This window comes from Ciconia boyciana, chromosome 17 (genome assembly GCF_034638445.1).
Source record: "Ciconia boyciana chromosome 17, ASM3463844v1, whole genome shotgun sequence".
Taxonomy (NCBI): domain Eukaryota; kingdom Metazoa; phylum Chordata; class Aves; order Ciconiiformes; family Ciconiidae; genus Ciconia; species Ciconia boyciana.
Genome location: NC_132950.1, coordinates 301,570 through 440,207, shown reverse-complemented (window position 1 = coordinate 440,207; position 138,638 = coordinate 301,570). Strand labels below are relative to the sequence as shown.

Sequence of the window (138,638 nt, the reverse complement as noted above, 5' to 3'; positions counted from 1 at the left end):
CAGCACCCAGGCGGCGTTCGGGACCACCACATCAGTCTTCTCTTTCGGGACAGCCACCTCCACCACCACCAGCTTCGGTTCCACCACCCAGACCACAAGCAGCAGCACCGGCACCGCTGTCTTTGGCACCACCCCTTCTCCTTTCACCTTTGGGGCGACCGCCCAGCCGGGCCCCTCCGCCAGCGCCTTTGGGATCGGCACACCTGCCCTGAGCAGTGGCTCTCCTGCCGTGGCATTCAGCTTCGGGGCTGGGCAGAGCGGGGCAGCCCCGGCAGCAACACCATTTGGCTCTTCCCTGACACAGGGCACGCTGGGTGCACAGAATCAGAGCACGCCCTTCGCCTTCACTGTCCCCAGCACGCCCAACAACAAGCCCGTGTTTGGAGGTGAGTTGGGGCAGACGGGCTTTCTCGGGGGGTGAAGGGCAGGGCTAGATTTAGGCAGCAGCTTTCCTGCCGGATCTTGCTGAGCTCCCCAGGCTCAGCAGCCCTAGAGGGGCTGGTGCTCGTGCTGTGCAGAGCCTTGCCATGCGAAGGAAAGGTGCTTCTGTCACTCGCTGTCCAGGTCCCCAGCCCTCGGTGGTGGAGGGGAATCCTTAAATTCTGCTCCTTGGCCCCTCTGAATGCACCAGCTCCCTGGCTCCATGTGAGTGCTGAGCCCAGCCAGGTGCCCTGCAGAAGCCAAGGTCTTGCCAGTGCTTAAAAGCAATCTGAAACTTCTTGGCGAGTAGAAACACTGCCAGCCAGCGATTGCAGTAGCTTCTTGCTTGCTCTCTGAGGTTTTCCCTACCGCTTTGCACTCTCGCTGGGCCATCTCGCCTCCCACAGAACTGAAACCCACATGCTGAGCACCTACTTGATGTAGAAAGACAGAGGGCTTTGTTTCTCCCTGGCCTGCAAATCCTCCTGTGCTGCCCTGCTGGCAGGAGAACCCAGGGATTACCATGACAGAGCAACTTCTTGCATTAAAAGGGCTTCTCGGGTGAAGAGGCTGGTCCCAGGGGGCTGTGGTGCTTCAGGCCCCGGAGGGAGATCTGTGTCTCCTGCGGGTGTCGCCGGCTCCCGAAGGCCGGGCTCTTCTTCCTTTGCCGACCCTGGCTCATAGTGGCGTGTTGCTTTCCAGGAACTCCTGCGCCCACCTTTGGGCAAAGCACGCCCGTCCCGGGAGCAGTGGGGAGCGGAAGCAGCAGCCTTTCCTTTGGGACACCCAGCACTCCTGCCTCGGGCTTCGGAGGAGTCGGTGCTTCCTTCGGTAAGGAAGGAGTTGGTGCTTCGCCCTTGGGGAGCTGATGGGTCGTGTTGTCCCCTGAGGCTGTGGATGGTGGAAGGGCCAGGCTGTGCTCTGGGAGCCAGCTCGGGTGGTATCTGCTGGGCTCTGGGGGATGCAGAACCTTCCATTTCCCCAGACGGGGATTACGCTACCCCCTGTGCCAGCTCTGACTGAGGCTGCAGAGACCTGAGCAACCTTTCTGCTTCCAGGTTCGTCCACCCCCGCCTTTTCCATCGGGGCAGGATCCAAGACTGGCGCTCGCCAGCGGCTGCAGGCACGGAGACAGCACACCCGCAAAAAGTAACCTCCGGTGCTGCTGGGCCCCCACCGCTGGCCTGTGCAAGGAGCCCCTGCATGTGCATGGGGGGCTCCGGTCTAGAGCGGTCCCTGTGGCAGGACCCGTGGCGATGAGGCCAGGCCCCTGTCTCTGATGCCAGCTGGAGACCGTGCTGGGTGGCAGCGACCAGGGTGGGTCGGGATAAACCAAACTCTTCTTACTTGAACAGTTCCACAGCCAAGGCTGGATGAACCTCTGTACATATCTGCAGCGTTTCCTCCCTCACTTTATTTCGCCATGTTCCATAGCGTGTAAATTTTTCCCCATTTGCTTCTTCTAGCTGTGCCCGTGCCCTACTCCCCAGCCCCCTGACAGTCAGCCCCCTGCCCCACGGCAGCCGGCAGAGCCGCACATCCCTGCTCAGAGCCCAGCTGGAGACGTGCTGCATTCCTGCCGGCTGCAGTTCCAGGCTGCTGAGGGATGCCGTCTTTGCCAGGTCCCGAAACCTTTCCCCGTTGTTTCATCCCGTGGCCTGGTGAACACGCTCCCTCCAGAGGGCTCTGCTTCATTACCGTCCCTGCAGAACACGAGCCGGGGTTAGTGCCAGCCTGGTGTGGGCGTCTCGGTGCCATAGGTGACCAGCCCGGCTTCTGCAGCTGGGTGACGACCCCCTTGCTGTGACTTAATCTCCCATCAGACCTCCAGCTGAGGATGCGCCGTAGCCTGGGACCTCGGCTGGAGGTGTGGGGTGGGGATGGGGGTCCTTCCACCCCTCTCCTGGCCACCGAGCAGCCCCCCTGGCCCTCGCTGCTCCCTGCTGGGCTGTGGGCTCCCACCCTGCTCGTGAAAGGCCCCTCTGTTTTGCTTTATTTGTGCTCCCGTTTCAGTGCACTCATTGAATCGAGTTTGGAGGAAGAACTGAACCGTGTGCGTGGCGGCATGTTGGTTATGCCGGATTTGCTGTTTGGAGTTTTTTTTGGGGGGCGCCCGACCCTTTGTGGGGGACGTGCCCTGGCTAATTGGGTGTTGACAGTAGCATCACTGCGTGGCTACTCGCGCTGGGGGAGTTGTCCCTTTGTCGTCGTGACTGAAAGGCAGGCAGCGGGGGTGGGGGGGATGGGGCTTGGACCCCCAGGTGTGGGGGCTCCAGCCCTGGCAGTCTCTCCCCTCCCTTCCCCTCTCTCCTGGTGCCCCTTCCACCTCCGGGTGCTCTGGAGCCACTAAGGGAGGAGTCCAGAGTGGATGGGTTCCCCCTCCCTCCCCAAATCCAAATTGTTTTTTATTTTTAGCTCATCCCCATCCTTCTGGGTTTTACCAGCTCCTAGGAGCTACGGTGCTGCCTCCCCTGTTCCCAGCCAGCCAGGAGTGGGGCTCTTCCCCTGCCTGGGAGCTCCTAGGGGAAGAGACTGCTGGAGCTGGGGGGTCACCTGAGAGCTGCCCCCCACCCTGCCCCGGGTGAGGGACGGGCACCCCTGCCCACAGGCTCCCCACCACTTCCAGGAGTGCTTTGCTGCCGGGTTTTTTACTCTCCAAGCCGTGTGAGTGTGTGTGTCTGCCGAAGTCTAAATTAAAAAAAAAAAAAGAAAAAAAATCACAAACAAATATTTAAACGTTTTTTAACAAAATAAAAATTTATTTTTATATTTAAGCTAAATTGCCTTTGAATTCCTTCAAGCTTGGTTCAGTGAGGTTGCCAGACCCCGCAGCGCTGTTCGTAGTGTTTAGCTGTGCCGTTGCAGCCCGGGGAGGAGCTGGCCCGTGCCCCAGCTCTGCCCGCAGGAACTAGCTGTGCCGGGGAAAGGCAGCTACGTCCCGTGGGCTCTGCTGCTGCGCGCTCCTCCTGGCCTGTAACAACATCTCCTTAATTTTAAAATGTGATATATGTGGATGTGACTAAACCTTTTTTTTTTTTTTTTTTTTAAATCCTCTCTGAGGATGAGGAGCAGGAGGTCTTGCACGTTACGGTGACGAGTGGTTTTCTTGTCTGCCAGGAACAAGGCGTCTCTCCCAGCAGGCAGAAGGAGGGCAGGTGACCGGGCTCTGTGCGGCGCAGAGGGGACGCAGCCCCTTAGCGAGGGAGGGCGGAGGATGTGCAGGCAGGCACCTGCTGCCGGTGCTGGCAGGGGGGTTTCTAGCCTTCCCCTACCAGCATGGCCGAGGTGGTGAGCAGGGCAGACCAGTGCAGGAGGAGCCAGCCTGGGCAAATGTGGCCTTGGGGTTTGAGAAAGCAGCTAAAAAGGGGTCAGTGCATGCGAGGGCTGACCCTGGTGATTCCCCTTGGTGATTCCTCCACCCTGGGCAGGGTGCTGAGCCAGGAGAGCGCCAGCTCCCCAGCCCTCACGGGTGGTGGTGGCACAAGGCAGGACAGTGGCTCTGGGCGTGAGGGAGCTGGGGGCTGGGGTTTGGCCACGTCGGCTCCATCAAGACCTGTGTGGCAGAGGGAGATGGGGGTGAGCAGGGTACAAGGTGAAGGCACCGTGGGGAGCACTGGCTGTTGGTGCTGCCCCCCCCAGGAACCTGCCCAATTTAGGTCCATCCCAAGTGCCCAGCCCTGTGAGGAGCCAGGCTGCATCCCTTCCCTGCTGCACAGACCCTGCTGGGAGAGACCCTTGTGCCTGGGCTGCCGTACGTGGCCAGGGGGAGGCTGGGTTTTAATTCAAACTGAAGACTTGGATCATTCCTGGTGTGGCTGATAAGGATTTTAGTGTGAATGTGCAATCTTTCTCCTTGCTTCTATGTCCCTGGTTTAAAATAAAAAGACTGTGTTCACATCTGCCTTGCCTGTGTTTGATTCCTGGGCCTGAGCAGGGCCAGGCCTTGCTGGTGTGGTACAGGGTGCTGCCTTCCAGCACCCTCTGGCTTGCATGCCCTTGCTCCCCCTGTTCAAAGGCAGGCCCATGGACAGGATTATTATTATTATTTCACTCTTTTTCCCCCCACTTTCCCTCCACTATGAGCAGTGGCAATTTCAGGGCAAGGCTGCACAAACATGCTGGAAAAGACAGTGAAGAGAGAGACACTAATCTGTTTCATTGCTACAGTCAAAGGCTTTTCTGAAACCCCGTATCAGGCTGGGGTAAGGATTGGGGGGGGGGAACGACATGACATGGTAAAATAACACCCTTAATCCAGCTGGAGCACTCCAGCCCTGCAGGGTACAGAAATGGGGGTTGTGCTGAACACTGGTGCTGTTGGCAGACTTCCCAAGGCTGCCCCAGCCCAGGTCTGGCTTTGGGGGCAAACCTTCTGCTGGGGGCTGGCTGCGAGGACCAGCCCTGGGTGAGCAGTTCCCCCTCCCTGGCAATAGGGTGGCCCTGGGGGTTGGCACTTGGTCCCAGGGGAGCAGGGTGTTACAGAATTCCACCACGGCTGCAGCTGATACAAAGCTTTACTTGTGTTCAGGGGCTCTGCTGTTGTTCAGGCCGCAGTGGCAGCAGAGGAGCGTTCCCTGCCAGCCCCAGCTGGGCACTGTGCAGTCCTAAAAATGTTATTTCACTCCTTCACCCTCTGCTTTTTCCTCTTCCTCTTCTTGGGAGCTGCTCCTAGCTCCCTTCCCTCTCCATGCTGCGGGTTCTCCTCAGCTGCTGCAGGCAGGGAGCTGTGGACAAGAGCGAACAGCCTGAGCCACGCACGCGAGGCCCCACTCACCACAGTACCACGGCTCCTGCCCTCTCCTCCCACACCTGCTACAGCCAGACCCCTCCATCCTCCCTCCTCCTCATGCCAGGAAGGCAACACCTGGGTGCCCCAGCAGCCCTGAGCCCGGCCATGGTCCCCCTCAAAAGCTGCTGGAGGCAGGCAGCCCCCCCGGGCCCTCCTCTCACCTGAGGGCAGCAGCCCCTTCCCCGCACCGCTCCAGGACAGCCACAAAGAAGCCGTGGGTGAGCGTGTCTGCAGGAGAGGCGCGAAGGCAGCTCTCTGCGCCAGGGAAGGCAGCAAGTCCTCGGCAGGGCCAGGAAGGGAAGGCGTTCACCAGCCTGTGGCATGGGACAAGGGTCAGTGCCAAGCCCCACAGCACCCTGTGCTGCGTCTCCCTGCGCCCCCCGAGGCCGGCGCACCTGAAGGCCGAGCCCCGCTCCTGCAGCACGGCGTGCACCACATCCTCGTTCTCCTCCCGGTGCAGCGAGCAAGTGGAGTAGACCAGGCGCCGGAGAGCTGGGAAGCTCAGGGCATGGCTCAAGACCTTGCGCTGGAAGCCAGCCAGTGCCTGCAGCCGCTCGGCGCTCGGGGCAGCCTCCTCCCTCGGCATCCGGTTCACCATCCCTGCGGGGAGAGCAGCCATCGCCCGGGGGTCCACGTGCCCAGAGCCCAGCTCCAGGTGGGGCGGCCGGAGCCCCGCAGGTTACCTGAGCCGCTGCAGGACGGGTCGAGGAGGATATAGGTCACCTTGCCGTACTTGGGGTCTCCAGGATCCACGGTGAGGAAGTCCTGCTGGGCCAGCTGGAAGCCAGTGACCCCAGCCCGCATCAGCATGGTGTTCATGGTAGCCAGGCGCTTGGTGTCCACGTCAAAGGCAAAGATCTGGCTGAAGGCAGAGCCCAGCACCCAAGAGAGGCATGAATATCCCACCCGGCCCCAGGAAGCCTGCTGACGGCAGCAGGCTGCCCCAGCAGCCCCAAACACCGTCCGTCGGCTGGGCGGGCAGAGCTCAGGAGCTGCTCCCCCAGGCAGGAGTACTGAGCAGGGCCGGTGTTGGGCAGAGAGCAATGTCAGGGGCTGGGAAGTGAACCCCTACGTGACTTCACATCCCCTCAGGCCCTTCCAATGGCCCAGCACTATCAGAGCTACCAGCCCACCTAGGGAGAAGCAGGCATCAGCCCGAGTTAGTGGGGCAGGGTGACAGGCTGCAGCTCTTCCTGCCACCTTCTTCTTGTGCTCTCTGTGGGCTCAGAGGGACCAGGGCCACCTGCACCCCTTTCCTCGCCCCCAGCACACAAACCTGCACTCACCCCTTGTTCTTCAGGATGGCAGCCAGGTGGCTGGTCTTGTTCCCAGGGGCAGCGCAGGCATCGATGACGTGGGAGCCGGCAGCAGGGCCAAGGAGGAAGGCAGGGAGGCAGCTGGCCTGCAAGAGGGTAAACCCCCGTGAGAGGTGCGGGCAGCAAGCACCCCTGGCCCCTCCTCAGGGCACGGCTGACGCTGCAGGGTCACAGGCAGGCACAGCAACACATGGGCAAGTCCACCACTGCCATCCAGCACTGGAAGCCTCTGCCCGGCCCACAGCCCCGTGCTCCTCACAGCTGCTGGCCCCCAGCTCCTACGGGGCATTTTTAAAGCTCAGTTCAGAGCAATTCATCCCCTACCTACAGGCTACGGAACCAAAGCCACGGGGGAACCCCACAGATGGAGGCTGCATTCACAATTTCTACTTAGACTTCAAGTGCTGCAGCAAAGCCGGCCCAAGCCCAGCCCTTGGCATGGAGAAAGGGGCCCACCCTCCACCCATGTCAGTGGTTTTCCCACCCCTGCATCCTCCTGCTCCCCAGCTCCCCCACCTTGTCCTGCAGAATTATGTGTCCTGAAGTGTACAGCAGGTTGTCATGGAAGTCTGTCTGCGGAGGGAAAACCAGCAGCTCTGGGAGATGAAGATCCAACAAGAATTTCTTCCCGGAGAGGGCCCTCAGTTCCTCCACCCTGGTCACGAGGCACAGGGAGGATGAACTGACAGTCCTGCTTCCCCATGCCCACACTAGAGCCCAGGCTGAGAACCCCGGCTGAGAACCCCTTCGCCCCACACCTCCTCTCCACTTCGTCACCAGGCAGCACCCAGAGAGGCAGAAAGTAAGAGCGGGGAGTGACGGAGACCCCAACGTGGACACTGTAAGCACCAAGACCAACAACCCTCCAGCCCCCAGGACCTCGTCCCAAGCCCTCTGTGCTCGCTGACGTCCCAGATAAAGTGGGATGGCAGAAAGAAGCGCTTACCTGGCTGCCTTGCCCAGGTAGGAGTAGCCCTGGCGCTTGAAGAAGTCAATCACATCGTCCACACAAGTCTTCAGGGTGTTGACTCGGACGTAGCGCGGTACCTGGGAGGCTGGGGGAGCCGGTCGGGTCAGACACGACCCACCGCTGCCGCCAGCACAGGGAGACCACCCGGCCCCAAGGCCCACTCACCTCCGGGGCTCGCTGCCTGCGCCGGGGCCAGCAGGTCCTCGTTGCGGCTCACCTTCCGCTGCACCTTCAGGCGGGCCAGCTCGGCCTCCAGCCGGGCCCGGTGCCGCCGGGCCAGCGCCTTCCAGCGGCCGCCGCACTTCAGCCCCTTGCCGAAGAGCAGGTCGTACACCAGCACCTGCGGGGACGTGGGTGAGCCCGGCCCCGCCGCCCCGGGCCCCGCCGCCGAGGGGCCGCCCGCGGCCCCCCTTACCTTCGCCAGCTGCGGCGGCAGCTTCTTCTCGGCCTGCAGCAGCGCGGCGCCGGCCAGCAGCTTCTCCAGCACCGGGGAGTAGCGGAGCGTCTCGGACACCAGGGCGTACAGCTGCCGGACGTGCTGCGGGGCGGTCAGGGGCGGTCAGGGGCGGCCGGGGCCGGGGCCGGGGCCGGGGCCGGGGCCCGCGCCCGCCGCCGTCGCCGCCCCCCCCAGGCCTCCCCGCCTCGGCCCCAACCCCCCGCGGCCGCCCCCCGCCCCGCCCCTCCCCTCCCCTGCCCGGCCCCGCGCCCCCGCACCGGGAAGCGGCTGTTGTACACCAGCGTCTTCACCCCGCCATCGCCGCGCTCCAGCCCCTCCAGGACGGCAGCGGCCGCGCTGTAGAGCGCCATGTCCCCCCCCTCGGCCCCGGCCGCGTGCGCCGCCGCCACTTCCGGCGGCGAGACCTCCCGACCGGCAGGGGGCGAGCGGCGGAGCCGGGGAACGGGGCGGCCCCGAGGGCCGCGGGCCGGGCAGGGCGCCGGCGGCGGGGCGGGCGGAGCTCCCGGGCTGGGGAGAAGGGGCGGCCGGCGGGGGTCGGGCCTGGCCCCGGTGATTCCCCCCCCCACCCCCCCCCCGGGGCGTGAGGGCTCGGCCGGGCCCGCCCGGCAGCGGGGAGGAGAGCAGCGGGCGGCGCGAGGGCAGCGCCCGCAGCCTGCCGGGGCAGCCGCTGCCGGCCCGGGCAGCCTCTGGGGCGTTGTTGGTGCGTGAGTCCCCGTGCCGGGCTGCGGCGCGGCGGGCAGTGGCGGGCAGTGGCCTTGTCCCGGAGGCTTTGGTGTTGGTCGTGCTGAAGTAAGCCAAAGCAAAGGACAGCCCGGCCCTGGAAAGCAGGACTTCGCTCCCGGGAGCTGAGAGCTGTCCCTGAGGGACAAAGGCTCCCCGGTCAGCCCGCGTCCCCGCCCCTCTGACACGGCTTTGAAACCTCCCAGCGTCCTCCGGCGCCACAGATCAGTAACTCGAGCAAGAGGGACTCCAGGCACGCCTGCATCAATAGACAACAGCAAGAACGCTGCAAAACTGGAGTTGCTTTGCACGGTTTTACTGTGATTAGTAACGGGCGGTGTGGGTGCTAGTGGTTAGTCCGGTTGTGTTGTACCTGAGCGTTTGAAGGGTGTAAGAACGCCGTGTAAAGCCACATTGGGGAGCGCCAATTTGGCAGAGACACCTCATGCGCAGGAATAAATATTTACCCTTGTAATGGTATATTTTGTGTCCTAGAATCACAGAATCGTAGAGGTTGGAAAAGACCTTTAAGATCATCGAGTCCAACCGTAAACCTAACGCTACCAAGCCCACCACTACACCATGTCCCTAAGCACCTCATCCAAACGAAACGGCTTTCAAATACCTCCAGGGATGGCGACTCAGCCACTTCCCTGGGCAAGGGCCCTCTCCACAGCTGGCATGGGCTGGTTGTGAATTTTGGTGACGAGCCCTAGGAATGGGTCCCAGGTGACTGACTGTGGTCAGCGGGAACAACGGCTCACCGTGGGCCCAGGGAGGGGCCGTCGGAGAGCTGCCGCCGGGCTGCCTGCAGGGTGGCCGAGCTGGTCAGGCTGTGCTCCCCGCTGTGGCCGGGTTCTCGGCCTCGCTCCCCTCACGCTGCGTCAGCCCGCGGCCCCAGGCGCAGTGTCCCACCCAGGCAGGCTGTGAACATGGCTCCCCACGCCAGCTCGCGTCCCTGAGCAGCTGGAAGAGGCGCTGCCCTGGGCAGGCTGGCATCCTCCCGCCGGGGGCTGACCTCTGCTGCCTGGCAAACGGCTCTCTGCAGCTGCTTTTTCGGCCCCTATTTTCCGCTCCTGGCAGTCCCTCGCACTTCCGCAGAGCACTGCGGCTGCCCGCTCAGCTCTGGCTGCGGGTTGGTTCCTCAGAGACGGTACCGGTGTTAGCCAGCAACCAGCTTGCCTGACGCAAACTATTTATTCAGAGGAAAGACATGCCAACAAAGACCCCGGACGCTCACGGCTCGCGCTTTTTCAGGCAGGCACTCCTTTCCATAGGGAGATCTTCACAGGCCAGCTTTTGGGTCAGCCTCCTAGATTAGGGATGGGGATTCACAGGTCAAGGCTGACATTTTATGCTCTTAGAGGAGAGGGGAAGGAGCCTCCTGTGCTGCTGAAGCTTTGCAGTTCCATGGGAGGACACAGATTCCATGGGAGGCCAACCCTGCACGCAGCCTGACTGTCCTCTGCTGCGGGCCCTCGGGACTCAGCCACAGCCCTCCCCGGCCACGGCCTCATCCCGCTGGCCAGGCTACAGCTTCGTGGGTTCCTCTGGGGCAGGATGGTTGTATGGCGCCCGGGGGTGCCGGCTCACAGCGGGCACAGGCAGGATGATGGGGGGGGAGTAGGGCCCTCGCTCCGGCCAGCACAGGTCCACGATGGGGTAGAGCTGGCCCTGGAACTCCGCCTGGAAGGTATAGATGGGGCTGAGCTCGTCGGGGTTGTCGGCATTGTAGAAGGTCAGCTCGCCCTTCTCGTAGTGCAGGTAGATGCCAATGCGCTGGGGCCGGGTGGTCAGCGGCAGGGTGGCCCGCGGGGTGCTGAAGGCCTCGTAGACCTTCCCTTCCTTCAGGCCGATGAGCCACACGCCATTCTCGGGAGACTTGCTGAGCTTCCCTTTGCGGCTGACTGTGCCCTTGATGATGCCCACGCGCCAGTGGTTCCTGGTGCCCACAATCACCTCCCAGTAGTGTTGGCCACAGGAGAAGCCCTTGCAGGTGAGGATGCAGTTGCTGGAGTCGAAACGCTTGGGGTTGCTGTCCCGGCGCTGGTAGAGCCCACACTGCACCACCGTGTCACCTTTGAAGAGCTCCAGGAGGGGATGCGCTGTCACTGGGTCCAGCTTCAGTGTCTCTGGAGCTAGAAGGAAAGCACGCAGGCTCTAGGCACACTAGCAGGCAGGGGTCCTGCTCCGGGCAACCCCAGGGGCGGCACAGCCAGACAAGCTGGCACTGCTGAACTTCAAGCAGCCGGAGGGTTATGCCAAAGCAAGCTGCTACCAGCATGAGACACAGCCACACTGCTCCAGGAGCTCTCCTGGGGGTGAGACGCACACAAGCAGAGAGCAAGACAGAGGCCGGGGCAGTGTGACGCTGGCTGGGCAGCCTATCCCACATGCCAGTGAGCCAGGGCACCCGGCGCGCTGCCAGGGGGGCGGGTCGGTACCTGGCAGGACGCGGCGGTGCAGGCGCTTCCACACAGTCATCTTGATGTCGTCTTGGTGGAAACACGGCTTGAAGGACACGGGGCTAAAGATGCCATCACCAGGGTGCAGGCTGGGGAGCTGTGACCTGAAAAGACACGGGCAGCTGTGACACAGGTGATGGGGACGGTGTGTGGCCTCTTCTCACCTGGCTGCCCTGTATGTTGGAGCCACTGATGTCTCACCAGCTGCTCTTGCCCTCCTCTGGGGCTGAGTACATGGCTCTGGCTGTGGCTATCCATCATAACAGCGGTGTCCATGCGAGGCTGCCCCAGCAATGCTGAGATGCCCACTGGCCTGGGACCTCTAGCCCTGGTGCAGAGGCACTGCCATCCCCATTGATGCTGTTTGCTGCTGGGTCCCACCACTCACCTGAACTGGGAGGAGCCATATTTCTGGAAAACACAAGAGAAAGAGAGAGTCGGTGGTGGGAGCCTGACAGAATGGCAGCTCCTCTCATACCCGGGGCTGGGGAGGCCCAGGGCTCTCCTCTCCTGGGAGAGCTAAGGGCATCACCTCTCATAGAGGGCAGGTCTCCCACTGGGGGAAGCCCTGGCTGGACAGAGGGTACCTACATCTCGCTTCTTGTGGTGTCCCAGCTATGCTTGGTGAGGGTTCCCACTGCCCAGGGCAGGGCTCAGGGCTGTGAGCAGCAAGCTGAGGGCTGACTGTCACTGCCTTCACTAGCGAGTGCACTCACCCGAATAAAATCAAGCTGGCTTTCGTTGCTGAGTGCCTCCAGAGAGCTCTGCATCTCCTTAAGCCTCTGCAGGGCATCTGATGTCTGCTTGACCTGGGACTCAATGGAGGTGATGAGCTGGGCTGCCTTCCCCTCGATGCTCTCCAGGAAGGTGGCCTTCTCCTCATCGATGTACCTGTGAAGCTCCTGGAACTCCTTCCGGATCACCCACTTGAAGACATCCGCCTCGTTCTGCCAGGAGACAGCAAGCGGCTGTGCAGGGCTGCCTTGCTCCATCCCCTTCACCCGCTTTTTGGTTTCAGAGATGCCACCAGCAATGTCAACGTGTCCCACCCAACTGCCCTCCACTGGCTTTCCAAATAAAGAGCAGCTCTGTACAGCAGACTAGGTGTTGTTTCATCCTGCTGTCCTCAGCAGCTCACCACGACAGCACCCCTGTCTTACACCTCTTCTCCCCAGATTTTGATCTCCTGATGTCCCAACCAGCTTCGTCAGAGCCTTGAAAGAGCTGCTGGATCCCTCTGCTCCCAGGGAACAACCTGTGTCCTGGGCTAAGGGGCAGAAAGTGCAGCTCCAGTTGCATTTGGGTTGAGCCCTTCTGAGGAGCCCCACTGGGAAGCTTTAGCCTCAGAAGGGATGCTAGGAGGTCCCTTGGAGATGTCTACTGCATGGGAAATGGACACACAGCTAAACCAGGCATAAACTCAATGTGAAACCAATGGCATTGCTCTGACTGCGAAGCCTGCTCCGAGTGGGGTCCTTTCCACCTGTTATCTCCCCACCTCCAAGGACATTCGGTCAAACCAGCTCTGACTGCTGCTCCTGCCAGGACACTCAGTGAGGATTACTTCACTCCTTCTGAAAACAGGGCTGTGCCACCAGAGACGGCTACGTCACCCTTCCCGAAAACAGGTCTATGTTTCGTGGAGAACACGAACCTCAGGGAACAGCGTGGAAGATAAGCCCTGTCTTCTATCCCAGGGAAGGGGGAAGAGAAGTAGAGGAGTAGAGGAGGCAAGCTGGGGAGACCAGGAGCAGAGGTTGCTCCAGGGGCTGTGTGGGACACAGAGGACTGGGACACAGGCTCCCTTGGCACATGACACTCACTGCGATGCGGCTTTTGTTGTTGATGAGCTTGCTGAAGTGTTCATCCAGGTTCCTCTTGTACTGGTGGACATCAGTCAGCAGCATAGACAGCTCCTCCTGAAAAGACAGCACCTCTGTAGGAGGGACCTCTGTGGCAGCCTCCTTGATCTCAGGCAGTGCTTGTCAGCCACTCAAGGAGCACGTGGCCCTGAGAAGCCACGTTCTCCTAAGCTTTCTCTAAGCTTTCTGGGGTCCTGCATGTCCTGCTGATCTTTACTCTCTTGATCTAGAGGATTCAGGGTTGACAGAGGCAGGAGAGCACTCAGAGCACAGCCATGATCTGGATGCTGCTGATCAAGTACTCTTGCCAGGAGCACCATGTCTCTGCTCCCATTCCCAGCCTTCCATATCTCACACCCTGTGGTGGCTCTGCACCGGGCGAGCAGGTGGCGAGCCACAAGCCAGCACCAGGCCGGTGGCACCCTCCCAGTGCCCGTGCCGGGAGCCTGGCTGGGGCAGGAGCATTTCTGGTGCCTCCTGTTCTTATCTCTCCAGTGCCAGGAGCAGAGGGGACGGGTGGCCCTGTGCTTTTCCATTCCTGGGACTTTCATGTGATGCTGGGCAAGGGACGCCAACTGTTTACTCTGCCTGGCTGGGGCCCCTGTTTCCCTGCCACCCTGCTCTCCTGTGGCACCTCGCCTCGGCCCTTATCTCCAGAATCTTTTTGATGGTATTTGGAAACAGTCTTGAAAGGCCCCGCCAACACTCCCTGACCCCCGGCTCTCTCCACCACGGTTCAGCCACCGAAACCCTGAGCCCTCTCAGCCGGGGACATGGAGACGTGCTCAGCCTGGGAAACAGCTGCCCCCCCACCCAGGAACCCTGCCCCACATCTGGCTGTGCTGTGGGACCACGCTCCCCACACTGGCATTGTTCCCAGCCTGTCCCTTGAAGGAGAGGGGACATTTGGCCAGCAAGTACTGCAGGTGCCCTAACCCCCACCCCAGGAGCCCCAGCTGGCTCTGCCTGCCAACCTTCATCCGGCAGTACGCGGTAGAGATGGGGGTGATCTTGTGCTGGCGGTGGTCACCAATGGTGCCACACAGCCCGCAGATCACCTCTTGATCGGCCTCGCAGAAGAGGCTGAGGGGGTTGTGGTGCATTGGGCAGGACTCTGGGGTGGGCTCTGCCTCGCCCCGGCTCTGCAGCGCCTCGATGACGCGGGCCAGCGTGACATTGGGTGGCGAGGCGCTGCAGTCCACGGTTTGGCGGCACACGGGGCACAGGAACTGCCCATCCAGCTCTCCAGAGAGTGACACCACGCAGGACTTGCAGTATGAATGCCCACACTGCAGCATCAGGGGCTCCTTGAAGACCTCCAAGCAGATGGGACAGAGGAGCTGGTCCTCCAGCTCGTCGATGCTCATCCTTCGAGCCATCTTGCCACCTTCCTGTGCAGACCTGGCCAGGGAAACATGGGTGGGAGATCAGTCCTGTTCCAAGAGCAAGATAAGCAGAGGTGCGTGAAGACGGAGCTCAGCACTTGGGGAAAGTGAAACAGAGAGACACCTCCACCCGCCCCCGGCAGCAGCGCAGACAGTTGTAAACTCATCATTAGGCTCCACACAAAGTCTGAGATGCCTGTTTTAACCCACGATGGGTTTGGGCTCTGGAGACGTGAGACCACACCTGGATACACCTGCTAGATCTGCCTAGGGTGTCAGAAGTCACCACCAAGCTGTTCCCATCTGGGGCCTTTGCCTGGCAGCTGTGTCAGACTGCAGCCCACCTCAGGGCAGACCTGCCTGTGTGTCAGGGCTGGAGACAGAACCGAGAGGGATTTTCTGCTAAAAAATTCCAGTATTGACCCTGGCCTGTATGAATTCCTACAGATCTCTTTGGGATCTGTCTCAGTCATGGACATCCTCATGACCGGCGTTGGCATTAGCTCAAGTGATGCATCTAAGCAAAAGCAGAAGGAAATCATAAAGAGCACGTTTATCTAGGAGACAAGACAACCACCATGCAGTACACACCCATGAGGCTAGATTCGACTGATTCGAGCGTTGGGAAGCTGAGGCATAGCGTGCAGGGCTGTGACTGCAGCTCACCCCCTTGAAACGCACTGCAGTCTCTGGTCCCCGCAGTGCTCCACACTCCGGGCCACCACCCCCAAGAGACACGAACCCACATCCCTGCCTCTCCCACCGGCCCTGGGGCTGCACATGGCCAGCCTATTGAACTATTTGTGCAGCATTGCCTCCCCTGCTGTTCCCGGCACTGTGGGATATAACTGCCAAGATCCTGGGCAAGTCAAAGACATCACCTGAAGTTGAAGAAAATAAATCAGGGACTCAGTAATTTCTCCGGGGACAGGGGAGGCTGCGACCTGAGCTCAACTTTTATCATGCATTGATACAGGAGCTTGGTGAATCAAGGAAAGGTTGAACGTCAGCCTGTGACCCATCAGACACCGTAGGACTCCATATGAGGGAACCAGCTTCAGCTGCTCCCTCTGCTCACACAGAAACACCTTCTGGAGACCCAGATAACAGCCTCCCGCTCGCCACACCACTCACGTGCCCTGCACTGCTTCCTCCTGGCCCCGGCTTGGGCTCTGCTCGTCCCGGTGCACCAAGTCTGATGGACGTCACTCAGCTTCTCCCGATCGAGCTGAAGATTTCCACCCTGTTGGAGGGGTGGACAAGGCAGGTGGCGGGACCGGTGGCCCCTTGGCAGGACGGGGAGCTGAGCTGTTCCCCTCCTGCAGCCTCAGCCCTGCCGGGGATGTCCCTGCTCACCGGGGAGAGGCCAGGCAGCCTCTTGTCCTCCTCTCCTGCTCTGAGGACAGTGACACAGCCCTGCGAAGGGCTGCCCACCGCCCTGCCGCGCAGGTACGGGCACACACGTCATGTGACCGTGTGGGCAGGAGTCTTGATAAGAGCTGGCGGTGTTTGCCTCCCTGAGCGGCCAGTCTCCACGAGTCCCGCTGGGCTTTTACTCATCCGCACTGCTTGGGTCAGTTGAAATGTTCTCACCAAAACACTTTCTTATCAACTAAAGCTCTTTTTTGGTTGAAATAGTATTTTTTTCTTGTTTGGTGAAAACCTTTTGTTCTTTTGGAAAAGACCAGAAGGAAACCCAAAGCGTCGCTCCTCCAGCACGGGGCAAGGCACATGTGTGTTTTTGTCTGACTGTGCAAAAAATGGTTTCTCGTGGAATTATTGTTGGTTCTTGACTTGCGGCCAGTCCGTGCCTTCGCTCTCAGTGTTGCCCAGGGGAAGCTAGGGATGAGGAAGACTTCTTAGCCAGGAGGGTCCAGCCTTGGGGCACCCCTCCAGAGGCTGTGGGGTGGGGGAAGCGGAGACAGAGGTTAAAGGATTAGCCCGGCGCTCCCACCTCAGCCTCACGCTGAAGGCGTTGGGTCTTTGGGCCGCAGTAAACCAGGAGGGTGCGGCGCCTGTTCCCCGAGGGGGTCTGGCGGGTGAGGACAGGCCGCATGGATGTCCCTCCCTCGAAGGGGCCTTTCCTGCAGCCACGGGAGCACCCAAGCCGAGGTCCCCCAGCCCACAGGCCCAGCCCGGGGGAGGGAGGGAGAGGGAGGGAGGGAGGAGGGGGAGGAGGAGGAGGGGGGGGAGGAAGCACAGGCCTCGTGCCCCACCGCGCGGCGCAGGCGAGGGCGGCGCGGACTACATCCCCCAGGGTGCACTGCGTAGCCCGTGACGTCTCCATCGCCCATTGGCCGATAACGGCGCAGAGGCGTGTCCTCGCCGAGAGGCGCCGGCGCGTGGTTCTTAAGCAGCGTGCTGGGACGCGGTCACTCCTCGGAGCGTGATTGGCTGAAGACGCAGCGTGTGGTGGGCGGTGATTGGTGACGAGGGCGAGGGGCGGGACGAGGCGAGGCGCTCCGGGCGATGGTGGGCGGTGGCGGGGCCGCTGGCGAGGCCCGGGGCCGAGCCCGGCCCGAGCCCGAGGGGAGGCCGCACTCGGCGGGGCAGGCCCCGGCCCCGGCCGTGTCCCCTTTCCAGTGCCTGGTGCGGGCCCGGGGCCTGCGGGACCTGAGCGGCGATGGAGGGGTGCGCAAGGAGGAGCTGCGCGCCGGCACTGGGCCGGCCGTGCCCCCGGCCGCCTCTGTGGCAGGTACTGCTGGGGCTCCAGGGCCTGTGGTGCTGGGCGGGCCGAGGTGCCCGTGCTCCTCCCGTGGGCTGAGGGAGGCCGCGTAGCAGCGGCGGGGCACCCCCGTGTCACAGGGCCTGGCCTGGCTTTCACACCTTCCCCAGGGCCTTGTGTCCTCTGGTCCATGCCAGCAGCCAGGCATCCTGCAATGAGCGCTGTGCGAGCTCACGGCCTGGCTCCCTGGGGATTTTGGTGCACTCTGCAGGAATGTTGTGCCCTGCTTCGTGGGTACAAGCCTGCAGGCTCCACTGACCATCTCCTGAGCAGATTTCTTTAAAAATGGCAATTGTTAAATTTAATCTGTGGTTATCAGGACTAAGAAAACCTAAAATCCTTGGAAGGGTGGACTGAAGTTGGGGTCTCATGCTCCTCTATGTCATTTACGTCTCAGTGCAAGGTCCTTGCTTTGATCTGCATGGCTGGGCCTGAAGTACGCACTAAGGGAAATGGAGAGGGCAACCTGTTGTAAAAAATCCCCTGAGCCTCTAATGTTGCGATGCTCGTGGGGTGGTAAATCTGAATGCTATGTACTTCAGCATGAGATCAGAACAAGAACTTAAAAGTGCTTCTGTTATACAGTAGTATGTTTCTCTGTTTCAGAGACTGCTCTCCCTTATCAGTATTTTAGCACTCGGGATACTCTGTTTAACTTCTTGTGGCTGACAGATTAAATGAAAGGGCATCGTGACCTTGAGAAGAGCAGGATTTCCAGGTCCCAGCTGTGCTCATAGTACAGAGAAGAAGTTTGAAGCTGAAAGTGGTTCCTGAAGTGCAAGGGCCTGGTGCCATGTCAAGGGAAGCCCGTTACAGTGGGTTTTCTAACAGAGTGAGAATTTGAGTTACCTGTACAGCTACCTGGGGGGTGGCTGAGCTTGGAGGGATGCATTTCCCCCTTCGTTTCTCTTTCTAGGGCTCCAGCTTTGATTGGGAAAGGCTTTATTGTGTATTTCTGCAGGTAGTTGGGGGCATTTCAGTTTCTACAGCTGAAGGTTCCATTCCAATTCTTAGGAACACAAAATCACATCTCTTGATTAGAAAGGCATCAGGACTGTGAAGCAGCTGTTTTATTTGGTGCTGATGTTAAAAACACAGTCAACACCACTTGGCTACTTGGATGTGACCAGGTTTTTGGTATAAAGACAAGGTAGTTTGTGCTGAATCTGCTGTTCTACAGCAGAAGGAAGGAAGAAAAGGCAGATAAAAGGGTGATGTTGCAAAACCAACTCCCAGCGGTGTGCTTCCGATGGTACTGTTACTGGATATGAAATCAAACTCTTGCTTTTCTCCTCACTCCTCGCTTTGGGCTGCACAGTGAAGTACTCTGGTTACCTGGAACACTGGGATGAGCCCTTCTGCACAAACTGCTACAGCAAGTCTCCTGGGCTGATGAAACTTGGAAAAGGTAGGTTTGAGCCAAAAAGTTTGTCCTAGGACTCGGGGTTATAAAGACCAGCCCATTAAGACGTGTCAGTTTAAACGCTGTTTAGTATCTTTAGGTTATTTGAAACCTTTAAAACTTGTTAATGGAGTCCAGGAGCCTCCTGCTTCACACAGGTGATGGTCAATCTGGAACCGATCACCCTCTGCCCCTCTTGACTGTGGGAGTGAGCAGCCGGGTGCTCACCGCCTGCCCTGAAGCAGCTGCTTGTCTTGGTGTTTTTAAATCACCTGAGAGGAGATGTCGCTGTTTACTGTGTGCTTGGTCCCACAGCAGACCACCTCGATAAGCCGTAACAGGGGGCAGTTGACCATTGTAGTTGCTGAGATATGAGCTACCAAGGATTTTTTCCTCCAGGCTTTAGGAGAAATCATTGTTTGGAGTCTGAAGGGGTTTCCAGGTTTGTGATTCTTGTGACCTTCCATTTCTTGTTGTGACAGACATTACACTGGGGGGCCTGGAAATTGGCCTGCTGACGATGAAGAAGGGAGAGGTAGCAAGATTTGTCTTCATGCCAGATTATGCCTATGGGCGGCAGGGCTGTCCTCCTCTCATTCCCCCAAATGCCACGGTCATGTTTGAAGTAGAGGTGCTGGACTTCCTAGACTCGGATGAATCTGACACATTCTTTGACTTGACTGCTGTAAGTTGCCTTAACAAGGTTTGAGACTTAAATCTGGAGGCTAAACCTTTGTTGTCTTTCCTTCCAGTTGCTGTTGCTCATGTATTACATATGTTTAGCTTAATTGCAGGTGCAGTTATCCAGACCCTGGGCTGCTAGCTCCACTCTGATACTAACACATGCCCTCTAATGCTGCCCCTGCATGCCTTGCTCTGTTTGTGCTGTGTGCAGAGGGAGAAGCTGGGTGCTGCCTTTGTTTGCTCCCATGTGCTGGAGTCAGTGGAATGACTTCCATTTATTTTTAGCTTTACAAGAAACCTCATGGTTTCACTAGAGGGCACCAGCTTCCAGGAATTTCTCTGAAGGAACAGTAATGAGCTGTCTGTAAAAATCCTGTTCAGTCTGCAGTGTTCAAGTGCCCCTTCCTCAGCCCCCACCCTTTGTCTCTGCTTCTTGGCTGCTGTCCCAAGTGCTCCTTCACTGTTCGATTTCCTTCCTGGTGAGTTATGGTGTTACTGTTAATTCCCCCTTTTCATGTAAAGGGTTTTGGGCTGTGGTTGTGGGTCAGTGAGTGGGGCACAGGCAGCAGTGCTGGTGGGGGAGGCCCTCCTCATTCCCTCCTGCTGCTGCACGGGCCACTTTGCACATAGTCCTGCGAGCAAACCACGCTTGTTGCAAGAGAGCTTACTCCCCTTCTTGCCAGTGCCCACCCTTTCTGGCTAACTGACCTCTCTGTGTGAGCTGGTTCAAACTTGGAAACCCAGGAGAAAACCTGTCCCTTGATTTTTATCTTTTTTATTATTGTTGGTTTTTTTTAGTTTGCTGGGTTCATGTCTTGCATGGGTGTCAGGCTGGTCCCAGAGCTGGCCTGAGGCAGCCACCATGGGTGATGCCGAGCCGTTAGAGCAACGGAGCCTTTCAATCAGCTTCACCTTTTGTGCCAGCAATAGCATTTGTGTTAACTGTCTGCTCTGTGCTAAGCAGGTGAGAGAGTTGGGCAGGATTTAAGAACAAATTCCTGCTTTTTTTTCCCTTCCCTGGAGTCACTTTGGTCCTGGTGAGCTTCCTGACCTGGTTGGTAGCACTCTTCACCTACATTCACCAGGCATGTTTCAGCATGGTGAACGGAGATGCCACGTGGTAGTAGCCTGGCTGGACACTGCAGGAGCCTTTGCAATGGCCTGGCTCCTGCTCTATGAATAGAAGGGGACTGTGCAGGTCTGTCCTGTCTGAGCTCTCTGCTTGTTTTCTTTTGTTTCAGCTGAAATTCAGGTATTTCTTTATACAGGAGCAGCAGGATACATTTCCGCTACAAAAGGTGTTGAAAGTGGCAGACACGGAGAGAGAGTTTGGCAACTACCTCTACCGTAAGCAGCAGTTTGAGGGTGCCAAAGACAGATACAAAAGGGTATGACTTCAGAAAAAAATGTGTTTTCCATTTTCCATTGTGAAAAGCTGTGAAAGCAGTGATTATTAAGAGCTAGCTCACCATAACAAGTACAATTTTGAGATCAAATAATTATATTTTCCAGGCATAGTTTGTTATTTAAGAACAGCTCTTAAACACCTGCTTTTGTGTGAGCGGCAATGGTAAATGAAGGAGGAGAAGGGTTGGCAGAAATAGGCAGAACTCTTTTCCTTCAGGCTTGCTCCCTGTGGGCTCTAGCCAAAGCAGAAGAGTACATCTCAGCGGCTGTGTGAGCCCTGAGCAGTTTGCGTGGCTGACTGCTGCACTGGAGCCTTTCAGGCCAGCTTCTGCTGGGAGATGTTATAACAGAGCATGGCCTTGTATTGCAGCAGTGTGCTGGCTAATGCTTTGAGAAGTAGTCTAGAATCCCTGCGGTCTGGAAACAGAGGTATTGCTGGCATCCTGGGCACTCTACTTTCAGCCTTGCAGTTGGGAATCGCACAGTACTGGAGGCTGGTAGGAACCTGTGGAGGTTGTCTAGTCCAGCCCCCTGCTGAAGGAAGGTCAGCCACAGTAGGAGGCTTCCTGGGACTGTCCCTGTTGTTAAAGGGGTAGCAGCTTCTCCTGTAACACCATTCAGGTGTTGAACACCTCCAAAGATGGAGACTCCACAACCTTTCTGGGCAGGAAAATACTCAGTTGTTCCCAAACTGGAATGCATCTGCCTTTTTTTTTCTTTTTTTCAGAAGTAGTGAGGTTTTGTGAGATTTTTTTCTTCCCTCCATTTAGCGTTCTTGGTATCTCTTTGTAAGAAAAATAATTTAAATTGCCTTTCTCCCTGTAGGATTTCTCTTCTGTCTCTGGCCTTAAAATCTGGGTGTAATATTTTTATTCTGCTGCTTTCAAGTTCCTTGATAGGTTCGTAAGCCCATAGTCTTATGGCTGAGCTGGCTAGTCACGCTGATGATGCCATGCAGTATATTTAGAGTTTTGGTTATTGTTAACTGACCTAGGTAAACGGAAACATGGGTGTAGCTGGCTGATGAGATGAATTTCTCACGTTCCATAACAGATTTGTTGTGCACTAGTTCTCTTTTTTTTTTTTTTCGTGTCTGCTCAGGCGTTCTCCATCCTCGGTCGCAGTCCTTCCAGTGAGGTAGAGCAGTGTCAGATCGATGCTTCCAAGCTGCTGGTGCTTCTGAATCTCTCGCTTACTTACCTGAAACTGGAACGTCCTGCCCAAGCTTTGGCATATGGGGAGAAGGCCTTGGAGATTGACCAAAGAAATGCCAAAGCGCTGTTCAGGTGTGGCCAGGTAGGCAAAAATAAATTCCTCTGCTAGCCACATCAAGGAATATCCTGGTCTGACTGGCCGTGGAGAGAGCCTCAAATAAACTGAGGAGAACCACTAAATTCTGGGCCAGGCCTACTAAGCTGCTGCAGCAGTAGAGGTGGTTTCTCTGCAACTGACCTTTTGGAAAATCTGGCGCTCTGTAAATCTGTCATACAGATCTTTTCATGGGGGATTCCTGAGCTACCTGGATCTGTCTCAGAAATGTTTGTGGTTGCACATGTTTGAGTCCTGAAGAATGGCAGTGAGTCTATATTTATTTTGCAACGCATCTGTCTTCTTTCAATGGCAGGCTTGTCTCTGCATGACAGAATATGAAAAAGCCCGGGATTTCCTGGTCAGAGCTCAGCATATACAGCCTTTTAACCACGATATTAACAATGAGCTGAAAAAGTTGGCAAGGTGAGAGAACTTTTTTCCATCCCTGTGGAAGAGTGCTTAAACAGGCTGGAACACCCGCTCGAAAATATTTAAAATGTTTTAAAAAAAACAAAACACAAAAATTGGGTTAGTAAGTGACTTTGGAAAATGCAGAAGGTTTCTCTTAGTGTGGGGACAGCTGATTCAAACATTTTGCAGACACAGCAGTTACATGTGATAGGTGAGAAGCTAAGAGCACCCACTCTTTCTGTACAGTTTCTCTGGGGGAATGTGTGTGTTGTGCTCCATGTGAGTAGGTGACCAGGCAGGGAGACGGGCTGCTGAAATGCCTCAAAACCAGTGAAAATGCAGTAGGCTAGTGCTCAAGCTGATAATGTTCTGGATTAATAAGTATGACTTTCATTCCCTTTAAGATGTGTTGGTTAACTACAGCAGCTCTTCTGCACTGCAAGTGCTTCAGTGTACAATGCTACAAATACTAATGTTTGTTAAAAGTGAATTTCTTTCTGTCTTGGAGGTAATAAGTGAGCAGTCCTGAAGGCAAACTTTCCCTTTGCCTGCAGGCTGAGTACAGCACAATCCTGCCAGCTTTAGTCATGTTTTGGTGGGGCTAGGGCATGACTAACGCTAGTCTCTGCCCTCATTCTCTTCTTCCCTTTGAAACTGGCAAAAGCACTAGCTGGTTCCCAAAAGTGTGCGCTGTCCTTCTGGCACTGCTCACAGACACAGAAGGCGATGCAGTCCCCAGCTTCAGAGGTCACAAAGCAGCCCTTGAATACGAACCCTCTTCTTTTGTGTGTCGCTGCTAGGCATTTGCAAAAAGGTTTGTAGGGAGCAGTAACATCTCTTATTAGAGTAGTTGGTGTGTCTGGAAGAGCCAGTCTCGTGGGCTGAGTGCTTTCACCAGGTAATGTTTTGGTAGAGGGCTGTCCTTGCACATCAGTGTCCTATATATCCACGTGATCTTTAATAGTCTGTGAACAACACCAAGTCTTCAAACTTGTTCTCTTATTTCTGAAGTACAAAGAACTTGAAGGCCATATTAGCTGCTGGTCTGGAAATCTGAAATAAACCAATTCTGTTCACCCTGATCTGCCTCTGGGTATGTAGCTACTAAATTGCTAGGTGAGCATGTTATAAAGTAGATCTGGATGGCTGGCTATCTGCTCTTGGAGGCTTGGTATGTGGGTAGTGTCAAAGACCTGTGGTACAGTGCTAGAAGTCCTGATTCTAGAAGCCTCATGTGTTCCTTTAGACTCACTCAAAATATGTTGGCAGGTAGAAGAGAAATCTTGCTAATAATGTTGAGGTTGTGCTGCCAGGAAGCAACAAGGCATTCTGCCTTTGGGGAAGCAGCGGGCAGGCTTGTCGGCTCTGACTCTGGAGATAGCAGCATGTACAGCTAATGTGTGTGTCAGTAAGCTGCGTACGCGTTAAACCACTGTTGTCTGGGAGTTTCTGCTTCAGTGCCAGTTAAAATTGGTGGGTTTTTTGCTTTTACTATGACAAAGAGTGGAATTAGTATAAAACAGATGAAGACAACGTTATCAGGTGGTGTTAATTATGCCACACCTCAGTCTAGATCCTGTAATGTTGCCAAACTGCCTTGCCTGAGAAAGCTTGTAATGTGATCTGGCAAATGCTTCAGAAATGGAATATGAATCAAAATCTTGTTCTTAGAGGCTTTTCACTTCCTTACTGAGTACATTTATACTTTGCAAAAAGGAATGTTGTGTGTTAATCAACAGCTACCTTTTGCTGTCTAAAACAAAACTTTGAAAAGCATCTGTTTAACAGCTGAACCAGGTTCTTGGCAGCATTCACTTCACTGGAGAAAAACAGGCAGAATCCGGGTTGAGGGTTTTGTGGAACACGTGTCTGATACCAGCTGTAGTGGTCTTGTTGGTGCAAATTCTGCTGCTGCATTTGGCAATTCTATTGGAAGGCTTGCATTGCATCAAATCAGAACAAAATGGGGTTCTTCTGATATCTGGCATGAATCTGCACCTCCAAATGAAAGGCTCTTGGATTTCCTGCTGTGGTAGGCACATGAGCGTGCCATCCACAGTCTGTGGGCATCCACAGGTGGGCATCCCTGATCTACTCAGTGTGGACAGTTATGGCAACATCTGTCTGAGACTTAACAGAAGAGATTTGCTGTGCTGGGATTTCACGGAGCGAAACACTTTGAGGTTCTGGACCCAGGGGGTTCTGCACCTAGGATAGTAGGGGGCTGAGAGCACATTAGCCAATGTCACGCTTGTGCTGTTTCTGGTGTGTTGCAACAAAAACCTTTGCTTTTGACCTTATATGGTAGCAGATGCAGAAAAGCTGACCATGTGGGCAGCCATTGATCCCTGGGACAGTGCCCAAACTGAGTCACCCTCTGGCTCAGGGATTCCTCACCAGTGAGACCTCGTGGCTGGTGAGGTGGGAGCATAGGGTGCAGAGGACACTGTGCTTGGAGAGCAGTGATTAAAATGGAGCAGTCTGGGAAGCTTTTGCCATGCTAATGTGATGCTGGCAGGGAAGTGAGAATGGAGGAGGAAGCATCTGCCCTGTCATCCACTTAGTCTGGACACAAATCCCTTCTGCCTCCTATCCATCCTCTGCCCAGATTCAGTGTCAATGGTAGATATCCTGGAGTAGGGCACTTGGATGATGTCTCCTGCTAGATGCTGAAGGAGCTTGCACAAGGAGTGGCACAAATGAGGATGCATGAAACTAGACTACAGGATGCAAGTGGGGGTTCCTCTGCATCGTCATATGCTTGCAAAACTGGTGTAGAAGGCATCTGGCTACCAAAAGTCAAATGATCTACTTAGCTAACAGTCACCAGTGAAGCAGAGACCCAAGGTCTGGGGTTGAGGCACAATGTTTCCAGCTCTCCTTCCCTAACATGGCAGAAAGAAGGGCTTAGAGGAGCTGTGTCTTTGCTACCAGCACACTCTTACATTAGGCTAATTTATTGATATAGAAAAAATAATGTGTACTTTCTGGTTGTGGCACTGATGGTTGGGCGGTCAGTTCACAGCCCGTGATGCCATGCTGTGCTCTACTTTGCAGCTGCTACAAGGACTACATGGAAAAGGAGAAAGAAATGTGCTGCCGAATGTTTGCACCCCTCAACTCTTCTTCTGGCTGACCAGAAATAAAGGTAATCAAGTTGTGAAAAATGCTGAGGTCTCCTAAAACCTGTTGTGTCTGAACTGTTTTCAGGTGGGGAACCTGCTTCTCTTCTGTGTGGGAGGATTTTGGAGGCAAAATGTAAGGTAATGGGAGTGTGCGAAGGGGAAGAGGCAGGATGGTGGGATGAAACGCTGCTGCATTGTTGTCTTGGGGAATCTTTCCTGCAAGGCAAGCTGGCGTGGGACAGGAACCTGAAACTGGCAGCACTTGAGTAAGTTTGGTTTTGTTGTTTCCTGTGCTGCTCATCCCAGCTATTCCTTGTCAGAGCCAGGGGGAGAAATAGCTGTGTAGTCTTGTTTCTCTGCCAATTAAAAGAAACAAAAAAAATTGTTCCTGTCAAAGTTAAGAATTGGATTTCCTCCTTCCCTCCAGCGCTCCTGTCTGGAGCTGTTGGAAGGCCTCACTTCAGAAAAATCTAAATATTTTATTTCTGGGTTTTTTTTAAATATTAAAAAACCTGTTTGTATAGAAAATTTCAAATAGATGTTTTGGACTCTTTAAAGCCTTAAATCTTCTAGCAAAATTGACGGGTTTATAAATGCACAAAGGCTCTTTGATCATTCTTTTTTTTTTTGTCAAAACCTTCGGGGGGGTGTAAGGGGGAGTGGAAATATTCGCTGGTCTCTTGCCTCGGGGTAAACTCTAGGGAGAGAGCTGTGGAAAATGACAGCAGCCTTCTGTCGGAAAGCATCACCAGCTCAGGGCTGTCAGAGTTTGCTGCCATTCTCTCTCATGCAATACAGGCAGTGCCTCTTCTACTTGTAGAAAATGAGTATTGGCAGCCTTTCTATCAGTAGCAGTGCTAGTGCAGGGTGCAGGTCTGGTATTTTAAGATTGGCTCTTTTGTCTGTGCTTGTGAGGAAGCTAAGGTAGTATTTGAGGAGGAGATTTGATCTCACCCCTCCTGCTGCCCCTGTGCCCCGCTCTGAGCTGGGCATGTTGCTAAACTGCCTCAGAGCACAAGTTGTTCTGCCCTGGGTTCAGGATGAGACTGATCACATCTGTTAGCAGGTACCTACCCCCAGGCAAGTAGCTGTGAAAGGGGATTTAAGACTGATGAGCGGTCTTGCCAATGTGTGCAGGAAGTCCGTGGCTCTGGACTTGGCAAGGAGGCTCTGATTCTCCACTTGCTGAATTTCAGAGACTTGCAGTTTGGAAGGCTGTAGGACTTGGGTCTTGTGTCTGATGGTAGCACATAGCGGTGCCTGCCGTGGGAAGCTTCTTGTGTCAATCTGTGCATCAGTTGACCCTGCTTTGTGGTGGGAACTCTGAATGAATGTGGTGATCTGCTGGGTCATCAGACAGGTCCTCCACTGGTAAGGTTGTGTGACCTCTTGTTTGCCAAAAAGCAGCTTGCAAAGATGCTGATTTCCACACAGTTGGTGTAATGGCACATAGCTACTGTTGCAAGGGAAACAATGTCTTCAGTTAGTGGAGACTGATGTGCAAAGGGGAAGGGAAGAAGAGAAACCTCTGCTGGAGGCAAGCTTAAAGCTGGGCTGAACTGTTCATCAGTCAGAGTTTCTCCACTGACTCCTACTGATGCACATGTACAGTGCTTTCCTGCCATTCTCCTGCCTTACCCAGCTGATTGACAGCTGTCAGTCAAAAAGACTGCTAACCTTCTTCAAAGTTGATTTTAGTTACAGTATTAAAAATAAAATAATTCTTCCAGACAAACATAAATCACGGAGACCTACACAAGAATCTACTGTTAATTCATTGCAAGAAAAATCCCTTGCTGGAGGAGGTTCTTGCAGGGCAGGGCCTTGTGCTAGCTGGAGATTGGTTGCTGCTGCATCTTGCTTAAAAACTTCATTATGTATTCAGAGAAGAGCAAAGCAGTTCCAGCTGGAGCTCCTGCTCTCTATCAAAGGCACTGCTAATTAGTCAGACTTGAGGCAGAACATTCTTTGGTGTTTTCTGACAACTTTGTACAAGTTCAGTTTAGGGCACAAGCTGTACTCGGTCAGTCTGGCAGGCCTGCTTCATCCTTTCTGTCTTAGGCATTGAGTGAGTAGATGGCCCGTGAACGCTGCCTGTAGCTCATGTTTAATGATCCAGTGGAATCCCAACAGTTACGGAAAACTTTCCTATATACCAGCTGGCAGGTGCTTGTTAAGCGTTGACCTGACCCGTTGTCCAGCTTGCCAGCTAAATGACTTGGAGCTGTAGTTGTGGCATTTTCTCCCTTCTGAACCACTGCTACATCCATCCCCCTGCTTCAGAGCTCCTTCCCAGGTGGGTTTGCTATACCTTTTGGTGAGTTCTGCAGCGGTTGCTGTGTTACAGGGACAAAAGCTTCATTTCTTTGTACTGAATAATCCAGGGCTGTGTTGTATGTTTCGCATAATGATGCTCAAACCCAGACACACTTGAGTATCTTCATTCTGCCTGGTATTTCTGTATCCCCCTCACTGCAGAGTCTAGTTTCTCTAATTGCCACAAACAACATCTTGCTCAGAACACACTTTCTTCCTTCTTAATGGAGTTTCAGGTCAGAATAAATCTTCTCTTTGGTGAAATGGAAGACTACTTGTTATGCTTCCTGGAGAATTCGGAAATACTCAGAGGGAGAAATAGAAGCATGAATGCTTTCTTAAATCCATCCTTCTGCAGTTCCTTGCAAACGCAGTGGCTTGGGTCTCATGCTTGCCCCTCTTTGGGTTTCGGTTATTTTCCTGCCTCTGTACACTTTGTGTGGTGCAGACATGTCAAGCCAGGGTACCTGGGATGTGCATAGCTGAAAGTCCTCCTCAGTGTCCCCTAAAGTGCAGGACAGATGGGCTAAGAACTGCTGGCTTATTGGAGCTTCTTGTTTGTTCTTGTTTGAAAGACCCAGGAGGAAAAAAAAGGAATTTCTTGTCATTGTATTGCTGTGGTCCTTCATGATAAGAGAACTTAATCATGAGGAGTGGGGACAAATTCCCTAGAAATGTCTGGGTTCTAGTAGAGGGTCCTTGGTGATAGTTCCATCCCAGAAAGATGAGTCCCTGAGGTTTTTTTTATTATAGGTGGGCCAAAGTTGAAAGCTTGCCTTTAATGTGTATCTCGGCTCAATACACAGGAGAAGTGGTCTCAATAGTTGAGAGCGCACAGGGAAGTGTTCCAGTGAAAACAAACAATGCTGAAATTATGGCAGGAAACTATGACTCTGAGGTCAAACTCGAGATTGCTACGAGTAGCAGGGTCTAGCAATTCTGAAGCCATTAATTGGTGAGAATTGGCTGCAGAACTGGGGCTGTGTCACCAGGTAGAAGTGACTATAATTGGGCTTAAAAATCAGCAGCAGTTGCCAGTTAAACTGACCTAATAAGCTGAAAGAGACTTGCAAATAAACTGAGAAGTATGTGCGTAACAGTCAAAACTCCTGCCTTGGGAAGGCTCCAGACTTTGAGTAAACAGCAACTTGCTCCTTCCCCTCCTGCTCTCCCTTATTACTGAGCAGATCTAAAATGCGCCTCCTGCTGATACTGTCCCTACCCACTGTGTAAAGCCGAGCAACAGAGAACCGGCAATTTCACTTCTCCTTTAGAATATGCAAATTATCGTACCACTGAGATGTCCTGTGCTGCGAAGGAAATTGTTAAATATCTGTTTTATGCTGAGCATTGCTGGAGCGAGTGGGAAGGCTTGAAGGATGACTTAATTACGCATTCCCCTTGCTAAGCAGAGGAAGGAGAAAAGCTTTAATAAGGTTGTTGCGTTGGGGTTTTTTTGTTTTCCCTCCAGCTCTCTTCTCTTCTAGCATCTTTCTTATTTTCAGAGGAGTTCCACAGTTCATGCCTGTGGTAGTACCAGTAATACCTCTCTGGAAGACTGGTGGGCTCTGGTCTCTTGTAGAAACTGTCAGTGGAGAAATGACTGCACCACCTCTGCTTAGGGGTGCCATGACATGCATGCTGCCCGGTCAGGTGTACTGGACTTGGGTCCCTGGTTTGAATGCTCGAGGGGTGGCTTTTCCCAGACCGGGAGGTCTGGCCCATGCTTAGAAGTGAAAAGATGATGTGAAATGGAAAGGAGGGGGACCCATGCAATGTCTCAGTGCCCTACTGTGCCCATCCTCCAAGGCATTGGTGAAGTGATGGTTCTCCAGCTTCATCAGAAGACTGCCTTGGGGCCCAGCCCAGGGCCATCCTCTCTAAGACTTAGCAAGTGTCTAAAGCTTAGGGTTCCCCTTTGTGTGCTCAAACATGAAGCTCCCAGGTGCAGTAGGAGTGGGTTCCTGGCTGCATTTCTCCTCAAGGTCCTGTCTGCCTCACTGAGGCCACCCAGCACACTTGCCCTCAAAAGGACAGGCTGAGCCCCCAGTGAATACCCCTGTGCGGGCTTTTATTTCTCAGAGCTTTTGCCAGCACATGGAAGATAAAATATGCTGCTGTTACAAATCAGTAGAGAGTAAAAAAGGTATTTTAATTCCCATGATAATACTTGGTTTATCATGCAGGTAGAGTTTAAAGAGAATGGTCTATGTGTAAGATGTGAAGTTCTTTCTTCATAAAGTTTTAGTTTTTCAGAGCATTCAGAGTTACTGGCCTTCACTTCCAGCAGCAAGGAGACACGTGGTTATTTTAAGGTTTTCTCTGAAGTATCATTTTGAAAGTCTCCTTTCTCCACTCCCCGTCGTTCAGTTGAGATAAGCTATATGAAGTGTAAGGAAAAATGTTTTGTTACCTTGATGGGTAAAAAGGCAAATTGGATAAACCTACACCCAAGTAGGCAGGGACCAAACTGATTTGGGATGGGAGTCTGCTGCAGGTGCCTGTGACTCATATGCCCGGGATCAGGTTACAGCTTAGTTGTGCTGGTAGCTGAAGCATGGAAGTCTGCAGTGCTGCTTTTGGTTCTTGCAGCATTACAGACAGTGGTCAGCAGCTCTCCTGGGGCTCTTGCCAACCCAGGCAGAACTGGCAAGCCTGGCTGCCAGTCCTGCTGATCTGGGGTGCTCCAGACTTCCTCTCTGAACTAGCAGAAGCAGCATCTTGTTCCTATCTATTTCTCTTAGTCTTAAATCTGGGGATTTTAAAAATCATGCCTTATACAGCAAAACAAAGGGCCTTTTTCCATACTTCACTGTTGTGTGCTTGTTCTAGTCTGGTTTCTCAAAGGAGTGTTGAGTGTAGAGAACTGTAACCATGCCTATATGAAGAATCTCATATCCTCTTGGCCTTGGAGGACACTGCCACCTCCAAAGAGCGAAGGATGTTTTTCACTGCCTGCTTATTTCGGTGATGTCTCATCCTGAGCAGACACGCTCAATGATCTAAATCACTGCACGTGGACGTGGACCAGCTGTGGCCTGGCTGGTGTACCCATGTATCCTACCCACACTGGGGTCAGTGTCGCTGAATGTGGGTGTCCCTGTGTCTCACTGCTTCAGCATGGCACTGGACTGAGGACTCTGCCACTGGGATGAGGCGTCAGAGCCTGTAGCAGCATTCAGAGCAGAGGGGAGCTGGAGCACCACAGAAGGTAACTTCAACACATAGTTGGGGAAAAAAAAAACAACTTCAGATGATGGTGGTGTAAGCCATGCCATGGTGGCTGATTATTATTTTTTTTTGGGGGGGGGGGGGGGGGGGGGAGGGGGCTTCCATAGGTGTGGTGGGGTTTTTTTTGTTTTTCGGTTTGTTTTTTTTTTTGCTTATTCCACAGTCTCCACTTTGTTCAAATGAAACTGCAAACTTCTAATGACCTGATACTCTAGGCTTCAGGTGAGATGCTCTCCTGGTTACAAGAGGATGCTGGTGCTGGTCAGGGTCTTGAGACCTGCCAGCTTTCCACTCCAACAGAGTGGGTGGTGAAACACTGACAACTTTGGAAGAGTTTAAAATGCTCTACCTGGGCATTGTAGTAGCTGTGATGATACAGAGACAGCTGAGGTTAACAAAATAAGTGCTAAGTGCCCTCAAAAGTGTTCATTGTGGTTTTGGGAAGTACTCCTGCTTGTGAGCTGCAAGCATTGTTCACCAAGTGCAGCCCCGTAATGGGGTGTCCTTTCCATCAGCAGTGACACAGAGCAGCTGACAGGGGATCAGGGGCTACACCACTGCTTAAACAGCACCAGGGCATTGATTGCTGTGTCTGACAGAGTGGCAACAGCCCTTTGCAAAAAGACAATGTTTGTGGTTGTCAGCACCAAGAAGCAGGAGATACTAATGAGGGCTTCAGATTTGGGGAATGCTGCTTTCAGAAAGGCTTTTTGCTTAAGATGGCAGGGAGTGTCTTGGCACTGCTGTGAGTTGGTTTGTAGAACTGCGAGTTATTTCCAGCAAGGGCAGACATGACCTTCATGTGCCTCTCCCACTACCCACCCTGCTTTATCAGGGACTTGTTGATTTGACAGAATGCTGAGCACTATTGACATGAAAGTTATCTGAGTTCTTGAAGGACTGGGAGCTGCTGTAAGGATCAGTTTCAGCCCAGACTTGCTGGATGAAGTCCTTTCTGAGTCAGAAGTGTGTGTTGAAGAGTTCATCCCTTCTTTCACCTTCCCATAATTGTCCCTCTTGTGAGACCTCTTGCTCTCTGAACAAGTTGTTTTGTTGCTTTGTCTGGGTGCTGTTTTAAGATACTTTTTTTTTTAAATAAATGCTTGGGAAGGAGCTCTGCTTTCTGTTTTTCCTTTTTGCTTTAGGTATCCTTGTCCTATCACAGATCTGAGCAGACTTGACAGATCCTTCTTCTATCACCTCAGGTTCAGGATGGTAGTGCATGTCATCAGCATTCAGGGTCTTTGGAGTCGAGACTTGTTAAAGATCTCTGGAGAATTCATCCTGCCACTGAGCTGTCTGTCTAGCATACAAGCAGTGCTTGAAACTTGCTGTGGATCCTTTGCAGAGGTGATGATCATGACAAATTGACTTGCAAAAACAAAAAACCCACCATCCTGAGGAAAAAAAGTGTACAAGCGCAGATCTTCAGATGGCAATGGAAGTTCATATAGCTTGGTTATATAAATGAGGAGTAGCACATCTGCTCCTTGCACCTTCATCTGTGAATTTGGACATCTGGTGCACCTGCAATGGGGTAGTCAGAGCCTGCTCAAGCCTTCAGATGTGAGGAGTCTCTGAGCATCTGCATGCTTGTGTGCTACTGCACTCTGAAGATAGGCTTCACAGCCATCTTGGCTATAAAAGTGACTCCACTTGAAGCACTAACAGCTGGACATCCCCAAACAACATGTTAGAGAGAGAAATGAGGGTATGGCCGACTGCAGAATCACTTCCGTAGATAGCAGATAAGTGGTACCCTAACTAGGTAATTTTCTGAAGATGTCAGATGCTCAGAGACAGGCTCCCTGGGGTGGCGATACATCATGTTCCCTCTAATAATTGTCCAGATAAAACCATGATAGCCTGGCGTTGTAAATAGCTGATTCTTCTTGTATCAGGATGGATTGCCCGGCACATCTTGTTATCGGCTAGCTGATAGCACCCTAGCTGTTGCTGGGCTTTCTTCTTGCCATTCAGGAGAGCTGCAGCCTGTCAGTAACCTCTCGTGGGGTCCACATGGTGTGTTTCAGAAGGAGCTTGTTCACCTCCCGGTAGCAGTGGTTTTTCTCCAGGCTGTCATTCCAGAGTGGCAGTTCCCTTTGGACTTGTCAGGGTTTGAGTGAAGAGCACTTCTTGGACAATTGCTGTTCAAGAAGGTTTTAGCTCTTTTGCTGATCTATGCTCCAAATGTGTGCACGTAACATCTACTTTTCCAGCATGCTGATGTGGAGCTGTGGTGTAAGATGTACTGTATCCTTCTGATTACCAAGTCAAAACTTTCCTTCCTTTCTTCTCCATGGTCAGTGAGAATCCTATTTAGATTTGAACAGAAGTGTTGAAAGAAAGGCATTCTGTCTCCCATAACAGACATGTGGAGGCTACATTTCTCTGAATGTCCTTTAAAGGCACTTCTCTGGGATGTAAAAGCCAGGCCAGCCTTCCAGGCTGCCTTCCACGATGCCGATGACTTGATTACTTCTCTTGAGGAGTGCTCTTCTCGCTGAGGGTTATCTCAGTGCAAAGCTGTTGGAAGCTGCTGCTTCAAAGCATGGGTGTAATGAGGGAAGAACTGGCAGGAGCTATGCTTTAAGTGTATGCTTCTTACTTTCCAGTTTCCTCGTGCTTTGACAAAAATTTTGTCTGCTGTGTTTGGTGCCTACATGATACTTCCCCGCAGCCAGGTTAGAGATGGAGGCAGGAAAGGGGGAGCTGGGGAAGAGGCAGCAACAGTTCTTCATGCAAGCAAGCAGCTTAAACAAATTTTAAAGCCTTAGTTAAACATTAACTGTTAATTATGGCTTTAATGCAGAGTAAAGGTGACTGTGATTGTAAATGACCTGTGACCTGGCATGTTGCTTACTATAAATTGATGATCGACTGCCTCATCTTTCTGAAGCATGAATTAAAATAGCTGGTACCAACAGACTTCTGTCTGAACTTCAAAGCGAGTGTGTGCCTTGCTCATTTTTGTGGCTGAGTTGCTGCCAACCTGCTGTTAAGGGAAGGAGACAAATATTGGAGCAGAGTCCTGGTTAGAGCGTGCTGTTCTCCTACGTGCAGGAGCAGCAAACACTTTGAACACGATCCAGCTCTCTGCGTCTTCAGGGCCGTGTGTTTCCCCTCCACTTCTCTTTTGATTGTGTAGCCATTAGGTGGAAATGAAAGAGATGAACTGATCAAACACTCCTTGAAATGGCTTTAGGGTTTCAGTTTGAATATTTTTTTAATTAGCTCCATGTAAAGACTTTATTACTTCAAATAGCAGTCATGAAACCAGAAGACTCACAGTTTGATTCTTTGTTTTTATGGTGCACAAGAAGTCTCAGTAGCTGTAGGTTTTATACCCAGCTAGGCACCCCAAACCACAACTAACAGCCAGTGGAAATATCAAGTGATTATCTTTTAAGTATGCCTATCAGGGACACATAAAAGGAAGTGCTGTGTGGGGATAATACCAGACTGACAAGTAGCAGAGTAGAAGTCAGTTGCATTTTAACAGAAGCAAAGATGCTTTTCTCTAATAACGTGCAGAACACTACAGCACATCAAGTATAATGATTTTTTTTCTGCTGTGGAAACCTTTCTTTCCTTGTCCTAGTTGCTAGAACTTTATGCTGTGTACTGGAGAAATGATTTAAGCATTTCTGCCTCTGATTCATTTTCAAAGAGAAGAGATCAGCTGAAGTGTCCTCCAGTAGTTTTCCTTCTTTAGAAACTTCCTCTCCTCCTTCTCCTGGTCAGCATAGATACTAGAAAGCACTGCCAGTGCTGAAGCTGACTGTGAATATCTTGTGTTACAATCAACCTTGTTAACCCCCAGTTTTGGAAGGTTTGGCAATAAAAGGTGGCCTGTTAAATGAGACTGTACTATGGATTTCATGAGTCTGGGTGAACCAGGACAGTAACCCTGCACTGACTTGTTACTGTGAATCCTAGTTTGTGCTAGGGTAGAAGTCTTTGTGTCTCTACTCATGTGTTTCTTAATCTTGAAAGTTGCTTGACTGTTTTGTGCTTTGATTATCCCAAACTTTAAACTGGGGGCAGCCCTTGAGAGAGGCACATTTGTCCTGGTTCAGACTCATAGTTTTCTGGCAGGGTGGCATTTGAGTCATGGGTTTTGTGTGGCTCTGAGCATGCAGACCGACTAAAACCCAGCTTCTTCAGGGTCATCAGAGGAAGATGAGTAATCTGGTTGACCTCATAGCTAACCCTGCTCTGAGCAGGAGCTTGCACCAGAGACCTACTGATGTTCCTTGCAGCCCTAATTATCCTGTGATCCTGCGGTGCCTTTCAAGGATGTATAATGAATGAGGTGTGGATTTTGAGCATCATGTGATGCTTCATCTTCTCATCCTTAGTCTGTAAAGTGTCTGTTTTCCTCACAATTACTGCTTTTTTTTGCCTTCTGGTTAGCAGTCTGTAAGTTGATATCCTCTAAGGAGCAGGCTTCCCCATTTTGCTACTAGTAATTTGATTTACATTTGCAGAGATCACCACTGCAGCTGAGCTGGCTGAGCAAGCTGTAGTGGCTACAGCTGCTGAAAGAGTATCAAAAATTGGTTTGGGCTCCTGGTATTCTTGAGCTGAGAGAAGATAGGGCATCTCTTGAACGTACCTCCTTTGATCCTCAGAAGTTCTGTAGGAGACAGATAATGGGTTATTGTGTGGAAAGGCTTAGAGTGATTTTTCTGATTTATTTTTTTTCCTTCTGCTGTTCATCCTATGGATGATGGATGGATGAGGCTGACTTTTCAGCAGTGTTTCAGTACCATTTGCACTCTGACAAATCAGGGAAATACCCTCTGTATCAGTATTCCTCTGAGTATCTCAGAGGTGCCAGCCGCAGCAACATTGTGAGCAGCAGGATGCTGAAATATGTGAACAGGCACATCAGAAAGCAGCATAAATATGTGTGCTGAGTGTGTGTTGTCCCAGGTGCTTAATGGCTTTGGGGACAAGAGGGAACTCCACATTATGCTTGTGTGTACCGCAGATCTTGCGGTGTTAGACCAGCACTTGAAAACCAATTCAAACAGCTAGCGAGGGCCAGGGAGGAGAAGGTGCTGGTTCTGTTTGCAGGTGGAGAGGCAGAGGAAAAGCATGGTTGGGAGAGGCACTGAAGGAGTAGGCGAGTTTTTGGCAGCAAGGTCAGTGTAGCCATGTAGAAGGTGAGGCTGGTGATCCAAGTCCTGATCAGTGACCCAAAAGATTCCCCTTTGAAATACAGAGACGGGGGGGAATCACAGCTTAGAAACAGCTCTGGTTTATATCCAGAGAAAACTGACCCTATGCCTAGATACTGATTTCCTTCTAGTGAAGCTCTTGTGACCCTAAAGAGGGAGAGGGATGGGGTGGGGGCTGCAGATGAGAGAAAGAGGCTTTGCTGGGTACAGAATCTGTCACCTTCTTGGTGTGTGCCAGGACTCCAAGACTGGTGAGGACCCAACTGCAGGTGAGAGCGGTGGGGCAGGGGGAGCTAACAAAGAACAAAATGCTGGAGTACTTTGTGATCCATTGCCCGTGTCGCAGTGGTGTGGCCAGGCCTCTTGGTGGTCATGCCCTACAAACAGGAAGGGGCTGTGGGCAAGGGGGGAAGATGGGAGCAAGTAAATATGGTGAGAAGCAATAGAAATCTCAGATTAGGAGAATGGTGAATCTTCTAGGAGACACAGAACTATCTCCCAAAGGCAAAGAGTAAGTATACAGGCACTGGGTTTCCCAGAACAGGGTTGGAAAAGCACAAGTGCTGGGTGGCATGGATGACCCCATACAGGAAGGGAGGTGGCCTGAAGGGTGTTCTCAGGGTTTCTCTGAGAAACCCTGGACTTGCTAGTTTTGAGTTCTTGTCACTTAATACTCAGTTTCCTCCAAGTCCTATGTGAGGAAGTTGAATGTTATGGGGATTTCACCGCGCCTGTTCCAACTGGTGCTAATCCACAAAGTTCTGGGTGTTTCTTTCAGGGCCACTGTAGACGTGTGCTTTTAACAATGGACCATTTAATGCTAAAATGGAGTAAAATGTACAGGTGATCCCTGTGGGACACTGACCATGGTATTTTGTTATCCTAGGACCTTGCCAGCTGATGAAAAGAGTGGTTCTTGGACAGGAGGGAGACCTACCTCTGGGCACATGGAGATCTCAGCATCGCATCTATGTTTTGGGAAAAGGGGCAAAAGCACTGTCTTGTTTTGAGAGTGTGAAGTGGAGGTTCTGTGTTCATACACAACCTGGTTTTCCTGAAGTTGGTTTTGTTTGCATTATTCTGAGGCTGTTTCCAGAGGAACCAAGTCCTGCTGTAGGAGAGAGGAAGGCATTCCTTCTCTTCTCCCCTGCACACTCTTTGAAGAAAACTCTTTCCTGACATCCTACCTGTTGCAGGTTCTGGGCTGCTTTTAGGGAATCTGTAAATGGGAATAGGATGCTATGAAATTTTGTATTGTTTATACAGGTTGTTCTTTCAAAAATTATGTTTGATATTTTTGTTCTGAGAAAATAAACCAACCTGAGAACTAACACTGGCAGGACTTGTGCCAATTTATTGTGCAAGAGTGACTAATGTCTCCCTTTCAGTGTAAGGAGCTGGAATTTGGAAATAGGGTCTGGTTTGTTGCTGTATAGCTAGCTCCCTTCTTGGGCAACAGCATGTTATGCTCTTTGTTTTGGCTGAATGTTCCTGTGAATGTTGATACTAAATTTCAAATTACTTAATACCATCTTTATCCCCTACAAATGTTGCTGACTTCTCTAGCTTCAATCAAGTTGGTTTCCTTTTGGAGCAAAATCCACTGTGTAGTCCCAGCATCTCTTGAACCTTTGTGGTGTGGCTGAGATTTAATAAATGCAAAATCAAATGCATCTTAGTGAGACAGTGGCAGGTAAATGCGAAACTAGCAAGAAGTCATGGAGGAGGAGGAACTTGGTAACATGAAACGATGTTTTCATGGTATTTGTCCTGCCCGTGTTCGACTAGCATGGATAATGTCTTCTAAACATGATTCAGTGCCTTGTTGTTGACTTGCTGGGCAGGGAGGGTTGCCTGTGGTCAGTGTGATCCAAGGTGGCCCCTTGCCAGGGGAGAAATGTCTGAAGCGTTCTTGTTCTGCCAGCGTCTTTATGGCTTTTGGATTCCTTACCACCACGCACTGACGGTGTCTTAAAATAAAATGTCCTCTCCGTAGGATGCCCCAAAGAGGAGCGGGGGGGGGAAAAAAAAGGTTAGGAAAGCTTTGGGTTGGCAGCACCTTGCGAGCACACTTCTGGACCCTGCTGCTTGTCTACTTGTTCTGGTCCTCTGTGCTTTTGGAGAAAGGATGGCTTGGTCTCTGAGAGGAGGTTAAATCTTGCTGTGCTGCTTAGTTTGAAGAAGAGAGACCTAAAAGGAGTGCAGGGTTTGGGGTTTGTCATCTGTCCCCTAAGAATAATCCAGTGATTAGTTTTTTCCCACATCTGCTTTTTTCCAGAAGACTCCAAGAGTCTTCCTGATGATCAGAAAGGAAGAAATGGAGTTATATGATACTAATTCTCTTAATCATACAGTGCAATGCTTTCTCCTGATGAATAGCATGCAGCGATAATACGCACCTGAAAAGCAAGTGTTGTATGGAGGGTTGTTGGTGAGACTTAACTGAGCTGGGCTGGCAATTCAAATCGCCTGCTCTGATTAAAAGATCACAAGCCTGGGCTGGGCTCTCGCTTGTCCAGGGGCTGGCTTCTTGGGTTTGGACTTCCACAGCCATTGTGGCCAGGGCTTCCCAGCTGTCCCCCTGTCACGGACAGCCTTGTCCCATCTGCTTGGCGTTGCTCTTTTCCAGGAGCGTATTAAAACTGTCCCCCCGTCAGTCCCCGTTGGGCTGGTGGTAAGGGGAGGTGGATGTCTTACCGAGTCCTGTTTCCTGGGTAGACGCTAGATGGCAATGCCTCCCTCGTAATGCTTTGCCAAAGGCAAGTGGTTCAGGGGTTTGTTTCTGATGGGCTTTAAATCTGGGTATTGGTCTTTTTTCTGTACAAATTGTTCCCATAACTTCCTTTGATCGGAAGTTGATGCCTGTTCCCTACAAGAAGGGGAGAACTTTGTGCTTCCTGACTGTTGGGATAAGATAGGTCTGAAAACATAAATGTGGCCAAGTTTTCCAGCAGGAGACAGCTGTGCCGGTCATGGAGTTTCATCTGCTCTGACGTGGGGTGTGCTGGCACTTCTCTGATGGCCTTTGGGTGCTTGGGTTGAGCGAGCACGGGTGGCTGGATCTGCAAATGGAAACTTGGTGCCTTCATGTCTATCTATGACCTTGCAAGGGCAGAACCTTTTGCTCTCCAAACTGTAGGAACAAAACTCATGGTGGAAGGTGTCACGCCTGCTAAATCTGAAATGTAGGAATATGTCGGTGGGGTGGCTCACTGTGGCATGGTAAGGAGCTTTGTAAGTCTCTGAAAGGCTTGCTTCTGTTGTCAGCTGCCTGCTGCCAGCGGTGCATGCTGCAGGAAAGGTCAACCACCCTTCCCTGAGCTGTCGCCCAGCCCAGGCTGGTAACTTGTATTTGACCTAGAGTCCCTCTCCAGGTTGATGGCCAGTTTACTGCTGTATGAGAGGGTTCCCATGGTTAACTAGACTTTGAAGTGCATCTTTCCATTTTTCTTTACCAAATAATGGCCAAAAATTACTTTCCTGATTTTTTTTTTTTTAATTAAAGGAAGACATACAAACTTTCAGCCTCTGGGCAAAATCGAAGAAGTGTTTGGATCTTGACTTGGCATTGAAACAGAACAAGTCCTTGAGCAAAGCAGACCAAAATCTCTACAGAGAACCACACTTAATGTGGCTAATCAAAAAATGCAGGCCTTTGAGAAGTTTGCTACTGGAATCTTTACTTTTGGCTAAAATGCCTCCCCCCCCCCCCGCAATAGTTTGACAAACATCTTCAGCATGTTCCCTGGAGAATCTGTTCCAAAGCTTGGTTACAGCTCAAAAGCGGTCTTGTATTTCCAGTTTGGGTTTATCAAATGTCAACTTGCAGCTCCTGAGCTTTGCCGAACATTTGCTCAATTAAAGTATTACCTGATATCATATGATGTTTTCCCAGTGTGGATGTTTAACCAAAACCTGAGATGTTGTGTACCCTCAACCCATCGATTCAGCTCCTTGGGCTGCAAGACAAAGATAAAGCCTAGGTGAAGTATGAATCACAGCCCCGTGTGTCACCTGTGGGTCAGGTCTCCCAGCTTGTTGCCACCCCTTGCAGCCCTCCTCCGTGCTGGCGAGCCCCCAGGGAACACAGCAAGGGCAATGAGACCCCACTCGGTGCCTGTCCCCTCGAGTGGCAACTGATGTGGAAACCCTGGAGAGCGTTGATGGGTATTGATATCCCCACCAGGTTGTGTGTTCAAGCACAAGGGCTGTGCTCTGCTGGGATGAGGGTAGGCTGAGATTGCCAGCAGGTAACCAAACCACATGGGATGGCAGACTGAAAGATAGGGTGAGACATCCAGGGCACGTGGGAACCCGTCAGTGGGGGTGGGAATGCTGGAAAGTGCTCCACGTTTTGGCACCTCCTGTTACAGTCTGAGCTCCCTGCGGGCTGGTCGCAGGTCTCCTTCCCCCCGGCACGGGGTGTTGGGGTGGGAGATGCAGCTTCCACCCCGTGTAAACCTTCATGTGATGCATGGGGCAGCTGAGCCTGGGCTGGTCCCATCAGCTCTGCCCGGGTGAGTGGCTCAGCACCCTCCACCGTGGTCAGGAGCAATCCTGCTGATCCCTTGGGCTGGGTGCTGGGGGGCTCCTGCCACCTGCTGCGTCCCCTCCGCTGGTGGCAGTGTGCCGATGCAGACCAGAGGAGAGGCAGAACAGGTTGCTGTGGGCAGGGACTGAGGACCCCATGGTGCTGGAGCCCCTCGCCTCTGCCAGGCACCTCGTGTCCCTGTGCAGGGACAGGGCACTCGTGCCTTTTTATTTTGACAGCTGGTTCTGAAAGTCAGCAGAGCGGAAACCCCTCGGTGCCGCCAGCCATGGCCGAGCCCAGCCGGGCACCGAACGCGCTGGCTCCGGCGTGCTCCGCTCCCCTGCCCCCTCATTTGTGTTGGCACAGGCCAGCGAACGAAGCCGGTTTAATTGGCAGTTGTGTTTGTGGCCAGGGTGTTATGAAAAGGTTTTCTGTCTCCCTCTGTAAGTTACCCTGAATATGTTTTCACTCTTAATATAATATTCACTTCATTATTAGCTGAAAGAGTCTCTTTTCAGAGAGGGGTTTTTTTTCCCCCTTCTTCCAAAAATATATTAAACAGCCCCTTCATGCAGCACTGCGCTGAGGGCCGGGATTGTCTGCTGGAGGGGAAGTGAGAAACCCGACAGTAAATGGGATTTACACAGAAATTCCTTTCTTCCCCAGCGCCCCAGCATGCTGGCAGCACTGGCTGCAGCAGCCCAGCAGTGCCTGGTGTGAGTGGCTGCGGGTGATGGAGGAGGCGTCCATTGCTTACGGGGCGATGTGGGGTACACTCTCCCCCCCCTTGCAGTGTGGTCACTAAGGGGGTTTCCCCCACAGCAGAGCAGAGGCTCCCCAGGGGCTCCTGGCAGCCCGGGCTGGTGTTTCCAGATGCAAACCCATCCGGCAGAGTTGAGGCCCAGCCGCAGGGAACCCCGCATGTGCTGCACTGGCTGCTTGGCTCACGCCGGTGTTTGGTGGCAGAGGTGTTTCCAGGATCTGCAAGGTTTTGGGAGCTTGTTCTCTGTTGGGTGGGTTTTGGGGCATTGGGTACAGCTGGACCCCCATGTCGCCATCTTGCTGTGCTGCTGCTCTTCTGGGCTTTGCAAAACCCATAAGGTTTTGTCTCCAGCTTTGGGAGAAACCCTGTGAGCTGCAGGAGCAGAGAGCTGCTCCTGGGGGTGGTGTCACACACAGAGCTGGATGTCTGGCTCAGCCTTCATGGTCCTGGTGAAACAGCTTTGCGTCCCTCTTGCCTGAGCTCCTCAAAGGGCATCCACAGCCCAGGCAAGCTCTGTTTTTGGTTGTTTGGCACATTCGGGTGGTTTTGGATAGCCGCAGCCCCTGAGCTATGCAGGGGCGTGGGGTGGCAGCAAGCAGCCATGCAGTCCCCGGTGCCCTTGCTTGGGTGTTCTCAGCCCAGCCCAGCCCAGCCAGGGAGATCCCATCGCTGGGTCAGGCTGGTGCTGCCCTTGAGCTTGTGCCCTCCCTGCAGCCCCACCTCCAGGAGCTGCTGGCTTTTGGGGCTGCCCAAAGGCAGCTGGTCACAGCAGAGGGGGGATGACTGGCTGGGCTGGGGCAGAAGGGACCCCTGCGCTGGCACTTGTGCTGCTGCTTGAGGGGGTGCTGGGATCCCTCGGGACCTCTGGATCCCTGCTCCGTCCCTCAAGGAGCTGCTGTGAAAGCCCGGAGGAGCCCAGCGTGTATTTTCCTTTTCCGTGAAAGCAGCGTAAATACAAATCCCTGCCTCGGCAGGGCAGGCGCTGGCGGCGGGACGCCTTCTTCCTGCTCCGCTGCCACCATTCCTCACCATCCTGTGAAACGCATTAGGGCTGGTGCCATGCACTAATGAGTATTCAAGACCTGGCCCTGATGGGGAACAATTAGCAGTTGTTTCGGCGAACGTACGTCTGTTTGCTGTGGCTCCCGGGGCCAAGTGCTGTCTGACGGCCGACATAAGCATCCCCATCCGGAGCAGGGACCAGGGCCAGGGGAGCTCCCTATGGATGATGTAGCTCTCAGTTAAAGATGCTCTTGGGAGGAGTCCAGCTTGTGCAAGACCGAGCATCCCCAACCCCTCAACCGGCCCTGCTTGTCCTTCTCCAGCGTGGTGGCCGTCCCCACTGCAGATGTGAGCAGTTCCCTGCTCCGTGGATTACTTGGGTCAGGCTGTAGAGAGAGGCCACGGAAAAGCTGCTGGAGCTGGACCCAGCTGATGCCACGCCGGACCCTTGGCACTTCTCCTTCCTCACGAGTTCCCATTACACCTCTGCCGTGTGGGAGTTTAAGCCACACAAGATGCTGCTCTGAGTCAACCAGATGCTGAGGACCAGTCCCTTAGCTGGGGGGGACAACAGTGGGAGAGAGCGCTTCGGGCGGTGGGGAGCTCATACCCTGGTTGGCGACCTGTGCCACGGTCTGTGGGGCAGCCCCCCAGCCTGGCACCCCAAATGGCTGGGGTTCTGTTCCCCTACCACAGAGCGGGGCTGCCCTCACTCTCCCCAGCACTGGCAGGGAAGTGGGAGCTCTCTGATGTTCCTGGACTTCTTTTTTCCCAGCTTTTGGGAAAAGGTAAATCAGACTTGAGCTGTTTTTCCAGGGTCTTGCTGGTCTGTCCCCCCTTCCCAGGCACACCTCGTGTCCAGCATACCCCAGTGTCTCCCCTGCCTCTCCCCCAGTAAGGAGCATCCTCTTGCATAAAGCCATCTGGCAGATGGGGGGTGTCTGGAGAAGGTGGAGGGACATGGGCAAAAGGAGACTCCAAATTTGCTTTAAAATAGGACTGAAAGCTCAGGGTGGGATCCTGACCCAGCTGGGGAATGAGAAGTGCTGGGTGCGCTGCCCAGCGTGGTGGGGAAAGGGCAATTCCCAGCTCTGCTCCCTGCAGCGAGGCCAGAGGGGAGAGACACTGGCGCTTCCCTGGCCTCGTGTGCACCAGGGATGCTGCATGCTGGCGGGGCCGGTCCTGACAGTGGAGGTCACGAAGGCTGGAGCTGATGTACCTACGTAGGACCCGGGCTTGGAGCAACACAGGGAAGGGTGGATGGGGAAACCACAGGGGCTTCTCTGGCAGCACCGAGCTTTCGCTCCTGAGTGTTCTCGCCCTTGGCACTCTGGCTGCTCCATGAAACCCTCAGCGAGCCCCAAAACCGGCTCTTTGCAGCTTGGGGGGCTCGGGGTCCTGCCAGGGGGTGGTGAGCTGTGGTGCGGGGGGAGCAGGCAGCCCAGCTGGGGTGGGACACTGGAGATGCCGGGAGCTGGGCAACCTGTGATCTGCAAGACGAAGGGGCTGAGGAGGAGGAAGGTGGTCTGGCTGCCGGGAACCATCTTGGTTTTCCATGGCCTCACATTTTCCTGCGCTGGAGAGTTTGCAGTGAGGGCAGAAAATGCAGCGGCCAGGAGGGGAGAGAGGGCGGGAGGGGAGGTGAGCGGGGCTGGGGGGGAAGAGTTGGCTTTGCCAGGGTGCGTGGGACGTTACATGCCTGCCAGGGCAGAGTCCGTGCTCTGCCGGATGGTGTGGGGCAGGACATGGACGTGGTCTACACCAAACCCCCATGGTTTTGGGGAGTGTCCCCTCCCAGGGTGGATTGGGGATGGGGGTTTGGTGTGAGGCAGGGCAGCACCACAGGCAGAGCACTGCCTTACCTTCCTGCCTCCCACGGGATGGGCTGGCAGCCCCGCGGGGCTCACGTGGGCTGGGGATGCTTGGAAGATGCCTGGGGACCCGCTAGGTCCCGGGGCTGGGCAGGGAGCACGGGGCTGGACTCAGGTTTGCTGCTGTGCTACAGCTCCCTGCCGTGCCACTCAGTGAGGACAAGCTGGGGCAGCAGCCCTTTTGCCACCCGAGGCCATCCGTCTTGTCATGCAGATACCCAGAATCCCGCTTGGGCACCTCATTGCTGCTCCTGGGGAGTTTGCAGCAAACCTGGCTTTACTCGGAGCCATGAGCTGGGTGCAGAGTGGCTTGAACCCATCCGAGAGGGCAGTTGGCTTCTGCCCTCAGTGCTGCTGGCATGACCTGCAGGCAGCCACAGCGGTGCGATGGGAGGTGGCGTTCCAGGCCAGTCTCTGCTGCGTACCTGGAGGCATGTTTGTTTTCCAGTCCTGGTTTTTGGAAGTTTCGAGGGCTCCTAGGGCCTGCTGGCTCTGCCTGCCATCACCAGCTTTGGGTTCTTTGCCCATTGGACAGGGCAAAAGGATTAAGGATGGAGAGCGGGAAAAAGATAACTCAGGGGTACCCCGGGACAAGGCAGAGGGCAGGAACACGCAGGTTGAACATCAGGAGAAGAGACTCAGCTCAGTTTTCATCCTCTGCAAATACTTAGATGGACTCCTTTTGCCACAGTCTTTCAGCAGTGTGAGGGGTCACCCTGTCTTCAACCCTTTTGTTCTTTCCTCTTCTCTCCTGTCCCATCCCCGTAGCCATCTCCATTCTCCCCCCTCCCATGGAGATGTGGTCCTGGCTGGGCAGCAGCTCTCCTGCCTTCACTGTGTCCAGCAGAAGCAAGCATTTCACTCCAGCTTGGGGAGATCCACCAGCACCCAGGGAGCTGGGACACATGGTCTGGCACTGCTCTGGGACGAGATGTCATCTCCAGATGTTGATCTCCCCAATAACAGTGAGCAAGCCTTCACCGAAAGGCGACCTGGCACGTGCCCGGAGGGTTGGTGCCATTTGCAGGGGCAGGAGAGGGACTGGCTGGGGCTGGGAACGGGGACAGAGCAGAGCTGTCCTGCAGCCCACCCCCAGCACTGCTGGAGGAGCCCAGGGGGTGGGTGACGCACCTCACAGACTTGGTGACACATCAAGAAAGCACCTTTTCTTAGCTCAGGAGTCATACCCAGGGGTTGCCAGCTGGAGCGAGAGCCTTCACCACAGTTGCCTGACCTTTAAAGAAAGGTGGTTGGAGAGATGGAGGGAGCAGAAATCCCTGAAAGATTATTTGTTTCTCACGAACTATATTTAGGCGCCATCGGCAAAACCCAAAAGTGCTGAGTTCTGCTAAATAAATATGGGAGCTTTGTGTTTTTTTCCCCCAGAGGAGAACAGGATTAGTAAGTGAACGGTAAATAGTATTTTTGTTTGACATACCTGAGGGTTTCCATTCCAAGTTGCCGTCTTGAGCTCTCGATGCCATGATGATGGCCCTAAAGCGGCACTGCCCCGTCTTGTGAAAATATTTTTTGGAAAAGAAAAGGAGGCAGCTGGCTTACCCACCATGGCGCTGCTATTTTTTGGTTAAACTTTGCATTCTTGAGTATTTTCATAAATGTTTGCATATTAGGATGTTTTTAAGCTAGAAGTAGGTCGCGCTGGTGCCACTCCAGTGGCAAAGTCCTTCCCCGGTGGGATGCACGCTCCCGTGCTCCCTGCCTGCCTGCACCCACCAGTGCTGCCCTGGAGGGACAGGGTGCCCAGGCGGCCGTGGGGGTTGGGGTGGTCCTTGGCTCGTCCAAGCGGGGCTGCAGGGGATGGCGAGGAGCTCACCTCGCTTGTCTGGAGCACACTTGGGTCATCTTGGGTTTAATTCTTTGCTGTTTTGTATTGCCCACGCCTGAACCGTGTCTCCCCCAGGGGTCCCACTGGGATTGGGTCCAGACTTCCCAGTGGAGCGTTTGTGGGTGGGGTGTGGGGCTGCAGGCGGGTGCCAGGCAGGCGAGGGGTGTTTGCTGATCACTCAGGGGTGTAAGAGCCCATCTGACCAGCTGGGCACGATGAGGAGCAGAGCGACCGATCAGGAAACACCCGTTTGGACATGAAGTCCAAAGCCTGCAGGTGGTGGGAGGCAGCAGGGCAGAAGGGCTCCAGGTTCATCTCAAGCAGAGCAGAAAATCTGTTGCCTCAAAGTCCTTAAAATTCAGTGTCCCTTGAGCTGGCTCTGCCGGGACGTGGAGGTTGCGATGGAAATTGTTGCACAATGATGGCACCCTGGTAAGCAGATTAGAGACACGGCTGAAGGACTTCCCCCTGGAGCTGCTCCTCTGGCCAGATTAGAGATGATGGTCTCATAGCATGGTCCATGTGGAGAGGAAAAGATGAGAGAGGTACTCAAGGAGGAACCAGGTCAGGGAGGAGGATGCTGGTACCAGATGGTTTGTCAAGAGCAAGAAGTGACCTAACCTTGGGTAGGAACCATCAGAAAGAGGACTGTGACCTCAACATGGACTGATTTGGGGCCTGGGAAAAGAAGAAGAAATGCAACACAGCGTTTCCCAGCGCTGACAAACTCTGTGCAGTAAGAGGGAAGAGGACAGCGAGATCTCAGGCGTGTACAAATACTCAACTAGAGGCTGCAAAGATGGGAGAGCTTCAGTCTGGGCTGCTCCAGCCTGCTCACTACTCTTGGTCCGAACCTGGAGAAGTTGAAACAAATCCAACCCAAAAGCACTGGAAGTGCTGAAATTCTTCCCAGATCACCCTGACGAGTCCATGCAGCTTGGAGGAAGGTGTCTGCATCCAGCTTCCATGGCTGTGCTGAAGCTTGCAGTGAGCACAAGGAGGACTTTGACCACAGCACCAATGGCGTTGTCAGCAAGTGGGGGGCCGGCGAAAGGCCACCCGTGGTTATGGGGCACCCAAGGGAGGTTTCAGGCCTTGAGGTTGCGCTAGACACCTTTGGTTTGACTTAGCAACCAAATGGGCAGTTTGGCCCATTCAATAGTATGTTAAAACCATTACCAGCGAGTTCCAGTCCTTGCAGCTGTCTCCGCTCCTGGGGCAGTATGGCATGGGCTTGGGCTTGGCTCTGCAGGGGTGCTCCTGCTTCCTGGGGGTTGCTTTGGCGTGTCCCTACCAAGGTACCCCACCATCCTGCCCATGAGCCCACACTGGCTTGAACCAGTGCAGCGGATGTGCTTGGCTCACAGCACCATTCAGAGGTGGCAAAGCAACACGTGAACCGTGCGCAAGAGTGGGCTGAGGATGCAGGAGCTTTCTGCTGGGCCATGAGCACGTGCAGCGCTGGCCTTGGGGGTGGCAGGGCTTGAGGGCACTCCCACGCTTCCCAAATTGCCTGGGAGAAGGTTTCTTTTCCAGCCAGGTAGCGGTGCTGGTGGCCAGGGTCCTTGCCAGGTGCTTGCAGCGGCCCGGGGGCTGTGGAGCTGCCTCCTGGATTGCATTTGCTGGGATTTCGGCTGCTCATTGGAGAGACACGAGGGACTTGGTGCCGACGTGGGGAGCATGGACATCCTGGGGGGCCCAGCCACTGTGGAGCATCCCGGGACCCCCCTACCCCCTCCTGGGGTGCTGCAGGGCTCAGCCCCAGCCCACGTCCCGCCTGGCTCCAGGCTGCCCTGTGGTTCTCCCCTTCTCCTCTGGATCATATTTATTTATTTATACGGTGAATGTAATAAAACTCCAGCAGGAAACGGAGGCGATTCCCTGCCATTCCCCGCAAGCCGGCCCTGGGCTGGGGCGAACAAGGAGGCGCATTGTGCGGCGCAGACCTGCCTGCCAGCGCCGAGCCGCACGCGGGGCCGAGGGGCGAAGAAAGGGCCGTATGTGTCTGTGCCTGCACCGGGACCCAGTGCCGACACCTGCCTGCCGGCAGCGGGCAGCTCACCGGCACCGTGGGATAGGGCGTCCTGGGGAAGAAGCTTCACTTCAGGGGGCAAGTGGGGCTGGGGATGTTGTCTGGCACTTCCTCTGCCTCAAGGCACCTCCTCTGCCTGTCCTTGGGCTGCCGGGAAACAGGGATGGGCACGGAAGGTCAGCTGGGGGCAGACGGTCACCCCATGGCCCAGTCTGGTGCCTGTATGACCTGCTCTTCCCAGGGCTGAGCCAACTGGGAGGAAGCTCCAGCCCTTCACCTGCCTCCATCAGGCAGCTGCTGCAAACTGCAGATGCTGCCATCAGTAGGGTTCAGAGTGAATGCCTGCTGCCCAGGCTCACCTGGGTCCTGTCCTCCCCCCAGTGGGGTCTGTAGGGGTGAGTGAGGTGGCTTGGGGCAGGACATGGCTCAGTCCACCTTCCCCTTTGATGGGGAGGGGGTCCCCATGGCCAGGGACGTGTGTCCTGGCCCCCCCAGAAGGTTGTAAGCAGCCTGTTGTGCTGCCAGCTGTATTGCCGGCCGCACTCGCCAGCTAAAATACTGTGGAGGAGGTGGTGGGGACTGCCCAATGTCCCCTCTCATCCCCTTGCTAGCCAGCTCCCCACCATGCTCCCAGCTGGGGCTCCCCTGGGGCACCCCGCTGCCCTCCTGCCCTGTTGCCCGAGGCCCACAGCTGCGCGTGGTCCCCATCCATGTGCCGGTCCCTCGGGCTCCCAGGGCTCCTGGGGCAGTGGGGATATGCCCTGCACCGTGTGTCTCCTGCCTGCTTCATGTCAACACTGCATTGACGGGGGTGTCGTGGCCCGGAGACCCTGTGGCCATGGCCAGGGAGGTGGGCTAGCCAGCAGCAAGACTGTCTCTCCATGCCACCCCCAGTTTGTGGTGGCCACAGGGTGCCCACAGCTCCCCAGCTGTGGGGTGGCCAGGTTGAAGGGGGAATTCGTGTCACCCTGTGTCCCTGAGCCCTGGCCATGGTGTCCTTGCACCATGGGCTGGGGTTGTCACTGCAAAAACACGCAGGAGACCCAAGGCCAGGAGGTGACCGGGGAGCTCAGGACATGGCGTTGTCCAGGGACGCTGGTGTCACCAGCTACTTGCCACTGCACTGGGATGGCTGGGGGACCCCACTGGGTGGGTGGAGGCCCCAGGGGGTGACGATGAGATGGCAGGGGGTGTGTGTGGTGGTGTGTGTGTGTTGAGCACAGCATCCCCCGCACTGCGGCCCCATCACCTCACCCCCATGCCTGCAGCACCTTCCACTGCCTGCAGCCGCACAGTTGCTCCTTCAGGCAGGGAAGGCAGACACAGGCAGTGGCTCTCATGGCTCCTCGAGTTACCAAAACCGCACGCCCGGGGGAAAGGGGGTAAAAAACTCCCGGCTTCTGCATGAAATGTCTCTGGAACCCCCTTGGCAGTGGTGCAGAGGCGCGGGCGCTGCTGCCGGTGAGCGGGCAGGTTGTGCCGGGGACAGCCGGCCAGGCAGGGATGTCATCCCACTGCCCTGAGGAGCACCAGGGCTTTTGGGAAGAGGTTTCCTTCCCCAGGATGGGGGGATCAGTCAGATCCTGACCTGGATAGGAGGACAGGGTGGGGGATCTGCGGCCCCTCAGGGACCCTGCAGAGTCTTTGGCATGGCTGGGGAGCGTGCCAGCCCGTGCTGTGCCAGCCAGGACACTGGGAGCACAGATGGCAGCGGGGTGAGAGAAGGAGGGGACAGTCCTGTCCTTCAGGGGACACATGCCAGCTGTCTCAGCAGCAAGTGATGGGGTGTCAGCGCCTGGCTGGGGGCCAGCAGAACCCCCCAGGACATGGGGCTGGGGTGCTCGGTGCTCCCTGCCTTGCCTGATGCCACTGGTGCTGCTGTGCCCACGGTGCCCTTCCAGCAGTGGGTTGCCTGCCCAGTGGCACACGCTGCAGAGCCCCATGAAGCCACCAAAATAGCTGCAGTTGGGTGTACAGTGGGTGAGGCTGGTAATTCCCCCCCACCAGGGTTCTCGCTTCTATAATTAATGCTGGAATCGGGGAAGAAATGGCTTTTCCCTTCCATTGGCACTGGCTGGGGCCGGGCAGGATCTGTGCCGCATGTTCACCCATCTCCTCCCTCCAGTGTCAGGTTCCTCCACCTGCTTGTTTGGGGACTGTCCCCCAAAATCCCCATCTTCCCACCACGCTGCCGCCTGCCCGCATAGGGAACCTGGCAGGTTGCTCACGGAGGCCGTGGGGCACAGAGCATCTCTTGCCCCATGGAGTGCACGGTCTGGCACACATGCGTGTGCATCTGCATCACACAGGACTGTGCCCAGTGGTAGGAAGGGTTTGGGCTTGAGGATCGCTCCTACTGGTACACGAGAGGGTGTCCCCACGGTGGTGGTGGCCGGGGCAGGGGGCAGCTGCCCCTCTGGCCAGGTGGGTGCCAGCCTGCGGCCCCGTGGGGTGCCCGGCGTGGGGTGCTCCCAGGATGGACCGCTCCACCTGCTTGCCAGCCCATCCAGCCCCAGCACCGGCATCCCTTTGAAATCGAAGCCGCTGGCCTTTCGCGCCAGCTATTCCTGTGAAATTCTTCAGGAAGGGAAAATTATCCCCCCGGATCCCTGCGGGGCTGTGCCATCTCCCTCCCTCCAGGCTGGCAGGGAGAGCATGGGGTGCTGCAGAGCCCACGTTTGCCCCTGGGCATGGCTGGTGGCCTGTCCTTGCTCTTCGGGCTTTCCCTCCCTGCCTTAGCCCCTGCCTGCGAACCTGGCACTGGGGGGAGCTGCGACCACCAAGGGTCCGTGGGCTCGGCAGGGCAGAGCCTGCTGGGGAGGGGCAGGGGCGAGGGCAGCACAGCCGGCATGAGGCCCCTCACCACCCTGCAGCAAGTCCTGCCGGCCCCGGCCAAGGCTCGACAGGACAGCACCCACGGTCTCCTCCACAGCTCCATCACCTCCCCCCCAAATCCATCGCCCCCTCCCGGCCTCCATCACTCCCTCCTCTGCTCCGTCACCCCCTCCCCGGCTCCATTGTCCCGCTCCCCAGCTCCATCACCTCCTCCTGTACTCCACTGCTCCCTCCCCACCTCCATCGCCCCCTCTCCTGCTCCATCGCCCCCTCCCCGGCTCCATCGCCCCCTCTCCTGCTCCATCGCCCCCTCCCCTGCTCCATCGCCCCCTCCTCTGCTCCATCACCCTCTCCCCAGCTCCATCCCCCCCTCCCTGACTCCCACCGGGGCTATCCCCAGTCGATGGTGCCAAGGCTGTCCCCAGTCCCTGTGACCCAGGGAGGACCCGTCCGTGGCTGGGCAAGAGGGGCATTGCTGCAGCCTCTCTTTACCCCGGGGTGGCAGCGGAGGATTTTTCTCCACCCGTGGCCCTTCTGCTCTCCTTCCCCCTCCCCTCGCTGAGGCTCTTGCACAGGTTTGCAAGCGCTGTTGACGGGAAGAAAGGAAATGGGGCAAAGCTGCTGCCAGGAACCACAGGCTCCCGGGCTCCTGCGATACAGCCCCGCTCCGCCGGGCTGGCCGCTTCCCGGGCAGGATTTCTGTGCAGCCTCTGTGAGCCCTTTCTTCCAGCTATTGATATTGGATTCCCAGCCCAGGGCCACTTCCAAGGCCGTAAATCTGCTGTGTTGCTCTACCTGGTGTTCTTGTTTTCACTGCGAGGCTTCCAGACCTGCTGGGATCTCGGCTTCTGTGCATGGCCGTGATGTCCCCATCCTGGCGGCGAGCATCGTGCTGTCCCCTCCCCAGCTGCCCCAGCGTACCCCAGCGTACCCCAGGGGTGCAGGCACGGGTGGGCAGGTCGCTCCCCAGCATGCACAGGCAGTGGTGTGAAAGGACAAGACTTGGCGAAGGGTTGGGGTGCTGGTGGCACCCCCTGGTGCCCCCCTGCCCACCGCTGCAGGTGGGATGAAGCTCCGGGAAGGGCTCCATGGGTCCTTTGCAGTCCCCACTGCAGGTCCCTGAGGCTTGGGCAGGGCTTGGCCATCCCATGGAGCACCCAAGGAGGGTGTTGGGGTGGGGGGAGGAGCACCCCAGGGTGCCGCCCCAGTGTGCGGGGCGGAGGTGAGGGGTGGCCGCTCCTCTATGTTAAAAGGAGCCCCTTGACTCTGAAAATCCACGTGTTGCTCTTGGCTGAGCTGCGGCGCCTGCTGCCAAGAGCAACAGTTTTACATATTAAAGCAAAATTAAATTAAAAGACATTTATTTGTGCGTTTGTGGGCCCCCCCCCCCCATTAACCCTTTGCAGCCCAGGTGGTAGGGTTGGGAGGTATGAGGGCACCCATGGGGGCGAGCCGGGATGGTGGGGCTGGCACCCCGGGGTCCCATCCAGCCCCTCTGCTCGTGGGCCCTGCCATGCCTGCTGCCCGCCCAGAACCCTCGCTGGGCAGCCAGAGCTGGGTTCTCAGTTGTCTGGGTGTTTCCAGGTGATGTTTCCAAGCTTTCCTTAGCAAACAGCTCCCTGAAGGGAAGCCTTGGTGGCAGGAGCTGGGCTTTAGGGTGCCCTGGAGTGGTGGCAGTGCCACCCTTGGGTCCCTCACCCCACACAGGACACACATCATGGGGCTGGGGGGTGGATGGGATGAGGGACCCCAGGAACAGGTCCCAGCATCCCACGGGTGCCACCTCCATCCCAGCCGCGGCAGACACAGCTGTGGCTGCCAGCTCATCCATGGTTGACAATTTGCCCCCAAACCTGCGCTGCAGCACAAAATACCCCCAAAGCGACCGTTTCTTAGAGCACGCAAGGAGGAGCGAGGCCTTAACCCAGGGCGCGAAGCCCCCCGAAGCTGGTTGCTGCTCCATGTCACCTGGGCACATGCGACGGTGCTTTCTGGGACACCCTCCCCACCCCCCCGGGAGCTGGTGGCCAAGGGGACAAAGCCCCCTCCAGCACCCCAGATAACCCCAAATAACCCTTTTCCCAGGGCCTCAGGACCGGGCGAGCAGTTGCCCCATGCTAGAGGGAAATTCCAGGGCGACAGGGCTTATCTCCCGCACCGTTACAATAACCGATAAGCAGCTCCCATGGAATTTCCTTATAGTGCCGAATCAGGGACGTTTAAATATTGTATGGCCGGGGTGTCAGTATGCGGCTGGCGATTAGAAGCCGTGTTGACAGGTTGTTATGTTGTTACTAAAGAAATCGCAGGGCTGCGGGAATGCCTGGGAACGACGCGGCGCCCAGACCCCCAGGTGCCAGCCTGTGCCCACACCCGCTGCCGGCACGGACAGACACCGAGTGCCAGGTCTCCCGGCAGGGCATCCTGAGGACCCTGCCCGAATTGCCCCCAGGACAGCTGAGCTGCTGGTCCCCTCGTCACAAAGTGGTGTTGGGGATAGCACGGAGCACCCTGCGCTGGCACTCCCGGGCCAAATGTGGGATTGGCAGCTCCCGGACATGGCGGGCAGACGGTGGCATTCTGTGAAGGTGGTGTGGGCAGCAAAGCCCGTCCCCAGGGGTGCTGCCAGCCCCGGCATGTTTTTAACGCTGGCCTGAGCGCCCTTGGCTGCTACAGCCGGGCACCCTCAGCCTCCCCTTGCCCCCAGCACGGGTGATCTGTCATCCTGCGAGTGGGACTGGATTTCGGGGGCTGGCAGCCCCAGCTCGGCCATGCTGACTTGTGTCACCAAGGACCAAAAGTGGCACTTTCCGTCCCCAAGCTGAGGCACATCACCCCGCCAGCCTGCAGGGAAGGGGGCTCCCAAGGGGACGCCCCGACCCACCATGGCAGCGCCAGCCCGGCGGTTATTGTGCGTCAGTGAGCCCTGGCGTCTGCACCCCGCAGCCGCCTGTGCCCTGCGCGCCATCGCCTGCGTGTGCACGGCCGCTCACCCGCGAAACGCCGCCACACCGCAGGTGTCCCCGGGAGCAGGTTCGGGCCCCGGCAGCACCCCGGTGGGTTTGGGGCACCGGCGAGGGCACGTGTGTTCCCGTGCCCAGGTGTTGGAGGTGTGCGTGTCCGTGTGCGTGCACACACGTGTGTGCGCACGTGCGTGCGTACGTGTTTGTGCGTTTGCGCGTGCGTACGTGCATGTGCGCGGGTGCCCGCCGGGTGTGCGTCAGCAGGGCTGGGTGCGAGGGTGTGTGGGAGTGCGGATGGGGCGTAGGCGCGATGAGGGTGCGTGCGGGGGTGTGAGGGCTGGGGTGAGGGCGGTGGGGTCAGGTGGGGCCTGTGCGCGTGCCCCACAGCCGTGGGGGGCTGGGCGGGAGGTAACCCCGTGGGGGCTGTGTCGGGGTGTTCACCCGTGGGTGCCCCACGCCTGGGGCGGGGGGAGGGCCCCCTGCGAGGGGTGCGGGGGCGGGCGACGCCGGCCCCGCGGTCCCGCTGCGGCTGCGGGTCTCGGTCCCGGCCTCGGGACGGGTGCCGGTCCTGCTGCGGATCCCGGTCCCGGGTGCAGCCGCGGGTCCCGGAGCGCGTCTCCGTGCGGGCTGCGGGTCCCGCCGCCGGTCCCAGTGCGGGTCCCGGTGCCGGTTCCGCCTGCAGGTCCCGCCCCCGCCCCGCCCCGCCCCGGAGAGGCGTGTCCCCGGCCCCGCCCCGGGGGCGTGTCCCGCGGGCGTGGCGTGGCGGGGCTGTCCCGGCCGGCGGGCGCTGCGCGGCGCGGCGCTGCCGGGGCTCGGCGGGCGCGGGGCGGCGCGGGGCTCGGCGGGGCCGCCGCCGCATGGCGCGCGGGGCGGCGCGGGCCGGGGCCGGGGCCGGGGCCGGGGCCGGGGCCGGGGCCGCGGGCGGGGGGAGCTGCCCCGGCGCGGTGCCGCCGCCGCAGCAGCCGCCGCAGCAGCAGCCGCAGCAGCGAGCGGCCGTCCCGGGGGCGCGGGGGCGGCGGGGCCGGGCGATGGCGGCGCTGTAGCCGCGGGGCCGGGGCCGGGGCCGGGGCCGGGCGATGGCGGCGCTGCGGCTGCGGCTGGCCCTGTCGGTGCTGTGGCAGCTGGCGGCGGCCGGGCGCGGGCTGGAGCTGGGGGGGCTGGAGGGGCCGCGGGGGCGGGCGGCGCGGTGCCAGCCCGTCGACATCCCCATGTGCCGGGGCATCGGGTACAACCTGACCCGCATGCCCAACCTGCTGGGCCACGAGAGCCAGCGCGAGGCCGCCCTGAAGCTGCACGAGTTCGCCCCGCTGGTGGAGTACGGCTGCCACGTCCACCTGCGCTTCTTCCTCTGCTCCCTCTACGCGCCCATGTGCACCGACCAGGTGAGCGCCAGCATCCCCGCCTGCCGCCCCATGTGCGAGCAGGCCCGCCACAAGTGCGTCCCCATCATGGAGCAGTTCAATTTCGGCTGGCCCGAGTCGCTCGACTGCGGCAAGCTACCCACCAAGAACGACCCCAACGCCCTCTGCATGGAGGCCCCCGAGAATGCCTCGGCCGCCGAGCCCCACAAGGGCCAGGGCATGCTGCCCGTGGCCCCCCGGCCCTGGCCGCCGGGCGCCGCCGACAGCCGGGGACCCAACAGCCTGGGGGCCTGCGACAACCCCGAGAAGTTCCAGTATGTGGAGAAGAGCCTCTCTTGTGCACCCAGGTGCTCCCCCGGGGTGGACGTCTACTGGTCCCGGGAGGACAAGGACTTTGCCTTCATCTGGATGGCCGTCTGGTCCACCCTCTGCTTCGTCTCCACCGCCTTCACCGTCCTCACCTTCCTGCTCGACCCCCACCGCTTCCAGTACCCCGAGAGGCCCATCATCTTCCTCTCCATGTGCTACAATGTCTACTCCGTGGCCTTCATCATCCGCTCGGTGGCAGGGGCCGAGAACATTGCCTGCGACCGGGAGAACGGCGAGCTGTACATCATCCAGGAGGGGCTGGAGAGCACGGGCTGCACCATTGTCTTCCTCATCCTCTACTACTTTGGCATGGCCAGCTCTCTCTGGTGGGTCGTCCTTACTCTGACCTGGTTCCTGGCTGCCGGAAAGAAGTGGGGACACGAGGCCATTGAGGCCCACAGCAGCTACTTCCACATGGCTGCCTGGGGCATCCCGGCCATGAAGACCATTGTCATCCTCACCATGAGGAAGGTGGCAGGGGACGAGCTCACAGGGCTGTGCTACGTGGGGAGCATGGACGTCAGCGCCCTGACTGGCTTCGTCCTCATCCCTCTCTCCTGCTACCTGGTCATCGGCACCTCCTTCATCCTCACGGGTTTTGTCGCCCTCTTCCACATCCGGAAGATCATGAAGACGGGTGGCACCAACACGGAGAAGCTGGAGAAGCTGATGGTGAAGATCGGGGTGTTCTCTATCCTCTACACCGTCCCGGCCACCTGTGTCATTGTCTGCTACTTCTACGAACGGCTGAACGTGGATTACTGGAACCTCAGGGCCCTGGAGCGTGGCTGCCTGCACCTCCCCAGCCGGCGTGCCGCCAACTGCTCCTTGGAGGCCTCGGTGCCCACCGTGGCCGTCTTTATGCTAAAGATTTTCATGTCGCTGGTGGTGGGCATCACCAGCGGGGTGTGGGTGTGGAGCTCCAAGACGCTGCAGACCTGGCAGAGCCTGTGCAACAGAAAGCTGGGCGTGAGGACGAGGGGCAAGCCCTGCAGCGGGGTGAGCTGCGGCGGGGTGCACTGCCACTACAAAGCCCCCACGGTCATGCTGCACATGACCAAGACGGACCCGTATCTGGACAACCCAACGCACGTCTAGAGCAGGGGCTGCCCCCTCCCTGGGGATGGCGCGCCGGGGGAAGCCGGCCTCACGGGTAAGGGGCGAGGGGACGCCGCTGGGGGGGAGGGCAGAGGCGGAGCGGCAGCGGGAGGGGGGACGCACACTGGTTTGGGGTGGCGAGGCCCGCGGGACCCCCCCCGGCACTGCTCGACCCTGACAAGTAGCTGCTTTTTCCTAGAGGTTGTTTTGTTGTTGTTGCCGTTGCCAAATCCAGTGACTCTTCTAACGCTTTCTTTGGGGGGGCGGTGGGGACGGGGCAGGGAGGGGAATAATCCAGTCCATGTTTATTTAATTCTGTAATTTATTTTAGATTTTTTTTTTTTAATCACTAGCTGCGAGGAATGGAAAAAAAACAAAACAAAAACAATAAACCCTGGATGTGTTATTTCAACCGAGCGTGGTGCTGTTTGGAGGAATTCGAGGGGCTCGAGAGCAGCCCCACGGGAGCCCCCCCAGCTCCGTGGGCCGGGGCCGCGGTCCCGGTGGCGGGTGCGCGCGGGCCCGGGGGCTCTCGTGCCGGCGGCGGGAGGAGGCGCGTGCCGTGCCGGGGTGCCGCCGGCTGCGGCGGGAGCGGAGCACCGGGGGGCTCCCTGCGTGCCGCTCCCCCCGGGGCTTCCCCGGGGCCGGCTCTGGCGCCCGCCGCCTCCCGGCCGAGGAGGAGGGCTTTCCTGCGCCGTCACGCTAACGAATCACCTTTTCCACTCCGCGCTCCGTAGGTGATTTGTGTCGGCGCCATCGGCTGCCGGGGCCTCGGTGCCAGGCGAGGGGGCTCGGGGCTCCGGCACCCGGGGCACGGCAGGCCCGGAGCCAGGGCGATGGGCTGGGGGCGCGGGACCTTGGGGCGGAGAGGGCTCAGCTTTGATGTCCCACGCAGAAGCCCGAGGTGCGGGTAATGGAAACTTCTGGGCAGCTTTATTTATCCCCCGCTCCGGTTACAATCCCAGCTCGCCTTCCCCATTGTCCGGAGGGAAATTCAAGCCTCAGCTGGTGTCGCCGGGGCTGGCGGGGGGGAGTCGGGGCCGTCCTCGCCGCGGGCTTGCCGGGGTGCGAGGCAGGCAGCGGTGGCGGGTGGCACCGTCCTCCCGGGCAGGGTGGCTCTGCCGGGGGCTCGGCGGTGGGGGCCGCTGCCCGCCCTGCCCCAAGGCACCTTGCGGGGGGGGGCGGGGGGGCGGCTCGTCTCTGCAGAGGGTTCGTGGGGCTGGTTTGCCTGGCCGCCCCCGGGGATGCGCCGTGGGTTCCCAGGGCCGGGGGGGGAGAGACGGGCTCTGCCCCAGCCCCACGGTGGGCAAGGACACAGGCAGCATGGGACCTGTGGCAGGCAGGGCGCTGTAGCACAGACACGGGCAGCCCTGGTGGTGCTCAGACTTGTCCATCATCTAATTGCCCGTTAATTAGCCAGGGTGCAGGCTAGGGCAGTGCTGGGCCCCACCGAGGGTCTCTGGGGCCCCCGTCCCTCTTGCTCAGGGAGCAACAAGCTAGCGATGGACCCTCCTTTTAAGCACCCAAATTACCACCCATTGCCTGCCCGCACCACCGCCCTCGGCCCCCGCCCCAGCAAAGCCCTTGTATCTCAGAGCCCCATGTCGGGGCTGCAGCCGAAGGAGCGGTGCAAGACCACCCCCCTCGCCCGCCGTGGCAGCAGGGGCTGGGTTCGGCGGCCCCTCGCCCGCTGCCGAGCTGCACCCGGGCTTTGTGCTGCCGTGATTGATGTGGCGAAGCGCCTTTCATCCGCCCCCCGCCGCCCCCGGGGGTGCCGGGACGGCGGGAGAAGTCGAGTGACTGATCTGAGGAAAGCCTGCGCCTCCCCGGGGAGCCGGCGCGGCAGCCGAGGTGCGAAGGAGCCCCCGCTGCCCGTGCAGCGCTGGCGGGGGGATGCCGAGGGGCTCGCGCCTGATTTGGGGTGCTGGGAGGCAGGCGTGCCTCTGGCCGGGCTGGTGGGCACCCAGCCCCTTCCTCTGGCCGGGCTGGTGGTGGTGGTGGTGCCAGGGTGGGGACCCCACCTGGTCCCCACCCCTGGGGGGCTGCAGCCTCATGGGCTCCCCCGGCTCCCACGGGAGGGTTTGTTTGGGCAGATAAAAGGGCCCTGACCTGGAGCAGGAGAGTCAATATTGGCTGCGGGACAGGCTCCAAAGTCCAGCCCAGGGAGCCGGGCACAGCGCAGTGGGGGGCTGCCTCAGGAGGGGGCGCACGGCCACGTCCCTGTGCCAGGATACAGTCTGTGCGCCGGACCCCCGCCCGGGCTGCAGGCAGGCAGCCCCGCAGCGCAGAGCTCTGAGCCAGCTCGGTGCACCTTTGGCTCGCACGCCCAGACACGTGGCATGGCAATGGTGCTGGGGTGTGCGTGTGTCCCGGCTCGCGGGGACAGCCTGCCCTTGAGCACCCCAGCTCTTGCCAAGTAACTCGCTGCCTCTCAAGCGCTCACCCAGATAACGGGTCCTGCTGGGCCCCAGCTGTCGGGCAGCACTGGGGCCACCGGCGCCCGACCACCACACGCTATCAGCCCCGGCAGCCCGGCCGGCTCCACCGGAGGCAGTCAGACCCGAAGCACTGGGCATGGCTGGCCCCACTGGGGAGACAGAGCTTTTCCACAGAGCCTGCCCCAAAGCAGAGCTGCCCCTTGGAAGGGCTCTGTGCCGGGCACACAGGCTGTCCCCTTATCACAGCTGCTTTCAACCCTGTGCTGGAGAGGCTCAGCCTTCCTCCATATCCCCCCCCACCCCAAGATCATCCCTGCATCCGCTCTCCATCCTACTTGGAGCAGCCCCAAAGGCAGCCAAAGACCCAGCTCCAGCAGGGTTGGGGCAGCTGCAGAAGCCTCTCTGCAAGGGGCAAGCAGGGCTCAGCGCTGCCCCATCCCTGCAGGGGCAGCCCCTCAGTTTGGGCACTGCTGCCACAGATGTCTGTCCCCAGTGCCAGCAGGAGGGACGGCTGCAGAGGCTGAGCCAGGGCTGCCACTGGGTGAGCGCGGGCTCAGGACACCCCAAGGTCCTGGTCCAGCTAAGCATGGTGAAGTTGAGCGTAGTGCCCCCCAGCACTTGCTTAGCTGTGGATGTTATCCCCCTCGCAAGGCAGGATGCTCCCTCCATGTTTCGAGCAGCAGAAGGAAAGTCGCTGTGCTCTGGCAATGTGCTAAACGTCCCAAGTTACCCAGACTATTAATTGGTTAATAATAATGATTAAGCCATGAGGGGGGGCCAAGCTCAAGGCTCCTTGCCCACTGTGCCCCCATGGCTTCCTCCTGAGGCTGTGCTGGAACTCCAGAAAACACAGGTGCCCCACCGGGGTTTGTCACAGGCCAGCCCCAGTGAGATGGCGGGTGCAGCCGGGCCGGTGACTGTCCCCCAGCCTGCGGTGCCAGCGGGCAGCAGGGCCACGGCTGCCAGCCCCATGCACTCGCCTGCCAGGCGTGGGGACAGCTATTTATAGCCCCTGCACAGGACACTAATGCCATGCAGGGGCTGCTATAAAAAGCAAGTCTCCGAAAAGGTCTCGGCGCAGATGCTGGGTGTGAGGTCTCCATGCTGAGGCCTGGAAACATCCCAGCTTGCGTCACACTCTGATTCACCCAGGTCCTGTTGCACGCCCAGCAAGCTGAAGCACCTCCTGTGGAGAGAGGATGAGGCTTCTCTGGGGAAAAGCAGCATCTGTCCATCACCGAGAGCCTTCAAGCCCTCAAACCATTAGGGGATTTCCTCTGCCCCGCAGAGCTGGACCTGGCTGGAGCACTCCCAGCTCAGCTCCTGAGCAAAGAGGACAATGAAGACACCCAGGAAACCATTACCCTATCACCCTCCTGGCAGTGCAGCACTGGCAGAAGTGCAGACAAAAACTTTGGCCAGCATGCTCGTGTCACAGATGAGGGGTTGTACATCAGCACCTGTCCATCACCTCCCCAGCCTGTGCTGCCTTTGAGGCTCAGTACGTCAGAGCCCAGTGTGTCCCCCTTAGGCTGCTAGAGGCCAGGATGGTCGACCGGGAGTCGTGCTCTCAGAGACACAGCGGGAATGGTCCTTGCTGACCTCTGAACTGCAGCCCACAAGGCTGCAGTTGCAAAACACGCATTAACAAAACAAGGCAGTTTTGATGGCCACGCAGCCAGGCAACGCTGAGGTGAAAGAGCAGAGACATTTCAGCTCCCCCATCACCCCCCTGTATTCCCTTCAGGAGAGCTACCCAGGGCCACCCTGCATGCTGTGGCAGGAGGACGTGTGTCACGCTGGCAGCCCACAGGAGACAAGGGATGGAAAAGGGTGGCCAGCCCAAGGACTGCTCCTGCATCCTGGCGACCTACCCCTGTCCAGGGGCAGGAAGAGCACAGCCCTGTCCCTTGTCTCTGGGGTGGACAAGCAACAGGGCCAGCTCAGAGCACACGTATCCACACCAGCACGCTATTTTGTGGCCAGCAAAGCTTAGGGAAGGTGGTGTGTGACAGCAGCCCAGCCACAGAGGGCACGGCACAACCTGGCTGCAATAGCAGGAACCAAGGCACAGCCCAGGGGCTGGTATAACCGAACCTGAGCAGAGCATGGCCTAGAAGATGGTTCTCCAGAGTTGTGAGCTGAACTGACGCAGACTCTCTGTTCCCTTGATCCCTTGCTCTGCAGCTCCCTTTCCCCTCTGGAAGGCAGCAATATCATGTCTGAGGGGGCTCTGGGGAAGGCAGAGGCAAAACATCCCAGACAGTCCCACATGAACACAGGGCGCCTGCAAAGGACTCGTGGCAAGCCAGTTTTACAAACACAAGTACATAATGTTTATTTTTAAGTTTCCAATTTATTACAAGTACAGCCCTTAGCAGAAACCCCCTCCCCCCCAAATGACATTTATTTTTAAAAAACGTACAGTTCCAAAGGTTTCACCGTGTAGGACTTGCAGAAAATGTCCTCTGTGAACAGGACAAAACAAAGCCTCTGAAGGGGACGTGCGAAATACAAACGTCAGTGCTATTCTGTGGGGCAGGGAGCTAAGGCTGGGGAGAGGGGAAGAGGGAAGCAGCTGGAAACCTGCCTAGTCTCTGCAGCCATTGACAATCCAGAACTGAAACAAATACCTGTTAAAAAAACCCCAAAACTAAAGAGTTCACAAAACTAGGCCACAATTTTTTTAATCAATGATTCTTTTCTTCTCAAATCACAAGAGCTGCAACAGCTGCTTTTGCTTTTCTGTTACAAAACCAGTATAGAGCAGCCCTGTAGCTGGTTTGTTCCAAATTGAAGACTTCTGTAATAAAAAGTTCAAGCCCTGATTGTATGATCAAAACCTGTCATGATGGAGAGGGAGAGGTGATGAAAAAACACACCGTTTTCGTAGAGAAAAGTCAGTATCTCAGGTGGCAGGACCCACTGTGGGGGCTGCAGCAGAGCAGCCTCCCAGCAGGATCGGGCTGGTCAGCTGGTGTGGGACAGTCCTCGCTGTGCTGGGGGAGTGCGAGGGAGGTGAGCTAGGGAAGGTATTACTATAAAACATGGTGAGAGTGTGGCTAGAGGGAGACTGGGAGATCCCCCTGCCAACAAGTCCCCCAGTGTAACTCCAGCTACTGGTAGGAAAATGAGTTTTAAGAGGGGGGAGAAAATATAAAGCAAACACAATTTCATATAAACTGTACATGTGCCAAAGCAAGACAACGGTATCTTACAGGTGTTCTTTGTACAAGATCACAGCTAGAAACAAGCCACTTTTAACTAGAAAATTAATTTAAAAAGTTACACAGAACATGTTTCTGCTGCTCCCCTTGCCCTGGAGCTCCCTACAGGGCGTGCAGAAAACCACACTCTCCAGTATGCTTCTGGCACTCCGTTCATCCAAAGGGCTACATGATTGTGTGCTGTTCAAGGTGAGCAGGGAAGCCAACTGCCTCCTCTTTGCCGTGTCCGGGTGAAGAACAAGAACCCTCTTCAGAGCGCAACCTCCAGAGATCGCTCCCCAAGAAGAGAAAGAGGGGGGAAAAGCAAGAGCACCTCGAAGCCAATTGTGTTAGGATGCTGGTGAAAGCCGTATCTCCATAAATGTAAGTGCTTGCTCGCCCTATGCAGCCCTTCATTGGGGGCTCAAAATTAACACCATATAAATATATACATACAAGAACTAGCAGCCCATTGGCCTGATCACACCCAGTCCTTCCGTGAAGCAATATGATCCCTCCCTGCACCAGCTCAAGGCTGGTTTCACATCACAGGCAGCAGACGGCAGAGGTCCCACCACACTCCGGCGCTGGCTGCTCGCGGAGGGGAGGAAGCAGCTCATCCCAAGAAAGCCGACAGCACCCGAGCTGGAGTAGGCTTCGTGCTCCCCTGCCCAGCCAGGCTTTGGCCAGGCCTTCCCCTTGCCCTCCCACCTTCCCCTCCTAGCAGGACAGACTCATTAAGAGCTTTGTGGATTTTGCAGGAAGCAGTAAGTCATCTCTGCTCAACTCAATGAATGACCAAAGACTTGAGGAAATTGCAGAAAAATTAAAACTAGAACGGGCCAAAGGGAAGGCTGGATTAATAGAGAAGTGCCTGCTGCTTCCCAACTCCCTCCAGACAACCCATCCTGCTGCCCAGCAGCACCAGAAGGCCTGCTCCAGCTCTGGCTCTTCCCCTAGTCTCCCCATCCCTCATTTCTTCCTTTTCCGCCCCCGGGAATGTTCAAGGGGCTCTGACTCACTGTCCCCTTCCTGCTCCTCCAGTCCCTGGCACCTGGCAGAGAGCTTCTTGCGTTTCCTGCGTGCATACGTGTGGCCAGGCAGGTGCTTGTGCACCATGTCAATCAAACACTGTTCCGTCTTCTCCAGGCAGGACAGTACGTGACTCCCGTTCTGGTTGTAGCGCTCGGCGTTGGAGAACACCTGCTTGATGTCAGAGAGGAACTCCTGCACTGAGCGGTAATTGCCACAAGAGCACTTGCTCTGCATAGTCTGGAAGTCCATAGGGTTGCTTATGACCTCAAAGTAATCTTCGGCTTCCTCCGTGGTCACTGGCTCCCTGCCGAACGAAGAGCCACAAAGATAGGAGGAAAATGACAGCCCTGGCCGCACGCAGTGGAGAGCTGTAGAGGAGTGAGAATCACCCCCACCCCCTTTGCTCAAGCAGCAGCCCCGACCTGCACCCCCCCAGTGCCATAAACAAACCCAAGCAGCACCTTGACAGTGCTAGACACATCAGCCCCATGGCGGCCACGGCACGATGATGGGAAGGACGGCAGCTTGCCCTTCTGCCCAGAAAGCTGGCCCAGGCACAGGGACTGACACGTTCTCTCAGTCACACCGCCTAGAGTGCCCTGAAAATCCTGGGGGCTGCAGAAAGCATCCACCCCAGCCTCCCCTCTTCGGCCCGCAGCCTACCACCCTCTCTTACACCACCTCAGAAGGGCCCCACGTCTTCAGTCCAGCAGAGGACTGAGAGAGCATGGTGGTTTCTTCTGGAGCCGCTTCACTCCCTTTCTTCCCATCTGTAACTTGCTTTTGAAACCCCAGTCTCACAGCCAGCAAGTGGATCCGGCAGGGCTGCAGCATGGCCAGCCCACACCTACACACTGCCTGCGGACAGTCCTGTGCCCGTGGAGGAGGCCACCTGCCCTCACCTGAAGGGCCAGCTAAAGCGGTACTTGATCAGCTTGCTGAGGATTTCCTCACACTTCTGCAACTCAAGGTTTTGGCGACGTGCCGTCTTCTTTGTTTGAAGGACCTGCCCACACAAAGGATGCTGTTAAAAGGAGGGGAACCATTATCGGCTTTAGTGTTCAGCAAACGGTTTTGAGGCCAAAGCTGGTTTGTAGCAGAGCTTGTCTTTTCAATCCTCTCACTTACGAGGAGCTAGTGTCTCAAGGGGTGGGGATACATAGTACGGCTGCAGAAACAGAGTTTGAGTCTTTCAAATGCAGCCATCTTCCACAATAATCAAGAGGCAAACTGCTCTGCTGCAGGACCTTTGATGGTAACAGCCAAGACATGCAGTGGCAGCTTGAGTTACAGAATGGGAGCCCCATCCAGAAGCTCTGGTGGGAATAACTCACAAGCAGCCTGTCTTTTCTCTGGGGGCAGCAAGCTTCTTCAAGATAGGTTCAAAGACAACATGGTCAAAACAAGCAGCCAAAGAATAAGTGACAGCAAATGGAGAGTGTGAATTCCCTCCCTCTGCCTTCTCTGAGCCCCTGGCAGACAGCATGTGAGAGGCAGAGGGAGAAAGCACTTGTGCTGCTGTACTGACATTGCAGAGCCGACTGTGCCATTTTAAATACCAAACAGCAGCTGATGCCTCAAGCACTGCTGTCCCATACACAGGCTGAACACAAGGTCAGCCATTTGCCCGGGGATCCACAGCAGGTCAGCCACCAGCACAGGGGCATCCCCTCAGCTCTGAGTGCACAGCTCGCGAGGCATTGCTGCTTAGGGTACATCAGATGATGGGAAGGCTCCACAACACAGGGCACCATTCCTGAGCCAGCTTCAGTCTCTTCCCAGGACAAACAGTAAGTGAAAGAGCCCTAGCAGAATCCTCTTCCCCAAGACAGTGTTCTGTCAGAGACCCTGACCCAGCTGTTCCAGTAAGATTTTCCCCACTTGAATATCCCTCTAAGCTGGCTGTGGCAGCCCATGCTGGGCTTGCTGGTTTGGTTGCTCTCCAATCTGTAACACAGACCAGCTAAAACAACACTGCAGAACCACTAGCCAGCCCATCCACACCCAGCACAAGAAGCAGTGAGCCCAAAGACTGTTATCAAGACTGCTCAAGAAGAATGACAGGATACACCAGCACTACTAGTGCTGGTCAGCAGACAGATGGCAGATCTAGCAGAGGCTTGTGACGTGGCCCATGGGGCTACAGTATCTTCACATATCCCCTGTGGTGTGTTCCTCCCCAGGGCAAACAGCACAGCATGCTGCAGCGCCACCCCATCTCGCATGCACACGCACACAAGATTGCTCTGTTCAGGAGCATAAGGTTTTATTCTTTAAATGTCAAGTGAAACCTAAACCAGCCAAATTATGTCCTGGAGATTGGGGAGTGACCATACGGACAACAACTGTCAGAAAATGGCCAAGGCTGGGGAGCAAGGGTCCAACATTGCTGGCATTCTGTGACCATCCAGGACCCCCTCAGTCCCCCCACCTCTCTGCAGAGACATATGGATACTATTTAAAACCCTTTAACAAGCTGCAGGCTGCCTGCTACTCAAGGGGGACAATGTGTGAAAGCGGCTGGGGAAAGATGCCTGGCATATCTGTACTCCGTTTGTACCGGGCCCTTAAGGATATGCCTCCTTTGTTAACCCACCCCCAGCCCAGCCCGGGTTTCACAATACGATTCAGGGTATTTCTTTGGGAAAGGGAGGGGAGGAAGCATGACACCTGTTTCGTTTATAACTCATGATGCGAGCAGCCTCCAGGGAGCAATTTGGCTCTTACCAGCTCATCAATGTCTGCGCCGTTGACAGGTGCAGCCCGCTGCCGGGGTCCCCTGGCAGGGTGCAGTGACTGCTTCTTCCTTTGGTGCCTTCCCTGCCTTGAGGAGTACATGGCTGTGCTCTGCTTGCCCCGGGCTGCCTTTCTGGGTCTCACTGAAACATATAAGCCATGGGCTTAGATGAATGGGTTAACCTGGAAGCAGAGATCACAAGCCCTTTGCCCAGCTGTACACAACAGGCAGACCCTCACTCACAGCACAGAGGAGCTAGAAAACCCGTGGATGACTGCAACGACCCAGCTTCTTGTCGGCCTGTCCTCACTCAGCACGTGCTTGTGTCAGCTGTGCTCTTGATACCCTCTCCAGATGAGATATGCGGGTATCACCTCCTGTCTAAAAAGAGGCCACTGGTGTCTGGCAACAGCTTTCTGCTAAAGGGTGGTCATACACACTAGCCAACAGCACTGGCAGACCCTTTCAGCTCCTCCGCTGCAGGTAAGGCTTGCCCAGGGCTGTAGCAGCAAGCCCCTCTGCCTGCAGAACCAAGTGCTGAGACCCTGACACATTGAGACTTGAGTGAGGGCAGAGAAAATAACACAAGGACAGACAGTTGTCTCAAATATAACTGCAACATCCTTTCTGAAAGCACCGGGAGCAGAAACTTGTAGTTTCCCTGGTTTCCTGCTGCCCCTTTGCTCCTCAGCAAAGGGTGATGGGGATGGGTGCTTTTCCAAGCATTTACAAGTGGCCCATGCATTGGGATAAGCCAGTTGCTAAGCCCCCCTGAAAAGTGAATTGTGTGCAGGGAGAGTGTCGAGTTACTGCAGCCGAGAGCTGCTCCACGTGCTGCAAGTAGGAAACAATGGGATTTTATCCCCCAAGACCGGGGGCTGCTGCATTATATCCCACAGAAAGCCACTTGCCTGTTTCTGAGCCTGCCTGTCAGAGCTTCACACTGATGGAAATGCAAGTGTGCTGACGCACTCTGTCCTGGTTGTCTTAAGTTTCTCCCATGACCCCCCTGTATCAGGAGAATGTGTTAGTCTTCTTCCCCAGCCAAGCTCCTTCCACCTGGTCACAAGTGCTCGAGCAAGTTGTATCTAGCGCACTGTAGCACTTCATCTGTGGCTTCTAATCCAGCCCTGTCCAATAAATCATCTTGCCGGGCCCCCCACATGAGGAACGTGTGTCAGAGCAGTGGGACGTCTGCCTGCTGTTGCTCTGCTTGTGTCAAGCGTGTGGCACGTGTTAAATGTCTGACAATCCAACATTCTAGGTTATATCCCTCAGGATAAATGCCACGAGGATTAATGGGACTTCTCTATTAAAACAAAAGTTTTCCACAGTGACCTTTCCATGTTAATGCTCTTTAAAACCAGGGGTTGCATTTAGCACTTTATTTTTAGTGACTATAACCCTCTTTTGCTATTGTTTGGAAACCTTGGCTCGGCTCCTGACTTGGCCATGCAACATAGGCTGAACACACTCCAAGTGTGGACATGGATACACCGCAGAACAACAAGCAGTGTCCACAGCCAGCGTATCAGTGAACATCCCTGAAACCAGAATAAAGCAGGGGAATCAAGACTGATAGACCTGGATGGAAACCCTCAAAAGAACATGGGATAATCCTTTGGGTCCCAGTCTCCAGATTCCACCATCTGCCCTGGTAAGACACACTGAAGTTAATTTTATGTCAGTCAAGGGCATTTTAACAGAAAGCAAATGCTGGCAGCGTGCCATTCCAAGACTGATCTTTTCAGTGCATCAAGTTGCCCAAATGAGACCGAGTCAAATTCCCCTAAAAACGAAGCGGATACACATACTAAAAAGTGGTTAAGTGGAGAAGCAGTCATTGAGGAGTCTAGAAAATGCTATTTTATTCCACTCAGCTGCCCAGGAATGAGCCAGTTATGCATCCCGAGTGGTCTCGTTATGCAACCAAAGGGTGCTGGCGGTCCAGGCCACGCTACACCTCAAGTACTGTGCCTTCCCACAGGAATGGGCAGAGGAAGTGCTAGTCCTACTATTTGAAAATGCCTCCTCGCCAAATCACTAGAAATCCTGCATTTAAGAGGCTATGAGCTGGTGGGAAGGGAAAAGCGAGGTGAGGGGGTTGTGGTTAAAGCTCCATAAGCATCTATTAACAGCATCCAGTTTACCAACAAACCCTGTAGGAACAGAGACTGCCAATACCAGTAACTGATAATGCTGTTGCCTCACCCTGCCCTGCTGCAGCCTCTGCTGACTGCCTCGCAGCACTCTTAATGGTCTCAGTAGCATTCCCAGGGGAGTGACTGGGCAGCGAGCGAGAGCTCACTGCAGTGTCAATCTTTGCTAGTGCTGACCCTATCACAGAGGGACAAGAGTTCACTCCAGCTCCCTAGGTAACGTACAGCACCACCACAGCCTTCCCGTTACATCTCCCAGTGTTTCCAAGTAAGAACCTGTTCTGTGTGAGGAAAAGCATAAGTCCCAAATGGGATCAAAACTTTGGACACTGAAAGCAGAGTCTTAATATTTTCTATTACTTTCCTGCATGGTCAAAGCCTTACATTTCAGTCCAGCAACTTCATAATCTTCTTCCTCCTCTTCTTCCTCTTCAGCATCTGGTTCATCAGAAGCTTCCTCACCTTCTTCACCTTCATCTTCAGCAGAATCCTCTGCATAGTTCCTAGAGTAAGGCAGGTAAACACATTTGTTGTACCAGAGCCTGGGCATCAGAGGCCTTGGGCCCTCTGCACTATTTGTTCACAGGCAGAGACCTGCTGACCACCTCAATGTAAAATAAGCACCCAGTCTCAGACTGAAGCAGTCTACTGCATTTCAGAGAGTATCAAGTTGTAGCTACAGCTAAAAGGGCACTTCCCAGGCTATCGTCTGAACATCTGGGCTGAAAATCCCCAACAGCTGAATCTGTACAGTTTTTGCTGTTCTAGGCACCTTGACCACGTGATAACGGATTTTAACATTGTGATTGCTATGCAATTACTCCTCCCCGAGAGGATGCGCTACTGTTTTACCCAGGTCTGCAGGCCTGGCCTAAGCAGTTCCAAAAGGGGGGCTTTATTGCTTCTGCTGGAATATTTTCCCATTATCTCCTTCTGCTGTCATGCTACTTACATGTGCCCTATAGGAAACAGACCTCATTTAGTATTATTCACAGCTAAGCTTGTGTTTATTAGTGAGCAGAGCGTCAGGCTGCTTATGTGCTGATGTCAGAAGCCACAGAGACTCCCTGCCCAGGACAGCTGCAACTTCTTGCATGTGTCTGTTAAAGCATTCAAGCCATTACAAAACCAGGAAAACAAGACAACATGCATAGGCAAAAGGGGACAAAGGCAAAGCTGTTGTGGGAGTCTCAGTCCTCTGGAGAAAGAGCAGGATCTTGAGCAGTAAAAGGAATAAGTTCCCATAATACGGGGGGGGGGGGAGCAGGGGCAAAAGTGCTCCCAGGCTGACATTTTTTTCCTGCCTTGGCTAGGAAGACAAGAGCAGAAAGCAGATAACAAGACAGGTGTTACCCTACCTGATGGCTCTCGTCCAGGAGCCAAGCAGCTTGCAGGTGACTCTGCCACATCAAAGTAACTATGATCTCAGGCTGGAACAGCTGCATTGAAGCCCTGTCATTTTTGTACAAGCCTGATGAACTCTTAAATGGTGCCCAGGGAGTAAGTAATACTTTTAGGGCCATACACCACCTGCACATTACAAGCCAGTAGACCTCTTATTGTGCTGCCGCTCTGGAAGGGAGGATCTGTTGACTGCTTATGCATGCATTTGATAGCCTCACCTTGCTGACAAGTGGGTAGATGCAGCACAGAGTCACAATCAGCAGAGGACATACATTGTAAACAGAAAAATACATCTTGCATACATTTAACTTCCAGCTTGCAATTCAAAAAACAATTCAACCCCTTGCTGTCAGGAGGCAACTACTAATTTCTGCTGCATAGAACAACTCTGATTCCTCCTCAAATCATGTTCCCTCTGTAGCCCTATAAGGACTCCTGCCTTGTTAAGGTTTATCAGGTCCAGAAAACCATCAGAGTGGCATTTTGTAGCCTGATTTTTAGTAGCACAGTAGGGGCTGAGCTGCAGCCTGGAGTAATGTCTGCTCTAACTTGACAAGAACACAACAGTAACAGCCCAGTGGACTACAGAGCTGCAGTGCTACCAACTACACCCCCATGAAAAAGCAACCCAACTAGCTGCTCAGTCAAAGAAAACAACAGCCCTTAGCGCATCCAGTTTTGGTTGATGTTTTGTGCATGTTTTCACTGCCACACATAAGTTTTAATAAATAACTCCTGAAGTTGTCATGGGTCAGTACAACACAGGTGTGCTGAAGTTACAGCCTGAAAAATCTGCTTTTCTATTGTGCCAGTGCCATTGAGTTAACCAGGCTATTTCAAACCTTTTAAAGGGGCTCTGTTTCAGGCTGTTTTGGTCATCTTGTGAAAGCATGGCTAGAACTGTGCATCAGTGGCAATGCAAAGGAAAGGAGGGTCACTCACCTGCCTCGTGAGCTGCGCCTGGCAGTAGAAGGCTGACATGCTGGGCACTGCCATTCACCATCTGGTATCTCATAGAGCGCCGGTCTCAGACAAAACAGGTGGAAGGCTTTGTTACACTCATCACACAGGATCAGCTTGTCATCCTCACCTAGGAGAGTGCAACTTACTTGTAACTGAGTGCCGCAGCCTTGCTCAACCTGAGAAGCAGAAGCTGCTGCAGCACTGGAGGGCAGGACAAAGCAAGAGAAAGATGCAAAGTATCCTCTGACAGCAGGGATCCTTCCTTCTTGGTTCCACCAAAACCAGCAGCATTTAAAAACAAACAAACGGAACAATGCAAAGTCCCTTGCCCTGCAAAGATTTCATTTGAGGCAAAAGGTGGAACTTACTTGGCAGGTTTCTACCCAGGCTAAATCTCAAGCCAGACACAGGGAAAGAGAAGTTTGCTGCAGAGATGCCCAAGAGCCTAGCAAGGAGCTATAAACGCAGCTATTCTTATTCTAGCCTCAGTCTACTCAACCTGCACAGCACCTTCTTTCTACTTAAGATAGCAAGCCTACCAAGAAAATCAGTACGCAGCAGAACTAGTCTCTCTGTGCTTCTCACCGTTGCAGGGAAACAGGGAGACAGTCCTGAGCCAGCTATTTCATTTACTGAAGAGGAAAAAAAGAAAGTGCAGAGAGCTTGCCAGCATGTCTCTTTCTCTAACATCCCAGTTCTTAAGTTCTGTGAAACTATAATCTGTTAGTCTCAGGTGAGCCCCCTCTTACATCTGCCTAGAATCCCCTCTCAACAGGAGATAGGACAGTTTTTGCATTGGTTTGGAATATCCCTGAGGCTCCACAGTGAAGGAGGATGTTGCACCAATTCAGCCCTTATTTCTTTGAAGAGTGGAATGGCATAGCCTTCTGGTAAACAAAAGTGGACCAGCATTCCCCAGAGGTCTGTCTGCCCTCATTTCCCACTAGTGTTTCAGCAAATAGAAAGTGAGACAAAAAGCACACGATGAGGCAGAATGTACTACCAAGCTCTTTCCTCCAGGCTTCCATCCAAAAGGAGAGGTTACAGCAGAACAAATACTAGCACTCCATCACTGGTGACACCCCTTCTACTTCCCCCTCTACCTGCAAGACTCTAAAGCCCTTCATCCTGTAGTGCATACAGAGAAGGTGGCCTCTTGTCACCTTTTGTGGTTACTTCCCCAGCCTGAGCAGAGCAGCAGCCAAAGGCACATAGCTTAATTTCTCTGCTCTCACACAAGAGGCAGAGTTTGGTTCTTCCAGCTCATCAAGCAGTTCTACTCCCACTCCAGCCTCAAAGCAGATTCATCCCACCTTGCTCTCTCCCATTCGGCTACAAAGGATAATAACCTTCCCAACCTCTCCTTGCTCATTCCTTATGTAAAAGATGGGATTAACTGGCAAGGCTCAGAGACCTGAAGACCATTCCAACTCAAAAATGAAACCAGGGAAAGGACAGTGGCACATGTTCCCAGAAGGATTTGTAGATGACTTGTGTCCAAGTACCCTAAATATCCAGGGGATAGCAGCTCTGCAATGTTCTGCAAGACTGTGTACTGGTTTCGTAAGAATGGTTTATTGGAGTCAGGGTCAAATGCTTCTGTGAGATCAATGCTTCTGACTATAAATCCTGACGTTCAAAACTCAAAAAACAGCCAAAGACAGAGTGACAGACTACAAGGGCATGTTGCCTAAGCAGGGCATGGAGAGGTGACAGCGTCCGACTGTTACGCAGGCGTGGGGCAGGAATGCATACCTTTCTTGCGACACACTTTGCATCTGGCATTCTCTGCCGACATATCCCACTTGATACAGGCATCCAGCATCCCGAGCAGCACGTGCATACGGGAGAAGGTCTGGGCCTCACGGATTGCTGTCTTCCACTTCTCCATGGCTGAAGCAACCTGCAGACAGACCTAACAGCTTACAACGAAGCACACAGACACAGCTCGCTACAATCTGAAGATGTTTTTATATCCTTTAGCTGGGGCCCTTAATAACCAAAGCTCAACTCTGCATTTCTTTGCTTCTATATAGCCTCAGCAGTCCTATTTGTGGTTTATCCATAATCAGCCTCACTGGATCAGACAGTTTGTTCCTAACAGTAGAGCCCTTTTGCATTTCACGGCCAGGCTGAAACAATCTATGTGAACTCCACTAAATTCTTGCTCTGAAAGTCTAACCCAAATAATCATCAGGCTAAGAAAATAGAAGGCAGAAATCTAGCACTGTAAAATGTGGGATGAAAGTGAGGCGACAGCTGGCAACACCACTTCAGCGTGGTGGATCGGAGCAGCCTGTGCTGCCCTCCAGTGGGTACCTGCAGACACTCGAGACCATCAGCAAGACCTGCTACACACTTGGTCCTCCTGGTCCTCTGAGCTGCTCAGCTGGCAGAGGGGACCATGGCTCCAGCAACAATCAGATTTGAGAGGCAAAGCATTTGGAACCCCAAATATGAAACCAGCCGCTTTCCTGAGACAAGATGACCTCAGCACATGTGAAATCCCAGAATTAGCTGCAAGTGAGGATGAAAGCATTAAACCTGAGATTTGCACCAAGGCAACTGCTGGAGTGTGCACATAGCAAGCCACATGCAAAATCTCAAACTCAGCTCTGAAGGTTTAGAAATAACGTTGCAGTAAATCGGAAATGCACCAGAAGAGAGAAGTAATCCAGAGCCACCGCATGCTCAACTCCAATGTTAATCCTTTGCTGTACAACAATGAGGTGATGGCCTAGACATGACAGGGACATAATAGGACTCAAGTTAATGTTCTTCTACCCCAGGAGCATGAAAAAAAACAAACAGTGAAGTGTCAGATGGGAAAATCTAAACTCTGCCGCTGACAGCAATTTGGGAGCCAAACAAAACCCAGGATTTTTGCAGAGTTGCACATTCTCCTCCCACTGAATTTGAGGAAGCACAGCGTATATTAGATGCTTGGAAAAACACACAAACTGTTCTAAAATGCCAACATCCTTGCTGCCATTGCTAGTGTGGAACCTGGAGCCCAAGACATTCAAGACAAACGGAAACCTGCACAGCCTACTGTAGCAGATTACACAGCACTGTGCTATTTCTTTGCAGAACATTGTTGAGGTGCTTCACATACTGTGTAATTGATTTTCCAAGTAACTGTTCCATGGGTTTTGCTGTTAACATACTGGGTAACTGCTGGGCCAAGATAAATCTGCAAAAGCTGTTGGCAAGTTTTGCTTAGATTTTTCTCCCCAAGCCTGTGGAATTTAACAGATTTTTAGCCTTGCTTCCCAAGCATCATGAGACTATGGCATTTTAGCAGTACCATTATCAAGGGAGTTCAGACTGCCAACTAGGCAAAACAGGAGACTGAAAGAAGTTACTTAAATACCCTCCTGACTAGAGAGGAGCAATCTAGCAGGGAAAACAAAAAAAAACCCACAAAAAGACTAGAAGAGAAGTCCTCAGTCACATTTCAACTTCAGAGTGACAGAAAATGCCTGCTTTGGTAAAGGTGGACAAACCTCCAGCTAGAAAGGCTGTCATCTGGTATCCTAAGATGACAGAAATGCCTCTGAACAGCTGAAATGGTAATTGCTTGGTTGTGAAGCTGCTCTTTGAGGTATTGTCTGCAGGTCAGGACTGACCCTCCTAACCTTTTCCCTTGCAAACACGACTGACAGCAAGTAGCAGGGATGGATAACCTACCCATGCTCTTCCCTATGCTCAGGCAATTGTGCTGCAATGTCGCGCTGCAAAGAGGTCACATATTCCCTGTCCTATTCTGGGACAGTCCAGAGTGCTACTGCCACTGGAAATGGGAACATTTGCATAAACACAGAGACACAAGACTGATTTTCAGAAACAGCCATAAGCCAGGTCTACATTGCAATCTTTTGCCACTCAGCAGTGTGATCTCTAGCTATGTAGCTGAGCCAGCAGGAACCCTTAGTATAGACAATTATGTCAGCAAACGGGTGCCTATTAAGCCATAACTTGTTTCTCACAGGAAAAATGAGACATAACCATACAGCAGGACTGCAATTTCACTCGTATAGTCTGTAAGTACATTAAGTGTGTTTTTCCAGTACGGCTACGCTGTATTTTACCTGCTATGTACTCTCAGTGCAGTGCTGGCTCTAGAAGACTTCATAAATCTTGGCCAATACAGGAAATTTGTCTTCAAAAGCCTAACAGTCAGGGCTTTTTTAATCAGATAAATATATCTAAGATCTGGGTTGCTCTTTCAAGGTCATCTATAAAGGTTTTCTGCTTTGGCAAAAAGAAAGCTCATTCCAGATAAACTGAGGCAAAAAAAAAAAAAAAAACAACCAACAAACCAACCACCCCAAACAAAACCCAAACCCCCAAACCAAACAAACCAGCAAACAAACCCAAAAACCCCACAAAAAAGTTGAACATTGCTTGTACCACCACAAATGTCTAGAAAACTCTGAGCCAGATAAAGAAGGCACTGCGCTGCATAAAGAAATGCTCCAGAGACATCAGCACAACACAAAAGCCGGTGCTCTGGAGGGAGACCTGCACAGCCACACACTCAGACTAGCAATTTTGAAATCTGTGCCCGAACACCTATAAGGCTGAGCGGTATAGCTAAGTATGCAGTCACATTAGACAAATTGGGTAATACTAGTAAAAAATTCAAAGTAACTTATGATTACAAGTCCAGCAATATTCAGAAATCCTACTGTTCCAGCTGGTTTACAGAGGAGAAAGTACAAATCGGGATGTTTCAGTCACACAGAGCACTTCGACTAACCAGGTTGCTGTAGCTGAAAGTTCTGCAATTGCTAGAATGAAGCACACTACAGAAGCCTGGCCTTGCTGTAATGAACAATGCTCCGTAACCATGTCAGTAAGTAAGAGAGCAATGCTCTAAGGTAGAATGGAGAAACTAACCAAACATTCATGATCAAAATGGCTCAGTTTTCTGGCAAATAAAAGCTTGGGTTTAAAATCTGATATAGCTTTAGCAATAGCAGAGAAGTGACAGGGTTCAAATACAGAGCCCAGGCTGCTGAGTTACTATCCATTTAGATATTGTAGTAAATCTGATGTTACCCTTAAAGTATGCCCTACAGGTATAACCCTTACGGTTATAGCTGTAAACACATGAGAGTAAGGCATGATATGGTGTTGCTGTAGATACAGGAAATGTGATAATCCAGGTCCATTTTGTTCCAGACATAACCAATTTTTACAGCCCTGTATTCTGCTGATAGCTTTTAGGATAAGGTAGCCTTCTATTCCCTTTGCACTAAAGAGTGGAAGATTCAAAGTTAGCAAAGTTCAAATACTTCAGGACAACTGAGGAATGTGAAAATTTCTAGTGCCTATCCAAATATCCTGCTAACATGGCAATGCCACAGCATAGCAAAGACTTGATGTTCAAACAAGGATTCAGCATACACTGACAGGAGCTTTAAACAAAAAACTAAAAAACTAAAAAACCCTACACCCTAGCACCAGACAAGCATCTAATATTTCTTTTTTAAGTTGGGAATTTCAAATGCTTCTGTTGATCCAATTATGATCTTGCTACTTCTGCTGAAGTCAGTGATCAATCAGGGCAGAGCACTTTGAAGGGGGCAGTGGGGAAAGTCTTGTCATGGGTCACTGATGTCCTGTTCAACTCAGTGCACAGAAACTACCCCTGAGCATCCCTCTTAGGATGAAACACTGGTACAGCTGAACTGCCTGTAGGACCCTACCAAATCCTCCGCAGCTCTTCTCCATCCCTTCTGAGCTTTGATTTGGAAAGTTACGTATTCACCCTCACAATACCACTTTTCTACTGCAGGCACATATGGCTTATTTGCCCAGATGTCTGGACAAGCTGTGTGCAACCCACAGTTTGATATCTTCTGTGGGTGTCTCCATGCATACGATGATATTTACCTGAACCTAACTCCCTTGCAGTCACCAAAACCTCACCATGTTTCTCCTCCCCTTTACAGATCAAAGGCATTAAGCCACCATCAGTCCCTCTGATGGATACGCTGCCTGTTAAGTACTCTAAAAATGCTCCCTAATATGCTTTTATTAAAGTACCTGACTTGCATGAGGAACTGCACAAAGGAAGTAAAATATTGACTTGACCAATTACCTGTTCATAGAGAGAAAATCAACTGTGATTCCACAGCATGATTTTCATTTTGCCAATACCTTTACTTTTCAAAATAACCAGGGAACACCTAGCCCCATAAATGACAAAAACCCACTGCACTCTAAACTTGGAATGGGGAGAAGCTGCTCAGGATTTAGTACCCAATGAAATGTATTGCCCCTGCTCAGAGAGTTATATTACAAGACTGATACAGAGCCCTGAAGTGAAAAATACCTTAGCTTCTTCTGCCATTTTCTTGTCTTCATCTATCTCCTCAGCCTTGGCAATGTAATCTTCTCCTTGGTGTTTCCTTCTCTTCTGCTTGGGGGCCATGAAACCTTGCAGAAACTTCTTAACAACACCAGCTTGGAGTGCAATCACACACTCTCCAAAATCCTTCAAGCTCTCTAGTGAGTATACCTGTTAGGAAGAGCATACGATCACATAACAGTTGGATGTTACACTCTGTGCTGTTTTAGGTAGGTCTGTCCTGCAAATGGATACATGTGATAACAACACTGCATTAAGTATCCACCATAATTGGTTATGGAATCAGCATATTGCTGCTGCTTCTGCCAGAGTTCATACATAGCTGATGATCATGCATAGCACTGTTCAGAAAAAAGCATCATGTCTTGAAAAAAGCCAAAACAAAACACCAAAAAACAAAACAAAAACCCCCCAAAACCCAAATCCACGATGACCAAGCACTAAGCCATTCTTCCACTCCTTTAGTGACTTCACTTTTCCCGTCCTCTTAACACTTATGGTCTCATCTACACGGGGAAGTCTCTGCAGTGACTCAGGATGCAGCTTAAACACAGCTTTAACCATTCCAAGCCAGACAATGTCATCCTGTGGTAGGAGGAGCATGCACTAGTCACAGGGGTGTGTACTTTACCCACACCAGGCAGATTTATCCCCTCCTAAGGACACTCAGTGCACCAGTGATGCTCATGTGAGTTAGGCTGAACTAGCCAGAGCACTAAAAATTCATACTTTAGTAACTTCAGCACAGTAACTTCCTTGTGCTGACATACCCATGAACAGAACATACTTTAGGTCCTGGAACTGGGACACAACGATTAGCCCAAGCCTAAAGTGGTCTGAATTTGTGAAAAAAGCATCCAAAATGGAAAATTGCTGTCTCCATAAGACATGCTGGCTTTGATGCAGAAGCTAAAAATCAGCTACAAAGAGTTCTGCTAATGCTCCATGAAGAAGTCCGCCACCAGATGAAGGAAATAGGACAATTTAACAGCTGTGCAGGACACCTAGCTCCAACATTATGACCCACCTAAACCAAAAGGACCTCAAGCCAGTAGCTATGTAATCTTGAAATACTAGTTTAGAGAGGACACATGAGAAAACTGATTTTCCTGATCCTCTTGTCTGAGGAGAACAAAAGAGTCAAGACCTTCCACAGAAAGTATCAGCTCGCGCTTGTCTTGCTCAGTACTACTTTGCCTGTTCACTCACTCTTGCTTCATATTCTGGTGTCACATCAACATATCCCAGGCCTCCTTTTTGCAGCCGAGTTGCAACCTCAATTAGATCACTTCGGAGGTAGTTCAGCAGTTCCTGGTTGCCATCACAGGATTTGAGGCCCAAGTTCTGTTTCCGAGCCAAATGCATAGAATGTGTGATGTCCTGATACCTGGAAAATCAAAAACAACCTTTGAATACAGGCAGGCCACTGCCCTGTGAGCTGTGCGGGCACTGGGGCAACAATGGTATCCATTGTGATCTACATGCTCCATCAGTGCAGAATGTTCTTTTAAAGACACTTGAACGCACGTGGTAGTTCTAGCTCTGAGTGAAACAACACCGCCTTTATTTCCAGTCGCAAGGAGCAATTTAAAGAATGACAGAACCTCTTCACAGTTTAGAGCATTACTTATCAAGAACCTGCAGTTACTGCCCAGGAAAAACAGCAATTTCTCATCCTCAGTATCCTCCCCTCTTCAGCCCAGGCATGATCAAAGCAAAGCGCAGCATGCTGCCCCAGGAATGGAAAGGCTTGCTGTGATGTGGATACGCTTTGACTTTGAGAAGGCACACAATTTAAAAAAAAAAAAAAAAAAAAGAAGAAGCAGGCTCACCTTTTTTCCAAACGTTCCTTTAGCTGGCTTTCTCTTACTCCTTGTGGGTGCAGGCAATCCAGCAGCTCATCCAAATCCTTCTGACTGTCACAGAGAAACCTGAAAGATATAACATGCACCAACATCAGCTAACGTATCTCTGTGGCAAGACAATTCCTTCTTCTAAATAGTTCACAAGTATTAGTAGGCAGGGATGACAAGTAACCTATATCCCAACCCCATGGAGCAAGGTGAAACACTTCCAGTAACGCTGGCATAAGCATTCTGACTCAGACTGGCCTCATTTCAAGGTCCCCAAATGTAGCCAATTCCAGGGTAAGGAAAATAAAAACAAAATAAACACAGAACTGATTTATAGTTTTTTTTCCCCCATTAAGTTTATTAAAACATTGGCATTTGAATTTAGTCATCTACCCCAGGGATTAGATTCACTAAGTTGCAGTCAGTTTAAGTAATCTGAATGTCATTTTAGATGCACTAGAAAAGATTAACATGCTATGCACTGCATAGCATGGCAATTTAATCATTCTTTCTGCAGAGCTTTCGACTTCTTTCATTAACCCAAGAAGTCCTTAGATTAACAAAGGGTAAGTCCTAGCTTATACCACAATTGCTGATGAGGTAGATTTGTGACTGTGAAGGCTATGCCCTCTGCAAGTGCAGAAGTACTCCTTTCTAGGAAGCACGCCTTAACTTGAAAGCTCAAATGCAGTATGTAAAAACCATATTCATTAGCTTTAAACCTTTCTGCTCAGAAAGTCCTTCAGGACCTTACAGCAATGGTAATTGGCAGTTAGCTGAATCTAAAAGGGGAAAACTTTTGCAGAGTTCTCTACACAGGGCATTCTCTCTGCAATTCCAAAGTACAATTAAGTTTTAATGCTGGGTTGTAGATTTCAACTAACTCTAAGACAGCCTGAAATTCTGCTCTTTTCCTCTTTTTTTTCCAACTCTATTCTAGGATGCCATGGAGCCTCCTCACCCGATGGGGGTGGGGATTCAATATGAGCTTCAGAGCTCATTTACAGAAAATAGGACTAATTACGTATCTTCTAGAAGAGGACTTCTCCTTAGAAGAGGGAAGTGAGAGAATAGCAAAATGAACCTTACATGGAAACAACTGCAAAGGACCACTATGTGATCCTTACCAGCCACAGAGAAGACTCCAGATCTAATTTTTCTTCTTGGACACAAGCTCAGATGAGCCAAGCAACAACTAGAGAAAGATGCTGTTCTGGCTCCTCTTGGAATAACATTATCCGCAATGCTTATTTTTCTGGCAGAAATACTTACTAAATATCATATCTGAAAAGAAAATATTTCAGAGTTCTAGTATGCTCATATTAGGGGAATGGCCTCACAATTTGCATTCAGTTTGTAAATTAATTACTCTAATAAAACATAGGATTGATTATTTAAAAATAGAAGAAAAATAGTTTCTTGCCAGTCACCTGCTTCAGTATACTCCAACCCTGTGGAGCATCCTCACTTTGCACACTGAGATCAGATCTTTTGGCCACTACTATCCTCTGCACACCCTCCCTGCGAGAAACAGGACAGAGCAGCTCCAAGTATCTTTCACCCACTAGAGCCTAGCACAGGCACTTCAAAAGCAGTAGTGATTAAGGGCTGGTAATGGGATCCAACAGGCATTCACACAAACCTGTACCAATGTTACTCGTGTCTTTTTCTTATAGATGCCACTTATGGTGACTAATTAGCATTCCTACGTTCACTGGAAGGTCTACAGACAGACCACTTCAAGAACTAGCATTTCTAAGTCTACTGGACTTCTGCTAAATAAAGGGAAATTTCTGTACAATATTTGGTATCAAACTGCTTCCAAACTCTTGGGGCAAACCTTGGGATTGGTCCTAAGCCATATTTCAGTATGAAGGATCTGTCATAGTATGGGAATGGCATAAACCAAGCTTCAGAATAGTTGCCCTGCAGATACTCAGCAGAGGACTATTTCTCAGGCATGTTGAGAAGGTTGCCTAGGTCATGATGAAACAACGGCAGTCACTGCTGGTGATATAACACGGGATCCAGTTGGAAAAATATCTAAGACCATACCTTAGCTTTCTCAGCTTTCTGCCATGGCTGCAGATCTAAGGGGGGAACTCCCTGCACAGTTTTATCTTGCTGTAAAAATGAAAGGGCACTGGAAACAGCTAGCATAGGGCGCTTGGATTCTCCAGTGTTATGTGGTTTGGGGAAAGACAACATAGGCTGCTGGCCAGTGCGGGAAAGCAGATATCATCCTTTTAAAAACGCTAGGGTTAAGCCCTGGCACAACTTTGTTCCTGCTGAAAAGGAAATGGGACAGGGAAGGGACAACATCTGCAACAGGTATTTGAGTCTTCCCAATTCACCCTGAGAATAAGAACTGGGATTTCTGAGAGAGGGAACTGTTCTACAACAGCTTGAACTCAATCGTGCAAAATATAAACATATCAAAGAGGTACCTGCGTTAGTTTGATTGGTGACACTTTGCTGCTCTGTGCAGCCACAGCTCCTGGTTCTCAGCCTAGCTCCATGCACTCCTTACTACCTGAAGGAACCACCTGCACCTCCAACTAGGGCTCAACCAGCCCGAGGCTGGGAGCATGGATATGATAAGACAGGGCTGGCATTTTAAACAGGAGAGGCAATAGGGCTATGAGGGTGGTCTTGATAAGAGGGAGGGGAAGGCAATTGGTGCCCTTCATGTGGCCTGATACAGAGCTTAATAACACAATCCAGAGTGATGGGAAAGATGCCTTTGGGAGAGTAAAGACCAGATGGAGGTCTTCAAACTGATCTGAAAGGGGGAAATCCTGACTGGGGTAAGGACTTCCTGCATCCCTAAATAACAGCCTAGATTCTTTTCTTACATTTCTGGCAGCACAAGCCAGCAGACTGATCAGCAATCAAAACAGAATGGACAAATGGCACAAGCATCAAGTCAAAAGGAGCTCTAAGTATTCACTCAGGCTGAATATTCCTACCTGTTCTCAGGCTACAGGCTGCAAGGGACAGAGAAAGGTATAAAACCTGGACTGCAGACTAGGGAATGAAGAAATCAAGAGGACAACATCTAGAGGAGCCCAGGATCAGTACCTGCTCTGGAGGGTTGGTGGAAACAGGGGAACTCCATCTGTAGAATATAGGCGTGAGAATGGAGTCTGTCAGCACCCACTCATGGTTAACTCAAATTGTCTGCTGAGGGGACCAGCCATATCATGGTGTATTCCTAATAGATGAAGAACAACGGGAGTTACTCTGCAGAGATGCCACTGTTTCCAAAATTCATCTGCTTTCTAACCAGGATGAGCAAGAAGTCTCCTGCATAATATACTGCAAAGGTTGTGATTAATCCCTGGTTCTTGCAGGAAAGACCAGTATGTACACAGCTCATGAAGCACTATGGTATGGACAAAAGACTTTTTCAGGGACCATGTGCCCAGAAGCTTTAAACAGGGAAATTTTTTTAATAAGCATCAACGTCAGTGAAAGTGGTGCACAATGTTAGAAATGGGATTGGTCTATCTGTGTGGAGAAGACAGAAGTAACCAAGCATTTATGATTCTGAATGAGAAAAATGATTCAGCCTCTGCACTTTTAGGACAGAACACTGGGCTCTCTTCTTTTTGGGGACAAAGTACCGAAAGCAGAAACCACTTCCATGAGATACTGTTTCTGTAGCTCTTGGCAGAAGCATGGAATCTATTTCTCCCTTTATCAATGTCCTACCAGCTCCCATCCTCAAGGAGAAAAGGGGCAGGACTGTGAAATACAACCATTCACAGAGATAATTTGGTGTTCATTTCAAAGTTTCATCGCTCTAGAGTATAAAAGGGTAAAGCTAAAGATGCTCTACGTGCACTGTGAGGCTACTCTCAATCCCACGTTAGATGTACTACTAGGAAAAAGAGACAGATGGCAGGAGTTAAAGCAGAACATAAAGAAATGAAACTTCCTATGCACCACAGACTAACATTACGAGTTATAGCTGAACAAGTCCTTGTATCCAAACAACAGGGGGTGTAGATACCCAAGGACTTCAGAGTGGTCTCAGGGCTTCTCAGGGTATGCAAGGACAGTGTGCAAAAAGCAGCCAAGGAGGAGACTCTTCCATAACCATCTATGGTCATGGGAGTCCTTGAGATTGGAAAGATCAACGGCAATGGCCACAGAGCAAAATACAGTAATAGGAACATGGATTTCCTCAGAGGGAAGTTCTAGTTACTGGCTATCCCCTGAAATAACAGCTCTCAGGTTGTCATTTGTCTTTTTGTGGAAGCTTACCTGTAAATGGTGACAGCTGTCAGATAGGTACTTAGCAAACAGGCTCTTTGCAGTTCTAGAGCTTTAAAGAAAAGTCTTTCAGCTGGGGAAGCTTACTGCTTATCTGCAGAAATGGCTTTAGGTGGCCCTGTCAGTCAGGAGAAAGTCATGCAGACAGCACAGAAGAATACTAAGTTAGAAGTGGTTACATTTTCTCTGAAAAGCTGCCATTGTCCCCCCTGCTCACTTTAAGGGCATGAAGGCCTACATCTGGCTCAGATCTTCCATTTGCATTGCTTTACCTCGACATCCTGACACCGCCAACCTGCTTGGCGGAACAATGCACACAGGCGTGATACTCTCAGTAAGTGCTGTGATTGTTAGCAGTCTTTCCTAGCAGGTACTAAAAAGGACAGAAATCAAAGACATTGTGGCATAAGAGCCAGGCCAAAAAAAAACCCATCCCACCCAGCTCAGTATCTTATTTCTGAGTTGCAAAGGGGCAGAGCAGGCATGCAGTGACATTTCTTTGACCTGCTCCTACAGATTTTAGCATCTGCTGGTTTGAGGACTTCCTTGTGTGCCAGGACAAGAACCTTTGTGCTTAATACTCCTCAATGAACTCCTCTTTCAGCGATTTGTCCAACTGGTGCTTTGAACAGGTACAAATCTGAAGATCCACAGCAGCTGGTAGCAGTGAGTTGCATACATCAGCTGTATGATCTGAAGTAGTACTTTCCTCTCTATTTCAAAATGGCTATTTGCTAGTTTAATTTCCTGATCCTTTTTTTCTGTATCCAAAGAAAATCCTCTTTCTTTAGGAGACTTCCCCATTCTCCTCTAGCATTACTCTCCATCTCCCTGCTGAACATACAAATTAGAGTATTTCTGTAATTTGTTTCATATTTCCTAGCCAATTACTCACTCATGAGAAGAGCTTCCCTCTTATCCTAAGGCAGGCCTGCAACAACAGATCTTGTGAAGCAAGATTGTTCCCCAAGGGAAAAAAAAAAAAAAAAAAAAATAAATTTTTTTTTCGCCCTTAGTCTGTATTTGGTTTATCATCCTTTTTATTTCCTTCATTTAGACTCAACCATGGTTTTTAAGTAGGCCTTCTTACTTTTAGTAGCTTCCTTATCCTGATGTGAACCATACTGAGAATGTTTTGTTATTGTTGCTGCTGTTTTGTTTCCACGTTTCCTCAAACCTTTTTTTCAAAGGCAAGAGGCAGCACTTGCTTTGACCATCTAGTTATGGAAACTTTAAGACAATCTCTCTGAAAGCATTTTAGGCTTTTGGCTGCCACTTTAAGCTTTTTTTTTTTCCCCCCTAAACAAGCTTCTTAATTCTTTTTGTTGCTCTCTTTTTTTAAAAAAAAAGGAGAATACCACATATTATGGTCACTTCATACAAAGCAGGTCTTAGTAAGAGAATATAATTCAGTCCTGAAAGTGTACAGGACCTGGTTCAAAGAGCTGCTTATCCTGGGCTGTATGACTAGTTACTCTATAAAGCACTCCTACCTTTGTAACCACTCTGATCTCTCTCAGCATGTCATTGAAAGTTGCCAACCTGCTTGGGCAATTCAACACTGTAATATCGAATACCATGCTTTTTCAAGTTCAGCCTGGAATGACAAGTTGCAGGGATTCAGTGTTACTTAACTCATCCAGTTTGGCTCTATGGTGTCTTCAGTTTATAGCAATATGCACTATTAATTTAAGAGCTACTGTTTTCCTTATATAATTTGTCCTTCTACTGGAACACATCTTGCCATCTCTGCAAAATGAAGATCACGTATTAGAAGAGGCAGCTAGAAAGAACAGAGAGGACTTCCCTGTGGATCGTACTATCCTCTATGACCTCCTGTTTAGCACCCATTCCCTAGGAAAACCCAGTTGCTTGAATTTTGGCCATGTGACAAGATGTGCAAAGGACTAGACTGAGAAAGGGGTAGAGATTTGCCATGGCAATATTGGACAGAGTGAAGGCATGCAGAGGAAACTCTGCTATCTCCTATGACCTGCTAGCAATGAAAGAGAAGGGGTAGAGCAATACAAAGAGTCAGCACTCAATGCTGATGGTATAGATGAATCAAGACATTCACAAATTTCAGTCTGACAGTTCCTGGTGGAGGAGCAGAAACATCTTTAGTAAAGTAGTTCTGACTTGCAGCAGTGGAACTATGCTTTGGAGCTAAGCTCACAACTGGTGATATTTATCAAAGACCACATAACCCCACTTTGTGTGTCAGCAGTGAAAAACTCTGGGGAAAAGCCACTGCTAATAGGGGAGCTGCAGGAGCAAGTACTTCGCGACAGTTACTTCTCAGGGTTATCTAAAAAATGCAGAGTCCTTCACAGGCAGTTCAGTAGGTAAAGCCAGTATTTTCTGGCATGGGAACACTGCCGATCACTCCTTACCACATAGAGCAACAGTCGACATAAGAGATTTTCTTTAAAGATAAAAGACATTGGTAGGGCCAATTACTGGAGCAAGTCACAATGAAACATGCTCAAAGGTAGAGCGTTTAGATTTGATTCACTTAGACGACACATTGGTGGCTACTGCTTGGCATTGGGAAGCATTAAAGGGATAACAGGCTGTCAACATGGAAGAATAATTTTGCTAAGCTATAATTATCAGTAGCAACAAAAATCAATTCCATGACATGGTGCTATAGGAGAACAAATGGACACCACCACAGTCTGCTGTGAAGCCTAGGAAGAAGACACTGACAAGGAGCTGGGGGATGACTCTGCACGTCTCACACAGTACAAGAACATGCAGGATATAGGCCTGTCTCCAAAGATCTCAATGAAGACTTTAATTTCGGGTGCTCAAGGACCCCATGTGCCTCAATTCAGGTCTGCTGAGATGAACCATGAAAGAAAACCTAGACACACTTAGCTAGATCACTGCTCCCTTACTCTTTTTTTTTTTTTTAAAAGTAACACTTACCAATACTGAAAAAAGTGCACAGCAATTCTTTAAATTAACAATTCTTCTGAATATAAAATATTTAAAAAGCAATACATCAATGTAGCATTTTACCAGCTTAATTTGTACTGGCTTTAAGTCTGATTGATTAGGTTGATTATAATGGTTCCACTGGCTCTTGGACTGGCTGCCCTATTAGCCATTCACTGCTAGTAATAATACTAGTAGCAGAGGCCTGGAGAGCTGCTAAACTAATCCAACTGTTAAGTACTGAAAGAGTAATAGGTATATAGTAGGGTCTACCAAAAGAAATCTGTCTAGTTTCCTTGACTTCTATGCTCTGAGTACTTCGCAGCTATGAAAGCATGTGTTACCATAAGTTCTGTCCCTGCTTGGGTGCAGTGGTCTCTGTGGGAAGGTCTGCAGCATGCACAGACCGGGGAAGCTTGCTCACTCTGCCATCAGTAGCTGCACTCTTCCGCTTGTCTGTAAAAGAAAAGCACAAGCTCAAGTGTATTCTCATTCATCTTCCTTCTCAGTGAGAATTTTTATTTTGCAAAAAACTAACCTATCTCCAGTTAAGTATTTATATTCAGCATCTAGGCCAGCAACACATTTGTCAGGGAAAACTAATCCAGCATTAGTTTGCTAGAGCTCACAGTATATGCATTTATAGAAATACAAAAAAAGATAATGGATTTTTAAAGAAATTACTGAATCATAAAGCACATACATAAAATTAAGAAAAGCATTCCTACGGTTTCAAATACATAAGACTAGTTTCACTTTTTAGCTATATACTGACAAAGTACTTCTAGAACTGAATGAGTTATAAATAGGATGTATTTGTATTTCTGAGCATCTTAGACAACAGCCTGACATGAATTTAAACCTTTGCTTATTTAAGCCTTTGTTTGTTAAGTTTCAAAAGGAACGTGCTGAAATCTTGCACACTAGCTGAGTAAATACACAGGCAGCAGTTGAGAAATTAATACACCTGGAAGCAAGCTGGTGTACAGGAACATGGCTGGTCAATATTTGAAAAAGTTCACATAAGAAAATATACCCATCGAGGGCCACTGAATGATACCACCTCCAGCTCAGCAAGTCACCAAGACGCACATGGCTGGGAAGTTACATGCTGGATGAAGTATCTCACTGCAGGTCTGCCCTGCTCCATTCTTCTACAGACGTCTAACTCTGCCCATTGTCCAAGATAAAACACCACCAGGTGAGGGCTCTGATTTAACTCAATATAGCTTCTCACATGCAGTATTGCTGTGGATGGACCCAATGCCAGCCTGTGATACTTCAAAAGCAATGATCAGGCCTGAAATTGCCACTAGAATCAGATTATAGCATGCTCCTCTGTACCAAGAACGATTTCCACATAGAATTGTTAAGTTTCCCTCCCCACAGACTGATTTTTGTGCATGTCGAAGTTCTGCCTGCAAGGCTCCACCACCCAGGCTCCAAGTCAGCCAAGCAAAATTACAGAGGAAGCACTAGAACTTCAGCTAGTCGTTGCACCTCACCTGCACGTTCAGAACAAAGTGAAGAGCGGGCTGAGAGGACATGTACAAGAGGGCTGTTTACCCAAATGGCCTCAAATCAGCAAAGCTGTAGGTATCTAGGACACTGTCCTGCTTGACACTATTTCACAGGTTAATCTGGGAGTCTTGTCCCCCATGGAACGTTAACATTGTGATGGATACCCTCACTCTCTGCAGCACGCAACTGACTACTTGTCCAAGAAGTCTGGCACAATGCAACTCAGCAGGTTCAGAGTAAACCAGAGGGATTAGTCCACAATTGACATCAGCCTCACTGCTTTTAAGAGAGCGGTGATTGTATTCCATGGTCCTTATGTGGTACATTGCAGGCAGTCTCAAGACCTGCAGCAGCAGGAGGGAGATCATCATGAGCATCAGGCTCTCCTGTGTGCAGGCTTCTAGAGTTTAAAGAAGGCTTAAATCAGAGTATCCCCATGAAAACATTCAGACTAGACAGTTCTCTCTCACATTCCACAAATCCATTCTAACAGTCAGACAGCAACAAAGGAAATACCCACAGAGAAGCAGGCTGATCATACCTCCTGGGCTGTAGTCCTTCTTAAAATCTTCTTTTTTCTGATGGGGAAGGATGAACCTGTAGTCTATACTGTCATGTACCCAGCCTTTCTCAATGAACAAGCCAGGAACCTCATCTGAAAACAGCCAATACCTGTAGGAAACACACATGTTAACAGGTACCTGTCTCCTCTTCTGGCTAGTTACACACATCCGCCTTTATTTGCATAGAGGGGAGAAGCATCTGTGTGCTTGACTCAATAAAAACTGAATGCATGTATATCTTTATATTGGCACAGCTGAGAAACATGAAAAGCTTTTATTAGAATCCATTCTAAGAGCATTCCTGTGCAACAAACATGAAAAAAGAGAAGAGGGTAATTAGGTTCTTGAGCACTGATGCAAGCACTTGAAGCTCCGCTGGTTAGTGGATTCTGACCTCTACAGGAAGGCCTCAAAAAGCTGGCCGTGTAAACCAGTGAAGGCCATTACATTCTCTATACACAAAAACCTCACTTCTGCTCTCCTCCACAGTTCGATGCAGGGGAAGTCCTCTCAACACCCTCCGTATCAATCACTTCTTGGGGGCTGCTATCTGATAAAGCTCCTCTCAGAGGGGAAAGCTGGCAGCTCGGGAACATTTCCTTTCCTACCTGTTATGATTACGATCGGTGCCAATTGGGGTTCTGCGCATCACCAGCTTTGCTTTGGCAATTCCATCCTGGAAAGTTTTCTCAGCTGCAGCTTTATGCTTCCGGATTCTTTCTTCCTCTGCTTCTTTCTCCATCCTCACTGTTGGAATTAGCACAGAGAAGTATTAGCTTTCTTTTATTGTATCCAGACATCAATATTCTCTTTTATTTTACATGGGGGTAAAAAAAAAATTTACTGGTGACTTGTTAATATTCTTTTAGCACAGGCATCCACCCTTCATCTTACTTTCCACCCACCATTCTAGAAAAAACTCAAGAATTCTTAAGAAGTTAAGGCACAAGGATGAACTGGGCTGAGGAAAGAGGAAAGTCTGGATAAAAATTGTCTGGAGAAATTAGTCATCATTATTATTTCTCATTCTAGATCAACAAAGTAGCATCCATTGCTGTGCAATCCCATATAACAACAGGGTCAAAGATCTTTAACTACAGCACAATATACGACAAGGACTTCTGCTCTGGCCAGCTCAAGTGTTGGGAACGGTCCAGCTGTGAGACCATAGAGGTCAGCGTGGCTAATGGATGCCTGCATTTCCACAACTGCAGCTATGGGGAACGCTCTCCCCACAACCTTACCTACCAAAAAAACAGATCTGGCACAACAAAGGCCTCTTCCAGGGACAACTGTCTCACAACAGCAACCAAGTCACATCTCCTGGTACCTCATGCTTTCCCATATATGCTATGATGTGGAAGAGCATTAAAACAGAAACCTCAGGTTTCGCACTCATGACAGAAGTATTGGAATTTCAGTAGCTCTCAATATCCATGGCTGTTGACAAAAAAGAGGGGAAAGAAAAATACGAAGTGGCCTAAATCCTAGCATCACAGGCTCCTTGGCAAGTCTTACAGAACAAAGCACGTCATTTCACATCTCTAGGTAAGGAGTAAGAAGCAATGCAGCTTCTGCCAAGAGACAAATCATTAAGGTCAACAGGATTTATGCTTCTCATGATGGTTCAAAAGTCTCTCTACACTTTTGCCCATCTCTGAAGAAGAGGTGTACTTTCACCAAGAACTGCCTGAACGAAAAGGAACAAAACATCAAATTGAGTCACATTGGCTGTTCAGGGCCTGATCTCAGTGTAACAAAAACATCACCCCTTCACGACTTGCACAAAAGGCTATGGGCAACATTCTTCTGTGTCCTGAGAAAACTTGAGAAAAAAAAATAAAAAGGGTGAAGAAATGAAGACTCATCTTTGCATCACAAAGGAAGGTTTGAAGCAGATGGAATGAGACCATATGGAAGGGGTGAGGGGGAGTGGGGCAGGTAAAAGCGAGCATACAGAGGTCGGATGCTGGCTGCTGTCCCAGGGAGAAAGCTAATTTCTTGCTAGGACTTTTCCCAGGGCTACTACCTAACTTTTTCTCTTGCAGCTATTTTCTGTATCAAGATAGGTTTGATAACAGTTGATTAGTAAATACCTGGTAAGTCTCTGAAGTCCTGCCAATGTAATCAATCCTGACTGATTAGAGGACACATGCTGAAAAACATACCCTTGCATTTGTTACACCAACTCGATACATCAGCTTTTATATAATAAAATGCCAACAATATACCAAGTTACAGTAATTGCAACATGGCAAAATTGTCCTGTTAATCAATACCTGCCAGACACAAGCAGCTGCACAACCCGTATGTCTGTAAATATCAACTCCTCCTTAAACCTTATGATCTCTCCCTGTGTCAAAGTACTGAAATCAGAACAAGTAGCAACAGCCACTCTCACAGTACCAAATGCCCTGTGTCACCTAAATCCAAGTCTCGCAAACTGCATCAGGAGACACATACTGCAGGAAGTACTATTCTCACCTTCCACTAGAAGGAGACAGAGGTGATATGCTTCCCCCAGAATTTCCCTCCTTGACACCTTCTCGGACTTGCTGCGGTCACCTGATGCTAGCACCAGGTGCACTTCCCTCCTCCTCAGTACCCTCCCCTCAAGAGCCAAGACTCCAACCAAAACAAGCTATACTGGCAGCAAACTCTTCAATGCTTACAACATGGGATATTGCGGACACTCATGAGACAGGTATTTTTTCTGTCCAACTGTAAAGACCAGTTGCAGCAGGTACCATCAAGTGTCAGAATAAGAAAGAGGCAAGGAAAGAACAGAAACTTACATTTACTCATATGCCAAAACTATTCAAACAAAATGAGAATAAAGACACCAAACTAAAGGTTTCCTCCCTGCATCTCATTTTCAATTGTGATGGCAAGCTAGTCTCAGTTGGTACTTTCCTCTCTAGCAGCTTTTGTTAGCAGTATAAGCTTCCAGCTCTCCATTCTCCTCCAACAGACTGTATGGGAGCTATTGCTTCATGGAGTGATAAGGCAAAGAACGATTACCAAGTGCTGCAGTAACATGGAAATGGAAGCAACTTGACTTTTACTATGAAGAAAATACAGATATTAATCATGTTATCTCAACAGGAAGTTCTGTATTGACTTCTTTTGAAGTCAAGAAAGAACAAAAAAATACATTTATGCTTTCTTACACTGAGTTCTTTTTTGAGCTGAGACTAGCTTGATAGCACTGGCCACAATCTTGATAGGTTTAACTTGAAAGAGGTTAGTGCTTCCAGTGCTACAGATGTTACCAGAGTGGTGAAAAAGAAACCTCTGACTGTGAGATATATATCTATATATATGTAAACGAGCAGTTGCTGACAAAACACCTATTGTGCAGTGGTTCATATATATATATATGAATATTGAACCACTGCACAATAGGTGTTTTGTCAGCAACTACTCTTTTACTTCCCTCAGAGATACTAACATCATTAAAAGCAAATGTAACTGAAGTGGTGTGAAAGCCAGTACACTGAAAAAGCCCACAGAAAGCCTGTGTGATGGTAGGAGCACACTGATGCACTTCTCATTGTGGTTATCCAGAACTATTTTTCACACACCGAAACCACACCAGCCCCCAAGTCTGAAGTCCTGAACAGATTAGCTCTGAGCTGCAAACACTGCAGCCCTAACTACTGCACCATCAACATTAACCAAGATCTTTGGTACTTCAAGGGTACCTTTATGCCTGGTAGCAACTGCTTAACGGGTAAAAGAAGCCCTGGATGCCTGAAATGTTGGAGTTTGTTATGTGGAAAGGAAGCAATATGAATTCAAACCTTAAATGAAAGGCTTAATCCTTCCTTTCCTTCCAGAGAGACCTAGTTTTCCTTGTGGAGTCCAAAAGAATGCATGAAACTTCCTCAGCAGGCAAGCCAAATGATTCTTATCTCCATCAATGTAATATTGCTTTTCTTCATATATAACTAGTACAAACTACCCAGTGAGAACAACAAGAAGTATCCCAAGGAGTAGTGTCCAAACTGTATTTAATTTTGCAGTAAAATCTTATCATGAACTTGAACTTGCTGTCAAACAACTGGAACACTACAATTAGGGCCAAGAGGCCATTCAGCTACAGCATGTTAGATATTTGGTATTTTGTTTTTCTGGACTAGTAGGACAGCACTTCAGATCTTCAGCAGTTTATTGATTCTTCTGAGACTCAGTTCTTAACAGAAGATCTGAAAGGTCTATTTACTTTCAATGTGAGGCATGGTTGTATCCAGTCTACTTCCTTAGGAGCCTCAGGGTATTCCATGTTATTTACCTATTCTTGGTCTCCTAGAACAGATACTCCCAGATTCCAGCTAAAGCACATAAGCCAGGCTCCATGCGGGATGCTTTCCCTCAGCTGTTTCAGAAGGGAAATAACAACCTAGATGAGCTATGCTGTCCATTTCCATCTGCCCAGTACCCACATTTACAAGCAAAAAAAATCCTCCCTGAAGTATAATTCTAAAGTATTTTGCTCTTCATATTCCATACCCCTTAGCAAAAAGCACTATTTACACAGAGGCATACAAAGTTTGGTATTGCAACTCATGATTTAGAGAGGTTTGAGTGGACAGTTTATATTTATACAACTCCATAACTAATTATTTAAAGTGAGAAACTTTAAACTGAAACTTATTGCCTAAGTCCTTATCTGGGAGAAGGGCTGCTAGCATCAACCTGACAACGTGCATGGCAGCAAGGCCAGCAGCAGCTGTAGGAACTAGCTTTTAGGCAGGAAATATCTCCTCTGTGCATAAGATCCAGAAGATGTTTGGACACAGACAATTTTTTTTGTTTTGTTTTCTGTCCCCAAAACAGATTTTCTGTTCTCCAGACTTCCTGGGCCTGACAGAATTAGAAAGGTACTGAACAAAAGATGCCCACAGATAAAAATCTAGAAGCAGTTATTGCTTTTTCTTAACATTCCAGATTTGGAGCTGCCATAGGAACCATAGCAGCTGAATTACACTTTGCCAGTGAGTAAATCCCTTAAAACCGGGTAATGGTTTTGAAAATAGGCTGTCAATTTTGCCACTAACTTATTCCCCTCTGCTCCACAACACACAAACGCTCTACTCTCCTGGTATTTTTCTTACCTCTCATTTGTATTTCTTGTTGCTCCCTCTCTTTCTTGGCTTGGATGGCAAGAAGGCGTCTGCTCTTCACAGCACTGATCATATCATCAGCTTCTATTTCTACCCGGTGCTCTATTTTCATCATCTCGGTTTTTTTCTTTTCATTTCTTCCCATTATATTCTCATCTTTCCCATTCTCCTTGTTCTTGGCCACCATTTCTTTTCGCTTCTGTTTTTCTGCTCTCTTCTTGTCATTTTCTTCCTTCAAGATAGCTAAGCGCTCCTTCCACAGCTCAGCTGATGTCTGCTGCTTGGCCTCCACGTGGTCCTGCACTGAGTACGTCATTAGAATCCGGTGGCACAGCGCTCCAAGTATCCGCAATTTCTCTTCAGGAGTCAACTCAAAGAACTCCGATGTCTCCAGTTTCTCTAAAAACTCATCCTGTACTTCATTATCCTCAAAAGCTGCCGAATCCTTGGTTTCATCTACATTATCTGACACCTCACTTTCCTCTTGCACATCTGACTTGCGTAGGCATAGGCGAACCAACTCAGAAGCGGAATGCAAAGTAAGTGGTATTTCAGAAAGCTTCATTCCCAGTTCAGCATAATCTTCAGCAATTTCATCCTGCAGCAGGGTCTGCAAGAGAATGACCAGTACTCGGTTCAAATAAAGGAAGCCTCCCTTTTCTGCGCAAAGTGCTTCCATCAGGGAAACTGCCGTAATGGGATATTGAGCATCTGGCATTAATAACCCTGAGTAGCAGCTCAGGAACTCTACCACCATGGCAACATCCCCAAAGAGCGTATTAGGAAGTCCTTCTGGAGTATCAACCAATTTAAAAGTAGGCAAGGTCTTCCCTTTAAGATCTTGGTCCTCATATCTTTTCTGTTTTTCCAGTTTTTCCTTCATCTCCTTCTCCTTCCGCTCCTTTGCTCTCTCCTTAAGCTTCTCTTTCAGCTTCTCCCTTTTCTTCTTCATGTATTCCTTTCGCTGCTCCTCTGTCATGGTGGCCCATTTCTTCCTGTGCTCTAGAAGCTCATAGCGTTTCTGTACTAACCCTCGCAAATCCTCGGGGAGACGAGCACGATCCTCATTTGAAAGTAACCTAGCTGTTTTGGAGATGATGCAGGAAAGAGCGCTTTTTTTGTCTTCCCGGTCTTTGTTTTCTTTGTAATAGGCAATGAGATGGAGTGCTGCAGGAGGCAGATGTTTCTGGGGTTTGCTGGAAGACCTAGGGGTGCCTCCAGAATTCCTGGGAGACCTGGACACCTTAGTGGTACCTTTGGCCATGTCCAGCAGTGTCATTTGTTTCATCTTCATCTTAGGGGTCTTCAAGCCTTTCCTAGGAGACTTTGATTTCCCCGATGACTTCTGTCCATTCAGAACCCTTTTGCCTCTCTGCTTTTTGTCCAAGGATTTGTTGCTGCCCTTCCCCAGTCGGCTCCTCTTTGAAATGTGAAAGTTAGAACCAAGTTTAGCAGGTGACACAATTTTCATCACCTCTTCCAGCTCCTCTTTAGGACATTTTGAATTCTTAGAGTTTTTCACCTTCAGTGGAGAGCCAATAATAGATTTCTCCAAATGCACGTGGCACCACAGAGTAGGGCTCAGAGGCTGGCCCAGGGATGATCCATCAGCTTTGGATTTCTTACAAGGCTTTCTGTCAGGTGATCGAGAGCCCTTCCTCTTGGTTGAGGGGTTGAGAGTCATATACTAAAATTAAAGAAAGAATGATTTTGTATTAATATTTAAAGGTAAATAAAGGTAAATAAAGGTTATCCAGATCCTTTTCTGTCAATTATTTTTGCCTACGTTTATTTTTAATGTATTTTTCCAATGAACAAGGAGTACTCAATACATTAAGGGTAACAGGCTTCTGCAATAGCTTTCAATATTCTGCATTGTAGTCGCTACGTTGGTTATGAGGTCATTAGCTCATTCCAGAAAGTTCACATTTAACTTTATGAAATGAAACACTACAAAGAATTTTAAATGTTTCCTACTACATTACATAAAATCACTTTGTTTCTACTTAAAAGGTTGTGGGGAGGGGGTTTGCCTGGAAAATACTGACATTAATTTCAAAAACTATTCCTCTGCTCAGAGATTTCTTATTGAGTCATGTAGGATTCAGTCCTGGACCCCACCCAACTCACCACCCAGAGGAAAACTGAAGGAGCACAGAAGTGATGGGTGACAGGGAGTTCAGACTGATTTCTGAACTGCTTGAAAGCATCTGGAAGGAAACTGAGACAGGATTCAATTCTGGAGTAATGTGACTAAATATCTGACTGTTTTTAAGCTGCTGAAATAACCTACCTGACAGCATCCTTTTAGCACAGAACAGTTTAACCCAGAGCTGAAGAGAGACTGATTTCAGGACTCTCTCAGTATCTCAAATTCAGTTTCAGGATACACCCAGAATACGAACATATTTCAAGAAGTGAAAAATAAAATACAGGGATATAACCTTTAGGTTATGGATAAAATTACCGGAAAACAGGGGCTGAAAATTTGAGATTCCTTAGCAATAAAAAATTCCAGTGGTAAGCACAACAAAAGGTGCAAGCATCTAAGAAGTATTTATTTAACAGACATACACAAATGTGATCAAGTTAAGACTGCCATAGGAATATTCAGATCTTCTGGCTCACAGATGTTCACTCTTGAAGGCTTTAGTTTGAGTCCTCATTAGCCCATTAGAGAAATTTTTACTGAAGATTGCACAATCACCAAATATCTGGTGTCTGCATAACTTCATTCTACAAAAATTCTGTGTTGAAATATTTGCTGGAGAGAATGACCTAAGCCGAAAGCATCCAGCATTGATACGAATCATAATAATTACAAGTTCACAAATATTAGATCTACAACTTATACTGTATATCCAACTGTCACTTATATGAAGTTATTTTGTCAGAACACTAATTCTGGCTTAATAAATTCTCCAGCCACTTCTCAAAATTTAAAAACCTCAACATAAATTCAATCTTTATGCCAAGAGGGAAACACACTACAGAAAGCACCACCCCTAAACATAGAGCTGAGGACTTCTGCAAGTCAAACTGAAGATGTTACGGTTGTGTATTTTTTCTTATACTAAGGGTATGCCTCCATTCATCAGTGTGCTGAACAAAAGAATTCGTACACCACCAGCAAATACTTTGATTTCTATTAAGGCAGTGACCCCAAATACTACAGCAAGGGTAAACACAGCTCAAATATGAAGATTTTATTTTTCCCTTTAAGCAAATTTACAAGCATCCAGAAAAGTCCATAGAAGCTTGCTAGAAAAGGGTGTTCTCCTCCCAGTGAGGAAAAAGGGATATAGCAAATATTTATCTTCTAGTTTTAGAACAACACTTGACAAAGACCGAGTCCATGAAAAAGGGAGTTTACTAAATGAACAAAATAGTGCTTTCTATACCCAAAGATGGATTTTAAAACAGCAGATTTCATGATACAGCATTTACTCGGTTAACAGGATATGTGGCTGGTCATTGCAAAGGGCTGGAAAAAAAAAACCATCCCTGCTACTTAGAGTATTCAGTACAAAATTTGTGGTATCTGCCATCACTCAATCCAGCACCATACAAGAACCAAGCATCATGAAGTCAAACACATCCAGCTCTTGCATTGTAACCATGAAAAGGGCCCAATAACTGACATTACCACGTAAGGACTATAGCTCTTCCATTTGTTTTACACCAGGAAATCATGTCTTTACTTGTAGACAAGTAATGCAAACTATTGGAAAAAAAATCAAGAAAAGGCAGTTACACCTCAAATTTTCAAAGTAGACCACTGTTTCAGACATTCAAGCTGTGTCACCTCAAAGGGTCAACCTTCAAAAGAGTGGGCCTTCCTGCTCTGCATCTCTCTAAGCTGATGTAAGCTTGGGAGCACCAAAACCCAAGTGGCACAGTGACGTCTCTGCCAAGACTGTTTAAGGGTGGGGAATGGGTGAGAAAGAAAAGGAGGTACTTTTAAGAATTCTTACCTTATGTGGGTCAAGCAAGAAGTCACTAAATTTACTAGGGAGAGAGTATTTCTTCACTAACTCATCCTCCACTACCCATGGGGCATTCTCACACGTGCCGGCCCGTAGCGCGTTATGACGGATGAAGTACCTCAGGATCTCCTTGTTGGGAGGACGCTCTGTACGGACTAAGCTATCTGCTGGTACGTTGCTGATGATCTTGGAGATAACAGACAGACTGTTAACATCTAACTTCTAACCACATTATAAATACATATCATATGGCTAAAAGGAGCAAGGACCATTGTGCTGCTTCATGCCCACAAACTCTTTGCTCTTTCAAAACTCTCTTGTAAAGACTCAAAACAAACCAAACGGAACTTGCAGAACTGAGATGCACCATAGAGATTGGTTGGAGATTCAGTTAGCCAAAAAAAGTAAAAAACATTAGTTTAGATTGTAGATTTCTTGCCAAAGCCCACTGCTTTCTCTCTGACCTTCCTCCGGCTTGTGCTTGCTACTAACTTAAAAGCTTTTACATATTAATGTTTATTTTGTTTTGATTTTTTTCCCCCCAAGACCAGAGGAGTAACTCTGCAAGTGGTACTCATTAAATTGAGGTCAGCACTGCCTCTCTTGTCAAATTAGCAAACAGATGACAAAAAGCACACAGTAGTGCTGCAGCTACACAGAGCTTCCCAAAGCACAGCTACCTATGACTCTCAGAGAAGTTCAGTTAGAACAAGAGCAGCAACTGCCGCTCATGATTTAACTAGTCTACCTCTGATCAAGTTTCATTAACTGCCTGACCAGAGATTAGCAAGTTAACAGCAACCACTCTAAAGCTATTGTAGCACTGTGACTCAGTGTGTGGTACCAGGGAATTGTCAGGGGTCTCCACGCACAAAACCCAATAGAAACAGCCAGGCTAGTCAGCCTCACAGGCAACTACAGCCATCCTGCCTCCAATACCATGACTCTGGCAGGAAGTACTACATTATGCTGTATAGACACACTGATAGTGATTATTTAATTAAACTTGCATATTCATGTTATATTATAAAGGATTCAAGCGGACAACTCACCTTATCTTCATTTTTCAGCTTGACATCATATTTGTGTGGCAGGAATTTAGGTGGAACCCACTTCCTTTCTTCCTTCTTCAAAGAAGTGGGAAGCTTCCGAGGAGACCTACGCGCGCGATCATCTGATAAAGCAAGGTAAGACATGAAGTGTATTAGTATTAGACTCAAAAAAAAAAAAAAAAAGGTTCAAGAATCCAGACCATCGCTGGACTGGGCACCCCACCCCTTGCAGTGTTTGGTTAAACTAGAACATCAGGAAAAAATCCCAAATTGGGTTTTAGAAATATCCTGAAGATGCAGGCTGGGAATGGAGTCCCTAAACAGCTCTGACGTAGGAGGTAACACCTATCTTCAAGGAGCATAGAGGACCGCTTGCAGTATTTAAACCCATCTCTCTACAGATGGTAAGCTGCAATTACCTATGCAAAGGGAGAAAATGTCTATAAAATTCATGAGGGGGAGACAGGTTTCATAACCTAACCACTAACCTGCTTAGGGAGCTCCTGCTGAGAGCCCTGGCTGTCTCTGCCATGCCATATTTGAAATAATTCTACTGCAGGAATTACTGACTCTAAATTAAAGTTGTAAAATTATTTAACTTCGGTGGCCATTAAGCATTTTACAGTTATGAGCCCTATATGTATGGGTTAGTTTAGCTGGAGATTTTAAGCATACTTATACAACCAGTCTTTTTATTCTCAAGAGAGGAGTAACTGAAAGAGTACAAAGGCATCACATCTTCTTGCCAGCTGGTGTTGAGTTTATTGTTTCTATATTCAGGTTGCAAGCGTTAATCATTTAGGACAAAAATCCAAGCTTACTGAATAAAGTCATCCCCAAATGTTTTCATGTTTATGGCTATGACTCAAAGAAAACATTAAGGCAAGCATGATAGATGAGAATAATTATCTACTAAGTATACGCAGAATACAAGTAAATGCTAGACCTAAGTCAGACTTTTAAATATATATATATATAAAATTGTCACATTGTAAGCCCTATAGTGTTTAAGTTTCAGCAACATTATAGCTTACATGGATTACAGAATTTTTTCTTTAAAATAAAAACCCCTAAATTTCGTAACAGTGATAGCATGTGTGAAAGGAGACTAAGCCTCTCATCGCAAGTCAGGCTGAGACATAACTTTTGCCTGCTTTGGTTCCACATTTGTATTAAAAAAGTCTCGGTAAGCTGACAAATACTGAACTATGTTTTTCTGCTGAACAGCACAATGGAAGTCGCATACAAGACACTTCAAGCTCTGTAAAAGATCTGCCTTCAGAGATCTGCCTCAATGTCTTTTAAGTGGCTGAATGTTACCTTTGCTGGATGTGTGTACCACGCGTAGCAAGTTTATATTTAAGAAATAACAATGTCTTGCTTAGTCCTGGCTCTGACTTCGAAGGACTCAGTTACACTGCTGCCTCTGCAACAGGCCTGTAAGCAGCCCCTCCTTCTGTGATTTACTTTCTAGATTCTAGAAATAGGGGTGACCACATTGAATTCCATCAAACAGCACCTGGATACTTGGGGGTGGGGAAGAAGAAATCACTATACATGCCTTCCTGAAGTTATTTTACAAAAAGCATACTTCATTTGTTGTTGCATTGTACTGTAATAAAACTTACATTCACTACCCTACTGCAACCTCATAAAGCATCCGTATGCTGGTGCCTCCTTCTCTTCACCACTTATTTTGGATTTTCCAAAGCAGTATTAGTTCCAAGTACAGCTTAAGCTGCAGAACCTGCCTTCAGTAGTTCACCATCCATTTTCAGGAAAAACTAGCCTTTCCTCTCTCATCTGCAGATTTTCTAGAGTTCACGCCCTAAGCAACTAAAAATACAAAGCCACTTCAGACTGCACATACGATGCAATAAAGCTGGTATAAAGCCTTATTTTTAGCTTCTGAAGCACAGTAGACTCCTAACCAGAGAGACTGAAGCTCTCTTTCTCTGCTCCTTTTTTCCTCCAACAAAATCAGCAAGCTTGACATAAGTATAGTAAAAATGCTAAGGTTAACTCTGCCCCCTCGTGTGTCCACAGAAAGATACAGCTCTTACATCACACACTGTTATGCAGAGCCTGTTACTGCTTCTAAACGCTCACTCTTGCATAGTGACCTCAACCCGTATTACCAGTGGTCTAGTACACAAATTATTAGAAAGAAAGAGTCAACGTAAGTGTGGCTAGGTACCTCCAGATACTGTACACAGCCTCCTGCAGGTGCATTTCAGGGCCTGAACCCACTAAATGAAAGCAAGTCTTTACTACTTCTGTAGTATACTGCATAAATGTAACAAATGCTACACAGTTATTTTAATGGACTCTGGAATATAGATTCAGTAATGAGTTTACTATGAACCTGTGTTCTATTATAACCCCAAATATAAAAGCATTATCAATAAAATATCCTTTTAATAAATGCATATGTACAAGGAGAAGAGTTAAAAGAAGGAGTGCTTACTGCTTTTACTGATTATGTTATGACTCTGCTAGCATCTTTGATTTGAAAATGTCGAGGTTCATCTTTTACAGAAAGGGTAGGATAGCCCCAGTTTATAGAGGCAACTAAACACAGGCCAGATAATCACCTGAGTCAGAGACTGAAAAAGGCACAGAAATCCCCATTCCTGCAGTATTCTGCCAATCTCAGAGTGCTATACTGGCAAGGTCAGCAAGAGCACAGCTGAACATAGCTGGTTAGAATACTGCACACCAATGAACTACTATGGTAGACTTTACTAAACACCCAAGCCCAAAAATGCTGCTGTAAATTTGGTCAATGAGCATTTTTAAAGTAAAAGGTACTTCCTATGCCTTTTATGAGGTAGTTCGAGAGAACTACCACTCAATTAAAAAAAAAAAAGAAAAAGAAAAAAAAAAAGCATGCAATAGTCCCTCTCCAAGCACCACTACTGTTTCAATGGATGAGTATAAGGCCAGATCGTTTCTGCAACACATTTTTTTCCTTCCTTCCAGAGCACTGCAATGAAATCAAAACAGCTCATAACTTTTTCCAGTACCAATCAGAAACAGTTGACAATTATTAAGCTTGGGACTAGAGCTTGGTAGAACTGGTTTTCCACTCCTGACTTTGCTATTAGCTTGCTGGGCTGTTTTCTGAGTTTCCTCTTCTCCATATTAGAGGAGATTATATACACCTTCCCCAGATGTTGGAGTGGCTATTTACAAATGTAAACAGCTTATTACATTTATGTGTCTTTAAAATTAAGCTATACAGATTAGAGCTATGCTGTGAGGTTGGTTTGGTTTTTTGTTTGTTTGTTTTAAAACACTTTTTGAAATCTCTTTTAAAGAATCTTATAATTCCATTTTTAAGAAGTTACACAGGACATGAAACTAATTTGGGGGTTTTTTTTGTCTTTTAACAGTACCTTCTCAAAGTCAAGAAAAGCCTCGGTCATCCACTGTTTAGTTCTGCAGCAAGGAGGAACAGATACGAAAGAGGGGAACAATGTTTCAAAGCATGCTTTATTTTGAAAGCTTAGGAAAAAAAAAAAAGCATTTCTCTGCATGAATTTTGTCTCAGCATTTGAAAATTGGAAAGGGCATAAACCAAAATAAAAAAACCCCACCTTATTTTTTATGTCAACTGTGGACATGAAAGAGAATTAGAGCTTGTCTCCAACTGCAGAACAAGAGGCTTTAGAACTAGAGATGTTTGTTCTGAGGATGAACATCACAGCAGAACTTGATGATTCTACATGTACCTTTGCTGTTCCCCCCCGCCTTTTTTTTTTTTTTTTTTTTTAATACACTTGTTATACTTTCAAAGCTTACATGCATAGCTTTTGGTATTACACCTTAGAATGACAGCACATTTTCTGCTTTAAAACAGGCAAGAACAGTTGAAAGCCAACAGCATCGATGCCACCAAAGCTGCTACCTACTGGCATGCTGTCTTACTACTTACTCATACTTTCTCTCCTGTTGTCATCCTCCTTCAGGATAGCTTCCTTCTGGTTGTCCTGGGCTGCCTGGCTGGAGTTCTCCTTGTCACTGGATGGGGAATCACAGGCTCCATCAGATTTCTTTTCCGAGGACTCTTCATCAACTTTCTCAAGGGGATGCATTTTCACAACTTTCACAGGCAACATTTTTTTCTTACCAACCTGCATGGAAATATTGATGAAAACTGAACCTGAGCAAGACACATGAACTAATGAGCTTTACCACTACAAGGAAGGAAAAAGAGCAGCTAAAACCTACAAACCGTAATTTGGCAAAACATTTAATTGACATCCTCCTTGAGAGAAGCTCATGATCCCTCATGAAACAATTACAGGATTTCTTTCTACTACTGCTACCTGGAAGTTCTGTACAAATTGCTAAGAAAGAGAGAACTACCAACCCACAAGTTTTTCCAGTGTTTAATAATGCTGCTTTCTCAGCCTAAGGAAAGAGTGTGTGTGCAAGGTGCAAGCATGCTCTCTCAGCAGCCCCACTTGAGAGAATATGTCCTAAACAGATTGCTAACAGAGAACATTTTATAACTTCTCCTTATTTTTAACAAGTTTGAGTTTTCCCCATCATTCCCAGTTTTGGAGGGAATTTTCTAATCATTAGAACATTGTTAGAGATTTGTAAGCAGTTGACTTCAAGCTACATTAGTTTAAGACTACTACTCCTTCTGGGAACATGTTAGGTGAAAAGATTACGGCAGATTACAATTTTTAACTTCTTTTAATTAAAATATGTATTTTAATATATATTTAAATATATACACAGACCATCACATATTTAAGCAGTATAACAAATATATCTCTATTTCCCCACGCACACACATAGATCAGTCATTTTTCTCTCGCCAGTATGGGTCATCCACGTGCTTCTGCTTATGGAACTGTTTTGCATTCAAAAGCAGGTGCTGTCACTGGGATTCTACAGAAAAGAAATTCTCACCATCTTTCTGATAATGTAAGTGGCTAACATACTCTTCCCATCTCCTGCCTTTAGCCATCCAAAATTAGCTCTGTGCAAAAGCATGGGATAAAATGGAAAACAAATCCTTACTTCAAAGTCACACTCTTCTCCCACTGCAAATTTGGTCATGATCTCCAGCCAAGCTGCATCCACCAACTTTTCCAAAGATACAGTGTTGTGGTGGACTATTTCCAGTACCAGTTTCTCATACCAGATGGGGAACTCCTCCTTCAAGCTGAGCAAGCACATAAGAAGTTTTCATTATTCAGGGAATAAAAGCCAAAATGCAAAGTAGCCTCCCATTTCGCAATTCCGGGAACATTAACAGCCAGGACAATGTTTTAGGCAGATGCCACATTAGCATGCAAACATCCAAGGGCTTTTTGCTGCCCTCCCCCCAGCATTCCCCCCCCAAGTGTTCATTGGCATGACAATACAAATTGTACTTGTCCTTCCCAGAAGGAACACCATAAAGCATTCTGGAAGAGCAGCACCAACGGTGAACCCTTTCTTGCTGGTTATTACTACCTCTCTCTTAGCTGTTAAATATATACCAAGACCATGTCATTAATCTGGGGCTTGTTACTTTAAAATTTTTGCTTCCAACAATAACATGATGCTGATGAACATTAAGCATGTATTTCTTCCCAAACAGACTGCTAACACAGTAAAGAAGACAGAGGCAGGCTTACACAATCAAATTATCTTTCCAGAGAAAAATATTTTGTGTGTTTCACATGTCATGATCTTCAAATTTTTCCATTCAAAGAAGAGAAAGGACTGTTACAAATTTACTTGACTGATTTCCTTTTCTAAAAGATCAGGTCGGTCAGCTGATAGAAGTACTAAGAAATATATTGCATAAAGCTTTCTGGCTAAAAAGTACAGTCCGTTTCAAGTTACTGTAAGGAGGAACAAAATACCCCATTTTTCCAAAACCCTTTTAGCTTCCCAGACTCAGGGAGCCATTGCTGACAATCCTCAGCTATATTTGCTGTTCTACAACTGCCATGAACAAATTTATCCCTTTAGCAAACTGCCTAAATTAACTTTTTTTTATTCAGACTAGTGTCAGGTATTAAAGCAGCCAGCAAACTGCCTGGGAAGCTTTTAATCCCATTTCAAAGAGACAAGACCAAAATCTCATTTCACAGAGTCTTTTTTCCCCCACATTTAGAGAGACTATAGCTAAATTTGTTATTGAGAAATCTTCCATTTATATTTCATTTACATTCCTTAATGTTTTCAGAAGTGGCCAACCAATCCAACATTGTTAACCAAAGGTAAGTGACACTAAACCAGTGGTTTTTGACTCGGGATTAGAAATTTATGGAGCTGGCTCTGCACCCTCCTCTCAAAGAACACTAGGGAGGAAAGACTAAAGACAGTAGTACTTCAACCCTCACAGAAATTAGGACTATTAGCAAATAGGTTTCTTATTTGTTGCCTTTAAGGATGTGATTATCCTCAAATGATGGGGAATTTCTCCTTAGGCTAAGGCTATTAACTCTTTTGCCAATGAATCAGAAATGTGGATTCTTCAGGAAAGAGAGGGAGCAGAAAATTTCATCTCTTAGGTAGTACTGCTGACAATCTCCCCAGTTTAAATCCAGGAGAAAAAAGTCTCAGGAGTCCAAGTCATCAGTTCATGGAACAGAGAAACATGCCATTTGTTTGGCATAATTCCCACAATTTGGTAATCACAAAGTAAGTTATATGTTGGTTGAGCTAAGGACTTGCACCTTTACAGAAAATCCACTTCTATGGGAAGGGTCACACTGGATCTCAACCAAGGATTCAAGGCCTGGGCTGTGTGCTAGAGGGGGAGGTCAGGGACACGGCAACCCTGAGGAACAACGGTGGTCTGAACAGAGTAATGACTCTTGCTGTTTTCCCTTTGTTCTTTATTGTTTCGAGTACAGCAGATCCCCAAAATCTCACTCCAAAATAATTTTTTTTATTTAGGACAACAGCTGATTCCAGTGCAGATCTGGAAAAAATAATTACAACTGTGGACCTGGCTGACATGAAACACTTCAATGGCCTCTTTTTACTGCATTTTTACTTTAGCTCCTTCAAGATTTATCCGCCCCCCACCCCCCCCGAAAATTTCCCATTACTCAAGGGGCTTTAAAATATGCCAAATACCATATGCTGAACTATTTTGGTTCAAGTAATACCAAGATACAGCACTAAATAAGTACATTACTCAACTGCATTAGTGATGGCATCAAATTTGGACTGAATTTGCTTTCAGGTCCAGAATCCCCAGATCTACTTACAGCCAGTAAAAAGCTACTTACCTCACCTCATAAACTAGCAATCACACATCATTCCCAAGTCCACTCTTCTGCCCCAGTGCCTAAAGATAGACACATACCAATTTCTTCACTGGTACTTACAGCTCAGCAACTTCCTGCTCCTCCTCCCAAGCCTCTTTGTGCGTCAGCTGGCTGCTTCCTGTGCTTTTGCACGTCCATATTCGTTCGCTGTACCTCTCTAAACGCGCTTCGTACTCTCTGTAGAAGTGGCAGCTCAGGAAAACAGGATTTATGCAGTGGAGAGCATAATCACAGTAGCACAAGACAATAAAATTCAATTAAACCCTTACTACTGGAGTGCACAAAGGCTGAGGATCGCTACAGTACAGTTTGACCTTTGGCCATGGAGGTGCTGCGTTGAATCTGACAGGTCTTCAGACCAGGGTGCACTGGAGCTTTCTGCAGCTGAAATGCCCATCCTGTTCAGCACTGGCATACAGAAGGTGCCAAACCACCATCAGTTCAGCTGAACTGCACAAGGGGAATACATATGGCTGAACGGTTCGTGGCACTGCTAAGTTACTTTTCAGCTTTTCCAGTTTGATTCATTGGAAAACAGCACAAACTATCACAGGTGCATGCAGGAGACATGGCATGGACTGCCGCTAGATGCCCAACAATAACTGTTGGGGAACTACTACTACTAATGCCTTAGGGTGGTGTTACAAACTCTAGACGCAAATTACCAGTCCACCCAGTAACCCCAAACTTTTGAGGAAAAAAACCCAAAGCTTTGAAACTGAAATCACTACAAAGGCCACCTTTCCTTTGGTTTCCAACAGGAGCAACCTCCTGTGTTAGCACAACATGAGGATCTTTCTCACCAACTACATCACCTGCTTCCTGTATCACAACCAGCCTCAAGGTGAAGTTATTCTGGACGTTAGGATTAATAGGTGCACAGGCAAGTCACCGTGGTGCAGACAGCATTATGAATTACAGCATTAGCTACTCTGTTGTAAGCATCTGTGGCTATGCTCTACCCATTCCACCTAACTGGTAATTAACTGTCAGTGTAAACAGATATAAGCTACTTCATACTTTCTATGGCTAGAACATGTACAGGCACAATTATCAGAAAAGCTGGCACAGTGTAAATCCATACCAATTTACCGCGTGGCAGCCTGCTTAAGTTGCCATATGCTTACCAATAGTAATTTAAGTGGAGAAATTATGAGAGAGGCAAGAAAAGCATCTTTCCCTTCTCCTTCAGCGTGCTCTCCAGCAGAAAAGCAAGCACAGAGCACAAAGCATACTTGTAACAACTACAGCAGCTCGGCTCGCTGCAGCACAAGTGCTAATTATGAGAGTCTCTGTGAGAACAAGCAGATTGCTCCACACTCCTGTGAAGGCAGAGCCACCAGTCACAGCAAATCGCTCATCGTATCCTGCATATGCGTTGTCTTTCAACAAAATGTTAGTGCAACTAACCTATTTTTTTATATATTTTTTTTAAGATTCCCATTAAGAAGCCAAATTACAACTCCAACAAAGCCAATTTTCTTCGACATTTCTTCACAGCCCCAAGCTAAAGCACAACAAGGTACAGAAGCTGCACTATGGACGTTGATATACAGGTATCTTGCAGCCACAGCAACTGGTGCTGCGCAAGAATATAAGCCAGGAACAGAGCCACCTCCAGGGGAGGCTGCCACTGCTGACAGTATTCCCTCTGCCTGGAGCAGGTCTTAAAACCAAGGAGAAATCCTGCGGTTCCCCAGCTTGCCCTGCTTGTGGAGTCTCCTGCTCTTCAGATGAACAGCAATCCTACAAGTCATCATCCCAGTAAGTTTTGAGCCCTCTGGCCAATTCTTACCCCCCCCCCGCCCCCCCGAGGTTTCAAAGATGCTTAAGTTTCCATGGAAACAAGAGGTGCTACAGGGCAGGAGCAGGATGTGCCATCACTGCAGTGGGGCAGTGGCAAGGAGTAACCACATCTTACAGAGGAACTCCTCTGCACAGCACCACCAACCAGACCAGAAGTGTGATTTTAACAAATTTTTGTAGTGATACGGAGCTGGGGGTGGGGTGGGGGTGTGTCAAACAAGAAACCAGGAGTCCTCAAACAAGAAACCTCAAACAAGAAACAAAGTCCTCAAACAAGAAACCAGGAGGCCTGCTTGAATTTACAGCAATTAACCACTTTAATAATAACTAAATTGCAGCCATAATACTATTCCTTCCTATGCCTTTCCCACAAAAAGAAGAGTTAAAAGCAAATGCAATCCTTGCAATAGACAGGATCCTACTCATACAAGCAACAGTGGTCTTCAGCTTCATCCAGCAAGCCCACCTTCACTCTCCCCTAGGCTTTCCTTCTGCACGTCCATGGACACCACCTAGATACAAAGGACTCGCAGCTGCCATAACACGAATGCTAAAGGAAAGACACACTTCTTACGGGTTCAGGACATTGCCTTAATAAACCTTCAGTAGTCTAACTATAAACAAATACTTGAGATACAGCTGAGAAATAAAGTTATGGTCTACTTCCCTCCTACATTTATCAACTTTCTTCCCTCTAGACCTGTGAGGAGATTCCTTTCTTCCAGCAAGGAGAGCAAATAAATGCTGATCTCCAGTTGAAAAATAATTGAAAGATACATTTTTTCCTAACACCATTTCCCATATTGACAAGAAGATCCATGAGAATTTTCCCTAAGACTTTCCTCTCCTTGTACATACCCATGAGAACAAGCTTAATCACACCATGTCAGAACCCATATTTTTCAGATCAACACTGAATTTAAAAGCAGCAGGTATAGCAATTTTCCTGTCCAGCTCAGCTCTGCCTCTCAAATGCAATTTAATTCCACCTACAGCTGGTCAGCTCATCTAACACTGACCCCTGGACACATTCCTTAACCCGCGCTCGAGACTCATGCCCACAGCGCCCACCCTGCCTTTGTGCTCTGCCATAAGCTCCCAAGTCAGTTCTGCTTTGAAATCCTGGGCCAGCACAAAGCCAAAACGCAGGAGGATGTTTTTGCAAAGTTTACTATAGCTCAAACTTTCCACTAGACATATGCTATTTGTGCTTTCCACTCAGATTGGAAACAAACCCAAGAAAATTCAGACTGTTCAGCAGGTCCGATTTAGGACTACAAGTGAGGGCTTACTGGTATGCCTTAACCAACCCATCTCCCTACACAGCTGGAGCTGCCATTGCCACAAATTCCCAACACAATAATAAATAAAAAAACCTGGACACCAGCTACTTGTGAACATTCCCCAAAAAGCCATGGAAAACACACATGTTAAATTAACCAGCTGACTACCCACTGTGTAACAGTTAATATATCACATCTGTGTGCGTCACACTGAAGATCACTTAATGTTAGAAGGCAGAAAACAAAGTTACATTAAAAACAAGGGACCCTTTTAAAGAAAAATGTTTAAAAGTAAACAAGCTAACCACTACATAAGACAACTATTAAGCAGATACAAAGTTTACTTCTTCCTGGGTTACTGATGCTCTCCCAGAAATGACTATCAACTCCAAAATAGCTTTAGAGTATCTTAATTGTTTCCACTTGTATTAGCTAAGAAGGCAAACTTACCAGGAAGATCGGTACATTTATAAGACACTACTCCCTGGGTGGGTGGCTAAGTTTTCCTAGAACTGCAGAGCATGACACGACCGTGCTTTGGTGCTGCCATCTCTCAGCCAGAGTTTAACTGGCTGATATCACACATGAAGATGTGAACGACAGCCTTTAACTTGCATGCCAAATACGGCCTGATTCCTCATGTTCTCTGTGCTGCTTACCATACAAAAACACTAACTAAAGACAGACAGTAAGCTTTTACCTGGGGAGAAAAGCAACATAGCTTCCCAAAACCGAACACTGAAGGCTGAAGGAAACCTTTCGCTGGAATAGTCCCTTCTTGCCAGTCCAGGCTGGTTAGCTCTCTGAACCGAGCATCTCTCGAGCTGGCAGCGTGGTTTTCCAAACCACAGACGGTATAGCAAAACACATGCTGCAGCAGTCCCATGCGCTAATGGAAGAGATGACCTGCTCACCGGGGAACAAATTCAGTGTTTGGTAGACATCAAATGCTCAGTACATGCAGCACAGATCAGGTGCACAGGTGACATAAACCAGACAAGACTGTACCACATATGAAGCATTTGCCTGACACCTCACATCTCAGAGCTAGATCCTACAGAGCTCCTGCAAGGATGAGTCTACCTCTGACTGCCCAGCGATCCATCCATCCCCACACCCATACAATCAGCAAGGCTCACTCTGAGTCAGACACCAGAACCCCAAGGCTTCACCAGGACGCAATGGGCTTTACTCAGCATGGTTTCCCTTAAAAGGTTTTCAGGAGCTTTGGCAGTCAAAGGAAGCCACATAAAGCTACAAAGAAATATCACACCCAAATAAACACTTGAGCTCTGATGACCAGCCTATCCATCTGTCCACCACTTCTAGACACTTTCTTAACACATGCCCACGCAGCAGACTTCTCTCCTCACATACAATACCTTGATTTCCATTTTTTGTTCAACCCAACCTACAGCTGCAAATCCTACAAAAAAAAAAAAAAAAAAAAAGAGTCCAAAGAACTTCTTATGTCTTTCAAATACCTCAGTTGTAGCTGTGCAGTATAAGAACCCGTGCACCCTACAGGGGAAGAGCTGATCAATAGTTTTTCAAGGTGGAAAAAGAAAAGTTCAGGAGACCATATTCTGCCAGGCTTCGGCATAAACAACACCAAGCGCTGCTCTGGGCGAAGATTCGGGTACCTCTCAACATGCCCCTCTGCAGGCCGTTCCCATCCACAAAAACTATCCCTCTGCGCTATCTAGGATAAACAGAAGTGACCAAAAAAATCCCTCCAAGTCTTCCTGAGGTAACATCTCCCTTCAACTTACTGACTCATTTGCAATTTTCTGTTCCACTTTTGCCTAGCTTTTATTATGCACAGTCAACAAAGCAAGAGAGAAACCCAACATTACTTAGTTTCTCTTTTTAGCTTCATGACGTCTATCCGCCAAAAAGAACTTTCTAGAACATGCTAGGCTGTCCGCCTCCCACGGCATCCCATGCAGTACTTTCTCCAAGAGAAGAGCATCCCTCTAGAACCTCAGTGCTTGCATTGGTTCCTCTTTCCTTCTGACCCTGCAGCTAATGCCATTCCCTCTGAGGATGAGAAACTGTCCCTTTTTTCCCCTTAATGTTAATACCATCCAAGTATCTGCAGAAACATGTCCTCCATCTACTCACAGATCCACAAGAACGATACCAACAGACTGGGGCTCTCAGGTGTCCCCATAACTCCTCTGTGCTGTTCCTACAAGACAGACAAACCTTAAAGCCACATCTTCTTTTGCAAAAGAAGTAATTAGGATTAAACTCTGTCTTTTTGATCACTGATCATTCCCCGTGGGGAAAGAGAGAGAACAGGTCTCTGCCTGGTCAGATGGATGACTGAGCTACTTTCAGTTTGCGCACACCATAATAGCAGGCTTTTGAGTCACAGATTGAATGCTTTAATTTAAAATACTGTTAAAAAGCAAGTATCCAACACTCTCCCCAATCTCATTTTATTGGTCTGAATGCATTAGCAATGCCTATCTGCACTCAGATATGCATTTGCTCTTCAAAAGCTACCTAATCCTTCCTAGGGGCTTTCACTGGCTGTTCTTCATACCAAAGTAACAAGACACTCTCCAATACAGGGGTCTATATAAGTTCTGGAGTTCCTTTGTCTTCTGTGCCACCAAGATCTCCAACGTATATTCCTATATTCATGCATTTCTGCCTCACTTCCAGTCCTTCCTTCGGCCCTCAATTGCTCAGATTTTGATCCTTTTAACACAAACAACAAACCAGCTTCCTGAAGCAGCAGTTTGCAGGTTACAGCACAGAAGTCCTGCCCCTCCAGCCCTACATGGGACCTGAACAGTAACTCTGCCTTCATGGCTGCAACATCGCCTGTGACAGTTACCTGCCTTGCCCACCTCCACTCCCTGCTGCTCAAGGACTATCGCATGCTGACTCTCATGGAATCATAAAAAAAAAAAAAGTTTTTCATGAAAAGCAGCCCAGAAGAAGATACTCAGAGTCAGGCTGAAAACCTGGGTTCTCCACAGGCGAGCTGCTTCTGTCACTATTTTATTCTCCTCCTTGTGGGAGTCTCTAGTTTCGATGCCACCCCTTACCCACGGGATACACACCCCAAATACACTCAAATCCCCTCGAGAACTGCTTCTGCGCCAGCTGCATTAGTCAACCCCTCTCTACCGGTATCTGTTGAAAACGCAGACAGCTCCCGCTTCCCGGCAGCCTTCACCCGTTAGTTTCTTTCCACGGCCACGCCGCCTCAGAGCGATTCAGCCCCGCGGTGCTGCTGTCCCCGCTGCCCCCCCCGGCCCTCCATCCGCCTGGAACCGCGTTTTAAACCAGGTCACAAACTTGTCAGGGAACAACCGCCCCGCGGCACCACGGCCGAGCCCGGCGGCAGCGCGGGCCGGCCTCCCCTCACGGGCCGGGCAGAGGCGCCGCCGCCGGGCGAGCCCTTCCCGCGAAGAACCGGCACCGGCGGAGCCGAACGGCCCCACTCCCCGCCCGCCCGCCCCGCTACCGCTTTGTTCTGCCCCGCCGACCCCCCCCCCGCGCTGGGCTGCCCCCCGGGAGGGCCGGGGCCGCCGCGGAGGCCGGTTCCGCGCCCAGCAGCGGCGGGCCCGCTCGGCCCGGGGGCGGCCGCCGCGACAGGTGACAGCAGCGGCGCCACCGGAGCCCTCCCTGCCGACCGTCCCCGTCCCCCCGCGCCCCTGGGCCGAGCGGATACTCGCGGGTGCGGAAGGCCTCCTGCGTGTGGGGGATGACGAACCGCTCCCCCGGCTCCCCGGGCGGCAGCGGCTTGGCCAGCGGGAAGGGCTTGCGGCCCAGCAGCGGCGCCATGGCGGGATGAGGCGGGGTCCCGGCGGGGTCCCGGCCGGAGCCGGCGGATCCGCGCGACCACCCCGGCGGCGGCGGCGGCGGGACCTGGGCGGGAGGATTGAAAAATGGCGGGAGATTCCCCTCCCCCTCCCGGGCGGGCGGCGGGCCGAGCCTCGCCGCGCGCACCCGAACCTGCCTCCCGCCCCGCAGCACCCGCCCCCACCGCCGCGGTCCCGGAAACCTACTGGCGGGCCGCCGGCGCTGCCGGCTTCGGATTGGCTGCTCGGCCTGCCAATCGCGCCGTCTCGCCCCGCCCGCCGGCACAGCAAGTTGGCTTGCACCGCACGCGAGGTGAGAGGTCGCGTTATGTAAGTGGCAGAGAGCACGACTCCATTTTGTGTCCCCGTTATCCGCCCGCCCCCCTCCCCGCGGCGGCCAATCGGGGCGCGCCGCCGCCCCCCCGCCCATCCGGGTACCGCGGCGGGGCCGCGCGCCGGGCTTTGTCCTCCGCGGTCGGCTCGTGCCGCCCCACCACCTCTTAAAGGGGCAGGGGCGCGCGGGGCATTGTGGGACCGTGGGGGTCGTGCGCCTGTGTGGTGGCCGCCCCTCAGGGAGCGCGGGTCCGGCCTGCTGCTGCGGAGCTGTGGGGAGGCCCGGCCCGGCCCGGCCCGGCCCCCACTGGAGCATCCCCTCAGCGCTGGGCTCGCCTCGGCGGGCCGGGTCCCTCCGCTCCGTGGCGGGGGGCGAAGCGGCGGCTCCGGCGGGCTGGGCCCTGGGGCGGATGAGGAGGGAGGCCGCCGCCTCGGGGCGGCGCGGCCGGTGCCGCTGGGCCGGTGCGGTCCGTTTGCGCAGCCAGCGTTGTATGGTGGCCAGGGCTCGTCTGAGCGGCCCCGCGCCAGGCGGCTCGGCCCCGGGTCGCGGCCCCGCGACGGTGACGGGCCAGGGAAGGCTCCCGTGCTCCGAGGGCCTGGCGTGGGGGCGGTTCGTGGCACTCGGTGTCCGAGCACACCCCTCGCTTCGGGTGCAGTGAGGCGGGAGGCCCGGGCACCCCGTGGTGCTGCTCCTGTGAGAGGAGGAAAGACAAAAACTTGAGAGTTGTGGGTTTGGTTTTTTATGGTTTTCTTTTTGGTTTTTTTGTTTTTTTTTTTTAAGAAGAAACGGTGTATGTGGCAGTTTTGCATTATCAGTGTGTGTTAGAGATCATAGAGGCAGCAGGTCAAGCACTGCCAGCCAAAAGCAGTTGCAGCAAAAATACAAGTGCAGCAGTGCTCCCTCTAACCCCTTTTTCAGTGATTAGGAAAGCAGCCTTCATGTAAAATCTAGTGTATTAAAGAAGTATATTTGAGTGGTCCTGTGTCGCCGCTGCTTCGTGGCACTGAGGAATAGGTCTGCTTTGTGTAGCCCTGCTGTGGCTGCTTGAAGATGAAAAGAAACAGCCTTGGCAAACTAGTTAGAGCTGCGTGGGATAAATTCAGCTCCCCAGACTACCCCTAAGACAGTGTATGAAGCGCTGCTGTTCTCATCTCTGGAGCTCTGTTCTTCCCACCAGGCCCACGAGCGATGAGGTCAAGCTGGGCTGGGTGCAGAGAGTGGTTCAGAGGGGCAAGGAGCCAACCTGACAGGAGGACACTAAAACAGTGGAGCTGGAAGTTTGCCAAATGTTGCAGCATTTAGGTATGGTCAGAGAATATGAAAATCCCTCCCTCGGTGACCCTATCCATGTTTAAATCCAGAGATCCCACTGTTGAACACTAAGCAGCTCCCCTGTATAATTCAGCCAAAATAATTCAACGCCGTCCTTTTGGGTACATGGGTGGTTCCTCTTGCTGCAGTCACCTGCCAAGCGCAGCAAGCGAGTGCCGCAGCCCTTACTTGTGGCTATCATCTCCGTCTCGTCCTGCTGTCAGCCAGCTTCCTTCCTGCTGCTGGAGCTGTCGCACCACGGCTGCCTCTGCCGCACCTACTCCCTCAGAGCACAGTGGTAGTTTTGCCTCTGACGGGTGCTGTGTTTTTTCTCTCTGCTTCACTCCTGGACTGCAGAATAGGAGCAGACTGAAGTGTCCTGCCTGAGGACAGTGCAGTGCAGAGTGCGAGGTGGTATCGACCTTTGAGCTGATCTGGAGAGAAGCCTAACAGCCCTCAGGGATTTCCCTGGAGACAAAGCACCTGGTTCCTAACACTGCCCATTGCTTTAAAAAGCTGAAGCTGAGCAGAGAGAAAAATAAGTGAATCCCCAGACCTAACAAGAGCTCGTTCTTTTCCATTTATCCATCTCCTAAATGACCCAGGGGTGGACTCCATATCCCTGTCTTTCAGACCAACAAAGGCATTCCCTTCTTGCATGATTTTCGCTTCTGAAGTCTTCATTTCCAGGCAGGCTACTAGAAAGATGAGTTCTTTCCTCGGGAATAGTGAGCAGATGTGACACACGGGGCAAAGGCATGGTGCAGCTGTGAGCAGATGCTCTCCTGGTGTAAAGCAGTCGATCACTTAGCAACAGTGAAAGTCATACATCAGGTATACACAGAGCACGTCCACTTGCCAGTGCATCCCTGCTGCCGGAGGGGTGCAGTTAACACTGGTTTTCAAATGTCAGCCTCCTTATCTATTCAGTTTATCTAACATGCTGAACCAGAGCTCCAAACGTGATCTCACTCCAGCAGCATGCAGGCTGGGGAGGTTGTTGGCCTGAACAGACTTAGGAAGGTGTTGCTGCACAGCTGCTGCTCCAAGATTGACTTTGGTAGTGAACCTGCAAGTCCCGTGGAGCGATAGTGCTGGTGACTGCTGCTCTCAGCCTGCAAAGCCTAGTTTCTAATTGAAAGCTGGTTTCCATCTCAGCCAGTTTTTCAGTAGGTGAATGTTTATCTCCAACACTTCACATTCCCACTGGCAGAAAATATCTGATAAATACAGGTATCTACTCCAGACATTTCCCTCTGTAGACTTCTGCGCCCTGGCCCAGCCTGGAGCCTCAACTAACCCCAGTGCAGGCCTCCAGAGCAGCTAACCTCCAGTGCAGAGCCTCTGCTGGAGGCTGAGCTCCGTCCTCTGTGCTGAAGAAATGACGCTGTGCCCTGCAACACACATTTTCAAGCAGAAAAGGAAACCCAGTGTGCTGAAGGGCTGTGCCCTGTGTGTGTGTATCTGTGCTCAGCCCCTCAGCTCAAGCAGTAAAGTTTATTCTGGGCCCATTTCCTTTCTGAGAGCAATAGCAACTTTCATAAGTCCATCAAGCCAAATGTCCCCCCATTTTCAAGGTCAATACCTCCTTGTACACATCTGTACAATATGCCTGAAGTGGTGGGTGGCATCTGTGCAGGGTTCAAGGAACAGGTACCCTCAAAGAAGCTACAGACCCCTTGTGTTGGTAGATGGTATCACATCTCTAAGAGCCCGTGACATGTTTTTTGCAGCCCTCTAGGTGCAAGAGTGCATCCATCTGTCTTGCTGCATTGCAAAGAGCGTTCCTGGTTACTGTCGCTGTAAGACAGTTGTGCTTCTCCTGATCACTGCGGTGCCAGTCCCCTGCTTCCTTAGCCGAAATGAAGATACACCATTGCCAGTGTGTACTCCGCAGGTTATGCTTAGCAGGTGTTTTAGCTCCTCACACACTCCCAAAAGCTTTGAAATTGCATTTTATGAAATCACACTGACTGCTCTCATGTATTTTTGCTGCACTCTGCAAAGTGACCTTCCTCAACTTCTTTGCATCCCTGAAGCCAAGGCACAAGCAGAGCTTGCTGTTGTTCTTTTCCTATATTTGAGTTACTTACCAAAACATTAATTTCTTTCAAAATTCTTCTTAGTAAAATGATTCTTAGTAATCAAGAATTTTCCTTTCCCAGTTGAAGTCTTTCCACATGCTTAGCCGAAGCACTTTCCAAGTATACAAAACTCAAGCTGTCCTCTGGGATAGTGTTTGGTATCTCTGGCTCTTCTCTTGGGGCAAAGTCTCACTCCTGTTATCACAGCAGGGAGAATCAGGAGCCTCCTACCTGTCCACAACCTCAGTAATTCCACCGCTGCTTCTAATAACAGCTGTAGTGCCAGAAAATCTTTTGGATACCACAGCCAGGAGCCTGGTGCTCACGGGAAATCCCGCCATATCAACCCAGGGATATGAGAGCTGGTGCAGCTGCAAGTTCACACCCTACAGGTTCCAGGTCCCTGGATAACAGCAGACTCCACTGCCGCACCTTCCCCCTTGCCTTCTTAGCCCTGAAATCTTTGGTGCAGCGCTGCTGCTCATGCTGCGGTACTGCTACAGACAGCAATTTGCAGCATTAGTCAAACGGAGCCCTGAAGAGCAGGAGGATCCTTGCCAGCCCCCCCACTCTAGCCTGGTAAGGACGGGATCCAGGCAGCCACTTCAAGGAAGGAGAAGGACCCTGTCACCTGAATCCTGTCCCTCCAAGGCAGCGTGTCAAAGTGAGACAGTAGCATGGGGGCTTGGGAGACCCATTGCTATTTATGAGCTTCTATAAATGATGTCATGTGCTTCCCAGCACAAAGGAAAGCCTGTGATAGCCAAGAAACCGTTCCCTAGTTTAATAGCTGACAAGGGAGGACAGAAACCACATCCAGCCCAGAGAATCCCTCAGCTGAAGGTATTTGGAGGCTCAAAAGTTCTCACAGAAATTATAACATCTCATTGCCCTGTTCTTGCGCTTCTCTAGAGACTCAGGGCAGCTATCACAGAGATTATGCTGGGCTAAATAGACCCTTGATCTGATTTAGTTCAGCTATTCTTATGTTTGAAGGGGCCAGGCAATGAGTTGAGAAAGAAAGTGCCCTTTAGTAATATATATAAATACACTCTCTGCCTTCAGGTTGTGCAAAAGACCCAGCAATAGAGTGGTATTGGACTGCCTTCCTGTGCCCATCTTCCCTTCTCTTCCCCCAGTTACCCCCTCATGATCCCATCCTCCACTGCACTCCCTAGATGTATTGGGGTGTCCCTACCCTTCCTATCCTTCTCCACACACAGATGCTTCTGCTTTAGCACTTCCGATGCTTGCCAGACAGCTTTCATGATGGCTGTTTTGCCCTGTGGCTGGCCAGGAACAAAGGTCTCCACCTCTAGATCCACCTTCCTCACACCCACCTTCTCCGGCAAGCCCTGCTCACTACTCTCTTTGCTCCTCTCCCAGGGCTGCTGAGAGGGGACACCCTGAAGCAGAGTCTGCACCAGCCTCCAGGCTTCTGCCTCCCTTCTGGGCTGCATGACGATGTCCTCCAGGGCAGCAGGGGCTTTGTGGCTGTACTTCACTTCTTTCAAGACCTCTCGCAGCTCAACCTGCCTGTCCTGGCAAGAGGCTCGGCACAGGAAGAAGTTGGGTTTGGAAATGGGAGTTGAGAAGATCCCATAGGCAAACCAAGGGCATGAAGTCTGAAGGTGAAGAAAAAGGCATCTTGTCCTCAGTGCAGACCTGGGTGTCTGTGGTGGGAAGCAGCTGTGCCTGGACGCATAAAGGAATGGTGCCATCAAAATGGCACCAGGTTGCCATTCTTGGCCTGACAAAAGCCAAAAGGTTTTGCTTTTTGGTTACGCACAGGAGGGCCACGTGGGAACCAATGCACTGTGGCATGTTCATATTTCATGCAGAAATGCCTCTAAATGCCTGCGAAATCCAAGAGCAGATCATAATGCCCATAGAGACTGGAGACTACGTCTCCAGTTACTGCTTCAGTTTTTGCATCTTCTAACCTGGGAGGACTTCTCTGCCCACCATGGCATTTTTACTTTAGCTTTTTGTTTGGTGTGCCCTAGTTGTATTAGAAAGAAGGGAAGGAAGATCTGTCCAATATGTGTCCTTTGGCAGCAAGTGGGCCACTGGCAGTCCCAACAGTCCAGCTCCCAGGGAAGGACAGGGAAGGGAATCTAGGATTTGAGATGAGGGCTGTGAGTTAAGACAGTTGAGCATTAGATGTTCTCCACCCACATGGCATTTGTCATCTGAGAGTCACAAAGCCCATAGTGAAGGTATATCCTGAAAAGGCCCACGTTTTTGTGTGCTAAGAATCCACGTGCCTTACTGGAGAAACTGGCACTTGCTGGGTGATGTGGGTTCTCCTCCCTTGGTCAGAGATAACTTTACACCAGCTCAGCTATGTCACCTGCAAGCTAGCAGGGAGAGGTGCCAGTGCTTGATATGCAGAAGCATATTTAGGGTTGTCAGTGACTTGCATTCTGGTTTTCCATTCCTGTGGACCCACAGCAGGCTTGTTCTGGTGTCTTCCCTGAGTGACATCCCTGTGTTGCTGGTTTTCTGCTGCAGGGTGGTACTGACTATTGCATGGCAGAAATTGTGCGTTGCTACAGCCCTGCATAGCTGCAGCTTGACTTTGCACGTGGAAAAAGGCAGGTTTTGTGCCGTTTGTACTATCACTTCCCAGGTGAGATGCCCTACAGCCCCCAGAGCTCACTGCATTTTCCTTCCTATTCCCAAACTCCACGTTGCAGCTCCGTGCAAGGAGCCCACTGGAAATGGCCAGCATTCGTCATGTACCGAACAGCTCAGGCTGGCTCTTCTGAGCTTTGACATTTTCTTGTGGACATGGTGAGGAGCCCCGCTGGCACTAGCACGTCACCAGGAGGGCAGGCGAGTTTCTTACCCAGCTCTTCTTGCTCCCTGCCAGTCTTCAGTGTGGCAGGGCTGTCTTGTAGTGCTGGTACCCTGCAGTTTTGCAGCCAGCGCCATTAATCTGCAAGTCTCTGAGCTCTTGACAGCTATTGAGTTAATTAAAGTTTGCACTCTCCCTTTGGACTGAATGGACGAAAAGCCATTTTGGTTTGATGGAGATCTCTTCAGTGGTGCTCACTTATAGCCCAGTTCTCAGGAACACAAAGGCCTTTTCCCATCACTTCAATGGTATGAAAGGACCCTAGAGTGTATGTAACTCACCACTAACTTCCCTGGGTATAATGCAGAAGATGATTAATCAGATATATTACTGTTTTAAACTGCTGTGGGTACTCCCTCATTGAGTTTTCCCGTCTCTTTTCTTATGCTGTGTCCCCAGGCCTCAGCTGTAACCCAAGATACCAGGAGATGTCAATTTTATGTTCCTACAAATATGTATAACATGGAAAACTTTATCACTCCTTAAATATAAATATGCAGTTTTTGTGTTTGACAAGTCTTCATGTCTCTGTGGAAAACATCTCTGTTGAGAAACAGGAGCAGGATTTTGGTATTTTCATGGCTTTTCCAGTCATTTTTGGTCCTCAATGATCCCTTTTATGTATAAACTATGTATTGTTTAAATCCTGAAGCTGTCCCAAAATGTAGTTGAAGCTTACTAAGAAATATCGTTTATTTCAATATAAGTTAGAACAGCTCATAAGAGCCCTCTCAAGGCAAAGCTTAGGCTTCTGTCATGTCTCCAGCCCTGGGACCTACGGTCCACTCTGAAGCCCACTTCTTGTCCACGTCACTCTTCCAGCCCCTGTCCCTCTGCTCCTTGGCCTTTCCCACTTGCTATCTGCCAGGTACATGTACACCCGTGTTTCCCACTTGCACTGGGTGCTGTTTGCCCTGGGGGTTTGGCACGAGTGGACGTACAAACTGGAACCAGTTCTGCTCCTGAGCAACAGAACCAACAGCGTCATTCATTTCTGTAGCAGACGTGAGAGTATCTGGATCTCAGACTTAATATTTACCAGACTGTAATTACCAGATTATTATAATGTATTTACCAGATTGCTTTAGTAGAAGAAGGATCACATCATTTCTGCTGGTGGAGTAATAAAAGCATTTAACTTCACAGGGCATTTGTTTGTTTGAGGTGTTTGTAATCTTGGAAACAGAGAGGTTTGTGCTTTGAGTATCCTTGTAACACATCAGTTAACCTACAGAACATAGTGTCTGTTGGCATACAGAAGTCAACTGTATTTTCCACAGCATTTTAAATTGTTGTTTAACAGGCAGGAGATAGTGGTAATACTGTAATATAAGGATAAAATTAATTAACAGAATAAGAGTGCCTGCCAATGGATGCAGCTACAAATGCATCCCTCTCTGTCCACATGATGCAATGTATGGATCCAACAGTATGATTAGAGAGAGGAGACGATATTTTCCTGATAACAGAAATCAGCTGCACCCCGGATGCTTCTTACAAGGTGCTGGAGAGAGCTGGGGTGTATGGATGACTGCCAGACCTCACTTGGCCGTGGGTGCTGAGGAGGACAAAGCTCATCTCCTGTTATTTTCCTGTGCAAGTGCCATGTTGTGCAGCAAGAATTACTTCACAGGGTCACTTAATAGGAGAAATGCAGTCAGAGTGGTTATTTAACTGGCTTCTCTGATAGTTTGTAGAGGGCTGCTAGACACAGTGTCTCTCTCCCTTTCCACTGCATTGCTACACTTGGTATCTTTAACTTGGCTTCTATGTTTGGACTAAATTTGGGCTTGTCCTTCCTACATGAAAAGGCACATCGGTGTCCTGCTGTGCTTGGCTTAGTCCTAGCCCGGTCACCTTCAAGTTCGTCCATGCAATTAGAACGTCCTTGTCTGCTCCCGTAGTGCATCCTCTGCTTGGCTTTGTCCCAACAAATGCCATTCCTTGACCCTCATTTCTCATGCTGTTCCTGTATCCTGCCGTGGTGCTGCCAAAACTGCCCCTGCCCATCCTGCCTGGTGCATGGGCAGGGGCAGGACCCCCCGGGCTACCCAGCTTCCTGCTGTCATCCTACCACGCCCAGCAAACAGGGATGGTGGGGAGCACCTGGCTGTCCTAAATGATTCTCTGGGAGCACTGCCAATGCCTCCATAGTTTTTCTATTCCAAGTAAGCGTCTGCCCCTAATTTCTGCACACATGAATAGACCATAGAATTAATGCTGAGGTATCTAAAGCTTTATTATGGTCGCACTTGTTCTTATTTTACTGCTGCTACCAGAACAGAGACTTAATGCCATAAATCTAGCGGTGAGTTTAAGAACGGCTGTTGAGGATTCCCATTACTTCCGTAAGGTGCTATACGAGTCATTTTCAAAGCACAGGCAGCTCACAGCCAGTGAAAAAGGATTGTGGGGTGCTTCCCATAAGGCTTGGCTTCATTACATGTCATTTTTTCAGATCGTAACTGCTTGGGCTGAAATTTCCCATAGCTCGTGCCTGCCTCGTTGGGCTGCAGGGCAAGGTGGGGAGGAGAGGGAAAACTGGAGTATAATGAAACCGGGAGGGGTTTGGGATTTTGGGGGGCAGGTACAGACCTGGGGAGCAGTGTAGTTTGGGGAGGAGGTGCTTGGCTGAAAGGCAGAGGTGAGCAAGCATGGCCCCGCTGTGGGCTCAGACACTGTGGGGCTGCACGAGGGGTCCGGCCATGGGGAGTGACAGCGTGCGGGCAGGGAGGCCAGCAGGCACGAAGCCAGTGCTTGGGCAGGGAGTAGCCCCAGGGGAGCTGGAGGCAGGGCAGGGGGCCGAGGGAGGCAGGATCCGTGGGGAGGGTTGGGAGGGTGAGCTGCCTGTCTCCCCTGTGTCCAGCACTGGGCCATGTGCATGCTCTTCCATGGCAAACTGGCAGGCTCCAAGGCACAGCAACCCTCTGGCACCGGTGCAGGACTGACTGGTGAAGGTCTGCTTTCCTCCATTTGTATTTCAGGCTGGGAAAAAGTGTGCAAGAAACTGCACCAAAGGTGCTGTGAGATGGTGAAGGGTGTCTGTTCAAGCCCAGTTGGCTCTCCAGGGACTTTCACTACACAATGGCCTGCTATGTTTTGCATTAGAGCAAAAATGCATTACTCGGTGGTGGGAATTGTGCTCCACTTAGTGCTCGGGTTAAACACATGCTGGCCACAGAGCTGTTAATTGACCCTGGAGCTCCTACTGCAGCTGCTTTTGAAGTACCTAAAGGTTGGGTTTGTCTTCATGGACAGTACCTGCCATCGCAGCGGCTTCTCAGCCACGTTGCGTCTGAGTTATTCTGGGATGGTTTTCTGGGGCTGTTGCACACCAAGTTTCCCAGCTGCCCAGGAGATGGCAGTCCTGCATTTGGACAATGTGTGCAACCGGTCCCCAGATGGCACCAGAGACTTCCTGAAGGGCAGTTTGAGGCTTGCAAGGAAACTCAAGTCATAGGCTGTATGTTCGGTTCTGTTGGGGAAGGAGAAAGCTACGTTTGCAGGGACTGATGGTCTGTCCTATTCTGTGAGATACCAAAAGTGGGGTAGTGAGCCATCAGCAATTAGGACAGTCTGTGCTCAGCAGACAAGTGTTCCTGGGTACGTATTAATGGTGCAAATCTCAGCAATGAGACAGTGTTGCTGTCAAGGAGGTATCACCACAGATGACCTGGAGATGGGAGGTCTGTGCAGCTTCAGCTCCTCCAGGTTTGAAGGCTTTTATCACAGTCAGATGAAAGCATCCTTGTGAGGATCGAGCCCACTGTAACAAAGTCTGACTGTTGGCTGCCTCTTCCCAAGTGGAGCCATGGCTGGTGCCTTTGGCATTCGAGTGGGGAGCACGTGATGGGAACCATCATCACTGCCAACCCCTGCCCCTACCAGGAGCCCCATCTGTCTCCCTGCTCCCCACTTCCAGCCCTCAGCCACCGTCGTCCTTCCCCTAAGTCCCCATCCTCCCTCACCTGCACCAGTATCCCCAAGACACCCTTGTCCTGCCTGGGGCTCTCTGTCCTCTTTCCAGCCCAGCACAGGGGCTCTGCCCTCTCTCCATCTCCCATCCTACACTCATTCACCTTTCTTGCCCTTTGGTCTGTGGGAGGTGACATTCTCAGTGGGGCAGTTTTCTGCTCAAAGGAGGAACAGCAGAGCTGAGCAAGGGGCACAGTTGCTGGAAGGGTGCTAGGAGCCATCCTCGATGCACAGCCCTTCACAGAGGCTGGTGGAGATAACCAGCAACACCTTGGGATCTAATTCTGGGTTACTCCAAACTTGTCCTTGCCTTTACAGATCAGGAGGCATGTAAAATGACTTTTACACTTGGCATGAAGGCAAATGATTGTTTGCTAAGCAAAACGTTGAACCCATCTAGGTTCTATCTCAACAGGGGACAAACAACAAACACGCCAGTCAATGCCACCTCTTTGGGCACAGCTGATGTGTCTCACCTCCCAGGTGCCTGTCCTGGGCTCAGAATTCTTCTTCCCTTTATTGTTCTCCTCGAAAGATGGTCATCAGTGTGAGTGTTAGTGATGTGGTGCTGCACAGAGCACCTGCAAGAAGACTTCAGATCGCAAATACACTGCAAATAGAGCTTGTAAATCCGGAGACAGCTGGGCCTTTGGGCCAGCTTTGACTCTCTCTTTGGAGAGTCAACCAAAAAGAGCATCTTCTCAAATGAGATGATCCCTGGCATGAGAGCTAGAGAAAGATCTGACCTTCAAAGCAAGAAAGCAAACTTCTTGGGGTTATTTTTAGGGTAGAAACAGAACTTTGTAGTTGGAAAATGCTGTCGCAATGCTCTGCTCAGCACTCCAAAAAATGATGGCTGTAGTCATGTTGCAGAGCCATAAACTCCTTTGGGAAATGAAGCCTCTTCATCCCTTTTCTCTTTAAAATTGCATAAGCAATTCTAAAAATCCCCCTGTTGAAATTCTGTTCTTTAGTAGATGCTTTGTAGTCTTTATTCTTTAAACTTTGCAAATGTTTATGGTTATATAATACTGTACTGAAGTTGTCAGTTATTTCTTGGTCACTTTTCTACTTAAGGATGGAAAACGTTGTTGTTCTTGAAACTGTTGCAACCCAAAGAGCTTCTTTTCAAATATTTCTTTGTGAATGTAGAAGACCGGTGCCTTTACATCATAGCTGCCAGATGCCATCTCAGTTTTTACAGGGAAATAAATCCATGTACAAATGCACACCCAAAAAACTCCTCAGACTGGATGCTGTAGAAAACCCTTTCAGCATGAAAAATTCACATTAGTTGGGGAATTAATTTGTTATCTCGTGATTCCTTTGCAAACTTAGGATGAGAAGGCAGCCTGTTCACCCGACCGGCCAGTTCTTCCTTTGATGCCTGTCTCAGGCTGAAGGCTGTTGAAGAAGCAGTGGCACTTAAAAAGGCTGTTTTAAAGTTGAAAGATGTACATATAGGAAATAGAAGTGTTTGGACTCATTTGAGACAGCCTTCCACTCCTGTTAAACCCTGGTGGAACTAAGGGGATTTATCTGAGAAAATGAGTTGAATACAAGGAGGAGATAAAACTGCCTCTCTGAGGATGTTCTCAGATTTTCCCTCTTCAGAGACAAAAGCAGAAGATTTACAAGTCTGGTACATGAGTGTTTGGACAGTGAGTTTGAGGAGCTGGTGACCTACAGGAGCAAGGAACTGGCAGGCAGTGGGAGAGGTGATGCGTGGGGCTCACAGGGCTGGCTGTGCCACTGGTCCGGCTCACAGCCAGGCAGTGCAGAGCAGGGGCTCGTGCCCCGGCTTGCCTGGCCTGAGGGCACCTGGGGAGGTGCAGCACCGGTGACATTCCTGGCAGCTTCCAAACACACGCTTTGACTCGGAGACGTTTGACCTGCTGGTTTGCAAAGCCCTTCTTTGGGTCACTTACTCCCTTCCTTGATGGACCTTTAATTACACAGGATCCCTGGACACAGCGTCCTGCTGATCTATCGTCTGTTCTTGGGATCTGAGCTTGAAAACTACTTCCTCTTGTGTTCCTACGCCTTGAGCAAGGATGTTCCTCATTCAGATCCCATGACTATTCAGACCTCCCAGTTACCCTGTCCTGCTCTTCCAGGCTGGTGGCAGCATCACAGCCCTGTGGCAGCAAGGCTGGTGCATGCTCTGCTGCCACTGCTCTCCTGGGTGACTGCAGCTTGGCCCGAGGCCCCTGGCCCAGCTCGGAGCCTGTGAGCACCTTCCAGCTGGAGCACTCAATGCTCGCACCAAAACTGCAGGCTGCAGCAGAAAGCCCTGCTGGGCCGTGAGTCTTGGTCTTGCAAATGGATGTTGCACCTTGCTGAAACGGGGGTTTGATGGAATGAGATGCATGCACAGGAGTAAGGGGGAGTGCAAGGACCCAAACGGCTCTGCTGATGGGAAGTCCTGCAGCTGCTCTCAGAGCTTGTCTCTGTGCAGGGCTTTGCTTAACTGTGCACTGGTGTAAAACAGGGCGTCTTTCTCTGGTTCATGCCTCAGCTGCACAAAATTGGAGGACATTTGGATCCTTCTGGGGCCACTTGGCCTGTTATCCCCTGAGACACAGGCAGCTGAGGTTGCTGTGGTTTCTTTCAGAAGGGCATTTCAATCCTTCTCTGTGAGTCTCTTTTCTCCTCTTTTCTCCTGCCCTGTGACTCTCTGCGAGGAAGACTTTTGGTTTTGGGGAGGATTCATGGACTAGCAGAAGTCAACCCTGCCCCAAGTGCTCCAAAGTCAGGACGAGCCTGAGTTATGATCCTAAATGCAACTTTGGCCATGTGGGTCTTGATGTGTTTCTCCCTTGCACCCCAGGCAGCTGTCAGCAACCAAAATGAGGGCTTGCAATGCACCCCAGTGCCTGCTGGACCCCACAGTGCCTGGCTCAGCGTCAGCTCCCTGGGCATCGTGCAGGCAGGAGCCACCATAAAGCAGAATCTGAGAGCAGGACACAGCCCCTGGGTGGGTGGCCGAGGCTGCCACTGTGCTGTCCCTACTGATGCTCCCCAGAGGGTAACGTGGGCTCCTGTGGTGCTTCACATTGGGAGCTGCAGGCAGCCGATGGCCTCATGTCTTTCAGATAAAAGGAGAGAGATGATTAATCCTGGAGCCAGAAGAGCCACAAAGAGGGGACTTCAGGGAGGATTTAGTTAGCAGTGGCCCAGATATATCAAACTGTCTCCTGCATAAAGCGATATCCCATTAGCGCGCCTCTTTGTGCAACACAGCTTACGTTACTTATCCTATTAGATGACTGACGCTGCTTTGATATATTCCAAGGAGACTGTGCTAAACTTTCTGTCAGTTTTTCCCGACTGATTTCAGTCAATCACCTCCAATGGAGATGGCCGCCTGCTTCGTGGTGCAATGACATCCGTGTCCCTGCCAGGCAGGCAGGATCCTGGTGGGGTGGGCAGAGCAGCACCTGATGAGCTCATGGGGGTCCAGCTGCGGGAAAACCCCAACCCTGTCATGTGCCACAGTTCACACAGGGCTGCCAGGGGATGTCCCCAAACAGCACCAGCATCACTGACCCTCTCCCAGTGTGGCAGCGAGCACTGCCTGGCTCCTGGCTCATAGCACATGCGACGGGTGCAGATCCCGTGGAGACACCTACAGATGCTCTTTGTCTTTGCTCCTAGTGGCAAGGCATCCCCAGGTGTGCCAGTGTCACCCCTCCTTTCCCTGCAGTGCTGGACAGGCTCAGTGGGTGATTGAGAAAGGCCACATTTGTCTCCTGGATGCTGATCTCGGGGCTGAGCTATCCTGGCTCCAGGAGACTAATTCAGCTGGACTCTCATTTCTTTCCAGCATCAGTGAGCTGTTAAACTGGACCAAAAGGCTCCAGCTTTACTCTGTACCTGTGAGCCTGGAGCATGTTTTTGGGCTGGTGATCTTGCTCAAACAGGAGGGGCTGTCGGCAGCCTTCCCTCTGAACAGGCGTGTGCTGGGGCAGCACCGTCCCTGGTACCAAAGCGCCAGTCCTCAGGTACTGTTTTCAGGGAGATGGCAGTAGATGGCCATCCCAGACACAAATATACATACTTACATGCTTTCAGTCACTGTTTCACTATCAGAGCCAATAATGCCATCCCCATGACCAGATTTCAGTAGCTCCTCAGCCAAGGGCTCGACATGGGCACCACGGCACAGGCAGCCACACCGCAGAAGTGTGCAACAGGCAAACCCCGCTCAACAGCTCAACCCCAACACTCCCAAAGTCCTGGCCAGGAAATATCTGCTCACAGCTGAGCATTGCCAAGGGGAAACCCTGCCTTGGGGTCAGTCACAGCTGTGGGGCATCCTGCAGGTGCTGGGGCCTCTTTTGTACCCATGTGGACAAGAAGCAGGGAGCTGTGGCCCCCTCTGAGCCTGGAGATGGCCTTTACACTTGACCACAGCACCTTTCCTTTGGCACCCAAGGGTCTCTTTGAGAAGGGGTCCTCTCCCCTCTCTTTGCTGATCCCTACTTGGTAAGAAATTGCTCTGGCCTAAAAGAAGCATTTTTTATAGGCTGGGGAGTGGGCAGGGAAGCTCCTCCATATGCACTGTGTTTCCATGACTGGGGAATTGAGAGGAGCGAGGAGACACCCATCCTAGGGCCAAGTCACACAGCTCTCGCTGTATCACAGCTCTCACTGTAACACTCAGCATTGGCCAAGAGGAGACAATGTCAAGCTGCTGTTTAATCGGTTTTCACTTTTTGGGGAAGCTTGGTGATCCCAGCTGATGGACGCAGTGCTTCTGCCTGGCATGGAGTTTGTGCCCCTGCTGAGGCTTTGCTTCTGATTCCCCAGAAGCCAGAGCCTCTCCTAAGCCACCCACCACCTCTCGCTGCAGCAGGACCATGGGGCTGAACCATGGTGCTGCTGAAACCATCCCGAGGCAAGGGCCAGCCTGGAGGGAACCTGTGGGCTCCTGAGATGCAGGAACCAGGACGGGGCAGTAATTGCTGCAGTTGGGGCTTGGCTAAGCCCTGCCAAGCCTGTAGCCATAGCCAAATTATTAAGACAGGGTAGGAAGAAAAGTCACTTTGCTGCCTAACACCTGGGAAGGTATTTCATGAGACAAGTAGCCTTCACCTCAAAATATTTCCTATCTATGGGCAGAGGGAAGAGGATGCTGTAATCGAGTGTTGTAGCACTGTAAAGCAAATGATGTTCCGCTGAACTGATAAAACCTGGCATCCACGTCGCTGTGGGGCTGCACATGCTGTAAGTGCATATGAAAATTCACTGGCTTGAAAGTAAAAGGGTGTTAGAAGTGCCTCTTTGGAGGATGGCCCTGGGATGATATGAAGACATCTGTATCATCTTATTTCTTCCATGCTTGGGTTTGGAATACATTGGGAAGATTTGTCTGGAGAGCTGGATTTTACCAATAACGCTGGCAAACTCAAATGTTCTTGTGTTTCATCCCTGTGAACCCTGCTCCCTGCAGTGACCTTGTGCATGCCGTGCCGAGCGGCAACGCTCACGGACCTGGCCAAGGGAACAGCTTGGCCCCCCTGGGGGGAGAGCGCAGCTGATGTGCAGGTGCTGGGGACACCAGGGAGGTACCAATGCTCAGCACAACTGTTATATATGGATAGGAATAAGGGAGAAAAAGGGATATTAATTAGAGCATTTGGCTAACATTTTTAATTTTAACTCCAATAAAATTCCCCCTGAACAGCTCTTGTCACACTCAGTCCAGTCCCAATGCCACCTTTCAAAAGCCGTGTTCAAACCTGTCTCTCTGCTAAAGACTGTCCACGATATCTGTGTCTTCACGCTGTGAACACCTTGAACCTGTTTGCTCTGAGGACTTGCAGTAGCAGTGCACAAAGTGGTGATGAGATCAGCAACGACCTGCCCTACCTGCAAGGTGGCTCCTAACAATCCCAGCCCTTCCCCAGGCTGAAATTTCGTGGATGCAGAGTCCACATGGCAGACCAGGGACTCTCCTTCCCCATCAGGGAAGACCAAGTGTTAAATCATCACAGTGGTTTAAATGAACAGCACGGAGGAACCACTGTAAAAGCACTTAATTTCATTCTTGGCTGGCTAATCAGTTCATCTGTGGCAATGAAGTCCAGGTTTTGGAAGATGGAAAGTAATGAGCAGCATGCCCCTCCACCCCTGAACCTGCTGTGGCTGTTTGCAGAGCGGGCTCCCAGGTTTCAGCTCGCCGGCGGCTGGAGGCAGCAGATGGCATCACTGTACAACACGTCTGCTGCTCTCCAGCAGCCATGAAGCCATTCAGAGGATTATATTTCTTGGTCCACGTTTGCTAGTCATTAAATCGCTGCTTTTTAAGCAATTTCTTTCTCAATGACAAGTTTACACACTGGTCCAGTGCTTATGCATATCTGTTTTCCTTTTCACTGTGACCGCTGTGCAAGTCAATGGTCACATTGTGTCTTGAGGGCGTTTAGGAGGAAATCGGGACATTGCAGGTAGGTGACGTGATTATATTGTACCTGCTGTATCTCATGTTGTCCTTTGGGCTCACAGGGGGACAGAAGACATGCTCTGAAGGGGAGAGAGGAGCTACCCCGATGTGGGAAGGCGCTGTGCTGGGCTCCCAGGGGAACCAGACGCAGCTCCTGCCTGCGGTGGGAGCCACTGGGGTCAGCTCTCTGGCGTGTCAGGAAGTCTGATTTCTGGTAGCTCATTCTCAGTGGGTCCCACCAGCCTCGGAGGTCCCCTGGCCCCAGACAGCCGTGGGGAAGGGGCTCAGCCTCCTGACAAATGTGAGATGTTTCTGTGTCGTAGTTCAGACCAGAAACACCTTGCACAAGGTCCCTCTGCTCATTCCTGTGCCCAGCTGCCACAGGGGCTGCAGGGTCAGGTTTTCTACCACATGGGTGTCAGCATTGCTCCCCATGGCATCTTCTGATCACCACTGGGTGCCTCTTCCCTCCCTGCAGAGCACCATGGTCACAACCAGGAGGGGTGGGATGTGCTGCAGGAGCCTTGCTTACATGATGAACCTTCAGTCCATAACCACAATAGGACAGAGAGTAGGGTGGTGCAGTTCCTGGTGGTGATCTGGGGTTTTCCATAAGGGAAGAGGCCAATGGCCTCCTGGTTTAATGGCCAGATGCGACGCTGGGATTTCTGTGTGGAAGCAGTAAGTCTGGAAGCAGTAAGTCTAAGCAGGCTGGGTCAATGGGCTGGGGCCAATTGTATGAGGTTCAACAAGGCTCAGTGCCGGGTCCTGCACTTGGGTCACAGCAACCCCATGCAACACTACAGGCTTGGGGAAGAGTGGCTGGAAAGCTGCCCAGCAGAGAAGGACCTGGGGGTGTTGGTTGACAGCCGCCTGAATATGAGCCAGCAGTGTGCCCAGGTGGCCAAGAAGGCCAACAGCATGCTGGCTTGTATCAGAAATAGCGTGGCCAGCAGGACTAGGGAAGTGATCGTCCCCCTGTACTCAGCACTGGTGAGGCCGCACCTCGAATCCTGTGTTTGGTTTTGGGCCCCTCACTACAAGAGAGACATTGAGGGGCTGGAGCGTGTCCAGAGAAGGGCAACGAAGCTGGTGAAGGGTCTGGAGCACAAGGCTGATGGAGAACGGCTGAGGGACCTGGGGTTGTTCAGCCTGGAGAAAAGGAGGCTGAGGGGAGACCTCATCGCTCTCTACAACTGCCTGAAAGGAGGCTGTAGAGAGGTGGGGTCGGTTTCTTCTCCCAAGTAACAAGCCATAGGACAAGAGGAAATGACCTCAAGTTGCACCAGGGAAGGTTTAGACTGGATATTAGGAAATTTTACTTCACTGAAAGGGTTGTCCAGCACTGGAACAGGCTGCCCAGGGAAGTGGCTGAGTCGCCATCCCTGGAGGTATTTGAAAGCTGTTTGGATGAGGTGCTTAGGGACATGGTATAGCGGTGGGCTTGGTAGCGTTAGGTTTACGGTTGGACTTGATGATCTTAAAGGTCTTTTCCAACCTATACGATTCTGTGATTCTGATTCTGTGATTCTGTGAAGTCCATGCAGGCTGGGAAAGCCCATGCAGGCTGGGACACTCCCAGCCTTTGCTGACTATCTTTGTTTGCTTTGTACATGGTGGATTTTAATTAATCCCACATTTCATCCCACTGGCAGGGGTCAGGAAGATCCTTTTCATGCTCCATCCCCTCTGCATGCAGATTTGGGGTCAGAGGCAGTTTCCCGGGGCAGGTGGTTGTTACAGGCTTGCTCTGCTTGGCAGCAAATGTCACCCCAGGCATTGGCTGCTGCTGGAGGGATGCAGGAGAGCATCAGTGTCCTCCTGCTTGCTCTGCCCCACACCACTGGTCTGTCACCTCGACGGTCTCATTTATGCCGGTGCGGGGATGGTTCCTGCTTGGGTGAACTCTTCAAGGTTCAGCAGTGCCTGCGTGGGTCCCAACAACAGGGTGGGAAGGGGAAGACAGTCAGCCGCTGTCTTGGTCTGACATGGGAAGGGGAAAGCAAAATCCTTGTAACAGGCCTGGATGAAAGCAAATGGAAGTGGATCAGCTGATGTGTTATTCCTGAGAGGCAGAGGCCACTCTTTCACTGCTCAAAATCCTGGGAGAGCCTCAAATTCCCCGGCAATGTTGGAGGAAAGGACAAGTGAGCTGGAGCTCCTGCACGAGCACAGGCAGCACCAGGGGCAGAGCAAACTGGTCAAGTGGCAGAAGGAAAGGGTGATGGTCAGAGGAAAGATCAGGAACACTTGTGCAAAACAAATGCAAATTCACCGGGAAGGCCCTGGCTTCTGAATTAGGGTTCAGCAAGCAGTGAAGTGTTCATAAATGGTGTTTTTGGCCATCTTCACTTGCAGGGATTGAAGCCATTGAAACCAAAAAGGAGGAAAAGGTTCCTCCTTCAATGAGATGGAAACCCAAGGCCCCTTTCTCCTGGTGGACATGAAGATAGTTTATCAGCTATTACAAGCTGAGCTTGCCCATACTGAGATTATATTAGATCTTTGAGTTCAGTCTTCCCGACACATTAATATTTGCTTTACACAAACTTAATCCTAGTTTATAATGCTGGAAATAGGCACTGAAAGTGAAACATTCATTGCAGTAAAATTTTATGTGTGTGCACAGGTACATGACAGTGTAGATACTAGTGTTTTCTTTACTCAAGATGTGCTTTGAGATTTCTGCTGGGAAAAGAAAACACTGCTCACACCTCACAGCTGGGAGACAAACATTTCCCATCTTGCAGATGCTCCAGAGGCCAATAAGGAAAAGAAAAAAGTCAAGGAAGGGGAGGTAGAAATATCTGCTTAGAAGCAAATGCCCGTAAGACCAGTGGAGAACAGCTTGCTAGTGGCATGCAGCAGCTGCTCAATAAGCCCATGCCAACACGAGGGCATCCCTGCGGTGGTGGGAGCTGCCTCTTGCCTGCTCAGCGCCCAAGGCTGCCCCTGTTCCATGCCTGTACCCTGGGAGGGCTGGGGAGGCTGTGGCTGCTGGAGGCTGCTTTTTGTCAGCATTAGGGCAGCTCCACACTGCCACGAAGCCGCTTCAGCCACATCTGGGTGGTCTCTGCAGCCAGGAGGTGCAGGGGAGGTCTGCGCGTGCGGGTCCACCCTGGCAGTGGTCAGCAGTCATGGGTCCATGGTGTCTGTTCAGAGCTCTGAAAGAGCATTGTCTGCTTGGTGATACCCCACTCCACAGGTCAGACACCCCCGACTTCTCAGACAGGACTCCTCTGAGCTCCGCATGGCTTCGTGGCCACCTTAGGGGCTGCAGTTCTGGCTGACTTGTGGCATTTACATGCACCTGTCATGAAACAGAAATGCTGGGAATGGGATAACATCCCATCCCTCCCAAGGTAATGGTCCAAGCATCATATCTCTGCAGAAATGAGTTATGAGAGAAAATATTTTTGAAACATCAAGTAACAGGCAGAGTACGTGGGGAAAAAAATCTCCTACTTTCTTGATTCACTTATTAACTTTTTTGGAAATCCTGTTTATCTCCCTGTTTGCTCTACTGCAATGGCTGAGCTGCAAGTTAGTGCCCAAGAGTAACTCTGGAAGTGTCTTGGGGTAATCTGGACTTCTCTGTGCAAGCAATACAACTTGTGTTTCACCTTCACCTTCATCTCAGCCTTGCTGGGGAAAGCCCCTTCTTTCCTGAAACTCTTGCTCTCTCAGTAGATGACATTTTGCAGCTGCTGATATTATTCAGTCATTTTTCAAATGTGAGACTTTGGAAAATGTTTTTTCAGTATTTTTTTTCAACCATAGCTCAAAACTCGCTTGGCCAAAAAGTGTCATTTGTCACTGTAGGTTGTACTGTAGATAGCAGGGGCCTTGCACAGTGATCGCTGGTGGCACATAGCTGCCCCATGCAGAGGACATGCTGCGGACCACACAATTTCTGCACTCTCAGTTGGAAGAGGCAGGAGATATTCCCAGCACCAGGTGCTCCCTGGAGTGATACCTGCCTTCATCGGAGACTCAGACAGAAATAGTCTTATGTTTCAACGGGTCCAGTTCCTTTAAAACCTTTCTTGACATGAGCCCCAGACGTAAGAAGCTGGACGGTTGCCACCATTGCTTGGTTCTGCTTTGTGCCTACGACCACTATTGAGCCATGCAGTGTATTTGCTCCAGAAGAAAGCAGGGACATCCCTGGGGTCTTCATGGTGCTGGTTTGCTGCATCCAGCTCCTGTCCACCTCTGCACGGATCTGGCAGGAGGGACCCCAGATCCTGCTCAGCTGTGTAATGAGCGGGGCTGGATCTCCAGGGTTGTGCCCTGCGGAGGTGACAGGAGGGAGCTCAGCAAATGTCTCCAAACACCCGTTGGTGGCATATCCAGGAAAAGTCCTGCTTGACACATGGGAAGTGCCTGGATGCCTTTGCTGCTCCTGGGCTGTATTTGCTCAGGTCCTGATAAGGGCTCTTATCAGAGCAGATGAACATCCCTGCCGCGGGGAAGTGCCCATTCAGGTTACAGCCCTATTGCCAGCCGCTCATTAACACACCCCAAGATGAGAACAGGATGGGACCCGCGGCAGCAGTGTCAGCTGCACTCCTCCCCTGGCACGGCGCAGCTATAAATCTTGTGACTCAAAGCATATCTACAGTAACTTTCTGGACTTCCAAGTGTCCCCGTGGAGTCGGCATGGGTGAGTGTGAGCGTGGGGAGCAGGGCAGGGTGGGTTCCCCAGCCTGTGGACCCCCAGAAGCAGTGCTGGCGGAGGGTGGGTGTTGAGACCCTCCCCCCGGCAGAGCCGTCTGTTTGCTCCCATGGATGGAAGACTTACCACAGAGGCAGGAGATGACACAGGGCTCAAAGCAGGGGCAGACTCAAGGTCTGCGCTGCTTCTCCCAGGGCAAGGGAGAAAGTTTGAGAGGGATGTGCAAGTCCCTGGGTCTGTCCTCAGCCCAGGCCCGCAGCTCCCTGGGCAGCATCAGGGCAGAGCTCAGGAGGGGTCGAGTGGGGGAAGAGGGAACCTGCGTGCAGCCCTGTCCCAGAGAGTGGGGAGCAGAGGAGGGTCAGACCAGTGCTGGGTCATACTCGGGGGGTGCAGACCTGCTGGCCGTCCTGCAGATCTGGTCACCACGCTGCTCTGGCCAAAGGGACAGGGGCTCTCCGTACCTTGCATCACTGCGAGCGCATCAGGAAGAGCTTCAGCAAGGCTCAGGGTCCAGGCGAAGCAAGGGCGGGTCTCTGCAAACAGGGTCTACCCAGGGCTGCACTCAGGAGCAGGAGGGCAAAACCTACGGAGGGAATGTGAGAGTGGCGTTTCCCATGCAAATGGGTCAGTGGGGGCAGAGAAGACGTTGAACAAAGAAAAACATTGCAGCAACTCATCTACCAGGAGTAATCCTCTGTCCCGGCAGAGCAGGGACACATTCAAAGGAAGGGACAGGTTCATGTCTAGCAGATAGTCATTGTGCTTTATTCTAGCCCAGCAGAGTCATAAATCTGAGTGTAAATGTGTTAAAAGTGTAAGATTGAATTTACTGGTGTATGAAAAGCATAGGTTTCCAATTGCTACCAAGGGTCCATCATTGTGGGATGTCCAAAATAGTGACACTGTTGGAAGAGTCATCCCTTTCCAGATGTTTTGCAATCCAACACTGCTGTAACCCCCAGAGGTGCAGCTGTGATGCCATCTTTAAATGAATGTTCAGATTTTAATCTTGGTATAACGATTATTATAATTAAGTTGAATAACATTATTATATTTATTTGATTATAACTTGTTTTTTTAATTTGGATTTTCCAGAGTGTAGAAATACCATCTAGCTCTTTAGTGAGCTGGAGGGGCAGAAAATACTCCACAAGGTTTCTGTTAAAGTTTGTGCTTAAAGATAAAAACTTTGGTGAAGTTTCTTCTGATGTGCAAAGGAATCTCTTGTGATTGCTTGATTTTGCTCCCCAAATTTCCTGGGCACCTCGGGCTCTGCCAGGAAGCCTGGGGACAGCAAAGAGTCCGGCTACAAGATTTGTGTCCGAAAGGCAATCCCATGCTGTCCTCGCAGGTTTGGGGTGACTTGCAGCTGTTTCGCCTCACTGCAGCTGGTTCCCTGCTGCATGTTTCACACCAGCAGTGGGATGCTCTGTTTGACTCTCATCTTGTCCCTTCCTCCCCCAGCTGTCCACTGCGCTCCCCTCCTGCTCCTTGCCTGTGTGTTGGCCCTGCCTGCCCCACATCTCACCAGGACCGTCCAAAGCCTGTCCCTCTTCAATCAATCTGTCTCGAATAACACCGTGTCTGCTCTGAACACGTTAGTGAATGGTAGGTACATGGAAGGTCTCCACCTCTGCCAGCAGGACATGGCTAGGACCACCCCAGAGCGGGCTGTCCGGGAGGGCATCTTCCAATCCAGTGCTCCCCACAAGCTGTCAGCAGAGCCCCGGCATCCCTCAAGAGAGATGCATGCGCCAGCATGAGTCACCTGCCCTTCCCCAAATGTCTGGTGGGACCTTGCAGTCACAGGCCTTTCTGCTCACGTGTAGGTGTGGAGAAGCCCAGAGGGTTTGCTCTGATCTCCTCCTGAAGCCAAGGCTGTCCCTCCCCACACACCGCCTGTCCTGCGGGAGGATGGTAGGGACAGTCATTGGGAAAGATGCAGAAGAAGGGAAAGGTTCTCCTGCCACCAGCATCCCCAGCTATTTCGCTTGTCCCATGGCTAAGAACTAGAAAAGTGGTCTTCTCCTGTGAAATACCCTTGTCTGAGGGTTCTTCACCAGACTGCACCACCCCCTGTCTCACCCTCAGCCTTGCTCCTGGGGTACTCACAGTCCCAGGAGGGTGAAACACAGTTCCTGCAGTGGTGGGAGAGGATGGCTGATGCCCACTTGGCTGAGGGAACACATGGCAAACCCATACCCAGTCTCTGGGGCCACAACACACCAAAAATAGTTGGAAATGGAGACTTCAGAAGACAAAGGCTCCTAGGCACCTTCCCCAGCTGGGAGCAAGATCAGAGGTGTAAAGGCCCTACATGTTACTGCCTGGACTCCACTTCTTGAGCCAGAAAGTTCCTCCTGATCTGTTTCAAGCTTTCTTTGATGACACCCCCCCCCCCGCCCCATTTCCAAATCTCCTCTCTACTGTTGTTTTCTATGTTCCAGGTCAGCTCCGGCTAGTGAATGGCTCCAGCCACTGCTCCGGACGGGTGGAGGTTTGGTACCGCAATGAGTGGGGAACAGTGTGTGATGACGGCTGGGACATGAGAGATGCCTCTGTGGTGTGTAGGCAGCTCGGCTGTGGAGAGGCAGTATCAGCCCCAAGTAATGCTTATTTTGGGCGTGGATCTGGGACTATCTGGCTGGACGATGTTAACTGCAATGGGGAGGAGGAGCTCCTCACTGAGTGCTCACTGCGGGCTTGGGGAGAGCACAACTGCGGGCACAGCGAGGATGCAGGTGTTGTGTGCTCAGGTGAGGATGACGTTCATATGATCTGTGCTCCTCAGGCAATCCAGGTCTCATTAACATCTTGGTCTTGCAGAATCAGCCACAGGAGGACTATGGGATGTGCCTCTGTCTTGTTGCGCAGGGTCTTATTAAATCACCCTCTCTCCTGCCCCAGGTTGGCCCAAGGACTGCAGCGAGATCCCTGCTGGCAACCCCAGCGGTGTCTATGTCATCCAGCCCACAGGACTGCACCCCATCGTGGTGTACTGTGAAATGAATGTGACGGATGGGGGCTGGACGGTCATCCAGAGGAACCGGCAGAGCACGGAGATCACCTGGGCCGAGTCCTGGAGCACCTACAAGTACGGCTTTGGGAACGTGCACACCGAGTACTGGCTGGGCACCGAGTACATCCATCAGATCTCCCAGCAGAAGGTCTACCAGGTCAGGTTTGTCATCCTGGATGCCGCAAACAACACCAAGTTTGCAGACTACAACCTCTTCAGTGTGGAAGATGAGTCCCACGGCTACCGGCTAAGGCTGGGAGCATACTCGGGGACAGCGGAAGATGCCATGGCCTCAAAGAGTCCTGGCACTGTGCACGACAACATGAAGTTCTCCGCTAAAGATCTGGATCAGGACACTTACAGTGGGAACTGTGCCTCCAGCTACGGGGGCGGGTGGTGGTACTCGGCATGCTATTCTGTACGGCTGAACGTCAAGGGGAGCATAACATGGGGCAGCCTGTGCAATGGGAACTGCAAAGCTTCTGCCATCCTCATCAAACCCATTACCTACTGCTAGGGCTTCGTCACTGCCTGTCTGCACAGGGCCTGGGGCCAGACCAGTGCCCTGCTGGGCCCCTTTGCTGGGGGGAGCGGAGTGGGTGACAGCAGGGCACACCCTGGGCTGCCAAGAGATTTTTCTTTTGCCTCTTTTGCAGAGTTCCTCTGCTTCCCTTGCTGGGTTCTTCCCCTTTGAGCTGTTTTTATTTTAATTGCATTATAATCAGACTAAAACATTGCAAACTCTGTACTTCTGAAACATATCTGCTCTAGAGAATAAAATGTGCTTTAGAAATATAATGCCTGTATGAGCATCATGGGAAAATGTCCTTATTCTTAGCTGTATAAATAAACAGTCCCTTTCTCTTCAAGGTTTCTGTCACCCCCTCATTAGCTGGGGTGGGGGAAGAATAAAGATTGCTTATTTCCTAGTAAATCTGAATTAGCCCCACTTGCTGAAGATGTGGCCTTGACACCTACACCTGGAGAGGTGTTTCCACCCACACTGGCTCTCAGTTCAGCAGTTGTTAAAACCTCCGGTAAAATCCCGTGTCTAAAACAACACTTACAACTTGCTAATACCTACTCCATATCTCCAGCGTGTTTGTACAGGCCGATATGGAGTGAGCAGCCGTGCTAGGGCAGTGCCAGGTTTCTTATGAAAAAAATCTGTGGGATTGCAGGGAAAATATCAAATAGGGAATTTTAATAAAACACAGCTACATTTAAATAAAGAAAC

The 138,638-nt window shown here is 51.0% G+C and overlaps 7 protein-coding genes across 11 annotated transcripts in view; 4 read left to right on the top strand and 3 right to left on the bottom strand.

The window, feature by feature from the left end:
• Positions 1-4,315, top strand: part of POM121 (POM121 transmembrane nucleoporin) — a 13,614-nt gene extending 9,299 nt beyond the window's left edge. For both annotated transcript variants that reach the window (XM_072882648.1, XM_072882650.1), the window contains exons 11-13: positions 1-386; positions 1,123-1,251; positions 1,479-4,315. The exon at positions 1-386 is cut by the window's left edge and continues 1,318 nt beyond it. In XM_072882648.1, coding sequence (XP_072738749.1) covers positions 1-386; positions 1,123-1,251; positions 1,479-1,573 — 610 coding nt within the window. In that variant the 3' untranslated portion in view covers positions 1,574-4,315. The remainder of the gene's footprint in view (positions 387-1,122; positions 1,252-1,478) is intronic.
• Positions 4,311-8,818, bottom strand: NSUN5 (NOP2/Sun RNA methyltransferase 5). Its single transcript, XM_072882651.1, has 10 exons — positions 8,210-8,818; positions 7,911-8,033; positions 7,661-7,835; positions 7,472-7,580; positions 7,042-7,180; positions 6,496-6,611; positions 5,893-6,071; positions 5,605-5,809; positions 5,371-5,523; positions 4,311-5,144 (listed from the first exon to the last, which is right to left on the bottom strand). Exons 1-10 carry the CDS (start codon positions 8,300-8,302, stop codon positions 5,039-5,041), a joined length of 1,398 nt encoding a protein of 465 aa, XP_072738752.1. The 5' UTR covers positions 8,303-8,818; the 3' UTR covers positions 4,311-5,038.
• A 1,384-nt stretch (positions 8,819-10,202) lies between these two features.
• TRIM50 (tripartite motif containing 50) lies at positions 10,203-14,378 on the bottom strand. The gene is made up of 6 exons (XM_072882287.1): positions 13,974-14,378; positions 12,961-13,056; positions 11,854-12,084; positions 11,526-11,548; positions 11,117-11,241; positions 10,203-10,810 (listed from the first exon to the last, which is right to left on the bottom strand). Exons 1-6 carry the CDS (start codon positions 14,376-14,378, stop codon positions 10,203-10,205), a joined length of 1,488 nt encoding a protein of 495 aa, XP_072738388.1.
• A 2,475-nt stretch (positions 14,379-16,853) lies between these two features.
• On the top strand, positions 16,854-37,501 carry FKBP6 (FKBP prolyl isomerase family member 6 (inactive)). The gene is made up of 8 exons (XM_072882605.1): positions 16,854-17,079; positions 18,428-18,517; positions 18,994-19,196; positions 20,464-20,583; positions 21,704-21,898; positions 22,227-22,336; positions 25,382-25,472; positions 37,069-37,501. The coding sequence occupies exons 1-7, from the start codon at positions 16,854-16,856 to the stop codon at positions 25,458-25,460; spliced, it is 1,023 nt and encodes a 340-aa protein (XP_072738706.1). The 3' UTR covers positions 25,461-25,472; positions 37,069-37,501.
• Positions 37,502-54,963: 17,462 nt separating this feature from the next.
• Positions 54,964-57,251, top strand: FZD9 (frizzled class receptor 9). The gene is made up of 2 exons (XM_072882393.1): positions 54,964-56,908; positions 57,207-57,251. Exon 1 carries the CDS (start codon positions 55,102-55,104, stop codon positions 56,851-56,853), a length of 1,752 nt encoding a protein of 583 aa, XP_072738494.1. The 5' UTR covers positions 54,964-55,101; the 3' UTR covers positions 56,854-56,908; positions 57,207-57,251.
• A 4,385-nt stretch (positions 57,252-61,636) lies between these two features.
• Positions 61,637-112,699, bottom strand: BAZ1B (bromodomain adjacent to zinc finger domain 1B). Of its 4 annotated transcripts, none has more exons than XM_072882658.1 (20): positions 112,563-112,699; positions 105,843-105,959; positions 103,531-103,675; positions 102,431-102,629; positions 98,494-98,615; positions 97,430-97,627; positions 93,447-95,142; positions 88,938-89,076; positions 88,308-88,438; positions 88,044-88,166; positions 86,590-86,701; positions 79,007-79,105; positions 78,384-78,561; positions 77,139-77,324; positions 72,551-72,698; positions 70,775-70,922; positions 68,813-68,931; positions 66,260-66,411; positions 64,435-64,556; positions 61,637-63,836 (listed from the first exon to the last, which is right to left on the bottom strand). In XM_072882658.1, the coding sequence occupies exons 1-20, from the start codon at positions 112,673-112,675 to the stop codon at positions 63,470-63,472; spliced, it is 4,614 nt and encodes a 1,537-aa protein (XP_072738759.1). In that variant the 5' UTR covers positions 112,676-112,699; the 3' UTR covers positions 61,637-63,469. The 4 variants fall into 4 exon arrangements, with proteins under 4 accessions (XP_072738759.1, XP_072738760.1, XP_072738761.1 ...); XM_072882659.1 differs by having other exon boundaries at positions 64,435-64,538; XM_072882660.1 differs by lacking the exon at positions 88,044-88,166.
• Positions 112,700-112,779: 80 nt separating this feature from the next.
• On the top strand, positions 112,780-138,205 carry LOC140661065 (uncharacterized). The gene is made up of 4 exons (XM_072882662.1): positions 112,780-113,005; positions 135,847-135,990; positions 136,830-137,138; positions 137,290-138,205. Exons 1-4 carry the CDS (start codon positions 112,780-112,782, stop codon positions 137,916-137,918), a joined length of 1,308 nt encoding a protein of 435 aa, XP_072738763.1. The 3' UTR covers positions 137,919-138,205.
• The last annotated feature ends 433 nt before the right edge of the window (positions 138,206-138,638 follow it).

Bases quoted from the DNA above. Each gene is read 5' to 3' on its own strand.
- BAZ1B (XM_072882658.1), bottom strand. From the start codon at position 112,675: ATGGCGCCGCTGCTGGGCCGCAAGCCCTTCCCGCTGGCCAAGCCGCTG. The intron at 105,960-112,562 runs GTATCCGCTCGG...CCACTTCTACAG, and splicing joins GAGGCCTTCCGCACCCGCGA to AGAGTACGAAGCGCGTTTAG. The intron at 98,616-102,430 runs GTAAGTAGTAAG...TTGCTTTATCAG, and splicing joins CAACAGGAGAGAAAGTATGA to ATGATCGCGCGCGTAGGTCT.
- TRIM50 (XM_072882287.1), bottom strand. From the start codon at position 14,378: ATGGCTCGAAGGATGAGCATCGACGAGCTGGAGGACCAGCTCCTCTGT. The intron at 12,085-12,960 runs GTGAGTGTCATG...GTCTCCTGGCAG, and splicing joins ACAACAAAAGCCGCATCGCA to AACGAGGCGGATGTCTTCAA. The intron at 10,811-11,116 runs GTACCGACCCGC...CTTTCCTTCTAG, and splicing joins GCACCGCCGCGTCCTGCCAG to CTCCAGAGACACTGAAGCTG.
- NSUN5 (XM_072882651.1), bottom strand. From the start codon at position 8,302: ATGGCGCTCTACAGCGCGGCCGCTGCCGTCCTGGAGGGGCTGGAGCGC. The intron at 8,034-8,209 runs GTGCGGGGGCGC...ACCGCCCCGCAG, and splicing joins TGTACAACAGCCGCTTCCCG to CACGTCCGGCAGCTGTACGC. The intron at 5,810-5,892 runs GTAACCTGCGGG...CTCTCCCCGCAG, and splicing joins CCCGTCCTGCAGCGGCTCAG to GGATGGTGAACCGGATGCCG.
- FZD9 (XM_072882393.1), top strand. From the start codon at position 55,102: ATGGCGGCGCTGCGGCTGCGGCTGGCCCTGTCGGTGCTGTGGCAGCTG.
- FKBP6 (XM_072882605.1), top strand. From the start codon at position 16,854: ATGGTGGGCGGTGGCGGGGCCGCTGGCGAGGCCCGGGGCCGAGCCCGG. The intron at 21,899-22,226 runs GTAGGCAAAAAT...TTTCAATGGCAG, and splicing joins CGCTGTTCAGGTGTGGCCAG to GCTTGTCTCTGCATGACAGA. The intron at 22,337-25,381 runs GTGAGAGAACTT...TCTACTTTGCAG, and splicing joins GAGCTGAAAAAGTTGGCAAG to CTGCTACAAGGACTACATGG.
- LOC140661065 (XM_072882662.1), top strand. From the start codon at position 112,780: ATGGCGGGAGATTCCCCTCCCCCTCCCGGGCGGGCGGCGGGCCGAGCC. The intron at 113,006-135,846 runs GTGAGAGGTCGC...TTCCTCCCCCAG, and splicing joins TGGCTTGCACCGCACGCGAG to CTGTCCACTGCGCTCCCCTC. The intron at 137,139-137,289 runs GTGAGGATGACG...CTCCTGCCCCAG, and splicing joins TGCAGGTGTTGTGTGCTCAG to GTTGGCCCAAGGACTGCAGC.